A 132,618-nucleotide genomic window follows, 5' to 3' on the forward strand; every position below is an offset into this window, starting at 1 on the left:
GGGCTCCGCCCAGCGCTGGAACTACGAGTCCCAGAAGGCCGCGCGGTGGCGCCGCCGAGGTCGCCTGCGCGCGTGCGCGACGCCATGACCAAGGCGCCAGTGGCTGCGGCGGGCAGGCGCGCGACGTCGTGACGTAGGCGGCGCACGAGGCGTGGCTGCGGCGGGCAGGGCGGGGACGGCGGGCGGTGGCCTTTAGGGCGGAGCCGGCTCCCGCTCTCCCTCAGTCGGCCGCGGGTAGCGGACGATCGTCCCGCGTCGCCCGTTTCTCTCGCGCGCCGGCTCGCTAGCTCGCTCTCTCGCCGAGTCGCGGCCGCCTCCTCAGCGCTGCGCGCGGGTCCCGAGCGCGGCGCCATGTCGGAGCCCGGGGGCGGCGGCGAGGACGGCTCGGCCGGCCTGGAGGTGTCGGCGGTGCAGAACGTGGCCGACGTGTCGGTGCTGCAGAAGCACCTGCGCAAGCTGGTGCCGCTGCTGCTGGAGGACGGCGGCGAGGCCCCGGCCGCGCTCGAGGCGGCGCTGGAGGAGAAGAGCGCCCTGGAGCAGATGCGCAAGTTCCTCTCGGATCCGCAGGTGCACACGGTCCTGGTGGAGCGCTCCACGCTCAAAGGTGCGGGCCCGCAGCCGCCGGGGGCGCACCCCCGGGGACGGAGACCCGTGGGGACAATGGGCTCGCTTTGTCTGGTCGGCCTCTCAAGATGGCCGAGTTGGGTGGAGACGGCGTCTCCCGGGCTGAGCGCGGGCGGAGGCCGCATCCCGGCCTCCGCTGTCACATGAGCTCTTCGGTTTCGGTTTGTGTCCAGGCCGGGCCGGCCTCGGGAGGGATCCCGGCAGGCCGGCCTGGATTGTGACCCCTTCGGTCGCCAGGATGTAGGGGGAGGGCCCGGTGGATCCCCGCTCCACGTACGGAGGCCCGGGCAGGGACCGTGGCAGCTTCGCTTGCCCCGCGAGGCTTCCAGTGTGCTGGGTTGGACAGCGCACGCAGCTCGGCCTCTTGGACCTCCTGCTGTCCCCTGCCGAGGCGAGGTCCATCTCCACCCACTTCATACTCGAGAAAACTTGAAGCCCAGCTGAAACGACTGGTCCAAGGTCACACCAGCTAATCCTCCCGAGACTGGACCCAGCATCTCAAGTTTCCAGTCCGCTTGTTTTCATTCAGACATACCTTGTATTTGTGGAATGCTCCCTGGTGGCTCAGACGGTAAAGCGTCTTCCTGCAATGCGGGAGACCCGGGTTCAGTCCCTGGGTGGGGACGATCCTCTGGAGAAGGGAATGGCAACCCACTCCAGTATTCTTGCCTGGGAAAACCCATGGACAGAGGAGTCTGGCAGATTACAGTCCATAGGGCCACAAAGAGTTGGATACGACTTAAGTGACTTCACTTTCTTTTAAGATGATCCTAAGGATGACCCAGCGGTCTTTGAATCTATTGGGTTGGTCAGAAACTTCCTTCGGATTTTTCCCTAACATCTTAAGGATGTTGGGCACGTTTGACCATCTTCAAAGGAGAGGATTCGGGTTAGGCACCATGCTTGCTTTGGCAGCAGGTATACTGAAACAGGTTAGGCACGCAGTGGAGGGACGGGGTAAAAGGTTTGCATATTCCGGCGGTCTCCAGCAGTGAATTCCCTAGAGCAGGGCTGGACTCCTCTTGGGAGAGGAGATAGCCTTCCAGGAGGATTTCCCCTGGATGCTTTGAGACCTTTTGTAGCCAGTGGGCCGAGGGTCTTGACAGTTCAGTATGGGTGTGGCCGGGTGCATCCAGGAACCAAGAGGATGAGGACCAGGTAAATAATTCTAGCTTAGTACTGAGGATGGGGCGTTGTCTGGAAGTGCTGGGGGACAAGCTTCTTGTAATCTCAAAAAGCTGTGCTGTCTGCCTCATGGTCCTGTTCCCTGCCCCCTCTCCCCAGACTTATATTTGTATCAGATCATTTGTTTCTTTCAAAGACTTCTTACTCAGGAGATGCTTCATTGTAGCATTGGTCTCTGCAGGAGGGTCAGCTAGGGGGAAAGAGAATTTTCCTTAGATCCACAGAGAATGTTCAAAGCCAATAAGCCATCCAGGCATATTTTATGTTATATGAATATTAATGTTGTTTAGGGTTTTCTTTTCTGTTTGAGATTGTTTTCCCACATGGAAACCAACAGTATTTGAAAAACTTTTTTTGAACTTATTTCTTTTTTTTTTCTTTAAAGTGTATGATCTCAATAGAAAATTAAACAGATAATTAAAATCACCTGGAATCCTTTGACCTAGATATGACCACAGTCAGCCTTTTGGTGTCTGTCTTTGTGGTGGTTTTCAGTGAACATACATTGTTTTATTAAAATACATTTTAATCTGTGTCGTTACTGTATTTTGAGTGGCTTGACCTTAGCTAATTCTTGATCATATTTTCATTGCACTGTTTGTGTTTTGAAATCAGTGATTTCTACATTAGGTCTCAGTTTCTTTTTATGGAAAATAAACTGTAAGTTTTGTTCTTTGCTTCTAGGGTTCTCTTTGGTGGTTCACTTTACTCAACATCTTAGGACTGAACTTTGCTAAAATTATTGGAGTATAACCCTATTTCTGTCAATGCTTTCTGGTGCAAATCACCTCTGTTTTCTTGATGGTTCATTTTCTCCTTTCAGGATCAGGCATCCGAATCTTGGCTCCATAATGACTTGCACTTTTGAACATTGACTAAGGAATGAGACTGTCTAAAATTGAAATCCTACCTCATTCATGAATTTATAAAAGTCCCATAAGTATTTCTAGTAATTCAATCAGTCTGTAACTTATTTTTCACTTACAGAAATCTGAGGGAAAATTATGTGGTCCCATAAGTCTAATCAGCATCCTGGCTGCATTGGCATAATTTAGACACAAGCCTAGGCCCAGGTCCCTTAGTAGAAAGGCTGTCTGTCTTCCGAGTGTGTTTTTTGAGTTAGTGTTGCCATTTGCTCCTTTAAGCAAATAGGAACATCCAGAGTTATTTTCAGTGGAAAAGGAGGCTTCCGTTACAATATTGAGAACAAATCTGAGTGGTTTAAACTGATTAAAGACCACTTACATTGAAGTCATATCATTTATTCAATGAATTTAGAATTTATTTACTTTTACTTTATCTTCCCCTCACATGCCCCCCTTTTTTATGGAAAGGATTTTGTAAACACATAATTGAATATAAAAGCATTTTTTGTACTGAAGATCGGTCTTTGTTTTGACTGCTGCCTTTAGCTTTAAACTGTTTTGGTAAAGTACAGCACTCCTTACAGTGTAGAATAAAGGTGGTGAATTTAACAGTTTGTTTCAGGGGCTGCCCCGTGCAGTTTGCAGCACCTTAGTTCCCCAGTCAGGATTGAGCCCAGGCCCCTGCAGTTGGGGCTCTGAGTCCTAACCACTGCCCCACCAGGGAAGTTCCTATCAATTTTATTTTGATAGCGAAAAGTTGGTAGGAAAGGGAAGGTTAAATTGTGGCTCCTCGATGTAAAAAGAGAAGTCTCCCTGTGGAAAAGTGTTTTCTTCATAGCATACTTTTGAAAGCATGACCAGGTAGGTGATCATTACGTGATGGGCATTTTATGACGGCAGCGACATTTCTATAGCCTTTTTTACCTGATGCGTTTTTGTTTGAGTTCCATCTCCAGGAGAGGTTGGGTGGTGAAGGCGGGAGAAGGTGAGGATGCTCTGGGGTGCAGCTGCTGGAGCTGGTGATCCCAGGGCTTGTCTGTGGCCAGGCTGGAGCTGGTGGTCCCAGGGCTTGTCTGTGGCCAGGCTGGAGCTGGTGATCCCAGGGCTTGTCTGTGGCCAGGCTGGGGCTGGTGGTCCCAGGGCTTGTCTGTGGCCAGGCTGGGGCTGGTGGTCCCAGGGCTTGTCTGTGGCCAGGCTGCGGCTGGTGGTCCCAGGGCTTGTCTGTGGCCAGGCTGGGAGCCCGTGCTGTGGGGCTCCGCTTCTGTTGTGCTCCACTCAGGTGTCTTAACCTGGGATGAGGCTGAAAACGGTGGCTGCCTTTAGTCCATACTCAGCCTAAACTTGGAATTTTAGTTTTTCCTGACAGACATGGTTGAGGCGGTTTTACCTCCGCTTCGTTAGTGCAGAGCTGGCTGGCAGCCGGAGTATGACAGAAAGCTCGTGGCTTTTACAGGACCCGCCCTCCTAGAGGTGTAGTGGAGGAGAAAGATGTATGGGGCCTCACTGTCCCGTGCGGGCCCTCGGGTGGTCACAGCAGCCTGCCGCGGGGTGAGTTTGGATGGGCAGTGCTTCAAGGCGAGTGGAATTCGTGTACAGGAGAGGAAAACCAGTCGTCACTTCTTTTTGAAAAGCTAAAAACAAATGGAAATTTCGTCTGCAGAGTATCTGGCTGGAAGCAGCGGGAGAGAGGTAGCCCAGCCCACTCCGTCCTGAGTGAGGAAACCGAAACCACAGGCTTTAAGACCCAGTTAGGAGCAGGATGGTTTGAGGAGGGTTCTGAAACCTAAAAACAATTTCTCTGTTCAGTTCCTTGGTATCCATTAAAAAGGGGTGTTCGTCTGTATTTACCTCATAGAGGTTCTTTTCACTTAGTATGAGCCTTAAAAAGCGTTCAGGCTCTTAGGCATTATTGACATTCATTTTTCTGGAAGTGTCAAAAGGAGCCCCAGACTTGCCTCAGGTACAAGGGGAACGTGCGGTTTAACCCTCCTTTCATAGTCCCAGTGGTGTTGAGTGAAGAGGCTCAGGACTCTGCCCGAGAGGGTCACAGCCTCTGCACAGGACACAGCGTGGACCTGGGGATGACTGGAGAAGGTACCAGGGGCGTGAAAGGGGAGGAGCCGGAGTGGCCGCTGGAGGAGAAGCGGGGGAGGATATGTGTGCTCGCGACTGACCACAGTACTCTGCGACTAGCGGCATGCTGGGGTTTCAAAAGGAAAAGAAGACGACACGTAAAGAGAACCTGGAGCACGCAACAAGCACTCTGGCCAAAGATGAGCGGCCTTCATGCTTGGCTGCGAGGAGGCTTGCCCGGCGGCTGGAGAACGTTGGGAGGGGACGGTGAGCGCAGGAGTGACCACGGGCAGGCCAGCCTGGCCTGTCCACCAGACTGCACACACGCGCCCCCTCTACCTGGGAGAGGCGCCGTGAGCCCTAGAGGAGGTGAACGTGGGTCTGCTTGTGTTTCATTCAGCAAGGCGTATTGCTCACCTAAGTCACAGTGTAATGATCGAAATCATTTGTGGTTTGAAATACAGTCATCTTTCAAAAGAAGGATACACAGAGTAGTGCTTAAAGACATTTTGAACATCTCGAGAAGTTTTGATAGACTCAGAAGTTAACCAGAGAGATGACCACAGGCCGCTGTAATGTGTATCAGGGTGGCTGGCAGCAGAGGAATTTGAGAGGCGGGCCCAACGCTGTGGGCTGGTATTTCGGTTCCATGCGTATGTTAACAGGCAGCACTATCATTCTGTTGTGTATTCACCAGTGACTGTAGCATCATTAGGAAACTGGCTCAGACTTTACGGCAAGTGGAATATTACCTGGGAAACATGCAGACTGTCTCTGTCTCTTAACACTGCGGGATTGACAGTCCCTGTTAGGAATCAGCTAGTAAGTGTCTTTCTCTCCTCCAAGCAGTTTTTAAAAAATGTTTCTGCAGAAGTAAAATTACTGTTCTTTAGAATATGTAATAATTTATGAAGAGACATACCAATATTTTCTGCTAAAGTTTAAATTGTTTGGGTGTTTACAAAACAAGGTCCTGAGTTCTCCATAATGGGACTCAGACCCACTCAGGCTTCATGTGGTCCTTGTGTTTATGGGGAACAGGGTTAAAAAGCCTAATTCAAAATGTAGTCTTCAGCTGATTACTGACGACTTCCAGCAATTACTGTCATCAGAGGCAGTTCGAGTTTTACTGAGCCGTGGAGGACACCTTGCACGCCCTTTTCTGAGGGTGATGTCATGGGGCGTGCCTCCTGCTGCAATGCAGTGTGATTCCAGGGTGGGCTGGGCGGGCCCTGCACAGCCGTCCTGAGAAGGAGACAGAGACGGAGCCGGCTGTGACTCATCGCCTGGCCTCCTGCCCGCCTCCTTTAACCCCGTTTGCAGCGTTCAGGCAACGTGGTTAGATGCTGAGTCCGGTCGGCATGCTTGGTTTCATTTATATAGAGGATGATGCTTTGTCCAGGAGGAAGAAATTATTCAAAGTTATTACTGTATTTTTTAATTATGTCAGTAATTTCCTGTGGTAATTATTTTCTGTTTATTGTTGGAGTGTTATTTTAATGGCATGTATTTTATGTAACCCATAGAAGAACATTACTGAAAGTTCCAAAAATTGAGGGAAAAAAATATTTCAGAATCCCACCGCCTGACAGCTGCTTTAGTTTGGGAGTATTTCCTTATATTCTCTGTGCTCGCATTTTACAGACTGCAGTTACGTATTTGGTTGGTTTCAGGCAGTATGATTTCTCTGTCGGTATGTCCACATTTCAGTAGTTAGAAAACTTGATTGGTGTGGGGTTGTTTTTTTTTTTTTTTTTTTTTAGGTAGTTGGTAATGTTTCAAAAACAGCTAGGAAGTCCCTGGCACACTAGAATGTTCTGCCGCTCTCTTCCCTTCTCCTTCCTGAAGATATACCAAAAACAACATTTTGGAAGAGTTACTGTCTTCTTGATTAACATACCAATATTTTCTGTGCTTTTAGTGGAATTTTGTATGTCTCATCTTAAAGCTAAAGAAGCAAACAGCTTCTGCTCATAGTTTTCAGCGCCTGTAGAACCTTGCAGACCACCTAGTTTAGTACCCAGCCCCTTTCTGATGCTGCCTTTACATTTTACAGATTTGAAGCTGAGGGGAAGAAAAATGCCTTTAGTTAAGTCTGCTGCCTTAGCTGTCACACCATGAGTTAGAAGTGAAGGCAAATCGCTTGTACCAAGTCAGATTAATTCTTCCATATTTACTCTTCCTGATGCAGTCACTCCACGTAGTATGTCGTTGCAGAGACAGTAACTAGCGGGCGTATGCATTTAGTCAGTGCTAGGTCTAGAGATTTGGATTACTTCCCCTTTTTATAACTTTTTGTAATTTTTTATATTTTTTCAATTTTGATTTTTAACTCTCTACAAATTTTATTCACGTTCATCTTGAGTTATCGTGGTGTTACATTCCAGTAAGCTTTTTAAAATCCCTACTGCATTCATAGGTTGACCGCAGAGCAGGCTCTGAAAGTGCTGTAAGGGCAGAGGGGAAGGCCTGGCGAACGCCCCCTTGTGACCCTGGGGGCGTTTCTTGGCAGCAGTTTTCTTGATGGAGGGAGGAGGGCAAGCTGTCGACCTGTGAGGACCCCAGGTTTGGAATCAGACCTCTGCATCGTCCCTTTGTCCCTTTCTAGTCACGTGTCTGAAGGCAGTTTACTTACATCCTTTGCTTGGAACAGAAGGATAAGTCGTCACGCCACCCCGGCAGGGTTGTTGTGAGGGTTAAGCACTTGACATAACGCCTGTCACATAGAGGGTGCTGAGTGGACAGCCTAGCAGAATACCCTGGGGTGGGAGGTGGGTGGCCTGCGTGTCAGGAGCTCCTGGGATGGGGCCGCTGGGATGGGGGTGGGGGGAACCTGGCCTTGGTGCGCAGACGCCGCCGGCACTGCCTGAGGCCAGGCCTGCTCTGGGCGTCCGTGCACTCAGTCCTTCAACTGCCCAGGCATGCCAGCGCACACCAGTTTACAAACAAGGAAGCAGAGAGGCTGGGAAGTTAAGCACCTTGCCTGGGATCACACTGCAAATAAGCGCCCGGGTCCGTCGGCACTCAGGAAAAAACGGGTGGAAGCCACGTCACACGGGGTGTAGGTGCCAGGTTGGGGATGGGGTGAGGCTCATCAGGCTCTGAGCAGTTGATAAATTCAATTAAAAATTGAAATATTGACTTGAATTTGATATAATGTCTATTACGATTTGCAGAGGATGTCGGTGATGAAGGAGAAGAAGAAAAAGAATTTATTTCCTATAACATCAACATAGACATTCACTACGGAGTTAAGTCCAATAGGTGAGCAGTGTGAATATACCATTATTTTGGACTATAAAACTTGTGAGAATTAAATGTAAATCCTAATCACGTCAGAGTTACCAAGAAGACACTCAAAAGATTTCTGCTCTTTAATTCAGTTTCTTGTCTTCGATTTTATCTACTCAAATTAAGAGGATTTCCAAGTCAGTATAAAATCAAAGTATTTTAATTGCCATGTCAGGACATTAGCCCTTGAGCCACAGTGTATTAATATTAACATGTCTAATAATGCTCTGAGATTATATCTGAGTTTTCATTATTATAAATAAGTAGCACACATTCATAGGTACAGGTCTGATTCTTGTTAGGATAAATCCCTAAAGATAGCATTACTAGTTCAGATATAGCATCTTTAACACGTTACCAGATTTCTAAAAAGATTGTGCCAATTTTTATTCTAGTAGACTTATTGAAATCCAAATACGTAAATGTTTATTTTGCATTGGCTTTTTAAAACTTTTTAGTCGGAATAATTTCAAGCTTACCAGAGTTGCCTGGACAGCATATGGCACCTCCCAGTATCAGTTAGCCTTTCCCACGTCCGCATTGTCATTCTTCTCCAGAGCCATCTGAGAGTGAGTTATCGACAGGCTGCCCCTTTGTCCCTAAACATGCTGCAGCCGTTTCCTAAGAACAGCCACATCCTTGCTCACAGCCGCAGCACAATTTCCAAATTGCCGAAATTTTAGAACAGGTTACTCTGGGTACAGCGCATACTCGTATTTTCTCAGCACTGCGCCTTGCAGCATTTCTCCCTCGATCCAGAATCCAGTTCCGTGTCTTTGATGACACTGGTGTCTTTGCTGAGCACAGACCAGTAGTTTGATGGGGTGCCCTTGCCCTGGGTCTGTCTGTTGCTTCTCCATGGTTACGTTCAAGTTGTACATTTTTGGCAGGAATACCGTTGTGACTGCGTTCCTTCTCACCGTGTCACAGCAGGAGCTTCATTGATTTTTTAGAATAATAGGAAGTATTGTGTCTAAAGTCCATATACATAATATGAGAACTGGAAAATTCAGATATTGCTTCCCTTGAAGCTGTTGGTTCAGCCACCTTTGAGCACCTGTTCTGTACAAGATAACAGCAGTGGGTGTGCAAAGGAATAAAACATAACTCCTGTTCCCAAGAAGTTCACGGTCTTTGGGGAGGAAGAGTGGCAGACACACGACTCGCTGTATTACTTGGCGAAGTCTCAGAGGTGCCGAAGACCGTGAAACCTGGAGACTGCTTCTGCTTAGGAAAGGTCCCATAGAAGAAATGATGCTGGAGTTGGGTTTTGAAGGTTAACTTGGAGTTTCAGCAGTTGAATATAGGTTTCTGAAGCAACTACAGAAAAACACATGCTGTTTAGAGAACGGGTCATGTAGTTTACAGGGTGTCTGAAGTTGGGTATGGGGTGCGTGGCAGGGGATGAGACTAAAAGAGTTGGTTTAGGCTGGGTGTAAGAGCCTGGAATGTCCCCTCATCACTTGAACCTGCAGGTGACTTTTGTTGTGGTCAAGCTGACATGTGATTCAATATCATAAATGAATGGGACAGATTATAATGAGATCAAATTTAAGTTCTTCACAGCTTGTAGCTTGCAGTTGCTAGGGAAGTTAGTTTTCGTGAGGACAAAATTATGAACTCAACCTCCATTTGAGACAAATTAACTTGGCCTGGTTTCATGGTCACGTGTCATAACCTTAACCTTGATTCCGTAGTTCTCACATAGATGAATAAAGAAGAGAAGCAGCGTATTTCACTATTAGAAAAGCAACAACTTATTCTTCGCATGATTTTAAAATCAAAACATGCAGATGGGTTTCTAGTTTGCGGGCACCACAGAGAAGGCTGTAGTCATGAAGGCTGATGAGGAATGAGACCGTGGGTTCTAATGTTTTCTTTTCCTTTCTTTTAGCTTGGCGTTCATTAAACGAACTCCAGTGATTGATGCAGACAAGCCAGTGTCTTCCCAGCTCCGAGTCCTCACGCTCAGCGAAGACTCGCCCTATGAAACCTTGCACTCTCTCGTCAGCAACGCAGTGGCGCCTTTCTTCAAGTCCTACATCAGGGAGTCTGGCAAGGCCGACAGGTAAGAACCAGCTTTCCTTCCTTCGTTTGAGTGTCGTTTCCTTACTGTTCGGAACACGCCTTGGAGAGAATGGTGCAGTGCTCGGGAATCGGGAGGCAAAGCTGGTAAACCCAGGGCTGTGAGTCTGCTGCGTAACGTGCAGCTTCGACTTGTGACGGGCCTGAAATGATAGAACCCCTTTGGAGACGACAGCACACCAAAACTTGAGATGGTTTTGTCTTTTAAGGGACGGTGATAAGATGGCTCCTTCAGTTGAGAAAAAGATTGCCGAGCTTGAGATGGGACTCCTGCACCTGCAGCAGAACATTGAGATTCCAGAGATCAGCCTGCCCATTCATCCGATTATTACAAATGTTGCAAAGCAGTGTTATGAGCGTGGAGAAAAGCCGAAAGTTACAGACTTTGGAGATAAGGTTGAGGACCCGACCTTCCTCAATCAGTTACAATCTGGAGTGAACCGCTGGATCCGAGAAATCCAAAAGGTAGGAGCACAGTATTGAAAGTATCGTGTAAAACGCTTTACGCGTTAGTATCTGCGAGAAAACCGGTACGAATTCTCGTCAAGGAGGTGGATTCTGTGATGCCGGTTGGCTCTCTCTCCCGTTGGTCCTGGGAGTGCTCGGTGGAGGACTAATGCCAGCCCGCATGGGGCAGTCAGGGTACCGTGTGACATGGTTAAGTGCCACCCGTGAGACAGCCTTAATCTCAGCTGTCTCAGTCCTTTGGTTCCAAACTAAACCACCTTTTATACAAGGAAGGAAATCTACTTGAAATATTGGCCCTGAATTTTAATGTGCATGTTTAGTGAATGATATTTTTCTACCTTTGTTTAAATGCTGAGTACTCTTGAATGTTACTTTGTATTTAAGGTGACCAAACTTGACCGAGATCCAGCCTCAGGAACTGCCTTACAGGAAATCAGTTTTTGGCTAAACTTGGAACGGGCGTTATACCGCATCCAGGAGAAACGAGAGAGCCCGGAAGTTCTTCTGACTCTGGACATCTTGAAACACGGCAAGCGATTCCATGCCACCGTCAGCTTTGACACTGACACAGGTAGGGACGAGAGCTTGGAGCTCAGAGGCTGATGCAGCGAGCTCTCCGCCTGGGTTTGTGATGAAAAGGAAGAGATGCACCGTCTCTCCTGACTGCTTACTCCTTTGCATCTAACCTCATCTTTCGCCAGCTCTAGGTGATGGAAATGATCTTCCCACCTACCTCCTTTTCCCTTTAGGGCTTTCAAGAGCAGGAGCCAGTTTCTAGGCCTGAGGATAGGGAGCCCTGGGGGCTCCCCTCCTGTTTCTCAGTTACCTGGTTCCCTGAATAGGCTGTGCTTCTTTCAATGTAAAGTTAAGCGTGCTTTTGACAGTTCAGGCAGGAGCGTGGTTTACGTTAAGAAGTTCTTCCCCACAGGGCTGCAGAAGGAGAGCTGGTCAGTACTTTCTCTTCTGCTATTTACCTGCCCCCCACCCCCTACATTCTCCGCCCTCTTCCCTGTTCTGAACCGTTGTCAAGATGAAGGTGGTTTCTGAATGCACAGCAGGGAGGGTGCCGTTAAATGAGCAGATGCCAGGCGCACAGATGCGGAGTGCCGGCCGTGGCCAGACCGTGCTGTCCACTAGAGACACGTTAGAACCAGTTATCGGGACAGCAGTCGTCGTCGTGTTCTTTTCCTTCCCCTCCGAAAAGGCTGTGTGCCCGCATTTTAAGTGTTAGAGGAAACCTTTTCAGTTCCCGTGACCACATTTTATATACTCACTAAGATACGGACGTTCACTAGTACCGAAATGTATACCTTGAATTTTTTTTAATGCTTCTGAAACCTTTATTCCTTTCCTAATAGATTCCTTTTTTAAAAATCTTATGCCAGAGGAAGTTTTAAAAAAAAGACCAGGACCCAGGTTTTTATGTGATCTGTGTCTATAATACACTCCGCCTAACTTGAGCCACGTGTATAAAATTTAAATTTTAGTGTTCTTAATGCTGATAAAATTCAAGTTTTACAAAACCAATGTAGTAGTACTAGAATGCTTAGATCGTACAGAAAGCAAACAAAGATGACATCTCTGGGACTACCACTCACAGCCTTTGGAGTGTGCATGAATAGTGACTGACAGCGTACAGTATACAGTCAGTATACAGAATACTGACTGGCACTCTTCAGAAGCAAAATTGAGACCTCACTGGCATCACCTGTTAATAACATTGTTTTTTTCAAACAGCACAATTTCTGTGTTTACTAAATCTTTTGCAGCGTCACAATCTTCCATTGTGAGGATGTGTTCTAGTTTACCTAACTAGTATTGGGTTCGCCAAAAAGTTCATTTGGGTTTTTCCATAAGATCGTATGGAACAAACTTTTTGGCCAACCCAATATTTAAACCTAGAAGGAATACTCTTTTACTTTAAAAAAAAAGTTGAGGTGTAATTGACATAGAACAGTGTATACTGTAGTTGTCCGGCTTCGTGTGAAAGCTATAAAACTGGGAACTTGATGTGAAAAGTGTGTAACTGTTTCTCTATTAATCTAGGTCTGAAACAGGCTTTGGAAACGGTGAATGACTACAATCCTCTGATGAAAGATTTTCCTCTGAATGACTTGCTGTCTGCCACTGAGCTGGACAAAATAAGGCAGGCACTTGTTGCAATTTTCACCCATTTGAGAAAGATCCGAAACACGAAATATCCCATTCAGAGGGCACTGCGCTTGGTGGAGGCGATTTCGAGAGACTTGAGTTCTCAGTTACTAAAAGTATTGGGCACTAGAAAACTGATGCATGTCGCCTACGAAGAATTTGAAAAAGTAAGTTGTAATATATTGGGAAGCCAACTTTAGGGCATTTCGATGAAAATGTGGTTTAATAATAAGCTTCCCCTCTTAAATTATGTCCCAGGTTATGGTTGCGTGCTTTGAAGTTTTTCAGACGTGGGATGATGAATATGAGAAACTCCAGGTATTGCTGAGAGACATTGTCAAAAGGAAAAGGGAAGAAAACCTCAAGATGGTGTGGCGGATCAACCCTGCTCACAGGAAGCTTCAGGCGCGCCTTGACCAGATGAGAAAGTTCAGACGCCAGCACGAGCAGCTGAGAGCGGTCATCGTCAGGGTCCTGAGGCCACAGGTGTGGCTCACGGTCTGAAAATGCGTGCCTGCATTGCTTGAATGACTCTCTGTGTCTCTCTTTTTTTGCAGTCAGCTACCTGTTTCTCTTTTACACTGTGAAGTGCTTCTTTGGCTCCATTTTCATCTGTCACTGTCATCTTGAAGATCATAGCGTTTGAGTTCAAATCTTTAACATTCTCCGTCCATTCATTCCCATCCCCAAACTGCATGGACCCGAGAGCCAAACCTCCTGGGTTTACCTCCTAATTCAACTGTTGACCTAGCCATCGGACTGGGCTCATTGTTTTACTCTTTTCCTCAGACTCCTTATCTGTAAAATGTGGTAATAATTGCGTTTGGCTCAGATTTATTGAAACAATTAAATAACCCCTTTTCTTTTTTCATGGTTTTTTTTTTCTCTCTTCTCAATTCACCACTTTTTTGAGCACTACTTTTCTCCCTTTTAAACAATCCAGTCCAGAAATAGCAGGTAGATTGATACACGTGTAGGTAGACAAATTGGTAAACGGATAGACACGTGCTAAAGCCAATAGCCAGTGTTAATCATAGGCTCTCAGTGGGGTCTTTCGTGCGTGTGTTTAGGATTCTTTCAGCCTTCCCGTAGTCAAGAGAATTCTGGAGTGTAGTTGGGATGGGCGATCCGGTCTGGAAGCCTTGCATCTCGGTTCATTCTCTGTGAGGAGTGCCTGCCACCCAGGGTGGAGCGGGTTGCTAAGGAGTGCTTGGTGTCTTCTCGACTCGTGCAGTCCCGATCCATGTGCACACGCGTGTGCGTGGTGGTTTTACGTGTTAACCCTTTACTGTGTCCGTGAGAGACTTGACTGGGACTGATTTGTCCTAGCTTAGGGTGTCTCAGCCCTTTGTTGCATGTCCGTCTCAGATATCCCTGTTTTAAAACATCATTGTCTACTTTCCATTTGTAAACCATGTGGTGTCCACTGCCTTTCTGTTTGGAAAGTCCGTAGTAAACTCGTGTGCAGGCGTGCATTCTCAGGATGGTCTTATTGGAGGATTAGTCTGTTCACATTGAACGTCGTTATTGATAAGTTTGGATTGAGAGCTTCTGTTTTCTAGAGACCTAACAGCTATATTTCTTTGAATTTTCTTTTTCAGTGTTTCCTCTAGGGATTACTATAGGTCTCTTATCGTGATATACGCAATACTGACTGAACCTCGTAATCAACATAGATCTGTTTCCTCCTGCTTGTCATGTTTACAGCAAGAGAAATAACGCTGTTCTTACAATGCATCTGTATCACATACGTTATTAGTATGTGGTATTACTGTTACATATGTTATAAACCCAGCACCACAGCGTTACAAGTTAAGCAGTCACATATATCTTAGAAGAATCGGCAGGTGAAAAGAAAAATAATGACATAATCTTTTCCATTTGTCCCCGATTTATATCTTCTAGTTCTCTTCGTTTCTTTCTGCGGCCTGTTACCTCTGCCGTCTTCTCTCTGTAGCCTGAAGAAATTCTTTGCCATTTCTTGTCCCATAGGTTTGCTGGCAACACTCTCGTATTTGAAGGCTAGTTTCACTGGTTATAGGAGTTTTGGTGGACAGCAGGTTGTAAATCTGTCCAGGCTTTTCATTCTTGCAGGGCTCCCCAGGCCTCCGGGGTGTGTGTGTGGTTTGCTGCGTGGGCCCTTGCCAGGCTGTCTTTTCCAGAACGCCCCCTTTATTTGTTTCCTGAATTTCAGGTGCTAGGTCTTCCTTGCCGCGTGGGCTTTTCTCTAGTTGTGGCGAGTGGGGGCGACCTCCTGTTGCCGCGTGTGGGCATCTCGTCGCGGTGGCGTCCCTTGTTGTGGGGCACAGGTTCTGGGGTGCCCGGGCTTCAGCAGTTGCCGCTTCCGGGATCTAGAGCGCTGGCTCTGTAGGTGCGGTGCTGGGCTTGGTGGCTCTGCAGCATGTGGGGTCTTCTGGAGCAGTGCAGGCAGATTCTTACTCCCTCGGCCGCCAGGGAAGTCCCCAGAACCCCCTGCTGTAAGCTGCTCTTCCACTCCCCCCTGCAGAGCTGCGAGTCTTCCTGCCTGGGCTGGGGTGGGAGCACCCCAGGCCGGGCTCACTGCCCTCACCTGACATCAGCACACCTCAGGGTGTCGGCTGCCTTCGGTTGTTGTCCGTTGTCCTGAAATGGCTGTTTAATCATTTTGTCCAGTTTTTGCTCCTATAATGCCATTGCCAGGAGTTCTCAGAATGTTTTTAAATATATAAAATAAAAGGCACAGGTTTACAAAGAAACATTTGTCCACAGTTTTGAAGTTACGATCTGTGGACAGTAATCTGTGTGCTTCTCCATGAACACGTAAAAGGGCAAGACAGGCCTGATAGCACGATTCTGAAGTAGTGAACGTAAACAAGCTCTCAGGATTACAGTACAGCTGTCGTGTGACGTGGAAGGATTTATTGATGACAAAGGGCACTGGGGACAGCTATAACTGTTGCCTACATTCACGACTGAAGAAAATGCTAAATTTAATTAGGCTTAGTGAAAATGATTTTCTCCAAATAAATTCACAGACTGTCTGAACTTCATGTGTGGCGTCTGTGGACCCCAGATCAAGCCCCCTGCCTGGCGGTGTAATTCCGTGAGAGTGGGCGTGAGCTGTGCCCGGGGGTCTGCCGCGTCCCGAGGCACAGGGCCTGTGTGCTCTGCTGTCCGTCCAGGAGCGTTCAGGGGACTGAGCGGGACCCTCTCAGTTACTGTCATGCTTGATCTGTCCCTATGCTGCAGTGTGGACCCTGGGCGGTGATCTAAAGTTTTAGAAATAAAAATGAGAAGTATATTGGATTCTGACTTTGTATATACCACTCCTATGAAGTCCTGAGCTTTCCAGTGCAGTTTGAGGGAAGAACCACAAACCCAGGTCTCAACACTTTTTTATTTTAGCTTCTTCAGCCACAGAACTACATTGTCTGAAGGTCTTTACAGCAGAGTTAGAACGTGCAGTATCTTGTCTTACACAGTCTTGACTTGTGGTTGTAAAGTGTTTGACTAAACGTCAGGCTTACGTGGTGGACTGGTCATCTTGTGTGGTGTGTGCTACTCAACGAGGTAAAAGTCTTCCCCTTGGCAGACCTGTTTTCTTCCAAACCCTCTCCTCCAGGTCACAGCAGTTGCACAGCAGAACCAAGGAGAGGTGCCCGAGCCCCAGGACATGAAAGTGGCCGAGGTTCTCTTTGACGCTGCTGACGCGAATGCCATAGAGGAAGTCAACCTGGCTTACGAGAACGTCAAGGAAGTGGACGGGCTGGACGTCTCCAAGGAGGGCACGGAGGCCTGGGAGGCCGCAATGAAGAGATACGATGAGAGAATCGACAGGGTGGAGACTCGGATCACCGCGCGCCTGCGAGACCAGCTCGGCACAGCCAAGAACGCCAACGAGATGTTCCGGATCTTCTCCAGGTTCAACGCGCTGTTCGTCCGGCCTCACATTCGCGGGGCCATCCGCGAGTACCAGACACAGCTGATCCAGCGTGTGAAGGACGACATCGAGTCTCTTCACGACAAGTTCAAGGTCCAGTACCCGCAGAGCCAGGCGTGTAAGATGAGCCACGTGCGCGACCTGCCGCCGGTGTCCGGCTCCATCATCTGGGCCAAGCAGATCGACCGGCAGCTGACGGCCTACATGAAGCGCGTGGAGGACGTGCTGGGAAAGGGCTGGGAGAACCATGTGGAGGGCCAGAAGCTGAAGCAGGACGGGGACAGCTTCCGCATGAAGCTCAACACGCAGGAGATCTTTGACGACTGGGCCCGCAAGGTGCAGCAGCGCAACCTGGGCGTGTCGGGCCGCATCTTCACCATCGAGAGCACGCGCGCCCGGGGCCGCGCCGGCAACGTCCTTAAGCTGAAGGTCAACTTCCTCCCCGAGATCATCACCCTCTCCAAAGAAGTGCGAAACCTCAAGTGGCTCGGCTTCCGCGTCCCGCTGGCGATCGTGAACAAGGCTCACCAGGCGAACCAGCTGTACCCATTCGCCATCTCGCTGATCGAGAGTGTGCGGACCTATGAGCGCACGTGCGAGAAGGTGGAAGAGCGGAGCACCATCTCCCTGCTGGTGGCGGGCCTGAAGAAGGAGGTGCAGGCGCTAATCGCCGAGGGCATCGCCTTGGTGTGGGAGTCCTACAAGCTCGACCCCTACGTGCAGCGCTTGGCGGAGACGGTCTTCAACTTCCAGGAGAAGGTGCGTGCCACTTCCATCTTCCCTGTCCCGGAGGCTTGCCAGTCGGTTAGCAGTTAGCTCTCCACAGAGGTTGCCCACGGTTCTGACAGCTCAGGGCCACGTCTGCGGAGCAGGAGAAGGAGGCCTTCCCCTCACCGGGCTGTTGGATGGTGTGGGGGCTTTAGGGAGGCCGTTCAGTGACAGTCCCCGTTGCTAGGGAGCCAGGGAAGAAATGAAGGGCACTAGAGCTTCGTTACTGATAAAGCTGTGTGGACAGTGGGCTGGCGGTCGGCCCGCCCCCGACCTGGCCCTCCTCCCCAGACCCCTGCCCGGCTGCGCCACAGTCGTCTCCTGGCCCTGCTTCTGTCTCGGCAGGCAGGGCGGAGTCTGCTGGGCTGGCGTGCGGCTGGCTCCTGGAGAGGGAAGGTGCGGAGCAGCGTGCATTGATGTCCTGCTCCCGCACGTGCAGGCAGAGGGTGCCTTGCCGGGAGTAGGAGCCGGAACGGGGAGGCGCCAGTGTCCATACCTTTCCCCTCCCTCCTCGGAGATAGGCGGGGTGTGGTGTCAGGCCAGCACGCAGGGTTAACGCTCTGAGGAAGAACTTCTCTGCCTCAGACGCTTATTGAGAAGAATGTACACAAGATAAAGGCCTGGGGTAAGCTGGTGATTTAAATGCGAACTGCACCTCCCTTTAGGTGGACGATCTGCTGATCATCGAGGAGAAGATAGACCTGGAAGTCCGCTCCCTGGAGACGTGCCTGTACGACCACAAGACTTTCTCCGAGATCCTGAACAGAGTGCAGAAGGCCGTGGACGACCTCAACCTGCACTCCTACTCCAACCTGCCCATCTGGGTCAGCAAGCTGGACATGGAGGTAGGTGGCGCCGGCTGCACGTGGCGTTGTCTGCTGTCTGCACAGGGGTGGCCCCTGTCCACAAGTCTGTTAGGTCGTCCCTGAAAAGCTCGTTTCCGTGGCAGTTTTCAGTGACGGTGACCATCCAGTTCTTTCCAGAAATCCCTGTAGCTGACAGTAGAGCCAAACTGGGGTAGTGCTGCAGGCACCCTCCTCCTGCGCCGGGAGCAGGGAGCTCTGGGGGAGGAGAGGCGTGCGCTCTGTTTTCCGGGAGCGCAACAACCTCCTGCAGCCCGTCTCTGCTCTGCTCACGACTGAGGTGGCTCTCCAGGCCGCCTTCTCTGGCCGCCTGTCTCCCTCCACCAGCCCCCCAGCATCCACGCACCTCTTGTTCCTGGTTTAGAGGATCTTGGCTCACCCCTGTGGGGTGGGTGTTGGAAGCACACTTAGCACCCCGTGTGGCTTTCTCGTCAGCGTATGTCAGAGCAGCCGTGAAGTCTCCAGAAGCAGGGAGGGTGCTTTATGGCAGAGGTCACTCAGTGGACAGGTGGCCGCTGGTCAGTTCTGAAGCTGTGTGTGGGTCACAGGTTTTTCCTTCTAAAGTGGATTAGTAAAATGCAGCGATTGCTCCAATGGCCCTGAACAGAGCAAACGTTCAGAAGCCCCAGTCTTCTGAATCGAGTGCAAGCCCCAGGTTTTCTCAGGCTGCCCCCGCTGCATTCCCAGGATGCTTGAGTGGCTCACAACGAGGGGGACTCTGAGCAAGATGTGCGGACACCCTAGTCCTTGGAAATCTCACAGATGAGAGATTTCTGACTTCCTTCTTCACTTGAGGTTTACTGTGGTGATCATTTTACAAATAGGTATACATATTGAATCCTTATGTTGTACATCCGAAACTAATGTTATAGTCGGTTATTGAGGGCAGGAGGAGAAGGGGGTGGTAGAGGATGCGACGTATAGGTAGCATCACTGACGCAATGGACTGAGTTTGAGCAAACTCCAGGAGATAGTGAAGGACAGGGAAGCCAGGTGTGCTGGGGTCGCAAAGAGTCAGACATGACTTAGCAACTGAACAGCAACAATAACAAAATCACTTGTGCCTCGATTTGAAAAAGAAAATGGCTTCACCTGCAAATTCCAGTTTCCTGGTTTTGCACCCAAGGCTGGTGTTGGTCTCTGCATTTTCTGCTGCACTGAGCACATATCAAGGCCTTCACCACGCCTGTGCATTTGTGCTCTGCTTGTTGCTTGTGAGCGGGAGTCTGCAGGTGGAGAGCACAGTCAGCCTAGGGGTCAGTGACCCGAGGCTGGAGGGTGAAGACGTGAGGTTGAGGAGCCGGGGGTGCAGGCTTGTGGTCAGGAGCAATTCGTCCTGGGCCTGAAACAGCGGTTTTCTGTCAATACGCTCTGCGAGCTAACTTTGGGAGAAACACTGTTCTTGGGACGTGTTCTCTCTGTAGATTGAAAGGATACTGGGCGTCCGGCTGCAAGCTGGCCTGAGAGCTTGGACGCAGGTGCTCCTTGGACAAGCGGAGGATAAAGCAGAGGTTGACATGGATACAGATGCCCCTCAAGTTAGTCACAAGCCTGGAGGAGAGCCAAAGATCAAGGTGAGTGTCTCCCAGGGCAGCCGGTTCCGCAGTACATAAAGCGCCGGTGAAAAAGCCACTGCGGTGGGCAGGCCTGGGCCCGGTCAGCGTCCCGCGGTGACGTGAGCTGAGGGGGAGGCTCTTCACCCCGTGCTCCTCCCGCCACCATCCACGAGGGCAGCACCAGGCAGACCCAGAGGAGGGCCGTTCTGCAGAGAGCACCCCAGGTGCCGAGGCATGAGAGAAAGACGGGAAAAGCGGAGTGGCGCAGAGTGGAAGGGATTGGAGGGTTGTGGCCTCCGACTGAGGTGGTGTCCTGTGAGACCCTGGGAAGTCTGACTGGAGGCCACGGGGTCACGGAGCCCCCATGACTGAGCCACTGAACGATGGACCGGCGCTCACGTCTTTGTTTTGGTAACGACACCACTCAAGAGGAGGCTGAAGAGGGTGCATACCTTTCCTCTTCACGCCTGCCTTAGAACTCTGCTCTACGTCAAAAACAGCTTCAGAAACACGTGGGGGTTAATTTTTTCATTTATTTGGCTGTGCCGGGGCTTGGTTGCGGGGCGTGGGGGTCTCCCTTTCAGTGCAGGCTCGGCAGTTGTGCTCACAGCTGAGTTATTTGTGGGGTCTTAGTTCCCCCACCACGGAGCATTGGAAGGTAGATCCCTAACCACTGGACCACCGGGGAAGTCCCAGCTTTATTTATTAATTTTTTTTTCCTTAATGGAAAATAAAACTTAGAAATCTACACTGGGGGAAAAATGTCTCTTCTCCTAGGATGTACGTAGGAATTAATTTGAAGAACTGAATATAATGGTCTGCTGGGCAAGTAGAAGGTCAGACTGTGACCCTAAAATGTCAGTTTTAATAAAAATCTGAGTAGAATTCTCCCAGAAGGATGCGGGAGCACACTGGACAGCAGCCCTCGTCTCCAGGCGGCCGTTTCCCGTCATGGGAAGGAGGGCTCTGCGGGGGCCTGGAAGGCTTTCCAGAAAGGTCTCCTTAAACTCTGCAGGTAACACAGGTGCTGGTTAGATGCGCGTCCGCCTTACACTGATGCGTTGAGCCATACTTCAGTTCTGTGTGGTCAACAGTATTTGTGTTCTCTTTACCAGTGAAAGTCTCCAAATCAGAAGTCTGGTAGAAGTAGGCAAGTAGAAACTGTGATCTGAGAGAAACAATTGGCTTTTCTTTTTTTTCCTACCCAGACTTCATGTTTTCTTTTAATACTTAAAATGTTTTCACTTTTGAATATTACAGATATTCATCCCTCTGGGGTGAATACTTTTTAAAAGAAATTACCGAGATGTGGAAACGCAAGTGAGGGTGTCTGAGTTGATCGGACGTGCAGTGGAGACTGAGCTGAAGTTCTTAAACTCGCTCAAAGCGCTGGCAGGCGGCACAGACTGCTCCCAGCCTGCGAGCCTACACCAGCCAGGTCGGCCTGTGTCACTGCTTTCTCAGGCTGCAGGGTGCTCACGCCCCGAGATCCTCACAGGCATCAGATCCCACGGCGCTTCGCTGAGCACCCAGGAGGACCCCACGCGGAGCTGCCCTCTGACCTCCTCCGGGCCCTTGGGGAGGGCTGCAGACCAAACATGAGCTCACAGAAGGCCGGATCTGTTAGCAACAGACTTTGTGGTTCACACAGAACTAGTGTAATGATTCAGAGAGAGAAAATGGTATATTTCAAAGCCCTTGAACTGAAATAGACTGCTGAGTCAAAACTACACCTTTGCTTTCCAGAACGTCGTTCACGAGCTGAGGATCACCAACCAGGTCATCTATTTGAACCCGCCCATCGAGGAGTGCAGGTACAAGCTGTACCAGGAGATGTTCGCCTGGAAGATGGTGGTGCTGTCTCTCCCCCGGATCCAGAGCCAGCGGTACCAGGTGAGTGCCCGCAAGGAAGCCCTGGACCTCAGCTCAGCGCTCGGGCAGCTCAGCGCTCTGGCAGCTCAGCGCTCTGGCAGCTCAGCGCTCTGGCGGAACGCTGGACGGGGAGCAATGTGACCCAACACTTGCCCCTAGTTACGGCTCCACACAGTCCCAGGTGTGTCTCTTGTCTGAGCTGTGCGCGTAGCTCCGTTCTCTCTCCTCCCTCCTCTGGGGCCTGGTCTTCGCTCCCGGCTCCCCCAGCTCTCCCTGCACCTCGCCGGCCGTCCACGCCACCGGTTCCTGCGTGTTCCGTGCCTGCCCCACCCTGCCCTCCGTGCCCCGTCGGGGCTGCTGGCCCTGCGCGCTCCTGCCTCCTCTGGTCCTTACCCTGAACGCCACGTGCTGGTCCTGCCGCCGCCTCGCGGCTCCACGTGGCCGCCTGCAGACGTCCCCTCCCTCAGACCTGCGTCTCCCCGTCTTCTCTTCCCCGGCCTCTAACCTGCTCAGATCTTGATGTCAGCCTGGACGCCCACTGTCTCCATCTTCAGAATTTACCCTGGTCTGTTTCTTGTGGCGTCCAGTGCTGTGGTCGTGCAGGGTACATCTCACCCCCTAGGCCTAGGTAAGCCCTCTCCTCACTGGTCTCTGTCTGCTCTTGCCCCTCTAAAAGCTGCTGTCAGCGCAGCAGCCCAGAGTACCTCTTAGGTGCATGTTGACCTCGACGCTCTGTTTCGAGGGCCTGGTAACGGCTTCCTGTCTAGCCCACCACGGGGGCCTGTGGGCCCCCGACACGTGCTGCCCTGCCGCCTGCCCCTCCCCCCCGGCTCTGCTGCAGCAAGCTGGCCCCACCCGTCCTCACACGGGCCAGATGGACACTGGCCCCCGGGGCCTCTGCCCTTGCTCATCCCCTGCCCCCGCGGCTGCCTTGCCGCCCCCAGCTCTGCCAGGGGTCACCTCTGTGAGGCCTCCCGCGCCTCCCTGTGTGAAATCCGTCCTGCCCCCGTATTCCTTCCCCACCCTGTTTCTCCACAGCCCTGCTCGCCTTCTGACGGCCTGTGTATTTTGCTTTTCCCTCGGTCGTCTTCCCTTCCCCCGCAGAACTTAAGTCTGTGCCAGCAGAGGCCTTTGTCTGTTCATAGTACCTGCAGCAGTGCCTGGCCTGCGACCGGCCCGCAGGTTGTTGACCCCGACGAGTGACTGTGCACGCTGGTGTTCACACTTGGTGGTGGTCCCTCGCTCCCTGAGGTGACACCCTCAGTCCCGCCTGCTGGGATGAGAGGCTCGGGTCTCGTGGGGCCCCCTCTGGACACCCTGCTCCCCGCTCCTGAGGCATGCCTGCTCAGACAGGGACGCCACACCTTTTAGCTTGTGGTTGATGCTCCTTTCCTTGGTTTGATGAGTTAGGTTACCTGTGACCGGGATGAGTGAACGTTATCCCTTAAGTACCATTTCTTTCAATTTACTTCAACGCCGTGAAAGGCAGCTGAGGTTCACATTTCTGTACGCACTCCCTGCATTCATCTCCGCCTTTGTTCGATTAGGTGGGCGTCCACTATGAACTGACGGAAGAAGAGAAGTTCTACCGGAACGCCCTGACGCGGATGCCGGACGGCCCCGTGGCCCTGGAGGAGTCCTACTCTGCAGTCATGGGCATCGTCACCGAGGTCGAGCAGTACGTCAAGGTGAGGCGCTCCTCTCACCCCGGTGCGTGTGTGATCTGTCCTAGAGGCAAGTGTGAGCTTGAATGAACGTGGAGCTAAGAAGTCTTGACCAAACGTAATGCGACTTATGAGGTAATATTTGCTATTTGAAAGCAAGGAGTGAATAGTAGAATGAACCTTCTGAGATATTAATCCTTTTGGAGAGCAGAAAACTCTATTCTCTTTCGGTTGGGAGACCGAGCGTTCGGAATGAGAGTTTTTTCCTAACAGCGATGAAGGGACACCCGCCTTTTTAGCAGAGCACGACCGCACGCGTTGGCGTTTCACAGAACGAGAATTCGAGCTGCCGTGGGTGGCTGTGCTTTCGTCTGCAGGTCTGGCTTCAGTACCAGTGCTTGTGGGACATGCAGGCCGAGAACATTTATAACCGGCTCGGGGAAGACCTCAGCAGGTGGCAGGCGCTGCTGGTCCAGATCAGGAAGGCCCGGGGGACGTTCGACAATGCAGAGACCAAGAAAGAGTTTGGGCCGGTGGTCATAGATTACGGGAAGGTGAGCCCCGCCGGCCGCCTGGAAGGCGCACTGTGAGGGCAGCATCTGACCGCAGGGAAGCTGCAGTGTGAACACTCCTCCCCCTGCAGGTCCAGTCAAAGGTGAACCTGAAGTACGACTCCTGGCACAAGGAGGTGCTCAGCAAATTTGGGCAGATGCTCGGCTCCAACATGACGGAGTTCCACTCCCAGATCTCCAAGGTGAGGAGGTGGGACCCCGGCAGGGCGGCAGGCCCGCCGGCCCCCTTGGCTCCCCGATTGACGCCATGCTCTCTGCCCACAGTCCCGCCAGGAGCTGGAGCAGCACTCGGTAGACACGGCCAGCACCTCCGACGCAGTGACCTTCATCACCTACGTGCAGTCCCTGAAACGGAAGATCAAGCAGTTTGAGAAGCAAGTCGAGGTGAGCTCTGCCCCTCGCTGTGTCTTGGGGATCCCCGGGGTGTCTCTGTCGTACCCCCTAGTGTCCCCGTAAAGGTGGACCCCAGTGTCCTGGGTGGCTGCATTTTAAAAGGCTCTGCAGGTGATCTTCAGGCACTTCAAGATTTGAGAACCACAGGTTCTTATCTTTTTAAATCTTTTACTTTAGTTGTTAATCTTCAAGTTCTCAAACTTAAATTTCCTTCTCATAGTTTGGACCTAGGGCGTGAAGCCCAGTTCCAGGGCGCTCAGGCCCTGCTCGGGGCCGCCTGAGTGTGCCCGGGGCTGGCCTATCCAGGCCCCCAGCGGCCTGCTGCCCTGGGACGCAGCGCTGTGGGCAGGGGAGGTTCCTGGAGGAGAGCAGGTGCATTCTATATCCATGAGGGTCTTCTCCTGTGGAGTCTGGCCGTAGCTCCTGTTACCCGTCTAGAAGAGAAAGCCCCGTGTGTTTGTTCCCTCTCCAGCTCTACCGCAATGGCCAGCGGCTGCTGGAGAAGCAGAGGTTCCAGTTCCCGCCGTCCTGGCTCTACATTGACAACATCGAGGGGGAGTGGGGGGCCTTCAACGACATCATGAGGCGGAAGGACTCCGCCATCCAGCAGCAGGTGGCCAACCTGCAGATGAAGATCGTGCAGGAGGACCGGGCCGTGGAGAGCCGCACCACTGACCTGCTGACCGACTGGGAGAAAACCAAGCCCGTCACGGTGAGCCCCGGCGCGGCCCCGCGCTCTCCCCGCACCAGCAGCGTCCTCTGTGTCCCCGCTTTCAGACTGAGGCGCCCGGCCGCGGCTGCGCTTCCCGGGTGAAGGTGCTGCCTTCCTGTAATTAAGGGAGCCGTACTTGCAGAGAGTGGATGTGAAACTGTGAAAGCCCGCTTAGACAGACCTCTTTTCAGCCAGACCCCTCGCGACAGTCAGGGAATGCCTCTGAAGCCTAGCGTTTCTCCACTCGTAAGTTACCCTCTTAGTTGTAGCTGGGAGTTAGACTTGGCGCTCTTGTGTTCTCAGGCCAGGCGTCCCCCGGTGCCACTGCCCGGCCTGTGCACCGGGGCCGTCCTGGGCTGTGCCACTGTCTTCCCAGTGGTTAAGCCTCTCTGTGCCCAGAGACTGCCGCAGCCAGGCCTCCGCGTTCACTAGAGTTTGTACTCAGCACCAGCCATGTTCTGGGCAGCAGGAACACAGCGGTGACCAGAAAGGAGCCTGCCCCCAGGGGGACAAGCTCCCGCAGGAGACAGAGGATGAGAAGGGAACCGGAAGGACACGCACTTCAAGTCAGATGGAGATACGTGCTGGGGGAGGGTGTTGGGGCCTCACTGCCCTGCGGGGAGTCTGGCGTGTGGAGACCAGTGGGGGCAGGCAGGCGTGCCAAGGGGTGTGCAGACAGGCAGGATGGGGCTCAGCCATGTAGGTCACGGCCCGCCTGGTTCGCTGGGTGAGATCCACACGGAGGCACACACGTGAACCCTGCAGGGGAAAGATGTGAGTGCTTCCTAGTTGCTGGTCTGGTTTTGTGGGCAGGGCTCGGTTCTCCACGCAAGGCCTGGGGACCAATCGGGCTCCTCCCCGCTCCTTCCCTCCAACCCCCCAACCTGGCACACACACACACGTCTGCTGGGTCGGCCTCCGTCCTGCCCTCAGCTGGTCCGTGCTGCTGGCCTAAGGTCCCGCTTTGTGTCTGGTTGGGCCAAGGGGCCCCGGGGTGAAGCAGGCTGTGCTTTGCTGATGCCAGCGCTGCCAGGTCATGCGGGGGAGTGAGGGCTGATCAGTAGGCAAGAATGCGGCACCTCAGCGTGGACGTCTCTGATCGCCTCGCCTCGCGGGTGATGTATTTAACTAGAACTCTCTTTGAGGGAGTTCCCTGGGGGTCCAGTGGTTAGGACTCAATGCTCTCACTCCTGAGGGCCTGGGTTCATCCCCTGGTCAGGGAACTGAGGTCCCACAGGACACAGCGTGGCAAAAAAAGAAAACTTGAATCAGTACTTGGTGTAGTCATTCTCAAAGGTTATTAAAGTGGAAAGAGATCTGTGAATCGTGTCAGTGCAGAAGTCGAGCCGCCTCCAGTGAGAACGGTGCTTTCCTCCTCACCTTTCCTTGTCACTGATACCACGGCCGTGCCCTCGGGGAGGGCGTGCCTGACAGGGCTGTCCTGCTCCGGGCCCAGGTCAGCGTCTCCCCGGCACTCCGCGAGGGGACACCTGACTCGACGGGTGCTCCCCTTGCCCAGGTCACGTCTGGAAGTAACGGGCACGCATCAGCAGCGTGCACTTGGGAATGTTTACACACAGACACACTCAAGGGAGCTCAGAGTCCCCTCCGGCGCCTCGGAGCTGGGCCCCTCTGTCCGGAGACCTGGCTCTGACTCGCTGGCCTTGACTGCTTCAGGGCAACCTGCGTCCAGAGGAGGCACTTCAGGCTCTCACCATATACGAAGGGAAGTTCGGCAGACTGAAGGACGACCGCGAGAAGTGTGCGAAGGCCAAGGAGGCCCTGGAGCTGACCGACACGGGGCTTCTCAGCGGCAGTGAAGAGCGCGTCCAGGTACGAGCCGCTCCCGCGGGCAGGCGGGTGCGGGCACCTCGTGCCGACCTCGCCCCCAGCCCGGCTGTCCCAAAGGCCCTGGCAGGGTCCGAGGTGGCTCCTCTTCTGGAGTATAACTGCTCTGCTGTCCTTGATCACAGGTGGCCTTAGAAGAGTTACAGGACCTCAAAGGCGTTTGGTCAGAGCTTTCTAAGGTCTGGGAGCAGATTGACCAGATGAAGGAGCAGCCATGGGTTTCCGTGCAGCCTCGAAAGGTATGCATCACTGAAACAGATACCGCGTTGCCCTTCGCGTGTTGACAGTTGGAGACTTTACTTAGGAACTTGGCAAGCTGGAAGCTGTGCTGTGAGTTCACAAGAAGTGCCTTCCCGCTCGTTTACCTAAAATTTCTTTAAAGGCTAGTGTTTAAATGTTTCACCCTTTAAAGGAATGTTGGCAAACTGAATACCACCTTGGGTTTCTCTTGACAGCTTCGACAGAATTTAGATGGCCTCCTGAACCAGCTGAAAAACTTCCCTGCCCGATTGCGGCAGTATGCGTCCTACGAGTTTGTGCAGAGGCTCCTGAAAGGCTACCTGAAGGTGGGTGACCTGGAGCTGCCGGCTGGGAGGTCAGCCGGAAACACGCCACGCGGATAACTCAGCTCCCTCTCTCCACAGATAAACATGCTGGTGATTGAGCTCAAGTCCGAAGCACTTAAGGACCGCCACTGGAAACAGCTGATGAAGCGGCTTCACGTGAACTGGGTTGTGTCTGAGCTGACCCTCGGCCAAATCTGGGATGTAGACTTGCAGAAGAATGAAGCTGTTGTCAAGGACGTGCTGCTGGTGGCACAGGGGGAGATGGCTCTGGAGGAGTTTCTGAAGCAGGTGCGTGTCGAGCTGTGATGCACACCTGAGCTGTGAAAACGGAGCCTCCCCTGTGGTCCCTCTTGTCCCCATAACGTTAACTCACTCGGTCACTCACATGGCTGGCGAATGCCCTTACGTGGGTGACCTGCCTCTTTGGGTTTCAATTCAGATACGAGAAGTGTGGAACACTTACGAGTTGGACTTGGTTAACTATCAGAACAAGTGTCGCCTGATCCGCGGCTGGGACGACCTCTTCAACAAGGTCAAAGAGCACATCAACAGCGTGTCCGCCATGAAGCTCTCTCCGTATTACAAGGTGTGCTGTGGGGCTTCCCTCCCGCACATCCACCGTAATGCCCGCAGCCTCGCGGGGATGTCCCTGGCGGTCCAGTGGTTAAGACTCCAGGCTTCCACTGCGGGGAGCACGGGCTCGATCCCTGGTCAGGGAGCTAAGACCCCAAGTGCTGCCTGGCCAAAATAAGTTAATAAATGTTTAAAAATAAAAGCGGCCAGGCTCACGGTTACCAGGGACCTGTTTTTAGAAAATGGAAGTCACGTAGCTTGGCAGGATGTCTGCATTTTGGGGTAAGTTCTGGCATATCCGAGAGGGGAGAGGGTAGCAGTTGACCTCTGCCCTGCTTCACCCGCTAGGTGTTTGAGGAGGACGCCCTGAGCTGGGAAGACAAACTGAACCGCATCATGGCCCTCTTCGACGTGTGGATCGACGTGCAGAGGCGCTGGGTCTACCTGGAGGGCATCTTCACGGGCAGCGCGGACATCAAGCACCTGCTGCCGGTGGAGACCCAGCGGTTCCAGAGGTGCGGCCTCCAGCGGGTGGGGGTTGGAAGGCTGGGCTTGGCCGGGAACACTGCGTGAAGGCTGACAGTGACCTCGCTTCTGACTTGACCTGTAGCATCAGCACGGAGTTCTTGGCTCTAATGAAGAAAGTATCCAAGTCTCCCCTGGTGATGGACGTTCTGAACATCCAGGGGGTGCAGAGGTCTCTGGAGAGGTTGGCAGACCTGCTGGGAAAGATCCAGAAGGCCCTGGGAGAGTACCTGGAGAGAGAGCGCTCGTCTTTCCCCAGGTGAGGGGGCGTCTCAGGCGCAGACTGAGGGGAGGCCCAGCTCTGTGCTTTCTTCCCTCCTGGCCTGTGTGTTGCTCTCTCTGAAATCAAGGGTTTTGTTGCCAGTAATCCATTTAATGAATACAGTTTTCCTTTCATCGACTGATTGCTCTTAATTTTTTACCGTGGATTTGTATACTAAGCTCCATTTAAACTATTATTCACCCTCCCAGGCAGCTTGTCTCTCTTAAAAAACTCACTCTGATGATTTTATTTTCTAAGTGGCATTTTTTTTTTCTTTATAAACAGTTTGAGTGAGTGAAAGTCGCTCAGTTGTGTCTGACTCTGCGACCCCATGGACTGTAGCCCGCCAGGCTCCTCTGTCCATGGGGATTCTCCAGGCAAGAATACTGGAGTGTGTTGACAATGCCCTCCTCCAGGGGATCTTCCCAGCCCAGGGATCCAACCCAGGTCTCCCGCACTGCAGGCAGATTCTTTATGGTCTGAGCCACCAGGGAAGCCCTCTGAATAGTTTACTTATAAATTGAGCAGGTTTTTTTTTTTAAAAAAAATGATGAAGTGAGGCGAATTAAATGAAATGCATTGTGTTTCTCTTCAGTGTCTTGCTAGGTGAGTGAGTCTCTTTTGCTGAGGGCTGGAGAAGACCTGGATGTGATCTGCATTCAGGCTGGAGATGGTCCACACAGTCCACGTCCACTGACCTCTGTTACTGTTTGATTCACCTTATTTGTGTATGTGTCACGTTTCAGCAACTTCAATGCTGTTTGGATTTTAGATTCTATTTTGTGGGTGACGAAGATTTGCTTGAAATCATTGGAAACAGTAAGAATGTAGCTAAGTTACAGAAACACTTCAAGAAAATGTTCGCTGGCGTCTCGAGCATCATCCTCAATGAAGACAACTCCATCGTCCTGGGCATCTCGTCCCGTGAAGGAGAGGAGGTAGTTAGGTTTACGACCGTAACTCAGAAAACTTCGCTCCTGTCTTCCGCACACCTTAATTCTTGGGTTTTCTTTATTTCAGGTCATGTTTAAAACTCCCGTGTCAATCACTGAGCATCCCAAAATCAACGAGTGGCTCACACTGGTGGAAAAGGAGATGCGGGTCACGCTGGCCAAACTCCTCGCCGAGTCCGTTACCGAAGTCGAGGTCTTTGGTAAAGCAACATCAATCGACCCAAATACCTACATCACCTGGATTGACAAATACCAGGTACTGTCCAGTGGAAGGGCAACGGTCTGTGGGTGGGGCCACTGGCTGATCTTTAAAACCACTTTTTCGGGTCTTCTGTGTGCCGCGCCTCCCAGGCCCAGCTGGTGGTCCTGTCAGCCCAGATCGCCTGGTCTGAGAACGTGGAGACGGCACTGAGCAGCATGGGCGGGAGCGGCGACGCGGCCCCCCTGCACTCTGTGCTGAGCAACGTGGAGGTCACCCTCAACGTGCTGGCTGACTCGGTCCTCATGGAGCAGCCCCCGCTCCGCAGGCGCAAGCTGGAGCACTTGGTGAGTCCTCCTCCTCCTGGACAGGCTCCCCTGCCTTCCCCTTGAGCAGCTAAAAGAACTCACACTCGAGAAATATCCTCATTGGTGTCTTGGAGGAAAGCAAGTCGATGGCCTCTTGAGAAGCGCTGGGTAGTCCTTGGCTCTCTCTTCCTATTGAAGGGCAACCTTGGGGAACAGGAGCCACATGCACCTCCCGGTTCAAAGGGTGATGCTCACCCCTTGGGGTCTTCACGCTCTCACCCCACCTTCCCAGAGCTCCACCTCCGGAGGCGTGTCTGTGAGCCTTGCTGTTTCGCTGCTGGGCTTGTGAGGTTGTGTGGGGCAGACAGACTGTTAGGTCAGAGGCAGCTCTTCTCCCATCATGTTTTATGTGAGTTGCAGGGTTTTTACTTAAAATAGGGTGTTTCTGTCATTCTCTGTTTTTGTTGCAGTTCTTTATTCTATGTAATTCCATCATGTGACTACCAGTTCTGTTGTTTTTAAAAGTAAATTTATGTTTCGGAATATTTATTTATATCATAATTGGACCTAGGATCTCATTTCAAAGTTTCCTAAGTAATGCGCACTCCCAGAAGAGGCACTTCCGTACTTCAGTTCAGGGAGTGTACGTTACGATAAACTCCTAAAGTGAGTCTGTCTTCAGATCACAGAGCTGGTTCACCAGAGAGACGTCACCAGGTCCCTGATCAAGAGCAAGGTCGACAACGCCAAGTCTTTTGAGTGGCTCAGCCAGATGCGGTTCTACTTTGACCCGAAGCAGACCGACGTGTTGCAGCAGCTGTCGATTCAGATGGCGAATGCCAAGTTCAACTACGGCTTCGAATACCTGGGTGTTCAGGACAAGCTGGTCCAGACCCCCCTCACCGACCGCTGCTATCTGACGATGACGCAGGCCTTGGAGGCCAGGCTCGGGGGGTCCCCATTCGGTGAGTGCCTCCACACACCTGGTCAGGTGGAGTAAGGGGTGAACCTAGTTCTCGGGGATTAAGCAAATGATCTAAATGTGTTTCTTAACTGTGTGGCTAGTACATTCTTAAACTTTAAATCTTTACATCAGTTACTCCGTTTGTAGTTGACCCTTGAACAGCACTGGTTTGAACTGCAAGGGTCCATGTGGACACAGATTTTTTAATAGATACGCAGTCAGCCTTCTGTGTTCACGGGATTCACATCCTCAGATTGAACCAGCCGTGAATTGAAGCTTCCTTCTGAGGTTGGTTGAATCCAGGATGTGGAACCTGTGGATATGGAGGGCCGACAGTGGGACCCGGTGGAATTTGCTTAGAGACGGAGGGCGAACTTGTACTTTGATTTCTTTTGAAAAGAATTGCTTTTTACAGTTCTTAAAGCTAAAGACGTGTTCTCATTTGAGTTCTCAATTCCTTTTCTTCAAATAACAGGGCCTGCAGGGACCGGGAAGACCGAATCTGTCAAGGCCCTCGGCCACCAGCTGGGCCGCTTTGTTTTAGTTTTCAACTGTGACGAAACCTTTGATTTCCAGGTGAGAGGCTCCGAGGGAGCCGCCTAGAGCAGAGCCCGGGTGGGGAGCGCAGGCCTGCGCCTCTGGGGCCATGAGCCGTGCGCACAGCGCTCTCCTTTGGGAACGGGGTTACTGGGGCTGTTTGAGGGGCCAGCTGCTGCGTGACGCCAACGTGAGCCTCACGTCTTCAGGTTAACTCTTCAGTGTGACATATCCTTCTGGTGTCTGTGTTTAGGAAAAACAAATAGCGAAGGCTTTTTTTACACGACAGAAAGTGTTAGCTCTGTCACTGGGATTTTGTGCGCAGGAGGGAAAATAATAATCTGTTCATCTGTGTACAGAGTGCTTGCTACATGTAGGGCCGGGCTCCTTGCCTCACAGGTGAAGCTGGTTCCACCTTCACAGCCCATTCCACCCCCCTGCACTCCTCTGGGAGGAAGGTGATATTATTCGCGTTTCAGAGATGAGCAGACAGGTTTCAGGATGTGATTTGCCCGGGTTGGACCAGTCACCCGAGCCAGGATCGGAACCCTGTACAGCCAGCACCGGGACCGTCTTTCAGCTCCCTTCTTCTTGTTTCAGGCAATGGGCCGCATCTTCGTGGGGCTCTGCCAGGTGGGGGCCTGGGGCTGCTTTGACGAGTTCAACCGCCTGGAGGAGCGGATGCTGTCGGCCGTGTCGCAGCAAGTGCAGTGCATCCAGGAGGCACTGCGCGAGCACTCCAACCCCAGCTTCGAGAAGAGTGAGGCTCGCCTTCTCGCGCACAGTTACCCTGCTGGGGCTTAGAAACGAGGGGGTTTCGTGTAGTTCCCAGACCCGAGGTTGCAGGCGGGGTGGTGCGTCCTGATGGAAGACGTGGGCGGGGCCCAGGATGGCACTGCCCACCTCGCCCCATGGCAGCCAGCGGGGCGAGCCGTGCTTCCTCTGCAGACAGAGGCCCCGGGCTCCTCCCTGTGGCCCCGCAGAGCCAGGCTTCCTGGCCGGAGTGTTGGGACCCGACCCTGGTCACGTGTCTGGGGGTCCCTCGGAGCTAGTTCCACACAGAGCCTAGACGCATGAGCTGGAGGAGTTACATACATCCACGATGGGTAGTTTACCTGTTAATTTTCCCTTTCGGTCCATAGTAATAGTAGCTCGTCTTACCAGACCCGAATAAAACGAGAGGCGTGTCAGAGAGATGAGTGCCTGTGAACTCCACGCTTGCTTACGGAGGAACCTGACCCTGAGTGTTGAGAGTGGGGGGGTGGTTTTGCCTTTGTGTGTGGGTGGGCTTTTAGCAGCCTGAGGAAAGGGCCGTGTCCGTGTCTTAGCCAGTCGGTTCATCACAGCGCGACCGGCGTTGCTGCCGCCGCCGCTGTCAGGCTGTCTTCCTCTTCCCACGTTGGCCTCGTGACGCTCAGTAATAGCACGCAGATAGGGTCGTCGCCGCTCCGGTGCCTTGATCGGGGCCACACCTGAGTGGCTCTTACGTGGGCAGGGAGTGTGGAAATGGGTCTCCCTGGGCAGGTGGCACTGTGCTGCTGAGAGCCCGCGGAAAGGCCAGGCCGCAGCTCCCGTGGGTCCTGGGCTGGCAGGGTGCTCGGTTTGCCCTTTCAGATTTTATGGTGGTTTTCTGACCATCACAAGCCTTAACACCGTCATGTGAATTTCAGCCTCTGCCCCCATTACCTGTGAGCTGCTGAACAAACAAGTGAAGGTGAGCCCAGACATGGCCATCTTCATCACCATGAACCCTGGCTACGCGGGCCGGTCGAACCTCCCAGACAACTTGAAGAAGCTGTTCCGGAGCTTGGCCATGACCAAGCCCGACCGTCAGCTCATCGCCCAGGTCATGCTGTATTCTCAGGGCTTCCGCACGGCGGAGGTCCTTGCCAACAAGATCGTCCCTTTTTTCAAGTGAGTCGCTGAGCATCATTCCTAATCGTGTTTCTGGCACGTGTTAACTGCACCATTTAAACGCGGCCTGTGTGATTACATTTCTTTCCACGTGTCCGTTCTCGTTTCTTGATGTTTGACGCTGCTTGGGGCTCAGCGGGCACTGTTCCTAAGGAAGCCCTTTCTCTCGTAGGCTGTGTGACGAGCAGCTCTCTTCCCAAAGCCACTACGACTTCGGTCTCCGAGCCTTGAAGAGCGTGCTGGTGAGCGCGGGGAATGTGAAACGGGAGCGGATCCAGAAGATCAAGCGGGAGAAGGAGGAGCGCGGGGAGGCAGTCGACGAAGGAGAGATCGCAGAGAACCTGCCTGAGCAGGAGGTGAGGGGGCGGCCTCCCCCACACTGATCCAGGACTCACGGTCCCGGGACGGACGTGCTAAACGGGCAGCAGTGGGGTGGGTGGGGCGGGGTGCTGGGTCTCCGCACTTGTTCTCAGGGCGAGTGGGTGGTGAGTCCCTGCGGGGACAGAGCCGTGAACGCGGAGCCACCACCCCCGGAGCTCAGCCCGTTTCCCCCGCAGATCCTGATCCAGAGCGTCTGTGAGACGATGGTGCCGAAGCTGGTGGCCGAAGACATCCCGCTGCTCTTCAGCCTCCTGTCGGACGTGTTCCCCGGCGTCCAGTACCACCGGGGCGAGATGACGGCACTGCGGGAGGAGCTCAAAAAAGTGTGTCAGGAGATGTACCTGACCTATGGGGACGGAGAGGAGGTCGGCGGGATGTGGGTCGAGAAGGTGAGTGGGGCTGCAGGGCTGGCTGGAGCCTCACAGACCCCCGCCCCAGGGGCCATGGGGCTGGCTGGAGCCTCACAGACCCCCCCCCACCAGGGGCCGTGGGGCTGGCTGGAGCCTCACAGACCCCCCTCCCCCCTCAGGGGCCGTGGCGCTGGCTGGAGCCTCACAGACCCCCCTTTCCCCTAGGGGCCACGGGGCTGGCTGGAACCTCACAGATGGCCCCCCCAGGGGCTGCGGGGCTGGCTGGAGCCTCACAGATGCCCCCCTCAGGGGCCGTGGGGCTGGCTGGAGCCTCACAGACCCCCTTTCCCCCCCAGGGGCCGTGGCACTAGCTGGAGCCTCACAGATGCCCCCCTCAGGGGCCGTGGGGCTGGCTGGAGCCTCACAGAGCCCCCCAGGGGCCGAGAGTGGCAGTGGCCCTGCCTACCTGGGAGGAGCCGCATCTGATGGGCTGTGTCCACCAGGCATGCCATCTGGTTTGTGAAGATTTGTCCCAAGACCCTGATAGGATTATCAAGTGCAGTGATAGCAAAACTTACCTGGAATGTTCACTCACATGGTGTAGTTTGCTCTCTGAAAATGCCAGCTAAAGGGGAATGACAGACACTGGGGAAGAAATGTCTTTGATAGTAGGTCTTTCCAGCATCACGATTAACAATATAAACATGCCCATTGGTACAGAGTTTACAGTCTCTTCTGCACCGGGTTCTTCCCTTCGTCTCCTCTGTAAGAGTCACTTAGGGAAAAGGGTCGTGTGCACAGGTTGTGCCTGTGACCCTGAGCCTTGCTCCTGGGTTAGACAGGGGCTCCGTCAGCTGCCCCCCGTCCTCGTGGCAGGGGTCTCTCCTGAGGCAGCTTGCTGAGCAGCGCCCATTCCACTGGCTGCAGCTTCCCTGACTGCTCAGACAGCGCCTCAGTGCAGTTAAACCCTTCTCTATCCGCCATGGTTGTGTCTGGCTCAAGGACTCTGGTTAGAGGTCGCAGGCATTGCCTGGAGGGCTCCCAGCACATGTCTCTTCCGGGCACAGTGAGGAGCAGGAAGGAGCCTTGGCGTGCCTTCTCTTGAGCGCTGATGTCACTGCTGGGTTTGCCCCCAGGTTCTCCAGCTCTATCAGATCACCCAGATCAACCACGGCTTGATGATGGTGGGGCCCTCGGGCAGCGGGAAGAGCATGGCCTGGCGCGTCCTTCTGAAGGCTCTGGAGAGACTCGAGGGTGTGGAGGGCGTGGCCCACATAATCGACCCCAAAGCCATCAGCAAAGACCACCTGTACGGAACTCTGGACCCCAACACCCGGGAGTGGACGGACGGGCTCTTCACACACGTTCTGAGAAAGTGAGTGCCTGTGGGGTGGGGTCGGGGCCTCCAGAAAACTAGGGCCTGGCGTCTGTCCCTGTGGAAACTGCATTATTCTTACACAGTCTCGCAATACTTTAGAAATGGTTGCAAGCTGAGCGTTGTAGCCTGAGTCACCGCTGTCTTAACCCCTTCCACTCCAGGATCATAGACAACGTGAGAGGTGAGCTGCAGAAGCGCCAGTGGATTGTCTTTGACGGCGACGTGGACCCTGAGTGGGTGGAGAACTTGAACTCAGTGCTGGACGACAACAAGCTGCTGACGCTGCCCAACGGGGAGCGCCTCAGCCTCCCGCCGAATGTACGGCCTGCGTGCTTGTGCCCAGCGTGCTCAGCCAGGAGGGCGGCTCTGGTCGCCCTGGGGTAGCTGGGGGGCAGTAGCTTCGCAGTTGGCGCCTCTCTTGCTAGGGTTGTTCCATCCCCAGGGCCAGTGAGAGACTTTCCAGAGGGTTCATTCGTAACCTGCTGCCCACTGGTTGTCAGGCATGCTCTGTAATCAGCCTTTCCTGCAGCCCGGGGAGGTAGGGTTGTGGTGGGGATTTCTGGGAAGTGGCATAGTGAGGGATTTAGACGTGGACCTCACGGTCATCCGTCGGAAATGAGCGTCCTGTATGGCTCCTTCTGATTACAACGCCTGATAGGTGGGTAACCATGCGCAGGCCTGGCATGGACGTGTGTTCGCGCTTTGACCCCACGTTTATGGAGTGCCACGGTGTGCCGGGCCCCTTCTGTATGCTGCAAATACAGCCGTAACCAACACAGACAAAACCGCTGCTCTCCTGGGGCTCACAATCAGAGGCGGAGGACACAGATAGACAGGAGAAGTGGGCATGGGGCTGTGGAGCGAGCAGACGAGTAACGCGGCTGAGGCAGGACATCGGTCCGTCAGGGCTTCACGGGACCGCGGGCGGCCTCATTGGAGACTAGGGCCTGAGGGAGCAGCTCCCGGGCGTTGGGGTGGAGCCTTGGTGGCGGGAGGAGCCCCTGGACATGCCCCACACACCAGGAGGGGGGCGGTTGGCCAGCGTGCAGGGACGTAGGGACAGGACCCAAGGGGAAACAGGCCTGGGGTCCCCGAGGACTGGAGCTTGCCTGCCGGGCTAAGCTGGGAGGCCGTGGGGGTACTGAGAAGTGACCGAGTTGTGTGAGTTAAAGTGGGTGCTGATGGGATCTGCTGGTGGGCTGAGGGAACGGAGGCTCCAGCAGGACCTCTGAGTGGGTGAGTGGGTGCTTTCATCACGACAGAGGGGCAGCGTTAGCAGTTATGTTACTTGTGAAACCAAGACGCAGGTCTAGGAACACGCACTCAGCAGACGAGTGTCGGTGTGACTTGTCAGGGTCCATCACCCAGCAGATTCTGACTGTTGTCGGAAAGGTGGATTTCCTTGTGAGGCACGTTAGCCCTGAGGTGAAGGCTCTGGAATCAGACTCTGGTTTGCCTCTCAGCCCCACCATCTACTAGCGGTGGACCCGGCGAGGCTGCCAACCCCCTGTGCAAACGGAAACCCTGCTGGCCAGCCTGGCGGGCTCAAGTGCGAGGGCCTGGCCACAGCCCCTCACTGCGGGCCCTGTGGTCCAGGGAGCCCCGCCGTCCAGGGACCGATGGTTCTGTCCCATTAGAGCTCCCGGTTCTCCCAACCACAGGGGTTTTTTTCCTGCCCAAGTTCTTGAGGAGAGAGGTTGCTGGGTGTTGTAATAATGCAGACTTGGATATTTTTACGTCTGAACTGAGTGCAGAGAGATTATAGAGTTAAATCGCTCTTTCAGTAGGTAGGTAGGTAAACCAACTTTAACTTGCTGATATCTACCAAGCCCTCGTCCTTAAATCTGCTTGCCATTCTCCCTCCAGGTGCGGATCATGTTTGAGGTGCAGGACTTGAAGTACGCCACGCTGGCCACCGTGTCTCGCTGCGGCATGGTCTGGTTCAGCGAGGACGTGCTGAGCACAGACATGATCTTCAACAACTTCCTGGCCAGGCTGCGCAGCATCCCACTGGACGAGGGGGAGGATGAGGCCCAGCGCCGACGCAAGGGCAAGGAAGACGAGGGCGAGGAGGCCGCCTCCCCGATGCTGCAGGTGCGGGCAGGGCTGGCGGTGGTCGCCCAGGGGGTCCCCTGCCCCCGCGAGTCCAGGCACGTCACAGCAGCCCCCCCCCCGCTGCAGCCTGGGACTTGCGGGAGGTTAGCATGATCAGCGTTTTCTCACGCCAGCTTCTGAGGAAGCCAGTGGTCACAGTTGCAAAAGTGTAGACACGCATGGAAAATTTAAAGAGTTCTTTCAGATTTCTCTGCAAATTGATGAAAAATGGCCTATTTTCAGTTTTGATGGTAAAACCCAGTGTTCCCAGGAAGCGTGATTTTTGAGAACTGCCAGGATGAAGGAGTGGGATTGGTCACTGGAGCCTCGACTCCTCATTTTTCAACCCATAAAACTTTTCATCGTGATGGGGCCCTCCCCCAGGCCCAGGTTAGAGCAGGTGAAAGTCCCCCAGCCTTGCTAGCTGGCCGCTGAACTTGTTGACCCGCCTTCGCAGATCCAGAGGGACGCGGCGACGATCATGCAGCCGTACTTCACATCCAGCGGGCTGGTCACCAAGGCGCTGGAGCACGCCCTCACGCTGGAGCACATCATGGACCTGACGCGCCTGCGCTGCCTGGGCGCGCTCTTCTCCATGCTGCACCAGGCCTGCCGCAACGTGGCGCAATACAACGCCAACCACCCTGACTTCCCCATGCAGAGCGAGCAGCTGGAGCGCTACATCCAGGTCAGGGCCAGGTGGCTCCGGGCACCGCGGCTGCAGGGCCAACGTCGCTGCACATGTCTCTCCTTGAATGTTGAGACTCCACTCAAATCGGGATCTGCCTCCTTCCCCCGCAGCGGTACCTGGTCTACGCCATCCTCTGGTCCTTGTCTGGAGACAGCAGGCTGAAGATGAGGGCAGAGCTGGGCGAGTACATCAGGAGGATCACCACAGTGCCGCTGCCCGCCGCGCCCAACATCCCCATCATCGACTACGAGGCACGTGCTGGAGGGCGGCGTCCACCCCGCTTCTCGCCCCGCAGCGGCCTCGCCTGCACTTGATCAGCCTTTCCTGTCGGGGGATCTTGTCCCTTTTGTCTCCCATGGCACAGGGAAGGAGGGTTAACTTGGAGGTCCTGACTTGGGTGAAAGGGAGCAGGTCCTGCAGGCCGGCAGGCTCGGGGGACACCCCCCACCCTGGCTGACCCTCGCTCGCCCGTCTGCAGGTGTCCATCAGTGGAGAGTGGTCGCCGTGGCAGGCCAAGGTGCCACAGATTGAGGTGGAGACACACAAGGTGGCCGCCCCGGACGTGGTGGTGCCCACTCTGGACACCGTCCGCCACGAGGCCCTCCTGTATACTTGGCTGGCCGAGCACAAGCCGCTGGTTCTGTGTGGGCCCCCCGGGTCTGGCAAGACCATGACACTCTTCAGCGCCCTGCGGGCCCTGCCCGACATGGAGGTAAAGGGGCAGGAACGGGCGGCCGACCTCGGGGCCAGGGACGCGATCGGCCTTCCACCGCTCCCCTGGCCCCTGTCCTTCTGCAGGTTGTGGGTCTTAACTTCTCGAGTGCAACCACCCCGGAGCTCCTGCTGAAGACCTTTGACCACTACTGCGAGTACAGACGCACCCCGAACGGGGTCGTTCTGGCCCCCGTGCAGCTTGGAAAGTGGCTGGTATTGTTCTGTGACGAGATCAACCTGCCAGACATGGATAAATACGGGACGCAGAGGGTCATATCCTTTATCAGACAGGTCTGTTCCCGTCCGCAAGGCCCCGACTCCCCACCCACGTTACTGCTCACTTCTGCTCCTGACGCGTCACCCCTTTTCTCAGATGGTGGAGCATGGGGGCTTTTACCGAACCTCTGATCAAACCTGGGTGAAGCTGGAGAGGATCCAGTTTGTGGGGGCTTGTAACCCGCCCACTGACCCTGGGAGAAAGCCCCTCTCTCACAGGTAACACCGCTGGTAGACTTCCCCGGGCTCACACACACACCAGTTCCAGGATTGCTTTAAACAGCGTAACAGAAACACGGTTTTGATGATAAAAGTAACAAAATACTGCTCATCGCTGGGATTCCTTGGGTTTCCCTGCACTGTGCTGGAAACCTCGGAAACACACTCAGGATGAAAGCAGTAGTGAGCTGCCCAGACCTGCCGGCAGGGCCCGGGTGAGGCTGAAATAAGCCGGAGTCATTTTCCCACCTCTGCTAGCTTCATATTCGGGTTTCTGGATCTGCTGCTCGGTGTGAGGCCACCCTGAGCTGTGCCGGGAGCCTGGGGGCGGGGCAGGGGGCGGTCCTCCAGCGCAGGCACACCGCGCCGGAGGCTGAGCTGGACTCTCCCTACAGGTTCCTGCGCCACGTGCCCGTGGTGTACGTGGATTACCCGGGCCCCGCCTCACTGACGCAGATCTACGGCACTTTCAACCGGGCCATGCTGCGGCTCATCCCGTCGCTGCGCACGTACGCGGAGCCGCTCACTGCGGCGATGGTGGAGTTCTACACCATGTCCCAGGTGCGCGGTCTCCCTGGCCCCTCCTGGGGCCGAGGGCTTGGGAAGAGTCTGCGCTCCGTGAGCTCCTGCTCAGCACGGAGGCTTCCTGCGGAGCCGGTGCCACGCCCAGGCGCCTCGTCTCCCTTGTTCTGCGTCCTGGTCCGGCCGTGTGTGCATCTTCATTCCCTGAAGCTGAAACTGGACGGTGCACTTTCTAAGCGGGTGTGCACACTTGTGTCTCAGCAGACCCAACCCGGGCACGTGGGTCTGCGCTCACTCTTCCGTGGTGTTTATGGTGACCTGGTGTGGCCACCACACTCAGGCTGGACCAGTTACACTCCCACCACGGTGCCTCATCCAGCCTTGGAAAAAGGCTGATTCAAACCGTCTTTGCTCCTTGGATGAGCAGAGGTGCTTCTCATGGTTTTGATTGGCATTCCTCTGCTAGCTTCTAACAAGGGCTCCTGCAGGAGAGCTGCCAATATTCCACCGAGACATCATCTAGCTTAGAGTCCTGTGTGAGAGCTCACTTGTCATGTTATTACAAATGCTTTAGACTTTTCATGATTGCAGCCTTTTACCTACATGTTTTAAGTATCATGAAATGTAAACTTTTTTCTTTTTCTTTTTGAGATAATGCTTAGAAAAGCTTTCTTTCAGCTTAGGAAGTACATTTTTTTAAAGCATTTTTATAAGAATTTTTCTGTAGTTTTATTTACTTTCAGTTTTCTCAATGTAATAAGATATAATTAATTTCAACATAAAGTGAGCACTTTGGATCTAATTCTGTACTAAGTCATAGTCCCCCCGTTATTATTTCATTCTTACATATCGCAGGGTGTAGATTCTTCATTTTTAATATAAACATGTTATGCTGCATTTCCTTTTGCTACTGCTTTTCTTGCCTTGGGACTTTACACGGAACTTGGTGTTCTTTTTCTTCCCGCAGGAGCGGTTCACTCAGGACACACAGCCCCACTACATCTACTCGCCCCGAGAGATGACCCGCTGGGTGCGGGGGATCTTCGAGGCCCTGAGGCCCCTGGAGACGCTGCCTGTGGAAGGCCTTATCCGCATCTGGGCACACGAAGCCCTCCGTCTCTTCCAGGACAGGTGAAGCCGAGGGTCTGGGTAGCTCCCTGCTCCCCTATGTTGACCCCCGAGCTAGAGTCTGCACGGGGCCTGCCTGGCCCCCTGGTGGAGGGGAGCCTCGCCTCTGGTGATTGATCATGGCCACCCCCTGCCCGGGATCTCGGTGCTGTGACGGCCCTGCTTGGTTACCTTTGGACCTTGGGCAAGGCATTTTACTTCACCTCTCCCTGTCGGGTGGGCCCCACGAAAGGTCAGAGTGCAAAGGTCACAGGTGATTTCAGTGCCTTCTCACTACAGCCTGGGGTGCCGTCCTGTAACCGTGAGCCCTCCCTCGTCCTCAGCCTTGGCTCTCAGCAGGGGATTTGCAGCTGTGTCTCTGGGGCTTTGGTTTTTCTCTTTTACCTGTTAACCACTTATATCAAGTGTAAACTTTGATCACATATATCACTTGTAAGCTTTGACTTTTGCTGGTTAAGTGACCAGTACCAGAGGGAAGACTTCCTGACAGCTGTAGTCGGTGTTCAGCATGGATCATGGGAGGTTCTGTGGTTTTAACCATTGTGTCAGTAAAAAGCTTGTCTTTTCATGTTTTAAGAAATCTTAAGAATTACTGACTTTTAAAAATCAGAACCTTTTCCTTATACTCTTTGTTTATAGCTCTGTACAACCTTTGTTTTATGACAAATTCTTAGTTTCCCCAGGTCCTGCTTTGTTATTTTTATTTATTTTTCTTTTATTTTTAATTTCGTGTGTTTAAGCACCACACTGTAATATCTACATTCTGGATCACTTAAGGCATCTTGAGTTCAGATTCTTTGGTTCTTCCATTTGCGGGAAATGAAGGGTTCTGGTAGAAGACTAATGCCAGGCCTTGGAGTAGCCCACAGCACCCTCAGAGCCTGGTGTTTGCTCAGCGCGGCCTCTGTCTTTTCCTCTGCAGACTCGTCGAGGATGAGGAGAGACGCTGGACCGATGAAAACATCGATATGGTTGCTCTGAAGCACTTTCCCAACATCGACAAGGAGAAAGCCATGAGCCGGCCCATCCTGTACAGCAACTGGCTGTCAAAGGTGACGCGTTGGTGCCGTGTCTGCAGTACTCCTTTCCTTCTGTCCTTTCAGTTAGGATCATCAGCTAATCAGAAATGTCTTTGACTTGCACTGTAAAGGAAGGCATGGTGTTGTTCAGTCGCTCAGTCGTGTTGGACTCTTTGCAACCCCATGGACTGCAGCACACCAGGCTTCCCTGTCCATCACCGTCTCCCAGACTTTACCCAAACTCATGTCCATTGAGTCGGTGATGCCATCCAACCATCTCATCCTCTGTTATCCCCTTCTCCCGCCTTCAGTCTTTCCCAGCATCGAGGTCTTTTCCATTGAGTCGGCTCTTTGCATCAGGTGGCCAAAGTATTGGAGCTTCAGCATCAGTCCTTCCAATTAATATTCAGGGTTGATTTCCTGTAGAATTGATTGGTTTGATCTCCTTGCAGTCCAAGGGACTGTTAAGTGTCTTCTCCAGCACCCCAGTTCAAAAGCATCAATTCTTTGGCACTCAGCCTTTTTTATGGTCCAACTCTCACATGATGGAGGTGTGATGGGCTACAGAATTGTAGCCGTGAATAATTTAGGGCAGACAGTCCCAGGAGCAGGCTGCTCTGAGAGCTGTGGATGCTGACCACCAGAAGGTGTGGTTCAACATGTTTGCATTGAAGGGAGTCTTTGCCTCACCTGCTTTTACTTTCCTCACCGTAAAAACAAGGCATTGTGGGTAATCTGTGTGCAAGTGTTCGATGTACTGAGATCCTAGGCAGAGTTGACATTTCCAGAATAGCTGGGAGTTGTCCTTTTCTCAGAAGGAGAGCAGGGCATCTTAGAAGGTTGCAGCCTTGACATGCATTTCTTCAGTGGGCAGTGCTGACTTGCGCCCGAGGACCGTCTTCCTTTAGGAGCTCAGACTCATAGGGTGAAGCAGCTCCGTCTTGGGAGCTGCTGACCCCGGTGTGGGGGCTCAGGTGAGTGTTCACAGGCCTCCATCTGGGTGTCAGGAAGGGCGTGGCAGACGGAGGGCCTGTGGGAAGCAGGGGCACAGAAGCGGGAAGAACAGGGAGTTCTGTGCAGTGTTGCTAGAATGTCCTGTTTATTTCTAGGCTCTAGATACTAATCCTGTTTCATTCACAGGCAACATCTTCTACCAGTGGCTTGTCTTTTCACTTTGTTTATAGCATCATTGGAAGAATGAGCATTGTTAACGGACTGTCATTTAAATCCTCAGTCTGAATTGAGTTAGCATGTAGGGTTCCCCGAGTGCATGTCCACGGCCTGGCGCGGGGGCTCTAGGTGGCTCTGTCACAGGTTTTTTCAGGGGCCTCTTACAGAGCTCTGTCCTGTTGGCTGGTTTGTTCATTGCTCTCTGGGCTAAAACCACGTGCTCGTGATCATGGCTGTGAATCTGCCTGCTGGGACGCCAGTACCTCACTCCTGGCTCTTCTCTGGGGGGGTCTTTGCATTCTGGGCCTTTCCTCTTCCAAATGAACTTTGGAGTTGGTTGTCAAGTTGCGCCGGTGTGACTTCCCCCATCCACCACTGACTCTGACTGGGGTCACGTTGAATCCACGTGTCACTTGTGGGGAGCTGGCGTGGTTGCAGTCCTGCATTTCTCTCTCCGGGACTGTGGCGTGTCTCTTCATTTACCGACACGTTCTGTGCTGTCTCTCAGTGATGTTCGGCTGTCTCCGTAAAGACTTTCCGTGTCTTTCGGTCTTGCCCTAGCTTGCTTTCTTTTTTGTTGCTGTTGTAAATACCTACTTTTCTCTCATTCTTTAGGACAGTTTTTCAGTGTGTAGAGACGGGATCCACTTTGCTGTAAGAACTGAGGTGATTTCTTCTTAGTTAAGTACATCTTCCCTTCTTTCCTATAGGACTACATCCCAGTAGACCAAGAGGAGTTACGAGATTATGTCAAAGCCAGGCTGAAAGTTTTCTACGAGGAAGAGCTGGACGTGCCTCTGGTCCTGTTCAACGAGGTCTTGGACCACGTGCTCAGGATTGACCGGTGGGCTTTTAGTTTTTGCAGCCTCCCCGCTCGCCCACACTGGTCTCAATTTACTGGTGGGGGGGGTGAGCTCATGCCCGGCCTCGTGCTGGCCTCCTGACAGGCCCCTGCGCCTCCGCCAGCGATTCCCGCTCCTCCTCTGAGTCCAGCTCTACTGTCCCCAATGTCCCCACTAAGCAGAGCCTCATTCTGCCTCTCCAGGCGCCTCCCACCTGCCTTGGTTCCGGCCGCTCACCCTCCTGCTCGAGTTGTCAGGGTGTCTGGAGACAGGGCCATGTCTTTTTTCACCTTCGCTGCCTCACTGGCAAATCACAGTTGCTCCATAGATGTTTAATGTACACATACAAGTTGAAATGCATTCCAGATATTATAGACTAGATCCTGAAAAGCGTTAGGATTTGAGTATCCAAGGGGGAGCGGAGCATAAAAGCCTCAACCTGCATCCCTTCTGATGATGTTCCAGAATATTCCGTCAGCCTCAGGGCCACTTGCTTCTGATTGGTGTCAGTGGAGCGGGCAAAACCACCCTGTCACGCTTCGTGGCCTGGATGAATGGGCTGAGTGTGTACCAGATTAAGGTGGGTCTGGCCGGAGCCTCTTGATCCCCACAGTGAATCCTTGCTCATGAACGTAGCTCTCTGGGTGAGAAAGGAGCTGACCCGCCCCACTCCTGCAGGTCCACAGGAAGTACACGGGCGAGGACTTTGATGAAGACCTCCGCACGGTGCTGCGGCGTTCCGGCTGTAAAAACGAGAAGATCGCGTTCATAATGGACGAGTCCAACGTGCTGGACTCCGGGTTCCTGGAGCGGATGAACACCCTGCTGGCCAACGGCGAGGTAACCCCTGACGTGCTGTGCGGGTCGCGTGGCGCCGGGCTCCGAGGACCAGCCAGCGAGGGTACTGTGCTGTTTCCCAGGTGCCCGGCCTCTTCGAGGGAGACGAGTACGCCACCCTTATGACCCAGTGCAAGGAGGGGGCCCAGAAGGAGGGCCTGATGCTGGACTCCCACGAGGAGCTGTACAAGTGGTTCACCAGCCAGGTCATCCGCAACCTGCACGTCGTCTTCACCATGAACCCGTCCTCCGAGGGCCTCAAGGACCGCGCCGCCACCTCCCCCGCGCTGTTCAACAGGTACGCCCACCGCGCACAGCTCTGCTTTCCCGGGGCAGGCCCTGCCCTCGGGAGCCGCTCCGAGACGTGGGCGTCTTTGCAGGTGTGTGCTGAACTGGTTTGGGGACTGGTCCACGGAAGCTCTGTATCAGGTTGGCAAAGAATTCACCAGTAAGATGGACCTGGAGAAGCCGAACTACATCGTGCCCGATTACATGCCGGTCGTGTACGACAAGCTGCCGCAGCCGCCCTCTCACCGCGAGGCCATCGTGAACAGCTGTGTGTTTGTTCATCAGACTCTTCACCAGGTGGGTTCAGTCCTGAGGTCACGGGAACGAAACTGAGCTGATGTAGAAGTAGCCCCCGAGGCACCTCGAGCTTGACACTGTACTGTCGCCCAGGAAAGAGTGCCTGGTTCTCGCCTGCTTCCTGCCTCTGTCAGCGACGTCTCAGCTGCTCGGGGCCCAGTGGCATGTTCTCGGGCCGTCTGGCCCCTCCGCACGTTGCCTCCATCTGCCCTGTCTCGCTGCCTCTTTCCAGGCCATGTGCTCCCCTAGGGCAGAGGCCACGGTTTCTCTGTGAAGGGCCAGCTGGTTGGTGTTTCAGGCCTCGCGGCCCTCAGAGTCCCTGCTCGGCCTCCCGAGAGCCTCGTGGCCGTGAGCGAGTGGGAGCCCCACATGCAGAGGCCGCCCCGCGGGGCATGACCTGCTGGCCTCTGCTGGCTGCCTCTCCGTGGGTTCTCTGTATCAGAGGAGTGCAGTCTGCCCCCATCAGAGGGGTCTGTGAAGAGCACTTTGACCTGCAGGCATCCTGTGGGCCCTGCCCTCCCACTTCCGCAGGCCACCTCCACTGCCCCCTGCCCTCTCCACACCTCCCTCCACCTGCGGGGATCGGAGGAGGTGATCTGTCTCACCCTTCTCAATGCCATTTCTTATTTTGGTTCCGCTGAAAATCAGCAGAAGGGAGAGGAGGTGTACTGACGCCTACGTAGTGACAACCAGCGTGGGGAGTCTTTTCCTGGGAAGTACACCCCTGCGAATACCACCCTCCTCTCAGAGAAGCGGGAGGAGAAACCTCAGAGGTGGGAGGGCTTCTTGGCGTCTCACGGGAGGCAGCCGGACCCAGTCCCGAGTGATGGGACTCCTGAGATCTGGAGCCATGCCACCACATCATGCCAGCAGAACAGTCATGTTCTGAGGTTAAATTGTGACGTTTTGAGGCTAAATAGCGGAGAACTGACATGGTCTTCATTTTCCAAAAGGCTAACGCCCGGCTGGCGAAGCGAGGAGGCCGCACCATGGCCATCACGCCGCGCCACTACCTGGACTTCATCAACCACTACGCCGACCTGTTCCACGAGAAGCGGAGCGAGCTGGAGGAGCAGCAGATGCACCTGAACGTGGGGCTCAGGAAGATCAAGGAGACGGTCGACCAGGTCCGCCACGGCGCGAGCGGCCCTCGCTGGGAGGGAGCGGGCCGTGTGTTAGGCGAGCCCTGCCTGTTTCTGTCGCCCTGATGTGGCTTTCGCTCCTCAGGTGGAAGAGCTGCGTCGGGACCTCAGGATAAAGAGCCAAGAGCTGGAGGTGAAGAACGCGGCGGCCAACGACAAGCTGAAGAAGATGGTGAAAGACCAGCAGGAGGCCGAGAAGAAGAAGGTGCCGCTTCCTGTCCCGGGAACTGTGGCCTGTGTGGGCCGCGCGTCTCCGTCTCCCCGGCTTGTGTGTGCGTGTGTGCATGCACGTGTGTGTGTGTGGAGTGGGTGCGCACACATGCACGCACGTGTGTGTCCCGGGCGGCGTGAGGAGTGCCGTCTAGGGTTTCATTCAGCAAGTTAACCAGTGCTCACCCCAGAGCTGAGCCATGCTTTGTCTCCAGGTCATGAGCCAAGAAATTCAGGAGCAGCTGCACAAGCAGCAGGAGGTCATCGCAGACAAGCAGATGAGCGTGAAGGAAGACCTGGACAAGGTGGAGCCGGCTGTCATCGAGGCCCAGAATGGTGTGTGCTCACCGCGGGGGCCTCGCGTCGGGGAGGGTGGGGGGCAGCAGGGCCCCCCACAGGTCCCGGTGTTGTACGTCCCCGAAAGCATCAGTGAGAGGTCTCAGAAACCTTCTCTAACTACTTCAGACTGTCCTCATCTCTGAAAGTGAGGTCCCCGTGGAGCTAGTCCACTTTCCCCATGCGTGCACGCCAAGGTGCTTCAGTCATGTCCAACGCTTTGCGAGCCCATGGACGGTAGCCCACCAGGCTCCTTTGTCTATGGGATTCCCCAGGCAAGAATACTGGAGTGGGTTGCCATGCCCTCCGCCAGGAGATCTTCCTGACCCAGGGATCAAACCCACGTCTCTTACGTCTCCTGCATTGGTGGATGGGTTCTTTACCACTAGCACCACCTGGGCCCTTTTTATGAGAAAAAGTTAACAAGATAAGTTTTTCATCAAAACATTTTCTTAATTTGGTAATGATTTCCTAAGTGTACTGTTTGCAAACCCTCGGCTTGAATTTCAGCTAGGGATGTCATGAAGTGTGCAGTTTTGCCGTAACTATTGAGAGTGTCCTGGTTGTGGCCAGCAGTGACGAGTTGCCAGTTTCCTCCCCCCTCCCTCTTGCACCCCGTGTGCTGGGACGTGCTCAGGAGGAGATTGTGACCCGGGCCCCTGTCCTTGTCCTCCGCACACCTGGGAGCGGCCTTCACCCCGGCCTTCCCGCCCACCAGCCTCAGACTTGTTCTGGGTCACCTGACGGCTTGTAGTCTTTACATTACACCACACAGGACTGGGAGTGGCCTTCCAAACTGGGTTTTCATTGAGTTGGATTTGGATGAGAATTTAATTTAGGTCTCACCTGCCAAATGACCACTTTTAAAAGTGTTTTCATGAAAGTTCAGACTGGAAAAAAAAAACGCACATTTCTGCTTATGAAACGTGTTGGCCAATTTTTTTGAACTGTGAATTCCACATCTTCAGCCAGTCAGTAAAGACAAGTACTAAAGTGTGGACTGAAGACGTCTTTGTTTAACGGCTGTAACATAAATGAGCAATTTCATTCTTTAAAAAAGTATTTACATCTTTACAGAGATAAAGGAGTCAGGATTTGTGAGGCATTTGTACAGATACCGTCCATTTTCCAGAACGTGGCGGTAGTTGTTTTGGCCGCTGCAGCTACTCTAGAGGGCTTTAAGACAGGCCGTCCCGCGTTGGCTCAGCTCTCCTGCGCACGCGCCCCTCTCTGCTGGGAGCCGCAGCGTCGCTGCGGTCTGGCCCCCCTCACCGCCCCCTCCTCGTGCCCAGCCGTGAAGTCCATCAAGAAGCAGCACCTGGTGGAGGTGCGGTCCATGGCCAACCCTCCGGCCGCCGTGAAGCTGGCGCTCGAGTCCATCTGCCTGCTGCTGGGGGAGAGCACGACGGACTGGAAGCAGATCCGCTCCATCATCATGAGGGAGAACTTCATCCCCACCATCGTCAACTTCTCCGCCGAGGAGATCAGGTGGGTGGGCGTGCGGGCCCAGGGGCCCGGGCTTCTGTCTGCTGGGGCCTGGGCGTCTGACGCGGCCTCCGCAGGAAACAGTGTTGGCTCACGGGTCACACAGACGCCTCTCCAGGCCATTTCCACCCCAGACAGCCAGATTCCCTCCCCCCGTTCCTGACGGCAGTTCTCTGATCCCTTGCCCCTGTGATCCCCACAAGTGGCTGGGAGCGCAGAGCTGGCCCCGGAGGGGAGGGGAGGGGCGGGAGGGAGAGCCATGGCCTGGAGCATCCTCCGTGGGCACCGGGGCGGCAGAGGGGAACTGGCTCTTGATTTCCAGAAAGCTCCTCTTCACCTTTGCCCTCCACGTGCTTAGAAACACAGCGCCTCTCTTGCAGTGACGCCATAAGGGAGAAGATGAAGAAAAACTACATGTCCAACCCCAGCTACAACTACGAAATCGTCAACCGGGCCTCCCTGGCCTGCGGGCCTATGGTGAAGTGGGCCATCGCCCAGGTGAGCAGCCCCGCCAGGAGCCCCCGGGAAGGGCCCCCTCGCCCTGTCACATCTAAAAACCACCCGTCCGCCTTGGCAGCTCAACTACGCCGACATGTTGAAGCGCGTGGAGCCGCTGCGCAACGAGCTGCAGAAGCTGGAGGACGACGCCAAGGACAACCAGCAGAAGGCCAACGAGGTGGAGCAGATGATCCGCGACCTGGAGGCCAGCATCGCCCGCTACAAGGAGGAGTACGCGGTGCTCATCTCCGAGGCCCAGGCCATCAAGGCGGACCTGGCGGCCGTGGAAGCCAAGGTCGGGTTGTGCTCAGGAGGCAGGCTTCCTGCCGCCCCGGAAGCGCTGCCTCTGTGTGGGCTTCGCTTGTGGCTCAGCTGGTAAAGAATCTGCCTACAAGGCGGAGACCTGGGTTCGATCCCTGGGTTGGGAAGGTTCCCTGGAAAAGGGAAAGGCTACCTACTCCAGTTTATTCCGGCCTGGAGAATTTCACGGACGGTATAGTCCATGGTGTCACATAGAGTCGGACACGACTGACCGACTTCCACTTCACTAACCTGCTTGGTTCCCTTTTAGGTGAACCGGAGCACGGCTCTTCTGAAGAGCTTGTCTGCCGAACGGGAACGGTGGGAGAAGACAAGCGAGACATTCAAGAACCAGATGTCCACCATCGCCGGGGACTGTCTCCTGTCAGCCGCCTTTATCGCTTACGCAGGTTACTTCGACCAGCAGATGCGCCAGAACTTGTTTACCACCTGGTCCCATCACCTCCAGCAAGCCAACATCCAGGTAACTGTCCGCAGAGACTCTCAGGAAGGCGGGGGCCGACGTGAGGGTCAGTGAGCTCTCAGCAGCCTCGCCGGGAAGCCGCGCCATCCACTTCCCCTCTCAGTTCCGCACAGATATTGCACGGACGGAGTACCTGTCCAACGCCGACGAGCGTCTCCGCTGGCAGGCCAGCTCCCTCCCTGCAGACGACCTGTGCACAGAAAACGCCATCATGCTGAAGAGGTTCAACAGGTAGCGTGCTCATGCGTGGTGAGGGGCGGGGAGAGGTGCGTGGGCAGTGCTCCCGCTTCCTTTGGAAGAGGTGAGCAGATTGGGGTGGGCCGGCAGGCTCTCCTCTGACGGCGGGCTCTGCATGGTTCCCTTCGTTCCTGTGTTCTGACTGTCCACACTGACCCTCCCTGAGTGGTCACCCTGTAACCTTGTGAAATTGATGTGCTCGGCACTGTGATGGGTGAACATTAAAACAGACCCTCTCTTAAAATACTGTGAGAACCGAAAGCATCTAGCTGGAGGTAAAGGAAGCTGCTGCCTGGTTTTGGCTTAAGGAGACTGGAGTCAGAAGGGGAACAGGCCTGCCGCGGAGGAGGGTGATGGTGCCGTCTGGTCGTCCCCAGTCCTAAGCCTGCACAGAGGTCCCCTGGCTGAGCCTCCCCCGTGGCAGCTCCCAGACCCAGACACCCTGGGTTTTCTTTCTGTTTTGAAAACCCAGCCCCGGGTTCCCATCTGACCGTAGCTGCACCTCTCTCTGTGTGCCACTGTCCCCGGGGCCCAACGAGGAACCGACCCTCGGGTCTCAGAGGGTCTCACTGGGGGCGCTGGCCGGCGTGGCCATGATGTGCGTCCTGGCGGGTCAGCGTGAGGGCTGCACTCGCCTGCGCGAGAGTGCACGCCGCGGTGCCCGTCCCTCAAAGCCTGTGCGCGTGAACGTCCGCAAGGCCAGGGTGTGTCCCGGCAAAGGCCCAGAAGCACCTCAGAGGCCCCTCGCTCGGGCCAGTGACAAGGCCACTGTGTGTCTCCCCCAGCCCTGGCAGGAAGCCAGGAGCTCTTCGTCCAGGGCCCCACACGAGGGTGGCTGCAGCCGATGGCAGTGCCAGGTGGCATGCTTCCGGGCACATGTGTGTCTACAAATGGCCTGAATCTCCTCTGTGTACACAGAGCAGAAACCGGAGGCCGAGGGGTGGAGGGGGGAGGGCTCTCACCACCTGCCCTTTTGTACCCTCTGAATTCTGTGCAATCGCGCGTACATGTTACAGTATCTTTAAAAAGCCTGAATTGGCTTTGTGACCCTGGACAGAGGACATCCGCCCCTCTGTGGCTCGTCTCCTCCTTTATAAATAAAACGGGTGTGGTGATCACACCTGTCTCACAGGGTTGCCGTGAGCACTGAGCGGGGGGGTCCGGCACGCCTGCAGCTCACGGGTCTGCAGGTCAGGGGTGCCGGTCCCTGCTCTCCAGGAGTCTGCCCTGCAGGCCACCCAGCCAGGCGAGCGCCTGTCCTCGGCCTTCACGGAGCGGCGTTCTTGCCCCAGAGAGACGGGCCGCTTTGGCGGTAGCCCTTCTGGGCAGTCTGCCTGAGTCACCGCCCCTTCACAGGAGGTCCTCAGAAGGGGGTTTTTAGCACCAAGCCTTGGGTCACGTGGTGTCTCCTGTAAACCTGGAGCCCACATCTGAGCCCCGGACACCTCCCCATCGCCCTGCCGGGCCCTGCCGTCACGTCCTCGGGCTCTCCTGGCATCTGACCCGTCCTCGGCCCGTCCTCAGGTACCCGCTGATCATCGACCCCTCGGGGCAGGCCACAGAGTTCATCATGAACGAGTACAAGGACCGGAAGATCACACGGACCAGCTTCCTGGATGACGCCTTCAGGAAGAACCTGGAGAGCGCGCTGAGGTTCGGCAACCCCCTCCTGGTCCAGGTGTGTGCCTCTCTGCCGCCAGAGGGAAGGCCTTTGGGCTGGGTTAGTTATCTGCAAACGCAGTTGGCGTGAGTCACAAGGCACAGTGCTGCCTTCTGGACTTTGTGAGAAAGGATTCTCTGGCAGTCCAGTGGTTAGGACTCAGCACTTTCACTGCTGGGGTGTGCAGTTGGTCCCTGGTTGGGGATCTAAGATCCCACAAGCCGCGTGGCACAGCCCAAAAAGAAAAAAAAAGCAGGGATAAAGCTGTGAGACAGCTCTATAAAAACCCAGCAGAAGCAGTGTTTGCCCTCTAACTCCACTTAGTCTGAACAGCCCCATCCCCTGGGGCTCTGAGACCTGTACTGAGCTGCACGGCACCACCCTGCCGAGCACTGCGCTCAGCTGTGCGATCAAGGAGTGGAGCCCTTCATCTCCTGAAGTAGCCATGGGTGCCTAACGGCCACGTGCCAAACAGTGTGGGTCTAAACGGCTGGGTGGCTGCTGGGGAGATGTATTTATCTGGAGCAGGACTCAGTTAAATGTGGGTGGAAATACACACTGTAAAACTCTGGCTTCTGGCTGTTAATGACACCTCACGTACCCACACGTAGGATGTGGAGAGCTACGACCCAGTTCTGAACCCCGTTCTGAACCGTGAAGTCCGGCGAACAGGGGGAAGAGTGCTGATCACCCTCGGCGACCAGGACATAGACTTGTCGCCGTCCTTTGTCATCTTCCTGTCCACTCGCGATCCCACCGTAAGGCCCGGGGCAGCTTCCCACCCCCACGGAGACGGGGCAGCCATGGGCAGGGCGGTGAATGTGACGACGCTGACTGGTTGGTCCGCTGCCCCTCTTGGCAGGTCGAGTTCCCCCCTGATCTCTGCTCCCGGGTGACCTTCGTCAACTTCACCGTCACCCGTAGCAGTCTGCAGAGCCAGTGTCTCAACGAAGTTCTCAAAGCGGAAAGACCCGACGTGGATGAGAAACGGTCCGACCTTCTGAAACTCCAAGGTACGGCTCCAGGTCCCTGGCTCTCGGTGTGTGCGGGGCTGAGCTTCCCCAGGACCAGGTGCCTCGGGGCCGCGTCACGGCAGCACCAGGGTGAACTCTGCGCCTTCTGGTCATTTAAGGGGAGTTCCAGCTGCGCCTCCGTCAGCTGGAGAAGTCTCTGCTGCAAGCTCTGAATGAGGTCAAGGGCCGCATCCTAGACGACGACACGATCATCACGACGCTGGAGAATCTCAAGAGGGAGGCCGCCGAGGTGACGAGGAAGGTGGAAGAGACGGACATCGTGATGCAGGAGGTGGAGACGGTGTCCCAGCAGTACCTGCCGCTGTCCACCGCCTGCAGCAGCATCTACTTCACCATGGAGTCGCTCAAGCAGGTGGGCAGGCCGCGCCGGGCCGGGGGCTCCCCCCGCCGCCCGCCGCCCGCGCACGGGTGCTCACGGCCCCCTCCGCCGCCTCCAGATCCACTTCCTGTACCAGTACTCGCTGCAGTTCTTCCTGGACATCTACCACAACGTCCTGTATGAGAACCCCAACCTGAAGGGCGTCACCGACCACACCCAGCGCCTGTCCACCATCACCAAGGACTTATTCCAGGTACAGCGCGGGCTGGCCACCCAGCGCGGGGGTGCGTTCTCCAGGGACGGCAGTGTTGTGATGGCGCGCTGCCTGCCTTGTCTCCAGGTGGCGTTCAACCGCGTGGCCCGAGGCATGCTGCATCAGGACCACATCACCTTCGCCATGCTGCTGGCCAGGATCAAGCTCAAGGGCACTGTCGGGTGAGTCGGCGCCCCAGCGCACGTCCCCCCAGAGGACGCTGTGGCCTCGGTGACAGCAGACGGGACTTCCGCTGAGAGGCCCTGGCTGACGGCTGCCCCCTCTCCAGGGAGCCCACCTACGACGCGGAATTCCAGCACTTCCTGAGGGGGAAGGAGATCGTGCTGAGCGCGGGCTCGACACCCAAGATCCAGGGCCTGACCGGGGAGCAGGCCGAGGCCGTAGTGAGGCTGAGCTGCCTGCCCGCCTTCAAGGATCTGATCGCCAAGGTCCAGGCGGACGAGGTGAGAGTCTGTGCGCGTCCCCAGCGGGAGCCGGCCTCCCAGGGAGTCGCCTGTCCTGTAAAGCCCAGAACGTCGTGTCGTGTTCTCTCCCGTCAAACGTCTGACACGCCAGTCCACCCGCTCCACCCGGAGGTGGGCAGGCAGAGCCCGTGGTGACGCGTTCTCTGTTGTCCCCATAGCAATTTGGCATCTGGCTGGACAGCAGCTCCCCTGAGCAGACAGTGCCGTACCTCTGGAGCGAGGAGAGCCCTGCAAGTAAGCCCGGGGCCTGCCCCACTGTGGCCGTTCCGAACCTGGGCATCGGATGCGCTTTGCTGGCTGGACGCAGGGACAGGCTGGGGACAGAAAATCACCGATTCCTGAGATTCGCATCTCAGTGTTAGAACCTGTGGGAATCTGCAGGGGCGGCTTCGACGTGGGAAAGCAAAAAGAGAAATAGCCGGAAGTCCCTGCCCAGGGTTAGGCGTTAGAAGAAGGGGGCTGTTTCTGAGTATGAGACTCTGGGCCGGCCGGGCCCCAGGAAGGGGCACGGGGGCCAGGGTTCAGCATGGACACAGGTTGGCAGTGGCTGCCGGGTCTCTGGGGCTTTTCGAGGTCCTTCCTGAGCGGGCTCCACGTGGTCATTCAGAGTCAGTAGCCACCCGTCACACACGGAGGGCCCCGGGTGGAGGTCTTGTCTCAGCTTGCCCAGAGGGTGCTGTGGTGAGGTGGGGTGCTGGCGATTCTCAGGCAGAGAGGACGAGGGGGCGTCCTGATCTCTCGGGTGGTGTTTGTGGGGTGGGGCCCATGGCGGGGACAGCCAGGGGCCGTCTCAGGCCTGTGCTGTCGCCGACCCTCCTCCCCGCCTCGTCCCAGCTCCCATCGGGCAGGCCATCCACCGCCTGCTCCTGATCCAGGCCTTCCGCCCCGACCGCCTGCTGGCCATGGCGCACACGTTCGTGTCCACCAACCTCGGGGAGTCCTTCATGTCCATCATGGAGCAGCCGCTCGACCTGACCCACATTGTGGACACAGAGGTGGGCGCCGAGCTGCCTGTCTGCATGGGCCCCCACAGGGCCCTGCCCCTCGACGGGCACGCTGTTGGCGGGCCTCCCCCTCACCAAAGCCCGACTCCCCGGTCTGCAGGTCAAGCCGAACACGCCCGTCCTGATGTGCTCTGTGCCCGGGTACGATGCCAGCGGGCACGTGGAGGACCTTGCCGCTGAGCAGAACACGCAGATCACGTCCATTGCCATCGGTAAGGGCAGTCAGTCCGTCCCCTCCCTGGGACTTCACGGTGGGGCCACTAGAGTCCAGGTCCGCCTGCTGACCCTTCAGCTGTCTGTTTCCAGGCTCCACAGAAGGCTTTAACCAGGCAGACAAGGCAATAAATACAGCTGTGAAGTCGGGCAGGTAGGCTGCTTTGGTTTTGCTTCATGAGGCCCGAGTCCCCAAGGATTCCGGCCAGAGATGTGAGGCCACGGCCTTCTCCCTGCCCGCAGGTGGGTGATGCTGAAGAACGTCCACCTGGCTCCGGGCTGGCTGATGCAGCTGGAGAAGAAGCTGCATTCGCTGCAGCCGCATGCCTGCTTCCGGCTCTTCCTCACGATGGAGATCAACCCCAAGGTGCGGGGACTGAGGGCGCCAGCCCGGCACCGGGCGGGGGTGGGGTGACGGAGCTGAGCGCTCACAGGCGGCGGGCCCCCGTGTGCCCCTCAGGTGCCCGTGAACCTGCTCCGAGCGGGCCGCATCTTCGTGTTCGAGCCACCCCCAGGCGTGAAGGCCAACATGCTGAGGACCTTCAGCAGTATCCCCGTGTCTCGGATATGCAAGGTGAGCACCGCCGAGCTTGCTGTCGCGCTGGGGTGCTGGGCCACACAGATGTTTGGGCGCCAGGCGGAGGCCAGGGCTTGTGGGTGGGAGGCGGAGGTTATGGCAGGAATTTTGCATCACAGGACTTCCCTGGATGCCCAGTGGCTAAGCATCTGCACTTCTCCTGCAGGGGACCTGGGCCCAGTCCCTGTTCAGAGAGCTAAAATCCCATGTACCGCACAACGTGGCCTTAAAAAAATTATGTATCAATTCTGTGTTTCTTAAGTCCTATTTTTTGGGCCATAATCCATCCTTTCTGCTGTTTTTAGAAATTGGTCTTCTGTGTACTCTCCTGTTGGCTGTGTCATTTAGCTTAATGTAATCAGGAGCACATCTTTATTAAAAGAAAACTTGGCGTGGTTTTCTCCTAGCAACACCATTCTCATTAATGACTGAAGTCAGGGTGGTCCCAGTGTGAGTACGTGCAGAGCGCTTTTTAAGACCTTGAGTGCAGCAAGCCCTGGACTGTCACCTTAGTTAGAACAGGCCTACGTCCCGGTGACCCTGTACTTGCTAACTTCCCACCTAGTCTCCCAACGAGCGTGCTCGCCTGTACTTCCTGCTGGCCTGGTTCCACGCCGTCATCCAGGAGCGCTTACGATACGCACCCCTGGGCTGGTCGAAGAAGTACGAGTTCGGGGAGTCTGACCTGCGCTCAGCCTGTGACACGGTGGACACGTGGTTAGACGACACAGCCAAGGCAAGCACGGGCTGCACCGCGGGAGGGCCCATGAGGAGGCCACCCCCGCCCCAGCCATGACCCACCTCTTCTCCCGCAGGGGAGACAGAACATCTCGCCAGACAAGATTCCCTGGTCCGCGCTCAAGACCCTGATGGCCCAGTCCATCTATGGCGGCCGGGTGGACAACGAGTTCGACCAGCGTCTGCTCAACACCTTCCTGGAGCGCCTGTTCACCACCCGGAGTTTCGACAGTGAGTTCAAGCTGGCCTGCAAGGTCGACGGGCACAAGGACATCCAGATGCCAGACGGCATCAGGTGCGTGCCCTCCCCACCACCAGTATGGGGCAGGGGGCCAGGGCACCGGGCACCTCCGGCCATGGTAGCGTGTTAACCAGCATGCTGCTGTTCCAGGCGAGAAGAGTTCGTGCAGTGGGTGGAGCTGCTGCCCGATACGCAGACGCCCTCCTGGCTGGGCTTGCCCAACAACGCCGAGAAGGTTCTCCTCACCACACAGGGTAGGTAACCCCATCCGCTGGCCGGCCAGGCACTCCTCCTCCAACCAGCCCCGGGGAGGCAGGGAAGCCCTCGGCCCAGGCGGTGTCTGTTCTGCAGCCTCCGTTCTGGGACACAGGCTCCGTAGCTGGTACGTGGGGTCTGGAGACTGCATTTAGGTTTCTGTTTTGGGTTCAGAATTGATGTCATCTTTCCTCCTCTTCATTTTTTTTAAGTTCCTGGCATTAAGTGACGTCTTAGAACTATTAGGTATTTTTATTAGAACTTCAAGACTAGTCAAGAGGTCGTCAAACACAGTGGTTCTCAAAGTGTGGTCCCTGGAGCAACAGCCTCGGACTGCAGCTTTAGAGATGCAGGTCCTCGGGCCCATCCCTCCCCAGGCATCCGAACTGGGGGTGCCGGGACACTCCGGTGTGAGAACCGCTCTGACCCAGGCTTCTCTTTACGGGAGAAGACCGACGTGCACGAAGCCACACAGCTGGGGAACAGGACAGGCCCTCAATTCAGCTCTGTAATGAGGACCCCAGCTGTGGGGCCCACCTCCAGCCTGAGGACCACCTTGGCTCAAGCCTCTCGCTGTGGGGTCGAGCTGGTGGGCCCTGCGGTGACCACGAGGGAGATCGGGCTGTCTGCGGTTGAGTCGTGATTCAGTTGGGACACGGGAGGGTCTGGGGCAGGGGCTGGGTGGGTGCCGTCCTGTGCAGAAGCATGTGCTGAGAGCACGCAGGGTGCCGACTCCAGTGTCGCCTGCCAGGAGTAGCCGCGGGGCCCCCTCAGCACCGCACTGAGGGTGTCTGAGCGCCAGTCAAGCCGGAGCCCTGCAGAGAAGCTCGCCCCCAGGTCCATGCAGGAGGCCCCGGGCTAACGGTGCCCAGGGTTGTGTGTCCCACGTGGAGGCCATGAGGTTTGAGCCCAGGGGCCCGGCCAGGGGACAGCTCAGCACTAGACTCGGAGCGCTCTCTGGGGCCAGGACCCTGGGCACAGGCTGAGCCCAGGGCACTCAGGAGGCCGCCTGCTCCCCAGTGGCAGTGAACACGTGAGTCCTGGAGCCGTCTCTGCCGTCTGCCCGCAGCCTCCGGTGCAGCCCCAGTGGTCGAGACACTGCCCGTGGTGCTGGGCCTTCTCCCCAGCCAACCCGCCCTCGGTGCGGTAGGAACAGGTGCCCGCGGGGCACCTCACGGGGCGCAGTGCCCCCAGGGAGACGCGCAGGGAGGCCTCCGTGCTCAGCCTGTCCCCACCCCGCCCCCGCCCAGGTGTGGACATGATCAGCAAGATGCTGAAGATGCAGATGCTGGAGGACGAGGACGACCTGGCCTACGCGGAGACGGAGAAGAAGGCGCGGCCCGACTCCTCGTCCGACGGGCGCCCCGCCTGGATGCGGACACTGCACACCACCGCCTCCAACTGGCTGCACCTCATCCCGCAGACACTCAGCCACCTCAAGCGCACAGTGGAGAACATCAAGGTGGCGGCACCCCGCCTCATATCTGGGGGCTCGGGGTAGTCCTCGCGGGTGGGGCTGGGCCGGTCGAGGTGAGTGCTGCCTCAGGGCAGGTGTGCGCCTGGGCCAGGCCAGAGGGCTCGGCCTGGAATGCCCGAGAGTGGAGGATGTCAGTGACCTCTTCACAGGGTGGTCCGGAGCTGCTGTGGTCAGGCGCCCACAGCTTCATGCCAGGTCTGGTTCAAGGTTGAGTTCTGGCGATGCTGCAAACCCAGGGCTCCCTGAGGCCGAGTTCCTGCTGGTTCCCTTCCTCTTCCCCGACCCCCCGTCCCCGCTCCACTCCAGCCCTCTGTCTCTTCCGACGACCGTAGGATCCTCTGTTCCGGTTCTTTGAGAGAGAAGTGAAGATGGGGGCCAAGTTGCTCCAGGACGTGCGCCAGGACCTTGCCGACGTCGTGCAGGTGTGCGAGGGCAGGAAGAAGCAGACCAACTACCTCCGCACGCTCATCAACGAGCTGGTGAAAGGTGGGCAGCGGGGGGCTCCCGGGAGCTCCGCAGGGCAGCTCGGCACCCACCCCGACCCCCCCGGGCCCACACTGCCAGGACCTGGCTCCTGCTGCCTCACTGAGCATCTGCCAGGACCTTGCCTCTCTTTCCGCAGTCCCCAGAGATCTAGGACCGAGGGGGAGGGCAGGGCAGGGCCCCAGGCGTCTCACCCAGCCACACTGTCTGTGAAGGGGTTTCTGCAGCTGTGGTTCCTCAGGGCGGTCGTGCTCCCCCAGCTCACTCCCCCGGGGGGTCTGTGGAGCAGGCACGGGGGTGCACCGGGCACGGGAGTGCACCGGGCACGGGAGGCAGCGGAGCCCACACGGGGTCCGCCAGCGCTCGGCGGAGGGGCTGTGGGCGCTGACGTGGGTGGGCCCTCCCTGCAGGGATCCTGCCCCGGAGCTGGTCGCACTACACGGTGCCCGCCGGCATGACTGTCATCCAGTGGGTCTCTGACTTCAGCGAGCGGGTCAAGCAGCTGCAGAACGTCTCGCAGGCGGCCGCCTCCGGGGGCGCCAAGGAGCTGAAGGTGAGGACGGCTCCCCAAGGCCGCCTCGGGCTGGGGCAGGGCCCTTGGGGCGGGGGCAGCCCTCCCTCACCTGCCGCTCTCCCCCACAGAACATCCACGTGTGCCTGGGTGGCCTGTTCGTGCCCGAGGCCTACATCACCGCCACCCGGCAGTACGTGGCCCAGGCCAACAGCTGGTCCCTGGAGGAGCTCTGCCTGGAGGTGAACGTCACCACCTCCCAGAGCGCCACGCTGGACGCCTGCAGCTTTGGGGTCACCGGTGAGTTGGGGCACTCCAGCCCGGCTTCCCTCAGGCTCCCCTGCCCTGTCCCCAGCCTGCAACTCAGCCACCGCCCCTCATGGGCTGCCTGCTAGTGGTACCCGCGTGGCTGTGCCTGGTTAGTGTCCCTGGGCCGTGCCCGCGCAGTGGAGCCCCTTGGGTTCCTGACCGCCCCCCTTAACCCCCACAGGCCTGAAGCTCCAAGGGGCCACATGCGGCAACAACAAGCTGTCTCTTTCCAACGCCATCTCTACCGTCCTCCCCCTGACGCAGCTGCGCTGGGTCAAGCAGACAAACGCAGAGAAGAAGGCTAACGTGGTAAGCACCCCTTCCCTCCTCCGTGGGCACCCCCTGGGCACTAGGGCTGTGTCCCCGCCGTGCCCCCCCCAGGGGGACTTGCATTGCTCCCTTCTCGGGTGGGCCCCCGCCCCCAGGGCCGCCTCCCCTCGCACAGCCAGCTCCCCCGCCTTCTCCCAGGTGACCCTGCCTGTCTACCTGAACTTCACCCGCGCCGACCTTATCTTCACGGTCGACTTCGAAATCGCCACCAAGGAGGACCCACGCAGCTTCTACGAGCGCGGCGTGGCCGTCCTCTGCACCGAGTGAGGCCGCCTTTTCTAGTCCCCTTTGTGTAACAGTAATAATATTTAACGTTTATTCATTATTAAAGCCTACGGAAGGTTCATTGTTAAAAGTATACGGACTTGTCAAGGGAACGTCGCTGGTGCGAGGCCGGAAGCTGCAGGACGCGGAAAGAAGCCGGACGGTTGGATGGTGGAGCTGGGAGGGACCCAGGGCCACGGTTCTGAGGGCCAAGGCGGGGCTTGTTTTATGAAATAAAACACTAAGCATGATGCGGCTCCGGCCTCTCGTCTCATCTCTGGCTCCGGGGGACACCCGGGAGCCCGCGTGACTCCGGCAGCCTGGCCAGCCCGGCCCAGACCCATGACGCGCGCCTCTGGGGCCTCCATCCCCACGGTCCTGGGGTGCCGGGTGCGGCCTGTGGAATGGGTTCCTGGCGTGTCTGGAGCCTCAAGCTCCCGGTGGCTGGGTGACCGGCTGGGTGTGGCACCAGCCCTGCAATAAAGACCTGCTCGTCCTGGTGGAAAGCAAGCTCGGCTCCGAAGGGACGGACGGCCTGAGGTCCCATGGCACCCCCTATCTAGCCCTGCCTGCCTCCCCTACCCCACCCCAGACAGCGGACGGACCGCAGAGCAAGAGCCGTCGCCCACTTAGCTCCGGGACATGCCCTCTGGGGTCCCTTGGGGGGCTGAGTGCCGTCAAGAACTATGTTCGACTGAAAATGGGGGCCCATTTTGAATGCTTTCCTCTAAGCCAACAAATACGGTTTTTTAGCTTTTCTTTTTTTGGGGGGGAGGGCGGGTTTTGGTTTTTTAGCTTTTCTTCCATCACCCAGAGCGTTTAGCAGTGCCACAGTCTCTCACCCAGAAGCTGGTAACACCAAGGAGAGCCCCCGGAAAGCCTGACCCTCCCGTGCCCACCCTGTTTACAGTGCAGGCCCCGAGCACAGAGGCCTGTTGGTGCCAGGCAGGGATTCTGGGCGCAGGAGGAGGACCGCCGTCCTTGATGGCCCGAAGGCCTGGCTGGGGAGGAGGGGCTGTTGCAGCCGCCAGACTTTGGTGCCCGAGTGTCCTGTGGGTGGGTGTAGGGCACCGCAGGCCCAGGACCGAGCTCCCCATCGGGGTCTACGTACACCCCACCAGGAGTGCCTGGGGCCCCTACTTGCTGCCTCCCAGCCTCACCCTGATGTGAGCTCAGTCTGGGGGATCCAAGGGGCCCCCACTTAGACCACTCCTCACCTGCTTTTGTGGGGTCAGGCTGGACAGTGGGCAGAGCTGGCAGAAAGGGGGCCCAGAGGGGACCTGGGGGAGAGCGGACAGCACCTCCTGGGCACCCTCACCCACCCAGTGCCCTGGAGGAGCCTCAGGGGTCCACCCTGGCCAGGAGGGACGAGACCACGTGCCTCGCCTCAGTGGAGTCCCCTTTATTGGAACCGTGTGTTCCTGGGCAGTGAACACAGCAAGGGGGGCTCCGATCCTCCCTGCCAGGAAGGTCTTAAAAGGCTCCATGAGAAAAAGGAAAGCACCTCCACACCCAGGTGTCACCGCACTGGGGCCCTGATTGCAAGACACCGTGCTTAGCAGACCCTGTCCCCGAGGCAAGACGCGACCGGAGAAGCTGATGGGGAGAAGCAGAGGGAGGCATCCCAGGCCAGGGCCGGCCCCGGGGCTGCTGGAAGAATCCCTCCTGTGGCCTTGCCTCCGCCCCCACTGAGCGCCCCCCACGTTGCAGCTGTTCTCAGCGACCCCGGGCGCCGAGCCCTCCAGAAGCAGCCGCGTGTGAGGAGCTCTGGGGGAAAGAGTCACAGCCAGGATGGACGTGGGCTAGAGGGCCGTGGGCCCCAGCCTCTGAGTCAAGGTTTAAAAATACATACATATTTACTAAAAGTAAAGGAATTCTCTGCAACTCAGACCCGGGAGGTGGGGCCTTTCCTGAGCTGGAAATCATCTTCGCGCCGTGGTGGGGCCCAGAGGCACTATTTACAACATAAACGGCTAACAGCCGCATCATCCGCAGACCATCAGCTCCCGAAACTTGACGATGCATTTCTGTTGTTTGAACAAGAAGACACAAAAGGAGCCACGTGTTTCATGGAAGCTCTTTTTTAATGCCCGTCAGCGTTGTCCTCACCTCCGAGGCCCTGTCGCCCCGCTCGCCTGATCTAGACCACATACTGCTTCTTTCGCTTACTCTTCTCCGGCTCTGCAAGTAAAAGTTCCAGTTTCCTCTTGGAGAGGGGGAGCTTGGGCCCCCTGTCCCTCCCGGTCCCGAGTCTGGGGGGCGGCCGTGATCTTCTGGCCCTGCCCTGGGGTCTGCCAGCCTCGGGGGACCCCCGGTCTTCCTCCGTCATCCCCGAGTCCTCTGGGGGTCCAGGCAGCCGGGCCATCCGCCCCTGTGCCTCCAGGCGGCCGGCCTCCACAGGTTGCATGTCCACGTCGCTGGCCTCCGGGGCTGCAGAGGCCCAGCCGGTGGCCGTCAGGACCAAGACCGGAAGGTTCGCCGAGAGGGGGTCTTCTAAGCTCACATCCCCTGGACCCCTGGACTTGAGCATGTGCAGAGGCTCGTCACAGCTCGCAGCACCCAAGGAACAGCCGCTGAGATGACAGGAGGCGTGGCCACGGGCGTCTTCCCAGTCAGCGTCGTACGGATCTAAAAGCTGACGACAGAAGAGTTTCTGAGCCGGCGAGCAAGGGAATCAGGGAGAACACACACCTTACACGCATAAGTAATTTCTTCTGTCACGGACCTTGGCAAATTTTGCACGATCTGCCCTGCAAATAAATCTTCAAAAATGCCTTTGGTAAGGGCTTCCCTGGGGGCTCAGTTGGTCAAGAATCCAATTGCCAAGGCAAGAGACATGGCTTTGATCCCTGGCCCGGGAAGAGCCACACGTCGAGGAGCAGCAAAACTAGTGCAGAAGCCCCTGGGCCCTGCGGCCCAGGCTCCGCAACAGGAGAAACCGCTGCGGTGGGAAACCCATGCACTGCTGCCAGCATTGCCCCTGCTCTCCACACCTGGAGAGGGCATGCATGCGGCAGCGAAGACCCAGCACAGGCCCAAACGTTTTAAATTATTTTTTAAACGCATTTGATAAGGACTTCCCGGGTGGTCCAGTGGCTAAGACTCTGTGCTCCCAATGCAGGGGGGCCCAGGTTCAATCCCTGGTCGGGGAACTAGATCCCGTGTGCCCCATAAGCGCTCACACACCCCCATAAAGATCCCGCATGCTGCAGCTAAGACCCAGGGCAGCCACATAAATAAATATTTTTAGTGCATTTGATAAATATCCCAGAGCCTCCTAAAAGCCTGAGGGTGCCCCACTGTGGGGGTGTCTCAGACCGAGCCCCATCGTTTAAAGCCCCCCTTCCAGCGCTGGCAGCCCCTGCCCACCACCTCAGTCTGAGCTCATTTTCCTGCTCTGACTCCGGTGAGAGCCTCGCTTGGGCTGCCCTGGGCCCCTGACCGGCCTGCACAAGCAGGCCGTGGAGCCTCAACAGCCCTCCAACACACAGGGCCACCCAAGGCGCCGAAAGAGGTGGAAATGAGTCTCTAGAACATTCACTGGTTCCAAGGTGCCCCGGGTGGTTCTTGAAAGCCGGCCATGGGCCCAGCAGGGGCAGGCGACACCCCAGGGCAGCCAAACGCCTCCCTTGACCTCTACCACCACTGCCAACGGGTGCTGCAGAGCTTTCTGGACCCTCCTCACACCACCCAGGTACCAAAAGTTCCTGTTTCTTATTCTTTCTTTTACTCCTGCCCTGGGGCTCTGGCTGGAAAGGTCTCTAGAGAAAGCCCAGGTGCCCAAGACCAGGGACGACCCCGTGCTGCACAGAGATCCTTCCAGACAGGATCCAGCCGTGAGGACCCGCAACCACACGACTCGACCTGTGAACACCTCCCTCCCCGCTGACCCTCGGCCTCTGCACAGAGGGACCCCAGGCCCGAGTCAGCAGGGGACCCCCTGGGGCCCTTTCCCTTGGGTGGTGACAACCCCCGAGAAAGCTCACTTCGTCTTTGGACAGCTGACATTCATTTATCCCAGAAGGAGAAATTAACGTAAATACCGTAATCTACCGGTAACCGTAACCATTGCAGAGCCAGAAACTGGTCAGAATTGCTGGAATTCACAAAGCAGGCACACTCGCTCTTGTGACCCCACCCCCAGCAGAGCAGTGAGTGTCCCCGAGAGGCCCCAGCCCAGACCCCCCGCCGGGTGTGGGGTGGGGGGTGCAGGTGAGGGCCTCACGTTGCAATAAGCCCACAGAATCTTCCTGGCAAACCAAGAAACACCCGGCCAGGCCCTCCAGTCACTGGTTTTGAGTAGAAGGACTTAGCAGCACGCCCTGCTCTCCAGGGACACCTAGCGTCTTCAACCACCAGGAGGCCAGGGTTACCTACACCTGTGTGATCCCTGAGAGTAAATTTAATTTGCCTGAGATTAATTCTGAGATTGACTAATTGCAAACCCATGGTCTCGTCAATCTATCTTCCAGGCAAACTACATGAAGCCTTTTGTTCTTACTTAAACTGGAAAGAGAAGCGATCAACGTAAATGTCACAATGAAGCTTTTTCTAAAACGTAGCCACGCCACTGGGCCAGGCAGAGGCCCCCTAAAGCAGGCCTGCCTACAAGGCTGCCCTCAGCCTGGCCTCTGGGAACTTGGGCTTGGGGCCCCAACCATCCCCAGAGACAGGAGCGGCTGCTGGTTGCCTCGTTCAGGGACGTACCTCCCTCCAGATGCCTTCAACAAAGTCCAGATGATTCTTCTTGTGACTGGCCTGGAAAAACAAGGGGTTTGGGTCATCCTCTCTAAGAGGGAGGGCAGGCAGCAGATTCGAGTTCAAGGGCAAGGATCCAGGGGCTCACTGCCCCGGCCAGCAGTCCTGCACTGCCCACACTCGTGGACGGTGGACCATGGTGGGTGGTGGCAAGGAGAGCCCACTCCCAGGAAGCTGAGCACAGGCAGGGACCCCCTCTTCAAGAGTGTGTTTGTAGGACTTAAAATGCAAACCTGGGCCACTCAAGAGGGGAGAGCAGAGCCAGGAATGTGGCCAGGATATGGGCTCAGCAGCCCACCATCGCCCAGGAAGGACCCCCCGGCTACACAGCGCCGGGCACCTGTGCTGGACCCAAAGCCAGAAGATGGTGGAAGGATCTAGGTCATCCACCCCAAACCCTCCCTTTGCAGATGCAGAAGCTGAGGCCCACACAGGGGCCAGGCCTTGCTCAGGGTCCCTGGGAAGAACCCAGGGTTGGCATCCCATATTCCAGAACCTTCCCCTCTTAGCACCAGGCTACCGGGAAAAGCAACTCTTGTTCTTCATCAAAAGACAGACTCTCAAAGGACAGGAATTTGAACATTGCTAGTTGGCAGGGAAAGAGAAAAACGCTGAGAAGGTGACACCAACAGCCGCAGAGAAAACTAATTCCAAGAAGGGGGTGGGGGGTCCGAGTCTGCCCTGGCCCCCAGCCCCCTCTGCCCTCCCCGCCGTGTCCCTGCCCCGCCAAGAGGGGAGGGGTACCTTGAGGCGATGGAGCCTGTTTCTCTGCCTCTTCTGGAAGCCGGCCCTGGTGCTGGCTGTGAACGCAGCCCGGATGCAGCTGCGATGGCCGTTCCGCAGACCAGCCATGGCTCGGGGACCGGGGGTGGACCTTTCACTTGACTGCAGGGCATCGGGGACAAGGCACAGGTCAGTGGTTGCAAGGGGTGGGGGCGGGCTGACAACAGGGGTGTGGAGAGAACTTTCTGGAGCCCCTGAGCTGTTGGTCTCCACCGGGCTGATGCAGTTGTCACAAAAGTCAGAACTCTTTGCCCAAAGGGGTGACTGTGAGTGATAGCTCAGCAGAACAAGCCTAGCGAGTTTTCAAAAAGTTTTTTAACTAAAAGGAAACCCACAGGCAGCTGGTGGCCTGGGAGGGCCGTGCACGCGCAGCGCCTTGGTGCGGGGAAAGCCCCTTCGCACCCGGACACCCAGTCGTGTAGAAGCTCATGCGCGAAGTCACACGTCCTCGACACTGAAAGTCCTAGGTTGGAGCAGGGAGCGGGTCACGTATCCAGCTCCTGTGTGTCCCCCCGCCTTTGGTTTATTTTTAACAGATGAGAAAAATAAGCCCAGATTGTGGACGGACTCACGCAAGGTAACAAACCCAGAAAGCACTCCCCCCCGCCCCCTCCCCAAGAAGCACTAGGTCGTCAAAAACATCTGGCAATTTTGTAAAACCACGCAGCCCAAGAAGAGCAGAGAAAACATCCACTGAAAACGAGGCCGATCACGGCGCGACTTACTGAGATCAGAGACTACACACCTCCGTGCTGTTTCATGTCACCTGCTTCCCTCCAGAATCCCGGGCGTTGGCGCCCTAGGCCCTACAGGAAACACCTCTGTTACAAACACGCACCACCTGCCACCCATGTGCCATGCGTGGTCGACTCAGGGGTCCCCACACTGGACTCCCTGCAATATCAGTTCTGAGGCAGAAACAGGAAAAGCTACAAATCAGACCCTAAAGCACCATATGCCTTAGCATTTTATTTATTTATTTTTAAGATGCTTACATGCCTTAGCATTTTATTTATTTATTTTTAAGATGCTTACTTAAATTTATTTTCGTTAGTTTATTTTTTGGCCATGCCCCATAGCTTGCGGGATCTTGGTTCCCCAACCAGGGATCAAACTGGGCCCCCCTGCAACAGAAGTACAGACAGGGAAGCCCCTCGTTTGTTTGATTTTTTAATTACTTTTTTTTTTTGGCTGTGCTTGGTCGTCTTTGTTGCTACACGAGGGCTTTCTTTAGTTGTGACAAGCAGGGGCTACTCCCTGTCACGTTCGGGCTTCTCGCGGCGGGTTCTCCTGGCGGAGCTCGGGCTCTAAGGCACACACGCTTCAGTAGCTGCAACACACGGGCTCAGCTGCCCCCTCGGCACGTGGAATCCTCCCAGACCAGGGAAGGAACCCGTGTCCCCTGCCCTGGCAGGCGGATTCCTAACCTCTGTGCTACCAGGAAAGAAGTCCCTCCATTTGCATTTTAAAGGCTAGAAAAGCTCCTGGTAAAATCCAAAAACCCCTTTTTCCTTTTTCATATTAAGTCCATAAATTCCATACATTCGGATATCATTAATTTTCCCCCAAAGCCGTTTTTCTGTCCCAGGATCCCACCCAGGACGCCCCATCACGTTTAGTCCATCTCTCTCGAGGCTCCTCTTGGCCATGAGTGTCTCGGACGCCCCTGCCGTTGATGACCCTGACCGTCCCTGGTGGACTGTCCCTCAGCTGGGATCTGGCCCTGCTCTCCCGTGCACACGCGGGGTCCTGGGAGTAGGAGGACCACCAGAGGCGAGGCGCCCTCTCCTGTCGAGGGCGTCACGGAGGCGCCTCACCCTGGCGTGTCCCATCGCTGGGCTGAGGTCGTGCCCCATCGCTGGGCTGAGGTCGTGCCCCATCGCTGGGCTGAGGTCGTGCCCCGCAGGCTTCCCCCCAAGACCGGGACCTGGTCTCACCTCCCCCTCCACCTCCCCTCTTTGGAAAGACGTCCCTCTGTGCAGCACCCGCTCACTCACTCGCAGAGGGTTAGGCCGGCGCCCTGGGAGGGAAGGAGCTACCTACATTTCTCGGCTGGGGTGGTTTTTCTCCCACCTGTTGGTTTGTTCATTGTTAGGCATCCATGGACAGGAGTCTGAGCAAACTGCAGGAGATGGTGAAGGACAGGGACGTTCTGCATGCTACCGTCCATGGGGTCGCAAAGAGTCGGACACGACTGAGGGACTTGTTCAGTCATTGACCCATATCAGCATGCTCTCATTTAATTCTATATTTGCTGTTGTTCAGCTGTGTCCAGCTCTTTGCAACCCCATGGACCTCATCAGGCCCAGCTTCTCCATGCTTCACCATCTCCCAGAGTTTGCTCCAACTCATGTCTATCGAGTCGGTGATGCCATCCAACCATCTCGTCCTCTGTCATCCCCTTCTCCACCTGCCCTCAATCTTTCCCAGCATCAGGGTCTTTTCCAGTGAGTTAGCTATTCGCATCAGGAGGCCAAAGTATTGGAGCCTCAGCTTCAGCATCAATCCTTCCAGTGAATATTCACGGTTGATTTCCTTTAGGATTAAGTGGTTTCATCTCCTAGCTATCCAAGGGACTCTCAAGAGTACTGAGACTCTTTGTTGGATGGTGATACCGTCCAACCATCTCATCCTGTCATCCCCTTCTCCTCCCACCTTCAATCTTTCCCAGCATCTATACTTGGGTTGTGATAAAGACAACATCATTTATTTTGTTCTGACTTTGGCTGGAACTTCAGTTGGCTCCCGTGTCCCTCTAACAGGACCAACCCAAATTAATTTTGATTTCCAAAAGAATACACCCTGTGAGTTAGTCAGGACTCTCCATGGGCTTCCCAGGTGGTACTAGGGGCAAAGACCCGCCTGCCAATGAAGGAGACCTGAGAGATGGGAGTGTGATCCCTGGGTCAGGAAGATCCCCTGGAGAGGACATGGAAACCCACTCCAAGGTCCTTGTCGGGAGAATCTCATGGACAGAGGAGCCTGGCGGGCCACAGTCCAGGGCTCAGAAAGAGTCGGACGCGCTCTCTAGGCCAAGGTGAAACAGGAGGGAGGGACAGAGCACAACCTCTGGAAGAGTGCCCTTGCCTGAGGGCATAACGGAAGCTGGAAGCTGATTAGAGTCAAAGAGAGTCAAGTCCGCAGAGCAATCAACTTCCACCAGACCTGGATCCTCAGTGCGCAGCTGGACGACACACCCAGAGATGCCAGGGCCGTTCCAAGGCCGACCCTCAGAGGCCAAAAAGTAGGTGGTGGCCCAATTCCTGGAAATCTCTGCCCCCTCCCCAGAATGGTTGGAATGATCCACTCCTCAGCCTTGGATACCAGCTGCTCCTACTGGCTGGGCTCTGTTCCCCTAGACACACACACACACAGAGACACACACACTATATGTCACCAGGGGGATATCCTGAGGGCATATCCAGGTCCCCAGGGTCTCAGGGCCGGCGCCCCACTCCCTGGCCCAGCAGCTTCTCCAGCAGAGCAAAGACACAAATTCCTAACGCCCAAGGCCTCTCCCCTCCCCATCTCCCTCCCCGCACGCCCTCACAGGTTACACTAAAAAGCCCTTATCATGCAGATCTACCGGAGAATTCTTTGAAACCAAACCTATTATTATTGAAGCCACCGGGTTACACTAACCCTGCAGTCCTTCCTGGCCACTCCTTCTGGACCCTTCTGAGTCAAGGTCAAAGAGGGCCACAGGCAGGCCCTGGCCCTCCCTGCTCCGCCCAGAAGGGGGCTCTGCCCCAGGACCCCAGGCCCATTGCAGCCGCCGAGCAGCTCTCCCGGGGCCTCTCTGCAGCCACCCTCCCCTCTTCCTGCCCCAACAGTTCGGGGCTTCTGCCGAGAGACCACAACCTAACCCAGCTGACAACTCGGGGTGTCCCCCCTCCAGGAGATGTTCGAGGGCTTTCTCTCCAGACACTTCCTGAGGAAGAGTTAGAAGTGACCCTCTGTCCTGAGAGCCAGCCACACAATCGTCACCTGCAAGTCCTGTGAGTGTCCCTGCCCACCCGGCATCTGCCCGCTACACACACCTATGCCTGCACGTGCATACATGCACACACACACACACCTGTGCTCACACACACAGGCCACACCCACAGGCCACTCCCCGCACCGTCCATCTCCAGCCCCACTGCCCAGCCTGCTCTAGGGTCCCTAATAGGTTCTTCCAAATTGACTCAGCCAAGATCAAATAGCTGATCTTTCCCCAGAATGGCCCCACTGGGGTCCTCCCAGCTTGGTGAAGTTACAACAACCTTCCCAACCTTTCTCCCAACCCCCACATTCAGTGACCAACCACATGGATTGTGCTTCCCATGAGGCCAGAATTCAGCCACTGCCCCCACTTCCCTGACCCAGTCATTCTCTGCATCTCCTCACTGGCCTACCCACCCCCCAAGCCCCTCCGGCCTCCTCACCATCACCCCACCTCAGCCCTCACCTAGCCCTGCCCAGTCCTCAGCCCAGAGCAATGCCCTGCTTCAGAGAAAGTCCAAGGCCTGCCCCTGCACCCAGGCCTCCCCCAGCTCTCCTGTAGAGCCCGCCGGGCCCCTCCCACCCCCAAAGCTCAGCCTCCCTCCACCTGCACCTGGCGGGCCCCTCCCTTCCATCTTGTCTTCTTGTTCAGTCACTCGGTCACGTCCGACTCTTCGCAACTGCAGTACGGCAAACTTCCCTGTCCTTCACCATCTCCCGTGTTATTCAGGTGCTAAGTCCTGTCCGACCCCTTGGATGGCAGCACACCAGGCTCCTCTCCTCCACTATTCCCCAGACTTTGCTCAGAGTCACGTCCATTGAGTTGGTGATGCTATCTAACCATCTTATCCTCTGTTGCCCCCTTCTCTTTCTGCCCTCAATCTTTCCCAGCATGAAGGTTTTTCCCAGTGGGTCAGCTCTTCTCATCAGGGGGCCAGTACTGGAGCTTCAGCTTCAGCATCAGTCCTTCCAGTGAACATTCAGAGTTGATTTCCTTTAGGATGGACTGCTTGGATCTCCTTGCTTCCAAGGGGCTCTCGAGAGTCTCCTGCACCACAGTTCGACAGCATCCGTTCTTGGTAGAGACGCCTCACCTCCTGTGTGTTCATCTTCCCTGCCTTCAGGGCCGGTTCTCTGGCTCACACACAGGCTGTGCGTCTCTCCCTGGCCCTCATCTCTAACCTTCTCTGTACCCTCGTTGTCTGTCTCCAGGCTCTGCAGTCCCTCCCACCGGCTCACACTCGCCCCGGCTTTTTGCTGCTGTGTCCCCCAAGCCTGGCCAGTGCTCAGTGAGTGTTCCCGGGATAAACCACACCCGTACGCTCCGCAGAGGCCTCTCACCTAGGGTGTCCCCAACCAAAGGTTCTCCCCTCAAGACATGCCCCTCCTTTCCCGTCTCCACTGAACCTAAAGGGGCTCCACCATCTTCCCGGACCCCTACGCCAGGAACCAAAAAGATTCTCCTGGAAGCTGAAGAGTGGCTGGGCCTGGGACCAGACTTCCTGGGCCCCAAACCCAGGTCTGCTACCGACCTGGCTGCAGGACTTCAGACGTCTAAAGGCACTGCTCCTTGGAATCCCTGGCAGTCCAGTGGTTAGGACTTGGCACCAGCACTGCCGGGGCCCAGGTTCGATCCTTGGTTGGGGAACCAAGATTGCACAACCCACACAGCAGGCCAATAAAAAAATAAAGTGGCTTCTCCCGACTCATATGCAAAACAGAAACAGACCCACAGGCTCAGAAGACACAGAAAACAAACTGTGGTTACCAAAGGAGAAGAGGGAGGGATAAACGAGGAGTTTTGAATGTAACAAATGTTGTTGTTGTTCAGTCGTGTCCCCTTTGCGACCCCACAGACTGCAGCACGCCAGGCCTCCCTGTCCATTACTCTCTCCCAGGAGCTTGTGCAAACTCATGTCCATCACGTCAGTGATGCCATCCAACCATCTCATCCTCTGTCATCCCCTTCTCCCACCTTCAATCTTTCCCAGCATCAGGGTCTTTTCCGATGAGTCAGTTTTTGGAATCAGGTGGCCAAAGTATTGGAGTTTCAGCTTCAGTATCCATCCTTCCAATGAATATTCAGGACTGATTTCCTTAAGGATGGACTGGTTGGATCTCCTTGCAGTCCAAGGGACTCTCAAGTGTCCTCTCCAACACCACAGTTCAAAAGCATCAATTCTTTGGTGCTCAGCTTTCTCTCACATCCATACATGACCACTGGAAAAACCATAGCTTTGACTAGACAGACCTTTGTTGGCAAAGTAATGTCTGTGCTTTTGAATATGCTATCTAGGTTGGTCATAACTTTCCTTCCAAGGAGTAAGCGTCTTTTGATTTCATGGCTGCGGTCACCATCTGCGGTGATTTGGGAGCCCAAGAAACTAAAATCTGTCACTGCCTCCACTTCTCCCCCTTCTATTTGCCATGGAGCGATGGGACTGGATGCCGTGATCTTAGTTTTCCGAACGTTGAGTTTCAAGCTGGCTTTTTCACTCTCCTCTTTCACCCTCATAAAGAGGCTCTTTAGTTCTTCTTCACTTTCTGTCATTAGCGTGGTATCATCCGCATATCTAAGCTTGTTGATATTTCTCCTGGAAATCGTCTTTCCAGTTTGTGATTCATCCAGCCTGGCATTTCACATGATGTACTCTGCATATAAGTTAAATAAGCAGGGTGACAACATACAGCCTTGATGTACTCCTTTCCCAATTTGGAACCAGTCTGTTGTTCCATGTCCAGTTCTGTTTCTTCTTGACCTGGACACAGGTTTCTTAGGAGGCAGGTAAGGTGGTCTGGCATTCCCATCTCTTGAAGAATTTTCCACAGTTTGCTGTGATCCACACAAAGGCTTCGACATAGTCAATGAAGGAGAAGTAGATGTTTTTCAAGATGGTAGGAGGGGCAAAATCGTGTTTAGAATCAAACTTCATAGCCACCAGAGACGCGTGGAGGCCTAAAGCAAAACCCTTATGTGCACCGGACCCAGGCACAGGAGCAGTGACCCTACAAGAGACTGAGCCAGACCTGCTTGTGAGTGTCTGGGGGCTCCTGTGGAAGTACAGGTTGGCAGTGGTCTGCCATGGGGACAGGGGCTCTGGCTGAAGCAGCCCTGGGACGCATGGCGTGGCGCATGAGTCCTCTCGGAGGAGGTCGCCATTGGCCCCACCGTAGAGCTGCCAAGCAGACCACCCACAAATTGGAGAATAATTATGCCAAAGAAGTTCTCGCACTTTTGCAAGTTCTAGGGCCAACAACAGGTTTCCGAACCTGGAGATTCAGCAAAGGGCCTGAGAACCCCCAAGAAATATAAGATATGCCTTCGTGCTCAGTCGCTTCAGTCATGTCTGACTCTTTGCGACCTCAGGGACTGTAGCCTGCCAGACTCCTCTGTCCGTGGGGATTCTCCAGGCAAGAATATTGGAGTGGGTTGCCATGCCCTCCTCCAGGGGCTCTTCCCAACCCAGGAATCGAACCCAGGTTTCTTATGTCTCCTGCATTGGCAGGTGGGTTCCTTACCACTAGCACCACCTGCAAAGCCTATAAATCAACTATACTTCAGTTTTAAAGAAAATACCTGCTGACATGTCCCTCATGGCCCAGTGGTAAAGAATCTGAATGCCAACGCGGGGGACACGTGGGAATATGAACCCACATGCCTCGGAGCAACTAAGCTGTCATGCCATGATGACCAGAGCCCATGCCCCACAAGACGCCCACTGCAACGAGCGCCCACGGGCCACAGCTCAAGGGAAGCCCCTGCTCAGCAAAACCAGAGAAAACCCATGCGCAGCAATGAAGCCCCAGCACAGACGTAACTTTTAAAATGCCTGTTAACTAGACAGACAGAGGGGAAAGGGGGCCTTCCCAAACAGTCCAAAGAGACTGGAGTGGCCTCCTCTCTGCAGCCCAGGTTAGCTGGCTCCCTTCTCCTCCCTGCCTGGACCTGCCCCGGGCCCCTACACCGGGAGGAGCCCCCTGGGGAACAGGCCAGCCTCCGAACTGGAGCCCCCTGTGAAGGTTCCTACCTGGAGTCCGGGAGCAACCAGGAGCAGAGGCTGCAGAGAGAAGGTGGAGGCGAAGTCCAGAGGGCCGGCTTCTGAGAGCAGAGGAGTTGGGAGGGAGCGACGCTGGTCTGAAGGAGAGAACAGACAGGCAAAGTGGTCCTTGGCCAAAGAGGAGCTCAGCAAGTCTACTCTCAAGATCCGCCAAGAAGGGGAGAAGACATCGTGACCCTCCTCGCCCCCAGCCTCCACAGGGCCCCACGGACGAGGCACGCTGGGGGATGAAGGGGTCTGGGATGCAGAACGGGGCATCTCTAAGAACTTGGCCTCCGTGCTTTACTCAATTTTCCATTTCTGCTTTAAAGGAAAAACACACTCAAAACTCTCCCTTAACAATATTGAAAAACTAACCAGCAGTTCGAAGCAAGCATTTTTCCTTGCAATAAAATTTGCCCTGAAAGATTTCCCAACTCCTCTTCCCCTAAAAGCGGCTTCTAAGGCAGCACGGAAATGGTCTGTCATTCCACAGGGTGCTGGGTTTTTATGTCTCTGCCCACGTGAAACCAAGATCTGGGTCAAGCTTCAAATAGCTGAGCACCTTTCCTGGACTAGCAAGCCGAGAGAGCAAGAAGTCTTTGAAGGTCAAATTTCTAAAGATAAACTCCTGCACACACACACACACACACTGACAAGAAACAATCCTGGATGTGTACATCTTCCAAGGACACCTTCACAAGCTCAACTCCCATCCACTGCACCAGAGCAGGTGCTCAGGAAATACTATTGAAGTGCAATAAGCTAACGGGAGGCCAGAAGGCTGAACATTACCCCTGGCACCTCCTGGAACCCTCTGGGACTTCCCTGGCAGTCCAGTGGTTCGGACTCCTCGCTTCCACTACAGGAGGCGTGGGTTTGATCCCTGGCTTAAAAGAAAGGAAGAATGCACACCCCAGAGAATTACGTTCTGCCTAGTATATTCGGTCAGGTTCTTGGGAAGAGGCAGGGGACAGTAAGACCTGTATTTTCATACACAAACTACAGGGAAGTTTCTGGTTTTTTTCTCTAGTGTTAACTGTTTAAATACATATTTATTTATTATTTACAGGTGTGCTGGGTCTTCGTTGCTGCTCAGGCTGCTCTCTAGCTGCAGCGAGCAGAGGCTGCTCTCTAGCTGCAGCGAGCAGAGGCTGCTCTCTAGCTGCAGCGAGCAGAGGCTGCTCTCTAGCTGCAGCGAGCAGAGGCTGCTCTCTAGCTGCAGCGAGCAGAGGCTGCTCTCTAGCTGCAGCGAGCAGAGGCTGCTCTCTAGCTGCGGTACACGGGCCTCTCATTGAGCTGGCTTCTCCTGGGAAGCGGGTTCTAGGGTGTCCGGGCTTCGGTAGTTGCAGCTTCCGGGCTCTAGAGCAAAGGCTCAGTAGTTGTGGCTCAGGGGCTCAGGTGTTTAGCAGCACGTGGAATCTTCCCAGAGCAGGGATTGAACCTGCGTCTCCTGCACTGACAGGCGCGTTCTTTACCACTGGGCCACCAGGGAAGCCCTCCAGCGTTAACTTTTAAGATGAACCCCTTCATACTATACTTGGTATTATGTTGACCAGACACTTTTGGGTACAATTATTCTGAGATAAAGTTTTTTAAAATGACAGTGGATTTTTTTTTTCTTTCATTTTGCAATCTCCTGTCTGAAAAAACAGATCAAAACTTACAACTCCACTTCAAGACAATGTTGAGCAAGCTGTGAAGGGAGAAGCGGTCTCAGAGGCAGCCACATCTCATGGTAACTTGTGTGTGTAGGTCGGCCTCTCCAGAGCTCCCAGGCTCCTCTCAGAATGCATCAAGGTCACCCAGTTCTGCACCCAAAATAAAAGAATTCCCGTTCAGGCTGAAGGAACCCACAGAGAAGCCAGAGACCATCTGAGGTTTCCTTCTTATAAATCAGTTTGTCTCGGGGAAACTACAGGTTAGAATAAAATTTTATTTTGAAAAGAATGCTGTGCAGCTTCACACGCAGACATTGCTTTCGTTGCTGTTTAGTCACTAAGTCATGTCGTTGTATAGTCAGGCTTGGCGAACCCCAGGGATTGTCGCCCGCCAGGCTCCTCCATTCATGGGACTTCCCAGGCAAGAGCACTACAGTGGGTTGCCATTTCTTCCTCCATCAGACCTTCCCAACCCCGGGGTGGAACCCAGATCTCCGACTTCAGGTAAATTCCTAGGTGTCTTAGACTTCTCCTGTGAGTTTGGGGCAGGGGAACCTCCAGGCTGCTAGAGGTCCCAGGAGGGAGCGGGGTCAGCCCAAGTTCACCCTCTCACTTGCACCTGCTCAGGGCTGGCCCAGGCCGCCCCACCTTGGCGGGGAGCTGCAGGCGCCCCTTCGCGACCCCTCACTCCACGCCTGAGGAGATGGCGGCGCCTCAGCCCTCACCAGCCCTGGGCAGGGGGCTTGGGGGGAGGACAGCATAGCTCAGTTGGAAAAGGATCTCCCTGCAAGGCAGGAGACCCGGGTTGGATTCCTGGGTCGGGAAGATCTGCTGGAGAAGGGAAAGGCTACCCACTCCAGTATTCTTGGGCTTCCCTTGTGGCTCAGCTGGTAAAGAATCCATCCACAATGCGGGAGATCTGGGTCCGATCCCTGGGTCAAGAAGATCCCCTGGAGAAGGGAAAGGCTACCCACTCCAGTGTTCTGGCCTGGAGGATTCTGTGGACTGTATATAGTCCATGGGATCGAAAAGAGTGGGACACGAGCGACTTTCACGTTGCTTCAACAGATATTTCTCCTTAAGGGGGAAAGAAAGGGGGCTGTCTCCGAGGCAGGGACCCCAGTCCCGGGGAGGAGGAACCACCTCATACCCGAGATGCCCCCAAAGTGCTGGCTGGGCAGGGTGAGGAGCTGCCCACTCTCGCTGGGGGGCTTCCTCACGCCCGGGAGTCAGGGGCCCCCACCACGTGGGGAAGGTCTCTTCACTCCCACAAGGCAGGGCCCATGCCCTCCCCGGGGCTGGCGGTCCTCCCCCCACGGGCCAGGGAGCCCCCGTAGGGTCTGGGCTCTGCCGTCTCGGTCCCTCCTGGCCGCTGGGGCCTCTTGAGGCCCCCCCGCGACCAAATGGCCCCCGTGCGCAGGCGGCAGGTGCGGGGAAAGGCGCCCCGTGCGGGGCGGGAGCGCCTGGAGGCGCCCGTGGCCGCACACCTGCGCCCACCTGCCCGAGACCCGCAGCGCCCCGTGCGGCCTCCAGGAGCAGCGAGGAACTGGCTCCCAAGGGTGACTCCGAGGCGGCGCGTTGTTTACTCAAGTGGGGGCCGGGGGGACCCTTGCTCAGGTGAGGTTGGCGCCGGGGTGCTGTTTACACAGAGCAGCTGGGGTCGCAGGGCGCAGCACCGTCACTGAAGGCCTACCTTCTGAACGGCACGTCCATTTTGTTCCCAGTGTGACCACCCACTGAGTCGAGAAGGAAGGTCTTGCGGCCCGACCGGTGTGACGTCACAGGCATCTCCATGACAACGCATCCTGCGGCTCTCCACCCGCCCGCGCCCCCAGAGCTCCGGCGGTTCGACCTCGCGGCCCCTTTGCGAAGCTCCTGTGAACCCGCTGCGCTAGGCTCCCCGATCCCGGCTCCACTCGCGGACACAATGTTGCCGCAAAACCTTGAGTGACGTAACCCCACATTCCCTGCCGGCGGCATCCAGACCTGAAAACCGCGCCTGCCCCCACCTCTCCTTCTGGATGCGGAAAGTTACCGAGACCCCTCCCTCCCAAACACCCAGAGCTCTGACTTCTGCGGGAAAGGCTTCCCTCTCCTTGCCCCCACCCCTGACTTTTTATCCTCTTCCTCTTAGTTTGGCACCTCCTCCAGGAAGCCTTCCTTGACCTGAAAGTCTTGGTTAGGAGCCAGTTCTCTGCACTCCCACCCACAGCAGGCCAGACCAGCCTGTATAGAAGCTGCCTATTGATTTCTACCCGGTTCACTAGACTGTCACTCTGTGAGCCAAGGAGCTTTCAGCCCTAAGCTCCCCCACGGGCTCGTCGTTCAGTCACTAGGTCCTGTCTGACTCGGACCGCGTGGAGTGCAGCACACACCAGCCTTCCCTGGCCTTCACTATCTGCCATTAGAGTGGTATCATCTGCATATCTGAAGTTGTTGATATTTCTCCTGGAAATTTTGATTCCAGCTTGTGATTCATCCAGCCTGGCATTTCACATGATGTACTCTGCATATAAGTAAGCAGGATGACAATATACAGCCTTGACGTACTCCTTTCCCAATTTTGAACCAGCCCGTTGTACCGTGTCCGGTTCTACCTGTTGCTTTTTGACCTGCATACAGATTTCTCAGGAGACAGGTAAGGTGGTCTGGTGTTCACATCTCTTTAAGAATTTTTCAGTTTGTTGTGATCCACACAGCCAAAGGCTTTAGTGCAGTCAATGAAGCAGAAATAGAGTTTTTCTGGAATTCCTTTGCTTTTTTGATGATCCAACGGATCTTGGCAATTTGATCTCTGGTTCCTCTGCCTTTTCTAAATCCAGGTTGTACGTCTGGAAGTTCTCGCTTCATGTACTGCTGAAGCCTGACTTGAAGGATTTTGAGCATTACCTTGCTAGCATGTGAAATGAGTGCAGTTGTGCGTTAGATTGAACATTCTTTGGCATTGCCCTTCTTTGGGATTGGAGTGAAAACTGACCTTTTCCAGTCCTGTGGCCACTGCTGAGTTTTCCAGAGTTGCTGACATATTGAGTGCAGCACTTTAACAGCATCATCTTTTAGGAGTTGAAATAGCTCAGCTGGAATTCCATCACCTCCACTAGCTTTGTTCATAGAGATGCTTCTTAGGCCCACCTGACTTCACACTCCAGGATGTCTAGCTCTAGGTGAGTGACTACACCATCATGGTTATCCGGATCATTAAGATTTTTATTTTGTTTCTTGATATAATTCTGTGTATAATTGCCACCTCTTAATCTCTTCTGCTTCTGTTAATTCCTTACCATTTCTGTCCTTAATAGTGTCCATCCTTGGATGAAATGTTCCCTTGATATCTCCAATTTTCTGGAAGAGATCTCTAGTCTTCTCGATTCTATTGTTTTTCTCTATTTCTTTGCATTGTTCATTTAAGAAAGCTTTCTTATCTCTCCTTGCTATTCTCTGGAACTCTGCATTCAGTTGGGTTTACTTTTAATTTCTCCCTTGCCTTTCACTTCTCTTCTTTCCTCAGCTATGTGTAAAGCCTCCTCAAACGACCACTTTTCCTTCTTGCATTTCTTTTTATTGGGGATGGTGGTTATATGCACAGCAAAACTGCTCAAAAGTATATTTTTTCAATGAATGATGAAAGGAATTACCAAATTAATATGCCACAAATAATATTAGCTGCACAGTCACTAATTATTTAAAATTAAAATATAGTTGATTTACAATGTTGTCTTTAATTTCTGGTGACAGTGATTCAGTATTTTTACAGATTATATACCATTGTAGGTTATTTACAAGGTAACTGGTTTAGTTACCTATGCTATCAGTAAATCCTTCTTGCTTATCTGTTTTATACGTAGTAGTTTGTGTATGTTAATCCCATACTGCTCATTCATCCTTCCCCCTTCCCTCTGCCCTTTGGTAACTGCTAATTTGGTTTCTATGCCTGTGAATCTGTTTGTTTTGTATATACATTCATTAGTATTATTTTTTTAGATTTCACATATAATTGATATTTGTCTCTGTTTTTCTGACCTATTTCATTAAGCGTAATATTCCGCATTGCCACAAATGGCAGTGTTTCGCTCTTTTTATAGCTGAGTTATAGTCCACTCTGTGTGTGTGTGTGTTCCTTACAGGTTTCCATGTGGAAGACCATGTCATGAACAGAGAGAGACCACTTTTTCTCTTTTCTGTCAGTCAGGGTACTTTTTATCTTGCCTAACTGCCCTAGCTGAAACCTCCAGGATGGTGTTAAATTCAGGTGGTAAAAATGATCATCCTGTCTTATTTTTCATTTTTATTTACTATTATTTTATTTCTGGTGGCGGCTGGGTCCTCATCTGCGCAGGCTTTTCTCTAGCCGGGGCGAGCAGGGCTGCCACCCCGCTCGGAGCACCGCCTCTCACTGCTCAGCGTCTCTCGGTGTGGGGCACAGGCTCAGCAGTTACGGAGCCCGGGGCTGAGTTGCCCCGTGGCGTGTGGAGTCTTCCCCGACCAGGGATCAAACCCATATCCCCTGCATTAGCAGGAGGATTCTTACCCACTGCAGTACCAGGGACGTCCCATCCTCTCTGGTTTTTAATTGTGCATTTTTCATTGCCAGGTACCAAGTACCAAGTGCCAAGTACCTTGAGTCTGTTTGAATTACAAAGAAATGTTAAGGAAAAGATGAAATACTTACAGATGAAATGATTCAGTGAAATTCAGAAACTGCTTCAGAAAGCCTAGGGGACAGAAGCGGGTTGTACGGAGTGTGGAGGGGACTGACTGGCGTCGACCATTTGGCCGGATGGGAACAGTCATGGGCTCATGGGGTTCCATGCACAACGAATGGGGTTCCATGCACAACGAATGGAGTTCTGAGGTGAAATGTTTTATTGGCTTCACCGTCCAGCCTTTTTTTGGCCACACCTAGCTGCTTGTGGGATGTGGAATCTTTTAGTTCTCCAAACAGGGATTGAACCGGCACCCTCAGCTGTGAGAGCACAGCGTCCTAACCACTGGAAGCCAGGGAATTCCCTATCCATGCAACTTTTTAAAAGGTGGAGAGCTGACATCAATTTTTTCACTCTGATTTGTTAGCTTTTTTTATTTTTTACCTTGGAATTGAAGAAACACAACAGTGCATTAGGGGCCACATTTTAAGTTCTAGAACTTTCACTGACCAAGTGTCAAGGCTTTAAAGTACTTTCATAAGGAGGTGATTATGTTCTAAGCAGACATACACACTTGGGAGAAAATACGCTCGGCTCCTCGGAGCCGAAAGTGTCACAGGATCTTTGTTGAGACTTTGATGGTGCTATTAATACACCATGACTCACAAAGAGCCCTGCTTCCTGGAATGTTCCTTCCTATAGAAGAGTAATCTGTTATCACACTTTCAAAGGTTCGAGAAGATCTCGAAGGCTTAGTAAAGGGACGAACATCTTCCCAGATTATACAATTGTTTAAACAATTTGCCATCCCCACAGGAAGGGGGGAAGGATCAGGTGTGTGCACCAGTTCTTCATGCAGCCCACAAATAAATATCCGGTGCATTGGGCTGGCAGTGGACGAACCGGATACACGCTTAACCTTCACGGCCAACAGGCACTGGAGAGGCAGGAGGATGGACTGCAGACTTTTCATTGCAGGACAGTTGTGAGAAATGCGTCAAAGAAGGGAGAGGATGCAGGGCAAACTGAGGCCAGACAGGGGAGAAGATCAGGCGCCACTGATCCAATGATGGATCTGACGATCAGCCATCATCAGCCAATCACCCATCATTGTGGCGCCATCACTCACACACTTTGAATGGGGTCATTGCATGGAAAGCTGGTGTGGGAAAAAATCAAGGGTCTGTGGACAACCCACTGAGGAGTGAGTAGTGGCAGACACGGTCCATTCATGGCACCCCCTCATACCCGGGACCACTCGGAGCTGCAGTGGCCTCATCTATCAAAGGGATGAATAATGATCCTTAGAAGATTCCAGGGCTTCCCTGGTGGTTCAGTGGTAAAGAATCCACCTGCCAGCACAGGAGGCCCAGGTCTGATCCCTGATCTGGGAGGGTCCCACATGCTGAGGAGCAACTAAACGCATGCACCACAACTACCGAAGCCCGAGTGCGCTGGAGCCGTGTTCTGAAACCAGAAGCCACTGCCACGCAACTGAACAGTAGCCCCAGTCGCTGCGACTAGAGAAAAGCCTAGTGAAGACCCAGAGCAGTCATAAATCAGTAAAATTAGAGATGAACAAGAAGATCTCAAACTCAAGTGAGATCCATGACGGTAACTGTTGAAGCTGGCTGATGGGACTGTAGCGGCTCACAGAACAGTTCCCCCTGCTTTGTGTGTGCAAATAGACATGACGTGAAAGTTACTGTTTTAACCATTTTTAAATGGATGTGGGAGTTGGACCATAAAGAAGGTTGGGCGCTGAAGAATTGATGCTTTTGAACTGTGGTGTTGGAAAAGACTCTTGAGAGTCCCTTGGACTGCAAGGAGATCCAACCAGTCCATCCTAAGGGAGATCAGTCCTGAATATTCATTGGAAGGACTGATGCTAAAGCTGAAACTCCAATACTTTGGCCACTTGATTCCAAGAACTGACTCATTGGAAAAGACCCTGATGCTGGGAAAGATTGAAGGCGGGAGGAGAAGGGGACGACAGAGGATGAGATGGTTGGATGGCATCACCGACTCAATAGACATGAGTTTGAGCAAACTCCAAGAGATGGTGAAGGACAAAGAGGCCTGGTGTGCTGCAGTCCATGGGGTCACAAAGAGTCAGACACAACTCAGCAACTGAACTACAGCAACAATCATTTTTAAGTGTACAGGTCAGTGGAATCAAGTACAATTACATCATTGTGACCCAATCACTACCATCCATCTCCAGAACTTTTCATCATCCCCAGCTGAAACTGTCCACATTAAATACCAACTCCCCCTCCCCCAGCCCCTGGCAACCACCTTTGTACTGTGTGTCGATGAATTTGACTCCTCTTGATACCTCATATTATGTGGAATCATACTTGGCAATTCCCTGCTAATCCAGTGATTACAACTCCGCTCTTTGGCTGTTGCAGCCTGGGGTTCAATTTGGTCAGGAAACTAATATCCTGGGAACTGTGCAACACAGGCAAAAAATTTTAAAAATTATGGAATCATATAGTATAGTAAATTGTCCTTCTGTGTCTAGTTTATTTCACATAGCATACTGTCCTCAAGGTTCATGCATGACATAACATGTACTGGAATATCCTTCCTTTTAAGGCCAAATAATATTTCACTGTGTGTATATGCCACACTGTGTTTATCCATCAGTTCACTGATGAGGGTTTGGGTTGTTGGTACCTTCTGGCTAATATCATGACAGCGCTGTGAACACTGATTTCTGAGTATATACCCAGAGGTGGAATTGCTGGGCCGTATACTAATTGTTTAATTTTTTGAGGGACCAAACTCCTTCTACATTTTTTCAGTAACAGCTTGAGAGAGTCATATATATACTATACAATTCATTCATTTAAAGGGTACAGTTCTGGGCTTCCCTGGTGGTCCAGGGGTTAAGAATCTGCCTTCCAATGCAGGGGGTGCAGGTGTGACCCCTGGTGGCAGAACTAAGATCCCATGAGCCAAGGAGCAACTAAGCCAGCACACCGACTAGCGAGGCCCCTGCACCGCAACGGAAAGCCCGCACAGCCAAAAATTCTCGAACGTGCACAGCTCACCGACTTTTACTATTTCCACAGTGCTGAAAAGCTGTCACAATCTATGTTCAACACTGTGCTGCTGCTGCTGCTACTAAGTCGCTTCAGTCGTGTCTGACTCTGCGACCCCATAGATGGCAGCCCACGAGGCTCCCCCGTCCCTGGGATTCTCCAGGCAAGAACACTGGAGTGGGGTGCCATTGCCTTCTCTGGTTCAACATTATAAACACCCCAAAAAGAAACTCTATAGACATTAAGTGGCGACTCTCTGTGTCTCTTCCCCAAGGTCCCTGGCCAGCCACGCAGCTATGTCCTGTCTCTATGGATTTGGCTACTCTGGACATTTCGTATGAGTGAGATCATGGGATAAAACTGTGGTCCTTTGTGACTGATTTCTCTCACTTGGCATAGTTTTCAAGGTACACTCGTATTATAGTGCGAATCAGTATTCATCCCTTTCTATGGCAATAATATTCCACTGCCATGGAATATTTATTTTCCATTCATCAGTTGATGGACATTTGGTTTGTCTCCACCTTTTGGCTTTTATGAATAATTGTTGTTCAGTCGCTAAGTTGTGTCCGACTCTTTGCGACTCTGTGGACTGCAGGCTCTCCTGACCTTCACTATCTCCTGCAGTTTGCTCAGATTCATGTCCATTGAGCCGGTGATGCTGTCTAACCATCTCATCCTCTGCCGCCCCCTTCTCCTTTTGCCTTCAGTCTTCCCTAGCATCAAGGTCTTTTCCCATGAGTCCACTCTTTGCATCAAGTGGCCAAAGTACTGGAGCTTCAGCTTCAGCAGCAGTCCTTCCAATGAATATTCATGGTTGATTTCCTTTAGGATCGATAATGCTGCTATGAAAATGTGTGCACACATATCCTGAGGACACAGAGGGCTGACTTCACCCTTCTTTTCATATAAGAGACTTGGGCATCCTCAGATTTTGGTGTCCTTGGAGGTCCTGGAACAAAGCCCCTGAGGAATAGACACCCTGGGAGGACTGTATGTATTTTTGTGGACGTATGTTTTCATTTCTCCTGGGTACATACCCAGGAGTGGAATTGCTGGATCACATGGTAATTCTATGTTTAACTTTTCCAGGAACTGCCAGGTTGTTTTCCAAAATGGCACGACTTTACATCCCCATCATCGGTGTGTGAGGGCTCCAGTTACTGTGTGTCCTTGTCAACACTTACTCGTCTCTCTCCACTTCTGCATGCACTTTAGAAGTCTACAAAAGAAAAGTTAACAAAGAAACTAGAAACTGTAAGTGAAAGTGTTTGTAAACTGTGAAGGTCTGAGACGAATTTGTACAGAGATATGAGTACCATGTGCCAAACACTGAAGTACTTTGGATACAGATACTTACCAAACACATCTCTGTTGGAGAGTCAGGACTGGTCCTAGTGGCTCTTCCTCAGCCCCATCACAGGGGGTAGGATCGTCAGACCGAAGTGTGGGATTGCCCCTGGGGTAGTGCCCTGGATTTCTCAGTGCTGTTTTTCCCATGTGTAGGGTAAGGAGATGAGGCAACTTCACGGAGATGGCGCAGCTGACTTGTCACACCAAATCCACTCAAGTATTCCTGGTATTGAGGACGTTTCCCAAGGGGTGGGCCCCCCTATTCTGAAAACGCAGCCCCAGGGCAGACCACAGTGACCCTCTTTCCATCATCTAAGTGGCTGGACAGTCTCCAATCCACGCCCAAGGCTGATTGTTCAAGGCACACTGAGCAGGTTTCACCTTCTAGCTTTCTCTCATCACTCAGACGCTCAGGGGTCCCTTCTCAAGACCTAACACGTCCAGGCTCTCAAGACTTGGTTACACTGGGAAGCCCCCCACCTCTACCAGCAGTCACCCTCTTCCTGGAGCACACCGCCCCCCACACCACCCCCTTGGAGCCTCCCCACACCCCTGCCCCCCTGCCCCCCCAGCTGAGCCCCTGTACTTCCAACCACAACGGGGGCTCCGTGACCTCTGCCATGGCTGCCTTCCCCAGTGATGAGTGTTTCTCTGTAGTTTTTTATTCTCTGAAATTACTTACTTGGGGCCGTGCTGGGTCTCCACTGCTGTGCAGGTTTGTCTCTAGTTGCGGTGAGCTGGGGCTGCTCTTCATTGCAGTGCGTGCGCGTTCTCATCGCGGGGCCGCCTTTTGTTGCAGAGCAGGGCCTCTAGGGTGCAGGCTCTTCAATAGTTCTGGCACACGGGCTTAGCTGCTCCGCGGCTCTTCCCAGATCAGGATTTGAACCCATGTCCCCTGCCCTGGCAGGGGGATTTTTTTTACCGCTGGACCACCAGGGAAACCCCCTGGTGATGCATCTTTCCTGTGTTGGGCTGGTCCTTCGCTGGTGTTCAATGAAAGCATGAGGAATCTGTGCTTGATAGCAACTAGTGAGTTCAGAGGACCGGGAGACACCAAGGCCACGGCAGTCTAGGGAAAATTCTAGAAGGGTGAGGCCTGGGTTGGGGCTTGCAGGAGGTTACACTGCAGAAAGTATGGGGGGACCTGAGCCCAAGCACGGTGACCGGCTGAGTAGTGAGCCCCAGTTAAACACCAGGCACCTGCTAAGCACACTACCTAGAAAATGCCAGAACAGGCTCCTGAGTATTTCTATTAGCTGATTTACAAGTGAAGTAATGAGGTGCAGGACTTGCTCAGACTCGCTTCTGAATCCCTATATTCTGCTTTCTATAGCTTTGCTTTGTTTTCATTCGCTGTTTATGTACAAAACATGGTTCAAATTCACCCATTTTGTGTATTTTAAGCTGGAATTTTAATAAACACACACAGCTGTGCAGCTGTGACGTTTCAGGGCCCAAGTTCCCTCCTGGACCCCCTGCAGTCCAGTCCCCACTAGGGTCCCTGCTTTCCATAGCTGTGAAGTCGCATCGCTCAGTCGTGTCCGACTCTTTGCGACCCCATGGACTGTAGCCTACCAGGCTTCTCCGTCCATGGGATTTTCCAGGCAAGAATACTGGAGTGGGTTACCATTTCCTTCTCCAGGGGATCTTCCCAACCCAGGGATCGAACTCAGGTCTCCCGCATTGGAGGCAGGCACTTTAACCTCTGAGCCTCCATAGCTGTGCCTTACCTAAAATTCTATGAAATCTCACAGGAGGTAGTGTTTTTTCTGTCTGGCTTCTTTCACTTTTCTCCATTTACCTTGGTCTCTAATTTCTGCTTTCCAGCTCTCAGATACAAGGTCTTGCATAACTTCTTGTAAAATGTATTCCTGTCTAATATGCCATTACAATTTGTTGTTTTTGTTTTCCAGGCATTTTAAAACACTGATGACTTTTTTCCCAGCTAACAAAATTTAAGCTGTTTCATATATTGATCTCCTGTCTTAGGTAGGACTTTGCTCTGCTGATGAATCCTTGTGCCGGTTTTGTAGATTTCTCACAACCACCTAATCCCTGAGTGAGTCTTTTTCCACTCTGGTGGTCAGTGGTACACTATCTGCCTGTCAATGCAGGAGCAGCAGGTTCAATGCCTGGTTAGGAAAGATCCCCCAGAGAAGGAAATGGCACCCCACTCCAGTCCTCTTGCCCATGGACAGGAGCCCAGCAGGCTACAGTCCATGGGGGTCACCGTCAGTCACAAGTTGGCAACTGAGCACATTCCCATCTTGCACCATACCCACCTCTGCTTCCCAGCGCTCTGTACACTCATCAGCGTGGGACTAGGTACGTTAGCGTGAAGGACTGGACTTGGCAGCAGTAGGCTGGGGACCCCCCGACAACTGAAGGTCGGCACCAGCCTGGTGTTTGTGTGCTTTACCTCATCTTCTCACCCCCAGTGGCGGGCACCTGTGGTCTCCGTGGTCCATCTCTGGCAAGGGCTTGCTGGGGGGCAGTTCCAATTACACGCCTGCCATAAACACGCCTTTCCATAATTCAGGGGGGAAATGCTCTGTGGGCATTTTTTTTCCACTGGAGACACTTCATAGAGGACTAACACTTTTAATTTGAATGGAATTCTTAGTCTCCTTACTAGAGGTGGGAAATAAGAAAGCTTGCTTTTGTCCTTCAATTATTAATTCCTCAACAGCAGGACCACTGGCACCAGACCAGCTGAGCCACAAGGGAAGCCCAAGAATACTGGAGTGGGTAGCCTGTCCCTTCTCCAGCGGATCTTCCCGACCCAGGAATTGAACCAGGATCTCCCGTGTTGCCGATTCTTTACTATCAGGGAAGCCCTCCTTAGACTAAGGGGAGTTAAAAACTGCTGCTGCATTAGATTGGTAAGGATTAAAGATTATTGCTTACCCACCCAGGCACTTCCTACCCACCAGTACTTACTGGCCATGACAGACCTTCCAGTCTGTGGACTCTCCAGGCCTCTCTCTGCTCTAGGTCCAAATCCTGGGTAGACCTCCCACCAAGTACTCTAACGCTCACCCCTGCCCTCTCCAACTGCTAATGTGCTTATGGCTGTCAGCAGCCTCCCGGACACACCTTTCCTGAGGCTCAATAAAGAACCAGAGAACAAGCAGCAGAGATGGTGTCAGGTGGGAAGGTGTTCAGCAGCTGTGGTTCATAAGGGCAAGGCAGTAAAAGGGCGGTCATTACACAGCCTGTTTCACCAATACCAGCAGAGTGCAGCTCAGACATCGAAATCCTAAAGCACAATGATGTTATTATAAAGTCTAACACATGGACACAAAAGCAGCAAGCTCCATTCTCTTGTAAGTATAGAGGCTCACCCCCAAACATGCGGCCTGAGCACCCTAAGGTCGCAGCAGTAGGCTCTAGGGAGGCCACACCGACCACCTGCTCCCTTGACTCTCCTAGGGAAGAGGCGCACAGCTCATGTTTTACATTCTGGGACCACCCCCACAAGTAAGACATCACACATCATTTCTTTTAATTCATCTGTATTTGTTACAACTTTTTGAAGCAGAATGTGACTTGAGCACTACATTTCCATTCACAAAACTTGCTCCAAGTTACCTTTCCAGCGGCTTTACAACATGCCTGGGCAGGCTTATAATTTTGCTACTCTCAACAATATTTTTCTTTGGAAAACAAGCCCTATGTATGGACAGTGACTCCAAGTTGGTTCAGCTTAACACACTAACTTCTAGAGGCCTGGCACATGCAGTCATAACTACAGGGGATGGAAGTTTTAAAAAGTATATCCCAGAAGATGAAAACTTGCTGTAATAAGAGTTTCTTTTAAACACCAAGGTATATACTTCAGAACACTTCAGTGACAGAAAATTTTGGTCTACTAAAGAATCTGCTTGATAGCTAAACACTTCAGACCACAAAGTTAACAGAGGTTACACACACCTTACAACAAAGGTTAACTACTTCCATCTGTTAAAATAAGCCAACATGAAACTAGGAAAAAACAACGAGCTCTGCTTTAGTGCTAAAAGTATCACAGTATCACACTTAGTATAAAGAAATCTTATCCTCCCCTTATGCAGTTGTCATGCCATACAGACTTTAAATGTTAACAAAAATAAAGAAATACTCGAGAACATATTGGAGGGAACGGAGACAGCGTGCTGAACACACCGCCAGGCGAGCCTCGGCAGCGCTCAGTCTACTTCCTCCATGCGGGACGTGTCGTCGTCTCCTTCCAGGGGCGGCATTTCCTCAGTGACTGCAGCGCTGCTGTCGTCAGCAGTGGGGTCATCCTCGTCAATACCTTTAAGGAAATAAAAAAACATGGATTAAGTTTCTTCAAGCCGCATAATTAGTCCAACAGTACAGGTTCATCATACCCACTTCTCAAGGCTGAACGAATTAGAAGGGACACGACGAAAAGGGCTTATTTACCCCCTTTTAACTCATGTGACGTCAGTGTTTTGCAAATGGAAAAGCAAGAGCGCCCAACTTTGTTGAAACTGCTGAAAGTTCAGCCTTTGCAACAGTCATCTGTTTAGGTTTCCCCAGTGGCACCCCACACGGTGCCTGCACACGGCTCACCAAGGCCAAGCTTGATCATCCTGTAGATCCTGTTGGCGTGTGTCTGGGGATCCTCCAGACTGAAGCCAGAAGACAGGAGAGCTGTTTCGTACAGCAGGATGACCAAATCCTTCACAGACTTGTCATTCTTGTCAGCCTCTGCCTTCTGCCTCAAGGTCTCGATGATGGAATGGTCAGGGTTGATCTCCAGGTGCTTCTTGGCTGCCATGTAACCCATCGTCGAGTTGTCTCTCAGGGCTTGCGCCTTCATGATCCGCTCCATGTTTGCTGTCCAGCCGTATGTGCTTGTGACAATGCAGCATGGGGAGGTCACCAGCCGGTTGGACACGACCACCTTTCATAAAAAAAAAAAAAGTATACAGCGATAACTGGGCATAGAGATGTTCCATTCTCAGTGCTTGTCACCAGGTTTATTTGAATATTTAAGGAACTTGAGTATTAATGAATCAGAAATACTATTTGCAAATACTATTGCAAATCCGAAGCTTTAAGTTCCTTTTAAGTTCTAATATCTTTAAAGATGTTAAGGACTATCTATATGTGACTTGTTCAAAAGACACCTAACACCCCTAAGAAGGGTTAGTAACCAGAAAATAAAAAAGATGGTATTCACACACCTTTTCAACTTTCTTCTCCAAAATGTCCTTCATGATTTTGCAGAGGTTTTCAAACTTTGTCTTTTTCTCTTCTTGTTTCTTTTTCTCTTCCTCATCTTCTGGAAGTTCCAGGCCCTCTTTGGTGACTGACACTAAGGTCTTCCCCTCAAACTCCTTCAGCTGTTGCACACAGTACTCATCAATAGGCTCAATCATGTAGATCACTTCCAAGCCGTGCTTCCGGAGACGCTCCACAAAGGCCGAGTTGGCTACCTGGTCCTTTGTCTCACCTAAGAAACAGAAGTTTTATATCTTTTGACAGCGGTCTCATTTATTTTGGTTAGATTAACTCCTACTAAATTATGTGTACCACCACACGGGTAGAAAACACGTGCAACTGTTCCTATGGGATCACAAAAAGATCGACTTCACAGTTATTGCCTGTAAGTTACCTGTGATGTAATAGATGTGTTTCTGGTTTTCCTTCATTCTTGTGCAATAGTCCTTGAGAGAAACCATCTCATCACCAGAAGCAGAAGTATAGTACCTCAACAGCTCTGAAAGCTTCTTCCGATTTTGGGAATCTTCATGTATTCCAAGCTGAAAGACAATGTTAGCTTTAGAAAGACTTTCTCTGTGTTCAATTATTTCAAAAGGAAAATCAGTTTGATTACTACTCTTAATAGTCAAATGTGTTTCTAACCAACCTTAATATTTTTAGAGAACTGCTCATAAAACTTCTTGTAGTTCTCCTTATCTTCTGCCAGTTCAGTGAAGAGTTCCAAGCACTTTTTGACCAAATTCTTCCTGATAACTTTCAAAATTTTGCTTTGTTGCAACATCTCACGGGAAATGTTCAGAGGGAGATCCTCAGAATCCACCACACCTCTAATGAAATCTGAAACAGACCAAATGCAGCCAGTCACTCCAAAGACAAAAACTGACAAATCTGTAAACCCAAAAAAATCAATGAATGATTTTCCCCATATTTAGTTTAAAAACCAGGAGCTGACAGGATTAATCTCTTAGACTAGTAACAGTGACCGTTCTTCATATCAGACTATACTTACTCAGGTATTCAGGGATTAGCTCCTCACAGTTATCCATGATGAAAACTCTGCGGACATACAACTTAATGTTGTTCTTCTTCTTTCTGTTTTCAAACAGGTCAAAAGGAGCTCGTCTTGGGACAAAAAGGAGGGCTCTGAATTCCAACTGTCCTTCAACTGAAAAATGCTACAATAAAACAATCAAGATTAACACAGGGCAAACAACTTGAAGCAATAAAAAATTTCACGTATACCCGAGTTACCTAACAATGACTCTGGGCAACGCACGGGGCATCGGGGAACAGAATGCTGCCTCCAACATCTGCAGGGATGGAAGCACTTAGCAGTCACTCACCTTGACCGCCAAGTGGTCCTCCCAGTCGTTGGTCAGGCTCTTGTAGAACTCTCCGTACTCCTCGTTAGTGATGTCATCAGGGTTCCTGGTCCAGATGGGCTTTGTCTTGTTCAGCTCTTCCTGATCGATGTACTTCTCCTTGATCTTCTTCTTCTTCTTCTTGTCCCCGTCCTTCTTCTCCTCCTCCTCTTCATCTGAGCCAACGTCTTCTATCTCGGGCTTGTCATCGGACTCCTTTTCTTCTTTCTCCTTCTCTTCCTCTTTGTCTTCCTTCTCTTCTGCTTCATCATCGCTAACTTCTTTATCACGTTCCTTTTCCACCTTCAAAGGAGGACAAAGCATGTCACCTCTCCATCACAAAACTGGGGGAAAAAAAGCTAAAGGAGACTGCAGCACTTACACCAATACCACCTGAGAAACACTAGTAGCCAGGAAGCTACTCAACCCATTTCTGAAGGATCTATTAACAGCCCTGGGAACCTTGACAGGAGTCGACCCACCAGCCCAGGAAATTAGTGCAAGTTTGGATCTCTTATGAAAAGCACTAAGGACTAACAGGATTTCAGTTCAATCACTTTAGTAACCTACATATACAGGATACATGGAAACTCACAAAGAGAGTGATGGGATAGCCAATGAACTGAGAATGCTTCTTCACAATCTCCTTTATCCTCCGCTCCTCCAGGTACTCAGTCTGGTCTTCTTTCAGATGCAGAATAACCTTTGTTCCACGCCCCATCGGTTCTCCTGAAAAGGAAGTCCAGAGAATTGAGGCCAATTTCAATCACAATGGCCTGATCAAGGCAAAAAAAACACTATTTCGCTCTCTAGGGCAGTTATCCGAAAAGTCTACGAAGCAGGAGGTTGTGGTTACTACAACTGAGCAGAGTCTGAGGGCAGTTAACGGCCTTACCCAAGATAACCAACCACAAGTGCATGTGCATGCTATCACCCTCCAGGCAAACAGGTTTTTAAACACTACACACAAACTTCACCCCTTCTTTGGGGCTCCAGTGCCTACAGCACCCCACCCTGTTCTCGGGTGCCTACCTGTGTCAGTCCTCACTGTGAAGGACCCTCCTGCAGAAGACTCCCAGGCATACTGCTCATCATCGTTATGTTTGGTGATGACGGTCACTTTCTCAGCCACCAAATAGGCTGAATAAAACCCGACACCAAACTGGCCAATCATGGAGATATCAGCGCCAGCCTGCAAAGCCTCCATGAACGCTTTGGTCCCGGACTTGGCGATGGTGCCCAGGTTATTAATCAAATCGGCCTTGGTCATCCCAATGCCGGTGTCCACGATGGTGAGGGTTCGATCTTGCTTGTTCGGTATGAGATTAATGTGCAGCTCTTTCCCCGAGTCTAATTTACTGGGATCGGTCAAGCTCTCATACCTGATCTTGTCCAAGGCCTATTTAAGAAAAGACACGTGATGACACACAACTTCCCCCCTAAACAGTGCCCTTTCACACAAACACCCCACTCCGCCATGAGACTTACGTCTGACGAGTTTGAAATCAGCTCCCTCAGGAAAATCTCTTTATTCGAGTAAAAAGTGTTGATGATCAGTGACATCAACTGGGCAATTTCCGCCTGGAAGGCGAACGTCTCCACCTCCTCCTCCTCCATCGGCTGGTCCTGGGCCTGGGTCTCCTCGGGCATCTGCCGGGGAACGCGGAGCCCGTGAGGCCACCGGCCGGACCCCTCCCCGCCGCGTCTCGCTCCCGCTCCCGAGCCCGGGGCGCGCGGGAGGCGCCGGCTGACAAAGGATGACCTCATTCCGGGGGCCGGGCGCCGCCGCCACCGCCGCCGCCCACGCCGGCCGCACGGCCGCTGCTCGGCCCGGGCGCCCCCACCCGCGGCCCGGGGACCCCCCTCCGGGGCCGCAGACCCCGGCCCTCACCATCCCGCACGATCCCGGAGCCCCGGGGCCCACTCGCTCCCGACGGCTGGGGGGGGCTGGGGGGGAGGGGACGGGAGACCGCCGCAGGCCCGAGGCCTGCCGGGTTAATCACGGCCGCCCCGGGCCCGCCGGCCTCAGGGGGCTCCGGGGGCTGCCCTCGCCGCCGCCCACCCGCCCCTGGATCCCCGCGTCCCCCTACAACCGCCTCCCCTCACCTTGGCTGAAGGACTAGCGCGGGCTCCGCAGCGACGCAGCACCGGGACGCAGAGGCAACTGGCGCACCGCCCCCGCGCCGCCCTTATATAGAGGCGGGCCCGCCCAGCGCACGGCGCCTTTTCCAGAAGCCTCCCGAACCTTCCGGAAGAACCCTCCCCAACCGCCGGAGCGGCCGCGCGCCTGCGCCTGCGCACTGGAGGCCGCCCGCCCCCTCCTCGGGGCCGGGCCGCGCCGCGCGCTCCCACGCCTCACGGCGCCTGCGTGCCGAGCGTGCCCGCGCCCGCCGCAGTGCGCCTGCGCTACCCGGAGCGTTCCGGCGGGTCTCGCGCCTTCCGGTGCCGCTGTTCCCGGCCCTACCCGCCCCGGCGCGCGGCGTTCTGCGCCCCGCCGGCCTCACACCGCTGGCCCGCCAACCCCGCTTGGCGCGCGTCGGCCTAACGCTCCCCCGACCCAAACCTCTGTCCAGGCCCCGGGGGCTGATCGCCCGTGCCAGCGGCTCTAGGAAGTCCAGAAAAGTAAACTCTCGGTGGTTAAAGCGTGTCCCCAGATAGTGTGCGCTCCGGATCCCCCCAGCATCGGGACCCCCCGACCACGGGCCTGGGGCTAGGTTTCGAGCCTTGAGGCCGCGCTTAGGGGATCAAAGCCGGGGTGAGGGGTCCAGTCCCGTGTCACAGGTATATGCTTGGGGCATTGATCGCAGGCTCAGGTCCATGGTTAGGGGTTTGGGGGGTCCGGGCAGCGATTAGGGGGTCCAGGGCGCATCTCTTTGCCAGGGCAGCGGTTATAGGTTCAGGGCCCTAGGAATTCGGGCAACAAGTGCCTGCCAGAGCCTCGTTAACGCGGAGGCTCAGAGCCCCAGCCTGGTTGTGGGGTGCAGCGGTCTGTGAGCGAGGGGTGACCAGCGTGTGTGCAGGGGGAGCAGAGGGGAACTCCAGAGCCTCGTGGGTCCGTTCGGCTGGTTCTGAACCAGAGGTGGGGCCTGGAACAAACCGCCATTCCCCCGCCACTCCAGTATGGGGACTCGTCCTGTCCTTAGGCCCGATTGCGCCCGAGGCAGGGGGGGTGGGGTGGCGCGGGGAATGTTAAAAGGGGACACAGTCCCGAATTCTCCCAGCCTTTGCTTAGTTCTTTGAGCGTTTGTACCTACTTTGTGCTGTGCTTAGTCGCTCAGTCGTGTCCGACTCTGCGACTGTAGCCCGCCAGGCTCCTCTGTCCAGGGGGATTCTCCAGGGAAGAATACTGGAGTAGGTTGCCATGCTCTCCTCCAGGGGATCTTCCCGAACCCAGGGATCGAACCCAGGCCTCCTGCATTGCAAGAGGATTCTTTACCGTCTGCGCCGGTGGCTTCCCTGTTACCTACTTTGGGTTTGTTTTAAAACTGCATCTTTCAAGGCACTGCAGGCCCTAGTCTGGAATTCTGGGACTTGGTGATCATACATGCTGACCCAGCCCACGCACGCATCATGATTTTGTTAAAAGGCCCATCTCTTTTTACTTATTCTGTGTAATTTGAGATATCGTATGATGGACGGCTCTGCGGCAGAGAATCTGCCTGCAATGCAGGAGACCTGGGTTCCATCCCTGGGTTGGGAAGATCCCCTGGAGGAGGGCATGGCAACCCACTCCAGTGTTCTTTAGAGAATCCCATGGACAGAGGAGCCTGGCGGGCTACATAGCCCGAGGGGTTGCAGAGTCGAACACAACTGAGCGACTGAGTACATACCTTGCACACGTGAAGTATATAATTCACGGTATGGGTAATTAACTTGCTTTAAAAGATAATTTCTAAGTGGGAATCCTGAAAGTGTTTAGAACAGTGTCAGATGGTTGCGGGGGCGGGGGGGGGGGGGTGTTGGGGGAGGATCTTGGGTCTTCAACCCGGTCAATAGCGGGCGGGGGGGTGGGGGCGTCGGCGATCCAGGAAGCCGAGGCTTCCTGAGCAGGCACCCCTGCCCTGCCCAGGCCTCTCCCGGTTAGCCATCCCCTTCTTCTGGGCTCCTTTGTCTCCAGTGCCTTCTACCACTGCCCTCCACCCCCCACCCCTTCTTGGGAACAATCTGGAAGCTCCTTACGATGTAAACAAACTTGACTGACGACTCCCTTCACTTCCTAGTCTCCAGAGAAACCCAGCTTTTCCGGGAACAGGGTTCTCACACTGGGGCTTGAGCCCCCTTTGGGAGGCTGTGACATCAGCGCGGGTGTCCTGAGCCCCGTTAAAACCGGGAGAACAGACTGGAAACCAGCAGCCACGTGGTGAGGGTGGGTGGGGGTGGTTAGCGTCCGTCCGCCGAGAGGAGTAAAACGTGTTTCTGAGCTCAGATGGGGTGGCAGCTCCCGGCAGGCGGCCCGGGTTTTCCCTGCGGCCTGGGCTGGGGGCGCGGCGGGGGGAGGAGGGAGGGGAGGACAAGGCGAGCGGCCGGGCGATGGCGCCGAACTTTCCCGGTCACCGTCGGCGGGCGCCCCTCCGGCGGCCCGGCCCGCTTCCTTCTTTCTGCCCGGCTGCTGTGGCCGGAGAAGTTTAAGAGTTGGCGTAGACGAGCCGTTCAGAGCCCCGGCGGTGAGATCCCCGGTGTCTGGACCTTCGTCTCCTCCAGCGGCCACTGTGGACCCGGCGTTCCCCGCAAGCCCCCAGCCTTAACCCCCTTCTTCCAAACTCCTGCCGCCCGCCCGCCTACTGACCGCGGTCGCCGGGGACAGGACGGTTCGGCCCCGTCCCTCCCGGCGCCGGCTCCAAACCAATGGCCCGGGCCGGCAGTGGTCCCCTCTCCCCTGCCGCTCCTACCCCGTCCCCTCTTGGGCGCCAGGGCGCTTCCAGCCTCCAGGTCTGGGTGCCGCGCTCACGCCCCTCGCCTGCGCCCCCGGGCACCTGGAGTCCATCCCCAGACAGCCCCAACCCCCTCACGCCGCTGCTCACCAGCAAGACCTCCAGAGCCGCGTGGCCGCCTCGCTGCCGCCTCGCGCCTCTTTCTGCCCGGGCGTGCCCAGTGTGTGTCCCCCACCCCGTGGCTGGGGTGAGCTGTGAGAGCCAGATCTGGCCGTGTCTCCCGCTCCCGCACACACGCCCCAGACCCTGTGGGACACCACGTCCCTCCTGGGAGACAAGCCAGGCCTGCAGGGCGGCCCCACCGAACCCCTGGTCCTCGGTTCCCGCTGCACACCCTGCCACGCTCTTCTCTAACCCTCGCTGCCCCAGCGGCCGGCCCGCGCGGGGCTGGGACATGGGCTCCCCTCGACCTGAAGCACCGGTGCCTTTCCTATCTGTTCCAGGGGAGCTTCAGCACAGGCATTTCCTTAGGGGCCCCTTCCTGCCTGTGCTTTCCTGCCAGGCCCAGCCTGTCCCCTGATAGAGATGGGTTCTCAGCGTGTGGGCACCTTCCCTCCTGGCCTGAGCCCCACGGAGCCTTACCCCCGTGGTCTCCACTCACGTCTTCCTTTCGCTCCCAGCCTTCTCCCGCTTCCTCCACCAGCCTATGTCTAATATATCTTCAAGTCCTGCAGACTTAGCTGCTGAATGTTTGTTGAGCTCATCCCAAAGTGATGCTGTCAGGGCAATTTGACCATCTTTCTCTGTTTGAAACCTTGCCGTGTCCCTCCGTTAGGAAGCTGGGACACCAGGCCTGGACCCTGGGGGCAGGTGTCCTGGATTCAAATCCCAGCTCTACCACTGCCTCCCTGTGCGCTGGGGCAACTTGTTACTCCTTCTGGGCCTCGGGGTTCAGTGTCTGCAGAATGGGTATGTGTCTTCCTCACAGAGCTGTTGTAAGTCCTAATGTTAGCTCATTCTGTTTTGGGAAAGGGCCCGACAGCACCTGCCACACAGTAACTGCTGTACACGTTTATTAACGTAAATCAATAACTTTCTAATTCCCCTTTTGATTTCTTCTTTGATCCATGGGTAATTTATAAATGTGCTAGTTTCTAAATACTTGGAGGTTTCAGTTCAGTTCAGTTCAGTTGCTCTGTCGTGTCCGACTCTTTGCGACCCCACGAATCGCAGCACGCCAGACCTCCCTGTCTACCACCAATTCCTGGAGTTCACCCAGACTCACGTCCATCGAGTCAGTGATGCCATCCAGCCATCTCATCCTTGGTCGTCCCCTTCTCCTCCTGCCCCCAATCCCTCCCAGCATCAGAGTCTTTTCCAATGAGTCAACTCTTCTCATGAGGTGGCCAAAGTACTGGAGTTTCAGCTTTAGCATCATTCCTTCCAAAGAAATCCCAGGGCTGATCTCCTTCAGAATGGACTGGTTGGATCTCCTTGCAGTCTGAAGGACTCTCAAGAGTCTTCTCCAACACTACAATTCAAAAGCATCAATTCTTTGGCGCTCAGCCTTCTTCACAGTCCAACTCTCACATCCACACATGACCACTGGAAAAACCATAGCCTTGACTAGATGGACCTTAGTCGGCAAAGTAATGTCTCTGCTTTTGAATATACTATCTAGGTTGGTCATAACTTTCCTTCCAAGGACTAAGCGTCTTTTAATTTCATGGCTACAATCACCATCTGCAGTGATTTTGGAGCCCCAAAAAATAAAGTCTGACACTATTTCCACTGTTTCTCCATCTATTTCCCATGAAGTGATGGGACCAGATGCCATGATCTTTGTTTTCTGAATGTTGAGCTTTAAGCCAACTTTTTCACTTTCCTCTTTCACTTTCATCAAGAGGCTTTTTAGTTCCTCTTCACTTTCTGCCATAAGGGTGGTGTCATCAGCCTATCTGAGGTTATTGATATTTCTCCCGGCAATCTTGATTTCAGCTTGTGTTTTTTCCAGTCCAGTGTTTCTCATGATGTACTCTGCATAGAACTTAAATAAGCAGGGTGACAATATACAGCCTTGACGTACTCCTTTTCCCATTGGGAACCAGTCTGTTGTTCCATGTCCAGTTCTAACTGTTGCTTCCTGACCTGCATACAGATTTCTCAAGAGGCAGGTCAGGTGGTCTGGTATGCCCATCTCTTTCAGAATTTTCCACAGTTTATTGTGAGCCACACAGTCAAAGGCTTTGGCATAGTCAATAAAGCAGAAATAGATGTTTTTCTGGAACTCTCTTGATTTTTCCATGATCCAGCGGATGTTGGCAATTTGATCTCTGGTTCCTCTGCCTTTTCTAAAACCAGCTTGAACATCAGAAGTTCATGGTTCACGTATTGCTGAAGCCTGGCTTGGAGAATTTTGAGCATTACTTTACTACCGTGTGAGATGAGTGCAATTGTGCGGTAGTTTGAGCATTCTTTGGCATTGCCTTTCTTTGGGATTGGAATGAAAACTGACCTTTTCCAGTCCTGTGGCCACTGCTGAGTTTTCCAAATTTGCTGGCATATTGAGTGCAGCACTTTCACAGCATCATCTTTCAGGATTTGAAACAGCTCAACTGGAATTCCATCACCTCCACTAGCTTTTCCAGATATTTATTATTGATATCTAATATTTAATTCCATGATGGTCACAATGTACATGGCAGGATTTGAATTCTTTCAGATTTATTGTTTTAATGCCCAGGTTGTGGCCTACCTTGGTAAATGTTTTATACTTAAAGTAATCATGCCAAAGGAAAGATACCAGTCATTTATATAAAGGTTTAGGAAATGCGAGCTGAAACCCCTCAGGATCCGTGGTTGCCTGGGGATGGTGCTGACAGTAGGAAGGAGGAAACTTTAGGTGGTGGGTCTGTTCACTATCTCATCTCTGTGGTAAGAGTGATTCCACAGGTGCATGCCGATGTCAGAAGGTATCAATTGTACTTTACACATGCATTTTATTCCATATCAGGTATATCTCATAAAGCTGTTTTTAAAAAACTGATGGGTAGCAATGACCTTGGAGAAACGTTCATAATCAAGTTATAACTATGTTGGAAAATGCATGCTTTGGAAATCAGTACAGTTGACGTGGAGCAGGTTGTCTGTTGTGCCACAGTCAGCTGCTGGCTCTGTGACTCTGAGCAGATTACGCAGCCTCTCTGTGCTTCATTATTGTCTCATCTACAACAAGGACATGGAAGGATGCCCTGAGCTAATCCCCGGGAAGCCTTGGCCCCTGGCACGCGGTGGGTGCGCTGTGGATGGGCACCCTGTTGTTCCCTTGATGGAGAGCAGGGAGACAGGGTGACCTCGCTGGCAGCCCTGGAACACCAGGAATCTATCCTGCACGGTTTGAGCTCTAACTTGAGAGGGGCGGGAGGGCTGGCAGGAGAGCCCCAAAGGTGGGGATGAATGCTTCGAGCGGGGAGGGGGCCAGCCCTCCATTTCTGGGCGTGTGTGTGTGAGTCCGCTCTATGGTACATTGCCACAGAGCAAACCAGTTTTCCATTTGACTGCGAGACTGGGGATGCTTTGGTGCCAAATGTGTTGTTCTTCTGGCAGATCTTCTGGCGGATCCCTGGAGGTCTGGGAGGGGTTGGCTACTTCCTCCTCAGTTCATCGCAGGGATGCACTCTCTCCCTGCTGGAGGAAACGGTGTCTTGTGTAATGAGCACATTCAGTGCCTGTTGACTGAGGCCGTGTGCAGGCCTAGGGCACACTGGGCGGGAAATTGGGTCGCTGCCCTCACAGTGGGGGCAGGTGTGGAGCCAGCACCAGGCCGACCCGTGGATTCATGAGATGGCAGGGTGTGGGCACGCCGGAGGCTCCTCTGAGAGCTGAGAGGAGAGGCACCCAGGAGGAGGCGAAGAAACAGCGTTAGCGAAAGCGAAATCTAAAAGGAGTCAGTGGAGGAGAAGGGGAGGGCAACGGCAAAGGAAGTGGAGGCAGGAAGAGCCCTTCCAAGCCCTGGGGTTTGGGGGACACAGCCGCGTGAGGCAGGGGGTGAGTGCGCCGGGCCAGGGGACCTGAACTGTGGCCCGAGGACCATGGGAGGTATCGGAGGCCGTCCCGGGGGCCCATGTCCACTCTGGCCAAGATGTGGATGAAGGTGGGGGCCAGTGAGACCCACGGAGGGCTGCACCTGCAGAGCCAGTGGGTGGAGAAGGGGCAGGCACAGGCAAGACCCGGAGAGTGAGGGACAGCCCCGGTGACGCAAAGGGTCCTGTGTGTGGGGGGCTGCCGTCACCCCGGGGCAGCAGGTGACCAGCTCAGTGTGACCCGTGTTGGGCACAAACGTCTATGAGATATCCAAGAGGACAGGCATCCAGTAGAGGGGCTGCTGAGATGTGGGCAAGAAGGCAGGGAAGGGAAGGGCTGGCCGGGCAGGAAGGGAGCTGGACAGTGAGGGCAGGAGCAGGACTTCCTGAGAACCGCAGCCTTGGTGCGCCCTTGGGACCGGGAGGCAGAGGGCCTGGGGTGAGGGGCGATGCCTGCTGGGGGAGGCAGGGCCCGGTGCCAGCTGTGGCGGGGGTGGGGGGGGCACACCCTCCTGGAAGGCTCCTCGTCCCCCATCCAGCCCTCCCTGGTCTCTGTTCTGCGCCCAAGTCAGGCAGAGGACAGGTGTGCAGCTGTGCGCTGTGCCCGGGCAAGGCTCAGCTGGAGACTCCCAGACCTAGCCTTCAGAACTTTCCTGGGGGAGGAACGGACCGAGTTCAGGCCCATCCCTGGCTCCTACAGGAACCGGCTGTCCTGGACGGGGACGCAGACAACTTCCGGAAGCTCTGCCATTTTCCCTTGAACTCACCTTGAGGCCTTCCGAGCCATCTTTGACTCACCCTTCAGCCCCCACATTCTGAAGCTGCCAAGTCCGCGGGAGCGTCTAAGATGTCGTCTCTCTCCAAGCTCAGGGTCCCACTTGGATCCAGACTCTATGCCATGGTCACCTGGCTCTCCCTGGACTCACCTGCTCTGCGTTCCTGCCTTCACCTGCCCACCTCCCTGTGCAGAAATGTCCGGGGCTTGCGGAACCCCCAGCCAGCAGCCCCGTCTGGGTGTTCACACCCCAGGCCCCGCTCATGCCACTGGCCCTTCACCCCGCCCACCCCGCCCACCTCTGGCTATGGCCTCAGCCCACACCCTCCCCCATCCCCACCCCTGACCTTGGTGCTCTCAGACCCAGAAAGCTGGCTGCAGACTCCTGCCCCAGCCCCCAGCCCCGCTGATTGTCGGAGGCTGGGGCGCCACCATCATCAACCCCGTCCAGGTGACCTTTAAGAAGGAATATGGCAGAGAAACAGGTCCAAAGGGAAGAAGGACAGACTGAAAGTGTGGTGGTGGTTTCTGGTTTTGTTCCAGCCTCCCACCTCCATTGTCCAGCCCCTCCCAGAGCCACCCTCAGGGGTCGGGGGAAGGCACAGCAGGAGGGACCCCAGCGCAGGGGATCCCCCTGGACACCCTCTCCTCCTCCAGGTGACACTTGCATGGAGCTCAGCTCAGCCCAGAGATCGCCTGACCGGTTTCCTGTGCGTGCCTCCTCCACACTCTAATCTGCAGGGAGGAGCTGAAACTAGGTTTTGTCTTGTCTCTTGATCCCCTAAACCCAGCTCAAGAGCAGGGCTGGGCAGGTGGCTGTCTACCATCTCCACACACCAAGAGTAGGTGTTGGAAGAGGCCAGGTGGGGCCGCTCCCCTTCGAAGGCAGATTAACCTTTGGTGCCACCTAAGGGCCAGGTAGGTGATTGGCTGTGTTTGGGGCCTCCAACTGGAAGTGGCATTGAAGTTTAGGAATTTCATTTTTCTTTATTCTTGCCAGCTGGAGAGTTAGGAAAGAGAGGAGAGAATTATGTGAGATGCAGTCTAAATCACCATCATTTTTTTTTTGGCTGTGCCACTCAGATTGCAGATTCTTCCCGGACTAGGAATTGAACCCGGGCCCTAGGCAATGAAAGCTGAGTCCTAACCACTGGACCACCAGGGAATTCCCTAGGTCACTCTCATTAATGTCTCACTCTTGAGAGTTCGTGATAAAGCTGTCAACCTGTCACTGAGTTGGAATGAAACTGTGAGAGAACTGGAGGCAACTTTTATAAATTAAAAGTATTATATATATACATGTGTTAAGTTCTATATAATTTGTATATATGTGTGTTGGATGGCATCACCGATTCAATGGCCGTGAACTTGGGCAAACTCCAGGAGATGGTGAGGGACAGGGAGGCCTGGTGTGTTGCAGTCCATGGGGTCACAAAGAGTCGGACACGACTTGGAGACTGAACAACAGCAACGTGTGTGTGTGTGTGTGTGTGTGTGTGTGTGTATTTCACCACTAAAACCCTGTATACATAAAGACAGACCGAAGGGTTAAAAGATACCAACCTCAAATCATCTGAGTCTTAGGATGGAGTCAGGTGTGTGTCCAGCCCATTTGGAGACTGAACAACAGCAACGTGTGTGTGTGTGTGTATTTCACCACTAAAACCCCGTATACATAAAGACAGACCAGAGGGTTAAAAGATGCCAACCTCAAATCATCTGAGTCTTAGGATGGAGTCAGGTGTGCGTCCAGCCCTCCCCGGGCCGCTCAGCCTCCCTGGCATCCCAGGGTTGTGGCCCTAAAGCTGGAGGGTCGGGGGTGGATTGGGGGCAGCTCTGCCCTCCCTGCTTGCTTCTTTGTCTTGGCCAACACGAGGGCAGAGGCCTTTAGGCTGAGACTCCCCCCAGGGGCAGCCTCGTGTTCAGCCAGTGGAAGAATAGGCCAGCTGCTGCTGATCTTCAGACGCCCCGAGGTGAGGTGAGGTGGGTCAGAAGCTGAAACCGGAGGGGGACAAGCGGGTGTGACCTTCTTGGCAGGCCTGGGAGGTGACAGTTCCTTTTCATCTGCACTGAGCCAGGGGTCGCCAGGCTGTCAGGACTCTGCCCAGGTGGCCCAGGGGAGGGCACCTAGGTCTGGCCAGTTTGCCACGAATAGGGCCATCATTTTGGGCACTGACTACCCATAAAGGGGTCCCGGCCAGGCCCTCTGGAAGGCCACGGTCCTGTTGCTTCTCCTCCTGCTCCCCACCTCAACACCCTGGATAAGGGGCTCTGCCTCCGTGCCCCGGCCTCCCGCCTGTTCACACCTCTGCTCCTGCCTTCTCCTCCTGTCCAGCCTGGAAAACGCCCACCCCTTTAAGAGCCAGATCAATCCCTTCCCTGCCCAGTGAGGTGCTGTCTGCTTCTCTGTCCCTCTTTTGCGCCTCCTCTGCTGACTTTGGGGCCAAGCCTCATGAAGCTTCAGTTTCCTTACCTGGAAAACAGGGGCAGGGACAGGACCATTGGAACAGGTTCCTTCTGTCTTCCTGCATGGGCGCGTGTGTGCTAAGTCGTTTCAATCTTGTCCAACTCTTTGCGACCCTATGAACTGTCCACCAGGCTCCTCTGTCCATGGGGTTCTCCAGACAAGAATACTGAAGTGGGTTGCCATGTCTTCCTCCAGGGGATCTTCCTGACCTGGGGATCAAACCTGAGTCTCTTACATTTCCTGCACTGGCAGGCAGGATCCTTACCACTAGAACCACTTGGGAAGCCCCCCTGCCCCAATCTGTCTTCATATGGTTCTAAATTCTTTCACTCAAGGACAAATCAGCTGGGGCACACGTGTGTTACTACCTAGAATCAAGCAGTGAATGAGCTAATGGAAACTTCAGCACTTTGCAAACACCCTCTACCTTATCCGAAGTTAGGTAGACAAGCGTGTGTAAGTGTGTTAATTAACAGCCGTGTCCCAGTGAATATGTTGGACAGATCATAAAGCTGAGTTTGCAGTTTAAGTTGCTAACGGATGAATGAAGCTGCACTATTTGCTCAGTGGTGTCCGACTCTTTGTGACCCCATCGACCGAAGCCTATTAGGCTCCCCTGTCCATGGAATTCTCCAGGCAAGAATACTGGAGTGGGTAGCCATTCCCTTCTCCACGGGATCTTCCCAACTCAGGGATCGAACCCAGGTCTCCTGTATTACAAACGAATTCTTACCATCTGGGCCACCAGGAAAGCCTCAGAGGGATGTATGATAAGATTCTTTTCTTTTTCCTTTTTCCTTTTTTTTGGCCGAGCCACATAGCATATAGGATCTTAGTTCCCTCACCAGGGATTGAACCGTGGCCCCTGCAGTGGGAACGAGGCATCCTAACACTGGACTGCCAGGGAAGCCCCAGAAGCTTCTAGTTTCTAAGCTACTTCCCAATGCAGTGTCCTGAGCAGCACACCAACAGCATGCTGCCCTGTAAATCTGAAGCCCTTTCGACAACTTGGCATTTCATTTAAAACTACTGGATAAGTAAATCCACCGAACACGACATTTCAATCAGCATTCAATCTCATTATCCAAAATAAAACAACTAGGGAATTAAACCTGACAAGTGTACGAAGGGTCTGGTGAAGAATGACCTGTCCTAGAAACCCCGGGCTGTTCACAGGGGCAGGAGGCCAGGCAGTCACAATCACCGCTGCGCCGACCACCCTGCCACGGGTTAGCAGCCTGCCCCCCTGTTCTCAGAGGCCTAGGTGTTCCTGTCATTAACGCTATCTCTTTGCATCTCTTTTTTTAAAAAAAAATCTATTAATGAAGTCATTATTAAACTCGCCCCCCCCTTTTAAACAGAAAGGTTGGCAAGCCTCCGAGCACATTTCCTTTTTTTAAGGAGGATGGTAGCAGTGAGGGGCATTAGATCCATGAATTCTCTTAGGATGCTGACCTATCATGTATATACGCCAGCTGGAGAGAGTGATGGGAAGACTCTCAACAAAGAAATAGAGTCATGCAGGGCCACCCTGCTGAAGGTCATTCAACATCATCAATTTTTGGTCTTTTAAAAATGAAGTTTTAATTATTTATTGTTAATAAATACATTTACTATTAATAAATACATTTGTTGTTGATTTGTTAATGACACATTTATTAAATAAATTTCATAGCAAATCCATTAACTTATTGATAAATTAATGCTATAATAAAATTATTTTATTAATAAATTTATTTATTTAGGCTGAGCCATGCAGCCTGTGGGAATCTTAGGTTCCCGGCCAGGGATTAAACCTGCGCCCCTGGCTGAGTCCTAACCGCTGAACCACCAGGGAACTCCCCACCAGTCGTGCTGAAGTGTTCTGTTTTACCATATATGTGTGTGTGTCCTTAAATGGTGGCTGTGTTTGAATGTAAATTAAGGGTTATCATATGTAGTCTGTGACATTTTTTTTTTGCTCAACATGGTGAAATTTATTCACATTGGCTTGAATAACTAGTTCATTCCTTTTTCCAGTTGTGTAACATTCTACCACAGTGCTGCTGTGGATGCTCCAATCATGTTCCCACGTCTCACTGGGTGCTGGCCTCCTCGGTTCTAGCTGACACAGCCAAATTGTTTTCACAATGGTTTATACCAGTCTACACTCCCAGCAGAGTCCCTGTTGCTCTGCATTATCAGTAACTCTTGCTGCGACATAGTAAACATTTTTTCCAGTCTATTGGGTGTGTGGTAGTTTCTCATTGCGATCTTAATTTGCACCTCCTAGTTTAGTAATTCTATCCTTTTAATTTTGGGGCCACACCGCATGGCATTGTAGGATCTGAGTTCCCCAACCAGGGATCAAGCCTGTGCCCCCTGCGTTGGGAGCCTGGAGTCTTAGCCACCGGACCGCCAGGGAAGCCCCAGTGTTCGTGTCTTTTCATGTCTTTACTGGTCGTGGATTTGAATCCCTGCTCCAGGGTTCATGTTGACCTTGGGATCAAGTCCACACTCCTCAGCACATCTACCAGGCCCGGCCTTCCCCGCCCTCCCCGCCCCCGTTTACCTCCTGCCAGCACCACTCTCCTCCCAAGATCCGGTCTCTCCAACCTCCCCCCTGCTGCCCCCTGCCCCGCTGGCCACCCTGCGCTTTCCCTAGTGAGCAGGTGCTCAAGGGGCCGCCAGAGCTGCCTCTTCTGGGAGCCCAGGGGGCTGCATGCCTTTCCCCTTTGCCCCAGCACTCTTCTCTAGTCCTTTATTGTGGCCAATAGCCAGCTGCACTCAGGCAGGGACCTGGCACCTCTTGGGCACTAGTGGCCCCCAAGGAGACGCTGGTGCAGTGAAGGAAGAATGGGCAGGCAAGGGAAAACAGGCTTGCACTCTGGGACCCTCGGCCTCACTGAGGGTGGCGTGGAGGGCTGGGGAGCGGACTAGAAATGCTTGGGATAGGAAGTGTAAGCCTTAGTCCCCTCACCCTTAACTATGTAACTGTACACGTGGTGGCCGCCTCATTGCGAGGGGGTCTCTCCCGAGGGAGCCCAGAGAACTGGGGAGGGGGGCTATTCCCAGAGACAGACGGAGTGATGGATCCAGACGTACGTGCCTCACACCAGGGACACTCGGGCCTTTTTTTTTTTCTTAATATTTATCTGGTTATATCCGTCTCAGTTGCGACATGTGAGATCTAGTTCCCTGACCAGGGGTTGAACCCGGGCCCCTTGCATCGGGGGTGTGGAGTCTCAGCCACTGGACCACCAGGCAAGTTCCTGGACCTTTCCTAGGTTCAAGTGACCAAGCACCCCGCTGACGACACAAACGCCATCTTCTTGACTTCCAGGCCAAACCTGCATAGTCAGCTTTCGGTAAAGGCAGAGCCCACGGGAGAGCCGAGCCAGGGATTCTCCAGGTTCAGAGCGGCGGGAGCAACATGAACACCTGGAAGCTGACCCGGGGATCAGCCGGCAAGTCACCCAGACACAGGCTGGGGGGAGAAAGCATCAGGCGAGAGAGGCTTCGTGGGAGGGAACCCCCTGAACGAGGTGGAAACACATGGAGCACACATGTGCCAAGCACCTGCTTCCTGCCAGCACCTGTGGCGGGCACAGGATGAACTTGGACCTGCCAGGCAGGACACGCTGGGCTTCCTTAGAAGCCCTGCCACTGTCTAAGGGATTAAAATACGTGGTGTGTTCTCGTCCTGCTTGGAAAGCCACCGTGGGGATCCGAAAGACGGACAGTCAGAGGACAGGGAGCTGGGTGACCTCAAAGGTCGTCAGCGCATCCCCAGCTCCCATTTCCTAGGAAGGCGGCATGTCGACCGGTGGTCGTGGCCTGGGCTAGAGGGCCTGAGGGAAAATTGGAACCTGGGGCTTCTTATCCCCAGGCTCTGAGCAGCACTGTGTGGACGGTGCAGGTGAGCTGAACTGGAGCGTCTGAAGGTTGGTTGGGCCACACTGTTGGTGAGCTGGGGGGCAATCCCTCTTGAAACGCCCCCCGGGAGGGTGTCTGTTTGTAGATGTGTGCTATGGGTTTTGCTCCAGCCTGGAACTGGTGCTGGTTCTTCTTTAAGCACTGGATGGGGTGGTTAATGTGACTTAGGGGCCAAGTTGTATGGTAACAAGGCACTTCACTCATTGGAATCAGGCGAGGGCACAGATGTTGGCGACCAGGGCGGGCATGATTCCTGCACAGGTTAGACGCACAGAGACAATCAGGAAGCTGTTCCCAGGGTCCAGGCAGAGAAGTGAGAGTCCTATGAACTCGGCGCGTGGCAGGCCAGGCGTTCACGTCACATCTGTGCCCGGGTGTGAGCCGAGTCTGCCTTCTCCCTTACTCACTCAATTACAGCCCTCGGATCAATTATTCCTGACCTCTGAAAGCATCCACCCGAAACAACTGCTCAACTGCTCCTGAAGTTTTCTGCTGTTTATTCATTTTGGTCAAAGTATTTCATTAGCTTTTGCCTTTCAGGGAGCAGAAAGGAGCCACCCTTTAATGGAGAACCTTTAATTCTGTCAGCTAATAGCAAGTAGGGAGCTTCTTTAAAAAGCCATCCTGATTATGCAATCATGAATAATCATATGATGATCATACGAATAATAATAACGATGAAGATGAGAAGAGGGACGCTGTAGTAGAGATCAGCCTGCCAGCCTGAGCTGCCTCATATGAGAAGATGGACAAGATACAGATGAAGGAAATACAGAGATGGGTCCTGGGAAATGACACCATGCCCAAAAAACACTGTCAGGAAGTGCTGCGGCTTGCCAGAAACCCTGAGGAAGACGAAAAGGTCGTCAAAGTTATTCTTAGAGCAAGAAGAACAAAGAAGGGATGATGAGGGGACAGTTCCAAGTGGAGTGATGCTGAGAGAAGGCAGAGATGCTGACCTCCAGGGACAGAAAACCTGCTGTCTTATGCAGTAATTTCGGCAAAGTATAGGCCATTTCCCCTGATGGAATCGGCTGGCGGTCCAGTGGTTGAGACTCCACGCTCCCCATGCAGGGGGCATGGGTTCAATCCCTGGTTGGGGAACTAAGATCCTGCTTGCTGTACAGCAGTCTAAAAACAAAACGAACAGAGAACACTTTGAAAAGCCTGGGAATGAGGACTCTGGAAACCCCAACGCTGCTGGTGGGGAATGGTTGGTCACAGCACTCTCTCAGTTTCATGGGGAAGGACTTCAGCGTCTATAACTGTACGCAGTTCTTAACCTTTGCGGGGTATGTGTGGCTGCTGTAACAAATTATCGCGACTGCGGGGCATAAACGAGAAGCTTCCGGAGGCCAGGAGCCTGACATCGAAGCTGGGCAGGACCTCACTCCCTGCCCCTGCCTCGCCCTGCCTCTGATGCTCCGGGTGCTCTTGACTTGCAGCCACATTGCTGGTTTCTGTCTCCATCTTCACCTGGCTTCTCCTCTGTGTGTCTCTTTAAGGATACTCATTGGATTTAGGATAATCCAGGATGATCTCATCTTAAAATCCTTAACTTAATTAGTCTCCAGAGACCTTTTTTCCAACGAGGTGACATTCACAGGTTTCAGGGTTCAGGACATGGATGTATATCTTTTGGCGGGGGTCACTATACAACCCACTGGGCTTCCCAGGTGGCACCTAGCGGTAAAGAACTCGCCTGCCAATGCAGGAGAAGGAAGAGATGTGTGTTCCATCCCTGGGTCGGGAAGATCCCCTGGAGGAGGCCATGGCAACCCACTCCAGTGTTCTTGCCTGGAGAGTCCCGTGGACAGAGGAGCCTGGCGGACTACAGTCCATGGGGTCGCAAAGAGTCGGACACGACTGAAGTGACTTAGCACGCACGCACGACACATACAACACGCTGCTGCTGCTGCTGCTAAGTTGCTTCAGGATCTTAAACCACTTTCAGAATCTGATGAGAGCTAATGAGCCTTGAACTGGGTCAAGCTCTTGGAAGCAGAGCCTGAGACAGGGGTTCTTGTACGAGTGATTTCTGGAGGGAGGGCTCCAAGGAGAAACAGACAGAGAGGCAGGCTCAGGCAGGGGAGAAGGACTAAGCTGGACGGTGGTCTCAGCGTCAGGTAGGCTCAGCCTGCCCTCGGGAGAGGCCCTGGAACATGAGCTTTGCTACACGGCCGTTCCCACCTTGAGGCCAGGGGGCAGCCTTTGATGCAGTCGGTTGCCCCTCCTGGGGGCAAGTATAGCCTCTGTGGCTCGGGGCTCCCTATGGCCAAAGAAAACTCATCAGAGAATGAGGCCTGCATGCCTGCTAAGTCACTTCAGCCAGGTCTGACTCTTTGCAACCCTATGGACTGTAGCCCACCAGGCTCCTCTGTCCATGGGATTCTCCAGGCAAGAATACTGGAGTGGGTTGCCATTTCCTCCTCCAGGGGATCTTCCTGACCCGGGACTGAACCTGTGTCTACTTACATCTACCTGTATTAGCAGGCGGGTTCTTAACTACTAGTGCCACCTGGGAAGCCCAGAGGAGGGCACCTGTGATCCCTTTAGCCCCAGGGCTGCGGTGTGTGTTGGCTGTTATCATAGAGAAGGGGGCAGCTGTGATTAACAGACGACACTCATTGCAGCCCAGGGGCTAAAGGGATCTGGTCAAGGTGCCCACAATACCTATTAAAGACTATCTGGAAAAATATCACACACACAGCTCCTTCAGGGACTTCACAAATACTCAGAAGTCATGGATGCTGGTTTAGGCCCTCTCATCCCACCTTGTACCTTTTCCTCCGCTCTCAGAGGAAATAAATGATGGGTGTTGTTTGGGAGGAGAACTGAACGCCTTCAAACCAATTCTGTTGTGATCACCTACCTGCAGGCTGCATGCCTTCTGGTTGGGTCTCTGCCCTGGGGAGAGGTCAGTTATGGTCCCACCAGCCTGGGACATGGTGGGTGAAATGAATTCAAAGGGAATTTGAACTCACAGTGAAGTGCCTTGGGCCACAGATGTATAACTCATCTTTCTAATCAGCTTTTCAGTAATAAAGCTAATAGCTTAATCTCCACCTGTCCAAGAAGTCCTGTGTCTCTCAGGTAATTCTGAACTCAGGCAGGGAAGCCAGAGGTTATTTACAAACCTCCTGAGACTGTAAATCATCTCCTCAAAGATGGTGCTGCTCAAAGTATGACCTGTGGACCGGCTGCCCGTTCACACTCTTACCTGACTGCTTGCCACAGGACAGACTCAACGCCCTGCTTCTGATAAGTGCTAGTCACTCAGTCGTGTCCAGCTCTTTTCGACACCATGGACCCACCAGGCTCCTCTATCCATGGGATTCTCCAGGCAAGAATACTCAAGTGGGTAGCTGTCTCTTCTCCAGGGGATCTTCCTGACCCAGGGATGGAACCCAGGTCTCCTGCACTGCAGGCGGAATCTTTACCGTCTGAACCACCAGGGAAGCCCCTTGCTACAAAAGAAAGATAGAAAGATAGAGCTTGCTACAGAAGAAAGTCAGCTGAACTCAACCGAGTGTGCAGGAGTGAAGACGGTTTGCGAGCTCTTCCTGTAGACCGGCACCTTGGCCAGCACCGATGCAACCACCGGCTGACAAGCTCAGACTGATGGATGAGACAGCTGGGAACTATTTGAAGGGCTCGCCTCTGAACCAGGAGGACAGGACAATGAGTCAGAGTTACAGAGAAGCAACATTTGACTCAAAACAATGGAATTATTAAGGCAAAATGTTCAGAGCCTTTGCTGCTGCGGCATGGTTGGTTCCGATCCGGGAGGCCCAATCAGGGCGATGCAGAAGCTCCATCCTGGGGAAGCGGCGGCGCCTGTGGGAAAGGAGGCGGAGCAGAGCAGAGAGAAGGGAGGCGGTAGGAAGAGGAGTCTCCTGGTCTGGATGTGGGAGTGAGCTCCTGATTGGGGGTCGATGGGGTCTGGCAGGTTTTCAAGAACAGCTACAATTCACGGGGCAGAAGTTAAGCAGAGGTGGGCGCACCACGGAGGTCACTCGCTGGCAAGGGCCCCCTTGGATGGGCCTAGTGACGAGCTCACATTTTCATAGGTTTTGAACATTCAAACCACATCAACACTAATGGTCCTGGGTCCTTTGTTTCATTTCCACTGTCGCCCTCCACCCTGTGTCTGAGCAGCACCCTTGGTTTGGGTTCCTGGGTGGTGCGCATGCAGTTGGGTCACTTCTCTGTGCAGTCTGGGGTCACTCTGGGGTCACTAGCTCGCCCAGTGAGTCAAGGGTTCAGGACCAACAGTTCCCACAGGTTCTACTGTGCCTGGCAACGGAAGCACGTGTGACATGGGGAGAAACATGACCTGTCAGAAATACACGAAGCCAGGAGTTTGCTGGTGAAAATTCTTCCAGTTACCAGATGTCAAAGGAGGATTCAGTTCTCATCAATACTTGGTCAAAACAGAGGCCTCCTCTGGTAGGGATATACTCTGGCAAGCAGTGAAAACAATTACAAACACATCACACATTTTTTTTTCCGTTTTGATAAGAAATACATGAGATAGACTTGATCAGAATTCCTGTGTCCTCTCCAATACCGGCAGCAACATGACAAATAGCCGAGTCCACCCATGTGGACTGGTAACGTCCTGTGTTTTCTACATCCCAGTGTGCTCTGCCCTGCTAAGGTGCTCCAGTCCCGTCTTACTATTTTCGACCCCATGGACTGTAGCCCGCCAGGCTCCTCTGTCCATGGGATTCTCCAGGTAAGAAGACTGGAGCGGGTTGCCATTTCCTTCTCCAGGGGATCATCCCAAACCAGGGATCGAACCTGCATCTCTGATGTCTCCTGCATTGGGAGATGGATTCTTTACCACTAGCGCCACCTGGGAAGCCCACATCCCAGTCTGTAGGGGTGCAAATTTGCATATCTGATGCACCTTATCCTGAGGAAGTCCAGTTGGCAAAACTGTCCCCGAGGCAGCAAAACAGCCACAGAAACAAGTGTTCCTGAGATAAGACTCTCGCACATTCCATCGATGAGTGTGGACGTATACACCAATGTATGAAGTATACAAACAGTTTGATTATAATAATGGGATGCAATATATCACAGCAGCTGAAACACATTTGAGTTGTTATTTGTATATCTTCATTTCAGATTAATTTTATAGATTCTTTCTGAATTGTTGATCACATCAAAATTCAGATATGGTAAGGGGATAACCTAGTGGACGTGAAATACCTAAAACGAAAGAAAGTGAAATACCTTTCTTTAGGCACAGAAAGTTTGGAACACTACAAGGTATCATTTTACCACAACACTAAGCATTCTTATGGTCAAAGTCATGAAGATAAAGAGAAGAATCTTGACAGCCAAGAAAAACAGATAATGAACCTTAAAGCAGTGGAGACAAGGAAGATTATGAGAATCAGGACATTCCCAGACAGAAAACAAAAAAGGCAGAAAGAAGATAGTAAAGAAAACATTTGAGGGAAGGTCAGCGACAGGGCTTCCCTGGTGGCTCTGAAGGTAAACAACCTGCCCGCAACGCAGGCGACCCCGGTTCCATCCCTGCGTGCTAAGTGCTCAGTCGTGTCCGACTCTTCGTGACCCCATGGATGGTGGCCCACCAGGCGCCTCTGTCCATGGGATTTTCCAGGCAAGAGTACTGGAGTGGGATGCCATGCCCTCCTCTTGGGGATCTTCCCAATCCAAGGACTGAACCATGTCTCTTGCATCTCCTGCATGGGCAGGCGGGTTCTTTACCACTAGCGCCACCTGGGAAGCCTCAAGTTCGGGAAGACCCCCCTCGAGGAGGAAATGGCAACCCACTCCAGTATCTTGCTTGGAGAATCCCATGGACAGAGGAGCCTGGTGGGCTACAGTCCATAGGGTCGCAAACAGTCAGACATGACTGAGTGACTAACACTTTCACTTTCAGCAAGTGTCCTTTTTTTCCCCTTTGGTTGAAGCCACTAGGCATGTGGGGTCTTAGTTCTCCGGCCAGGGATTGAACCAGCACCCCCTGCAGTGGGGGCCCGGAGTCTTCACCAACTGGCCACCAGGGCAGTTCCTGCCTCCTTCCCGTTGTTGATAACTTCAACTTATTCCACTAATGACTGCCTTGTATTTACATTTGCACTGCCTTTTTTTTTTTTTTTTCTCCCCATTTTTTTTCCCTAAAGTCTCCAACAGGTTCTTCAAATACCTATCAATATAATATTTTCAAACCACTTAAACGCAGTGGCTCAACTATTAATTTCCTGGAAGCCTCCTTCCCACAGCCTCACATCGTCTTGCTCCAACCTGCCACACATCCTGGGAATTCCTTTCCCCACGTTCCTGGGTTAGAACCCTTGCTTCCTAGATCCCATGTCATCCTCTCCCTTGGTTCAGCCCCTACGTTGCAGAAGCATGTTCTCTAGGGACGTGGCAAACACTCTTGAGGACGCTGGTGGGTGTGTCAGCTGGTGCAGCTGTCCCAGATGGCCATCTGGCTGTGTCAATCAAATGAAGAACACAGGAAGCCTCTGACCCTGGGATCCTGCTCCTGGGCACTCACTCAAGAGGTCACGTGGGGCCCTAAGAGGATACACACAAGAGATGTTCACGGTGAAGCCCTGGTGTATTTGTGTGCAGGAAGTTTTCTGACCTCTGTAGATAATTTATACCCTATCACTTCACTGAACAGCAGCTTTTTAGTTGATTCTCTTGGGTTTTTAAAGTATTTGATTATATTATCAACAAATAGTAAAAGCGCTTCGTCCTCTTTTCTAATTTCTATACATCTAATTTCTTCCTCCTTTCTGATTGCTCTGGTCAATACTTCCGGCACCATGGTAAACGGTAGTAGAGTCGATGGCCATCCCTGTCTTATTTTAAAACATCAATTAGTTGGTTAAGTTCTGGTTTCGCTGAGTCTCTGTGGCCGCGGGGCTGCCAGTGGCTCCGCCTCGCTGCGGTGCAGGCTTCTCGCTGTGGTGGCTGCTCATCGGACCACGGGCTCTAGGGGCATGGGCTTCGGTGCTTGCGCACAGGCTTCAGCTGCTCTGAGGCTATGGAATCTTTCCAGATCAGAGTTCGAACCCACGTCCCCTGCATTGGCAAATTCTTATCCACTGTACCACCAGGGGAGTCCGCGTCCTTTCTTGTCCTGACTTTAGTAAGGTTATGGACGTTATGTTTTATTTTAATGAGACCACTGGATTTATTTATTATTTTTTACTTTTTTTTTTAATTAAAGTAAACGTACAGTGCTCAGACCCTAAGTGTAGAGCTTGATGAAGTTTTACAAATGCACAGATCCAGGTCAAAACACGGAATTTCCATGGCACTTCCCTGGTGGCCCAAGGGTTAGGAACCCACCTTCCAATGCAGGGGGAGAGAGTTTGATCCCCGGTCAGGGAACTAAGATCTCACGTGCTTCGGGGCAAGTAGGGAAGCCTCTGCATACCACGACTAGAGAAAGCCTGGATGTTGCAACCAAGACCCAGTGAAGCTAAAATTAAAAAAAAAAAAAAAAGAATTTCCAGCACTCTGGAAGGGTCCATGCATCTGGTAATCATTATCTCCCTTGAAGATAACCACTTTCCTGATACCATTCACTAGCTTTGTTTGTTTTTGAACTTCATAGCAATGGAATTGTACGATCCGTACTCTACGATCAGTCCTCCCACTCAATATCGTGTCTGTGAAATCACCCATGTTGTGCATGTAGCGCTGGTTATTTTTCATTGCTATGTGGAATTCCACAGGAATATATGAATATACCACCACCCATTTAACCATTCCATGCTGATAGATGTTGGGTTATTTCCAGTGTTGGCTATCATAAATAAAGTTACTATAAAAACGTGTGTATGCATCTTAATTAGGTCTATATCCAGGAGTGGAATTGCTAGGTCACAGGGCATGTGTTTCAGCTCATGTGTGTGTTACTCGCTCAGCCGTGTCCAACCCTTTGCAACCCATAGACTGTAGCCCACGGGCTTCCTCTGTCCCTGGAATTTTCCAGGCAAGAAGACTGGAGTGGGTTGCCATTTCCTTCACAGGGTTTTAGGGCATACAATGTGCTCAATTTCGCACACACTGCAGAACCGTCTTCCAAAGTGGTTGCAACCGATACACACTTTCAGTTGTTCCATTTCCTTCCATTTCCTCAGGACTCTTGGCTTTGCAGTCAGTCCTTTTAATTTTAGCCATTCTGTTGCGAGTGCAAGAGTATTACTGTGGCTTTATTTTGTATTTCCCCGATTGGCCACTGGAATGTTACCTTTTGTAAAGTGTCTATTCAAGTGTTTCGCTCATTTAAAAAATTGGGTTGTCTTCTTGTTGCTGATTTTCTCTATATATTTAAATTTTTCATACATTATGTAACATTATGCTAAAAAAAGTTTAGGTCAATTTACCTTTCTATTGAAATTTAGGAAGATGCTAGTTTTGCCATACACACTCCAATGCTGAATATTATCAGACTTTTTCTGTTCAGTTCAGTCGCTCAGTCATGTCTGACTCTTTGCAACTCCAAGGACTGCAGCACGCCAGGCTTCCCTGTCCATTACCAACTCCGGGAGCTTACTCAAATTCATGTCCATTGAGTTGGTGATGTCATCCAACCTACTCATCCTCTGTCATCGCCTTCTGCCACCTTCAATCTTTCCCAGCATCAGGGTCTTTTCCAGTGAGTCAGTTCTTCACATCAGGTGGCCAGAGTATTGTAGTTTCAGCTTCAGCATCACGCCTTCCAATGAATATCAGGACTGATTTCCTTTAGGATTGATTGGTTAGATCTTCTTACAGTCTAAGGGACTCTCAAGAGTCTTCTCCAACACCACAGTTCAAAAGCATCAATTCTTCACTGCTCAGCTTTCTTTGTGGTCCGACTCGCACATCCATACACGACTACTGGAAAAACCATAGCTTTGACTAGATGGAGCTTAGATGGAGCTTTGTCGGCAAAGTAATGTCTCTGCTTTTTAATATGTTGTCTAGTCCAGTCATAGCTTTTCTTCCACGGAGCAAGCGTCTTTTAACTTCATGTCTGCAGTCACCATCAGCAGAGATTTGGGAGCCCAAGGAAATAAAATCTGTCACTTTCCAATGTTTCCCCATCTATTTGCATGAAGTGACGGGACCAGATGCCATGATCTTCGTTTTCTGAATGTTGAGTTTTAAGCCAGCTTTTTCACTCTCCTCTTTCATCTTCATCAAGAGGCTCTTTAGTTTCTCTTCACTTTCTGCCGTAAGGGTGGTGTCATCTGCGTATCTGAGGTTATTGATGTTTCTCCTGGCAACCTCAGTTCTAGCTTGTGCTTCATCTGGCCAGCATTTTGCATGATGTACTCTGCATATAAGTTAAATAACCAGGGTGACAATATACAGTATTGACTTACTCCTTTCACAATTTGGAACCAGTCTGTTGTTCCGTGTCCGGTTTTAATTGTTGCTTCCTGACCTGCATACAGATTTCTCAGAAGGCAGGTAAGGTGGTCTGGCATTCCCAACTCTTTAAGAATTTTCCACAGTTTGTTGTGATCCACACAGTCAGGGGCTTTGGAGTAGTCAATAAAGCGGAAGTAGATGTTTTTCTGGAACTCTCTTGCCTTTTTGATGATCCAACAGATGTTGGCAATGTGATCTCTGGTTCCTCTACCTTTTCTAAATCCAGCTTGAACATCTGGAAGTTCTCAGTTCATGTACCGTTGAAGTCTCACTTGGAGAATTTTGAGCACTACTTTGCTAGCATGTGAGATGAATGCAATTGTGTGGTAGTTTGAGCATTCTTTGGCATTGACTTTCTTTGGGATGGGAATGAAAACCGATCTTTTCCAGTCCTGTGGCCACTGCTGAGTTTTCCAAATTTGTTGGCATATTGAGTGCAGCACTTTCACAGCATCATCTTTTAGGATTTGAAACAGCTCAACTGAAATCCCATCACCTCCACTAGCTTTGTTCATAGTGATGCTTCTTAAGGTCCACTTGACTTCACATTCCCGGAAGTCTGGCTCTAGGTGAGTGATCAGACTTTTTAATGTTTGCCAATACAGCAAGCGTCAAAAGGTATTTAATTATTACTCTATTTTTAACTTTTTAGAACTTTAGGTTGTTTAACACCCTAGAAACGCAGTCCATCTGGGCAGCCGTGTCCCTGGTGTCTTCTGTGATCATGGGAGAAGGGTCTGGGTTTTGTGGTTTTAAAATCATGGCTTCTAGTCCCATCACTTCATGGCAAATAGATAGGGAAACAATGACAGACTTTTTTGAGGGGGCTCCAAAATCACTGCAGATGGTGACTGCAGCCATGAAATTAAAAGACACTTGCAGCCATGAAATTAAAAGACACTTGCTCCTTAGAAGAAAAGCTATGACCAACCCAGACAGCACATTAAAAAGCAGAGACATTACTTTGCTGATAAAGGTCAAAACTATGATTTTTCCAGTAGTCATGTATGGATGTGAGAGTTGGACCACAAAGAAAGCTGAGTGTTGAAGAACTGATGATTTTGAACTGTGGTGTTGGAGAAGACTCTTAAGAGTTCCTTGGACTGTGAGAAGATCAAACCAATCAATCCTAAAGGAAATCAGTCCTGAATCTTCATTGGAAGGACTGATGCTAAAGCTGAAGCTCCAATACTTTGGCCACCTGATGTGAAGAACTGAGTCACTGGAAAAGACCCTGACGCTGGGAAAGATTGAAGGCAGGAGGAGAGGGGGACGACAGGTGATAACGTGGTTGGATGCCATTGCTGACTCGATGGACATGAGTTTGAGTAAGCTCTGGGAGTTGGCGATGGACAGGGAAGCCTGGAGGGCTGCAGTCCATGGGGTTGCAAAGAGTCGGACATGACTGAGCAATGAACTGAACTGAACCTCGGTGTGTACCTTGCAACAAGTTGTTGATTTTTAGTTGCTCAGTCACGTCCGACTCTTTTGCAATCCTGTAGACTGTAGCCTGCCAGGCTCCTCTGCCCACGGAATTTCCCAGGCAAGAATACTGGAGTGGGTTGCCATTTCCTTCTCCAGGGGATCTTCCCGAACCAGGGATCAAATCTGGGTCTAATGCCTTTTCTGCACTGCAGGCAGATTTACCGTCTGAGCCGCTGGGGAAGCCCTAGTTTCCTGAGCAGGGATCAAACCTGGGCCTCCTGAATTGGAAGCCTGGAGTCTTAGCCACTGGACCACCAGGGACTTTTCATTTATTTTCTTGCATTTCCCAAACAAATTTCATGTGTACATAATGATAACTTAACCTTTTTTTTCCCAATTAGAATGTTTCTCAGATATAAAATTCACTTGTTTTTAGATATTCTGATTACCCACAGCATCCGTATTCATTTCTTAGGGCTAATATGGCAAAGTACCACAAACCGGGTGACTTAAAACATTAGCTGTCTCATAGATGTGGAAGTTCAATGTCTGAAACTGAGGTACAGACAGGGTCTGCTCTTTCTGAAACTAGTAGGGAAGGGTCCTTCCTGCCTCTTCCGACTTTGGGGGGTTCGCTGGCAATCCTGGGGTCCCTCCAGTTGCAGCCGCAGCACTTTGCTCACTGCCTCTGTGTATCTGTGCCTCTCTTCTTCTCACAAGGACACCAGCCATTTTGGATCAGGGCCCATCCTAATGGTGTCATCATAATTTATTAATAAGCACATTTGCAAAGGTTGTATTTCCAGAAAGATTGCATTCACAAGCACCGAGGGCCAGAACTGTAACATCTCTTTAGTGGGGACACGAGTCAACCTCTAACAGCATTGAAATGATTTCCTCTTTTTAAAAAATTTACTTGGCTGTACCAGGTCTCAGGAGCAGCACGTGGGGTCTAGTTCCCTGACCAGGGATGGAACCCTGGGCCCCTGCATCAGGAGCGAGGTGTCTTAGCCATTGGACCACCAGGGAAGTCCCTGTTTTCCTCTTCTTGAGGCACCTTCAAGAGTAGGGTTAATAGCAGAGATCAATGGAATTAGTTTTTCATTTTGAAGACGTGTCTATGAAACCCTTAAAGTTGTATGTGAAATCAGGTACAGGTATGCATTTGGGTTGCGGAAGGGGGTTTAAGACAGGCATAGGATTTCCGGGGGGGTCTTTCACCCCCTAAAAACTTAAGACTTACTCATGCAGACCAAAAAGGCAATAAGCATTATGTTATTAAATCAAGTTCAAAAAGTTAAACTTCTATTATACTGTAGATTACGGAAGTCATCTATGTTTAATGACATTCGACTAGCATGTACTTGTACAGTGTGTGGTCATTTACAGATAGCTTTTACATACATTTTGTCTTTTGAACCTCTTCACATATGTAAGAGGTATGTATATAATACTCTAGTTTTAGGCAGAAGAAAGTAGATTCAGAGAGGTTACTATCAAACGAAACAGTAAATAACAAGTCAGTTCTTAAACTCAGGTCTTTAAAAAAATACATATATGTATACATGTGTTTTAGCTTTTCAAATATGAAATCATACTGTATACACTTATCGACAACTTCTTGTTTTTCAAGCAGTATATTCTGGACATCTTTCCACATCACTACATATGGGTTTATATATCTATTTTTTAACAGTTGCAATGTATGGCATTTCCATAATTTATCTAATTCCTTATTCATGGCTATTTAGGTAATTTTCAATTTTCCACTATTAGGAACAATGCTTCAGTGAAAATCCTGATATACCTACACTTTGTACATTTGTGCAGGAACCGAAGATTTGTTGAGTCAAATTGCGTCACTCCATCAGGTGTTTTGACAGTGATTATCAAATTTCCCTCCAAATAATAGCGCTTCACACTCATCAGTGGAGACTAAAAGTGCCAGCTTCGTACTTTTGCCAACGACAAGTCTGCGGCAGCACTGTCATCAAGCTGTGGGGTGCCGCTGCTGTTCCCATTTCTGGCTGGGCTGGGTCTTCCTGCTGCACAGGCGCTTCTCTAGCTGCGTCCAGTGGGGGCTCCTGTCTAGCCGTGCTGCGTGGGCTGCCCATTGCGGTGGCCCCTCCCGTTGCGGAGTGCGGGCCCCAGACACACAGGCTTCCACAGTTGCAGCGCATGGGCTCAGCGGTTGTGGCTCCTGGGCTCCAGGGCACGGGCTCGCTTAAGTTGCTCTGAGGCATGTGTGACCTTCCTGGATCAGGGATCGAACCCTGATTGCATCGGCACCCAACTCTTAACCACCAGGGAAGCCACCAGGAAAGCCCTTTTATCAAGTTTTTATTGTAACTTATATTCTCCAATGAGACATTAAAAAAAAACCCCACTTTGTTTTAATTTGCATTTCTTTTATTATGAGAAAAGCTGAGCATCTTAGAGTGGAGAAGTTTTCTCTAGGTATGACAAGAAACTCAGAAGTCATAAAAAGTCTAATCAATGCAATTTTGCGAATTGCTTATTTATGTCTTTTGCCTACATATTAAAAAATGATTATTTTTCCTTTCTTATTGATTTAAAGAAGCATTTTTATTTTTAGGGATAATATCCCCTTGCCATATGTGTTACAAATATTTTTTCCAAGTTTGGTATCTTTTTAAATGGTGTTTTGTGCCAAGCAAAATATAGAATAAAAATAGCCAAAGGCTTCTGAGTTTGGGGCTATATTTAGAAAAGCCTTCCCTATTTCAAGATTACCAATATAAATATTTACTGAAGTACTTTCTTTTTGGACTCAGGTTAATTCTTATATTTAAGTCTTTGATCCATCTGGAGCTTATTTTGGATTGAGAAAGGAATTAGGAATCCATATTTACTTTAATTGGCTAGTTGATTATTCCAATCCCTTTTATTAACCCTGTCTTTATTGTATGTCTATTTTTATTGGGGTCTAATTCTATGCTCTATTGTACTCCATTAATTTTTAAAATAATTTATTTCTGGTTATGCTGGGTCATTTTGCTGTGAAAGCGAGTTGCAGCGAATGGGGGCTACTTTCCAGTTGCGGCTCAAGAGCTTCTTACAGAGGTGGCTTCTTGCATTGCAGAGTACTGGCTCTGGAGCACGTGGGCTTCAGCAGTTGCAGTCCCCAGGCTCTAGGGCACAGGTTCAGTAGCTGCGGCACACGGGCTTAGCTGCTCACAGCAAGTGGGCTCTTCCCACATTAGGGATCGAACCCACGTCTCCTTCATTGGCAGGCGGATTCTTCACCACTGAGCCACCAGGGAAGGTCCACTGATGCTTTAATCAAAGAGGCTTCAAAATATGTACTAACATGCACGTTAGTGCAACGCAAGTCATCCTCCAACATTACTCTTCTTTTTCAGAATTTTCCATAGTGATCCTTATTTATTCTTCTAAGCAAAATTTAGAACAATTTTGACAAGTCCCTTTTAAAAAAATTATTTATTTGGCTGTGTCAGGTCTTAGTTGAGGCACATGGGATCTTCGCAGCACCTCTGGGGATCTTTTCTTGAGCACCGACTCTCTAGCTGTGGCCCGAGGGCTCTGGAGTGTACACGCTTAGTTGCCCCTCAGCATGCAGATCTTAGCTCCCCAAGCAGGGAACAAACCTGCATCCCCTGCGCTACTGCAAGGTGGCTTCTTAACCAACGGACCACGGGAAGGGAGTGAGTGAACGTCGCACAGTCGTGTCCGACTCTTTTCGACTTCATGGACTACGAAGTCCATGGAATTCTCCAGGCCATAATACTGGAGTGGGTAGCCATTCCCTTCTCCAGGGGATCTTCCCAACCCAGGGATCGAACCCAGGTTTCCTACACTGCAGGCAGATTCTTTACCAGCTGAGCCACTAGGGAAGCCCAAGAATACTGGAGTGGGTAGCCTATCCCTTCTCCAGGGGATCTTCCGGACCCAGGAATCGAACCGGATGGACCACCACGGAAGTCCCTAATTCTGACAAGTTCTAAAGAAAATTCTGTTGATTTAGGTTGTATTCAGTACATATACTGATTCAGAAAGAACTGGCATTTTTACATTGGTGAGTCTTCTTACCGAGGAACAAGGTGTTTTCACTGAATTATTTTATTCGGTTTCTTCATAGAGTTTTATAGTATTCTTCAAGTAGTTCTGAAAACTTTCTGAATATATTCAGAGACTTTGCACAGTTCAACCCAAGGGGGCGACATTCACACTGACGTCAATGGCTGAGGTCCCTATTCACTGCGTCATGAGTTCTTTCTATACCTTCCTTTCTTACTACGCGATATCCTCTTCTGCTATATTTCAATTAGACACTATTTTGACACGAGAAAGTTACTGATGTTTGAATATTCACTTTATAACCTGCTACGCTTGTTGTTTCTTCACTTTTTCAGTTGATCCTCAGGTTTTCAACATGTAATCATGATAACTAACGATAATTTCACCTTGGACTTTTATGTTCTGTACTGGCGAACACTTCCAATACAATATTAAGTGATGGGATTAAGAGCAGAACTCACATCAGGTCTTTTGACCTTAAGTCCCGACGCTCTTTTTCAGGTACATATTCAATTCATTAAATGGTTGCTGAGCCCCCGTTACATAAAAAGCATCATTCTATACAAGCAAGATACGGTAAAAATAAAAATAAACTGTTCAGTGCTCTAGTTCATTAATCTTTTATCCCAATAGAGAGATCTAAGTAAATATTCAGTTGATAATTCTTACGCTGTTAAAAACCTCTCTGACAAATTCAGTATTCTATCCTACTAAATAGAAATGTGACCCTAAAGAAATACTCTTCTCCAAAAACAGGACACAGTTTTGCTTTCGTTTTTTGAGGAGAGGGAAGTGGCCCAAAGGGCATGATCGATATTTACCTAAAAGCCATACACAGAAAGGAAACAAAGGACCGAATCCCCCGTGAGACACCGGAAGCAGAGGTAACGGACAGCACACGCAACAAGGCCCTGAGGCAGAGTTTAACCTTGGGGGTAAGGTTTAACCTTGGGGTAAAGACAGCATGAATGAGTATGTTCTCAAGCACATGAGCTGCAGTCATGTGCAGCTAACTATCTGGTGGGATGAGACTGCAGTGTAACAAATGCCATCATCAAGTCAAGTATTACCATCAGGTGCTAAAAGTTAGAGGCTGTTTCTCAAAGTGGGTGAGTCATTCACTTGGCAAATCTACACGGGCTGTCTCCTGTGTGGCAGGCCCCAACCTGGACACAAAATGCTGGATGAAGAAGACAGCATCCCTGTCCTCAAAAAGCCTGCAGTCTACCCGGGAGTAAACACATAAGTATGTGTGGATGTATTATTAGAAATTGGGATAGGTGCTCTAAAGCAGTAGTCCCCAGCCTTTTTGGCACCAGGGACTGGCTTCATGGAAGATAGTTTTTCCACACACCGGGGATAGGGTGGATGGCTTGAGGATGATTCAAGTGCGTCACGTTTACTTTGCACTTCATTTCTATTATTATTACATCAGCTCCACCTCAGACCATCAGGCATTAGATCCCGGAGGCTGGGGACCCCTGCCTCTGAAGGATGTAACGATGTGCAGAAAGCAACGTGTTCGTGGGTCAGTCATTCAGTCATATCCAACTCTTTGCGACCCATGGACAGTAGCCCACTAGGCTCCTCTGTCCATGGAATTTTCCAGGCAAGAATACTGGAGTGGGTTGCTATTCCCTTCTCTGGGGGATCGTCCCTACCCAATGATCAAACCTACATCTCCTGCATTGCAGGCAGATTCTTAACTATCTGAGCCACCTGGAAAGTCCTTCAGAAAGGAATCAGGTGCCATAATTTAAATTTGGGACATCTAGGAAGCCTCCCTGAGAAAGCAGCCTCTAAGTTGAAACCTGAGAGCACGCCAGGCAGGGGCGGCTTCCCAGCCAAGGTTCACAGGATGAGACGGCCTTCCGTCCCCTCTGAGTAGCAGAGGAGGAAGGGACTCCAGCTTGTGCAAAGGCACGAAAGCTCAGGTGTGACAGGTATGAGGAACTATAAGTATCACAGCTCAGGGAGGGAAGGTGTGTAAGTGGAAACAGCAGGAAGAGAAAGAAAAAATAAAGACAAAAATATGAGGGAGGTGGAAAAGGAGAAGGCTTCCCAGGCTGCTCAGTGGTAAAGAACTCGCCTGCCAATGCAAGAAATGAGAGGCAATCCCTGGGTTGGGAAGATCTCCTGGAAAAGGAAATGGCAACCCACTCCAGTATTCTTGCCCGGAAATTTCTATGGACAGAGGAGCCTGGTAGGCTATGGTCCATAGAGTCACAAAGAGTTGCACACGACTTAGTGACTGAGTGTGCATGCATGGAGAAAGCCGGAAATTCATTGAGTATGTGCGTTATGCTATATGAGGGAGAGGGGATCCTCCTCATTCTAAAGAGGAAAAAGAATGGCTTGTCCTCTCAGTCAACTTGGAGTCTAACTGAATGGATAACAGGAATATCCGTCCTTAACAATAATCTTTCAGAGAATACTCTCTACCCTGTCTGAGACTAGATCTTTTTAATATAAATTGCATTTTTGCTTTACCCAACAGTAACTCAAGTGGATTTTAATTTTATTTAGGCCCATGCTGCGAGACTTGTGGGATCTTAGCTTCCCAACCATGGCTTGAACCTGGGTCATTGCAGTGAAAGCGCAGTCCTGACCACTGGACCACCAGGGAATTCCCCAAAATGGATTTTTTTTTCCCCAGGCCACACCGTGAGGCATATGGGATCTTAGTTCCTTGACCAAGGATCAAACCTGTGTCCCCCGCATTGGGAACTTGGAGTCTTATCCACTGGACCACTAGGGAAGTCCCATGGATTTTTAAATTAACAAATGAATCTTACTTCCTACCACAGGCTCCCAACCACTACTTTACAGCAGCCGATGGCTAGAAATCACTCAGCTTTGCCTGGCTGCTTCTCAGGAGCCTAATAAAATGTTGACAAGGCTCTCCAAAGAGTCAAGTTCTTCTAATCATGAGTTAGCAGCATGTTAATTTTTTATTTACAGATAGCAATACCAACTCTTTTTTCCATCTCCTTTTCTCTTTCCTGTTTAAGGTTCTCAGAAAACATCAGAAATTGTTACTGAGGCTATTAAGCTTGAATGTCCTTGCTCTAACCTTTAAGAGATAAAACATGTTTGTTGGGCTGCTTGGACAGGCTGTCATTGAACCTGCAACCAGAGGAGCTTCATAATGAAAAACAAAGCCGGCGCAAGCTCCAACCGCAAAAAACTGATGTTCGAATTTGGGTGCAGTTCTAAGAATGCCTTAAATCATTCCACTGGTTCTGGGTCTGTGAGCGACAGAGAGAATGTCACAGCCTTGTAACAAACGACTCTCTCATTCTCTTCCTGTATTTTTTCCTTCATTACTATGGTTTGAAATCCACATTTCTCTCTTATCCCTAGAGTCTAAGACATTTAAAATAGCATGCGTGGAACTGAATATATATCTAAGGCAGGGGAGACAGCTGTGAGTCTTTCAAGGCTGGGAGCTGAGAGACTGGGCATTAGATAGTGTTTTGTTTTTAAGCAGAGAAAAAGAGCACCTCTGCTGACTACTATTCCTTGCTCAGCAAGTTCACACTGCCGCGAAGGAGGCAGTGGAGGCAGCAGTTGTGCCTGGGAGCCAGGGAAATTAAGCATGCTGTCCTGAGCACACAAGAGAGACTCCCTACAAGAGCCAAGGGGAGAAATTTGTTTTGAAAAGGAGAGGCATACAGAGAGAAAAATGAAGGTACAACTTGGAAACTGGGGGAGGCTCATGCCTTATGGCAGAGATTCCCAAACTTGCTTGGTTCTCAGTCTGAGCGTATCAGCAATTTCTTTACGTCCCCCGTCACTGCTTAGAACAAAACACCTAACAGCTCTGTTTATTAGGTTAAGTCCAAACAGCCTAACAGGTACTTATTCCTAATAATTTAGTAGCTGTCTGAAAAATAAACTGGACCCTGTGTAGCTTGCTCTAGTTTTGACTCAACAGCACGTACAACTTACCCAGGTAAAGGGTACACAGTTCAGTGGGTTTAGTATACTCAGAACTAGGCAACTATGCAATCAATGCTAGAATAGTTTTGTCACCTCAAAAAGACACTCAAAATAAAAAACAAAACACTCCAAACCCACTAGCAGCCAGTCCTTCCCTCTCCCACTTCCAGCTTTAGGCAGCCACTAACCTATTTTCTGTCTCTATAGAATTGCCTCTTCCTGACATTTCCTATAAATGGAATCCTAAGACATGTGGCCTTCTGTGTCAGCCTCTTCACTCGGCACGTTCTCAAGGTCTGTCCACGCCGTAGCACACATTGGTACCTCATTTCCTTTTGTGGCTGAATAAAATCTGACTGCATGGATACACCACATTTTGTTTATCCATTTATCGGTTAGCGGACATCTGGATGGTTTCTAATTTTTGGCTATTATGACGAATGCTGCTATGTACGTTCATGTACAAGTTTTTGTGTGGACATGTTTTCACTTCTCTTGGGTCTCATGCGCCTGAGAGAGGAATTGCTGGGTCATTGGTAACTGTTTAAACTCGAGGAACAAACACTAGATTATTTTCCAAAGTGGCTGCGCTGGTTCCCATTCCTACCAGCAGGACAGGAGGGCTTGGATTTCTCCACATACTCATCACCTGGAACTACCTGTCTTACCGATCATAGCCATCCTAGAGGGTGTGAAGTGAGATATCACTGTGGCTTTGATTTGCATTTGTCTGATGACAGTGATGCTGAGCATCTTCTCATGTGCTTACTGGCTGTTTTGTATAACTTCTCGGAGAAATGTCTATTCAGTCCTTCGCCCATTTAAAAACTAGGTTGTTTTTTAAGGTGTAGGGGTTGTCAATACGTTATACATACAATTATCTTATCAGGTACCTGATTTGCAAATATTTTCTCCCATTCTCTGGGTTGTGTTTTCTAGTTTTGAGTTTTTTTAAAAAAAACGTTTGAATTAAAAAAACACACGTGTTTGCTAGAGAACGGACTTCTGGTTGTCAACGGGGAGGGCAATGTGGGAGAGATGGAATGAGAGCTTGGGATTAGCAGATGTAAACTATTATACACAGAATGGGTAAACAAGGTCTTACTGTATAGCACAGGGAACTATATTCGATATCCTGTGATAAACCGTAGTGGAGATGAGTATAAAAAGAATGTGTGTATGTATACATATACATCTATAACTGAATCACTTTGTTATACAGTGGAAATTAACACACCATTGTAAATCAGCCATACTTCAATTTTTTAATTTAAAAATACGTTTGCTTCATCGAACTGTTATTCTTCCCCCTTCAGTTATGTATGGTTTACAGATGAGTATATTTTGTTACTTTACGCCAAGATGTTTCTCTTTTAAGATCTAAATTCAAGTTTTGTTTCTGTTAATACCTAATTGCAGAGCAGTAATTTGGACAAGTCACTTCACTGCTCTCTCTTGTCACGTGTAGACAGGAGATGAGGGTACCTCCATCACCAGGTGGTACATGAAGACCAGGGTGTGTGTGAGCACTTGGCAAAATGCCCACAGAGTAGGCACTTCCTTTAGGCCGCACCGTTGCTGTTCAGTCACTAAGTCGTGTTCACCTCTTTGCCAGCCCATGGACTGCAGCATTCCCTGTCCTTCACCATCTCCTGGAGTTTGCTCAGACTTAAGTCCATTGAGTCAGTGATGCCATCTAACCATCTCATCCTCTATCACCCCCTTTTCCTTCTGCCCTCAGCCTTTTCCAGCATCAGGGTCTTTTCTAATGAGTCAGTTCAAGAGGTCCAAGTATTGGAGTTTCAGCATGTCCTTCTAGTGAGTATTCAGGGTTGACTTCCTTTAGGATTGACTGGTTTGATCTCTTTGCAGTCCAAGGGACTCTCAAGAGTCTTCTTCAGCACCTTCTCCAGGGGATCTTCCCGACCTAGGGACTGAATCTGAGTCTCCTGCATTGTAGGCAGATTCTTTAACATCTGAGCCATGAGGGAAGCCCCTTAACTCTATTAGAAAACCCTACAAGAGCTCTTTAAAAAGTACTTTTACTGCAAAGCATGTGTGAAATATGAAGCACTGCCTCCACTTGATAATGGTTAGAGAATAAGATGCTTTACACAAGATCAATTTGTACATATCATAATTGAACGGTTCCAGTGGTGTGTTGGTTTAACCAGTTTGCACATCTGAAATACAAAGTCGGTGTGGTGTATTACGGACACATGTTACGTGATGTTTTCCAAATTTGTTTTCCAGTCCCATAATAGTGTTATAAAGAAGTACCAAGTCATGATGTAATTCATAATAAAATAACCTCATCAACAAGATAAATTTGAGATTGGTTACTGTATATAATGAGTCAGTAAAGAACTCCAGTGTAGTTTCCAAAGACACTTGTCTGTGCCCATTTTTCTTTATAAGGTCACTGTGCATGCATGCTCAGTCATGTCTGACTCTTTGCAACCCCATGTACTAGTCGTAGCCTGCCATGCTCCTCTGTCCATGGAATCTTCTAGGCAAAAATACTGGTGTGGTTTGCCATTTCCTCCTCCAGGGAATCTTCCTGATCCAGGGATTGAACCCGCATCTCTTGGGACTCCTGCACTGGCAAGCAGATTCTTTACCTGGGCAATCTGGGGAGCCCAAGGTCACTGTGGCAAACACTGCTTCTCTTCAAAGTTAAAAAAAAAAAACACCGCTTTTCAGTATCTTAATGAACCAATCTCAGAATTGGAAAAAACAGTAAGTTTGGTCTAAAGTGAATACTTCTATGTATTAAGTTGAAAAAAAATAGTATGCTCTTTTTCATCAACAAATATCCCTCTTCTCTCTCACCTCCTAGATTGTCCCACTGTCCCCATTCACTCCCTTGGTGACAGGATCCAGGCTTTGGAGGCCTTCTATCAGCTGAGGACTGCTGAATACATGCACATGCCAGTGGGCTAGACTTCTATCCAGATCCGATTATTCAGCTGCCTCCCGGACATTTCCTATTAATGCCTCACAGACATCCCACACCCAACATGCTCAAAACTGAGCTCCTGGTCTTCCTTTATTTTTTTTTTAAGAATTCTGTTTATTTCCCGTTAGCCTGGGTCTTCACTGCTGCTCGGGCTTTCCCTCAGTTGCAGTCCACAGAGGACACTGTCTAGCTGCTGTGCTCAGGCTTCTTACTGCAGCAGCTTCTCCTGTTGCAGAGCTCAGGCTCTAGAAGCTTTGGTGCTCAGGCAGTAGTCGCGGCTTGTGGACTCTAGAGCACAGGCTTGATAATTGCGGCTCATGGGCTTAGCTGTCCTGCAGCATGTGGGATCTTCCTGGATCAGGGATTGAACCTGTGTCTCCTGCACCAGCAAGTGAATTCTTTCCCACTGACTCACTAGGGAAACACTAATCCTCCTTTCAAAACCTGCTCTTCACCAGCCTTTTCATCTCAGTTCATGGTACCTCCATTTTCCAGCTGCCTATCATGGGGTCATTCTTGACTCATTTCTCCCACAAGTCACCTCTTATCTGCTGGGAAATCCCATTGACTTTACCTTCAGAATGTAACTAGGATTCTCTAGTCTTTCTTAACCTCAACTGCCACCACTCCTCATTCAAGCCTCCATGGCCTGGATTACTACTGCTAGCCTCTGAAGTGGCATCCCCGTCCACTCATGTCTCCCTGAGACTACTCTCAAACCAGCAAGCAAATGGATTCTTTTGATTTTTATTAATTAAAAAAATTTTTTTTTGCCCATGGCACATGGGATCTTAGTTCTTCAACCAGGGATTGAACCTAGGTCCCCTCCATTGGGAGTACCGAGTCCTAACCACTGAACCATGAAGGATGTTTCTCAAATGGATTCTTAAAGCCTGCAACGGCTTCCTCACTCACCCTGCTCTGGCCACACTGTCTTGCTACTCCTTGCACATGCTACGCACACTCCTGCCTTGGGTACCCTGTGGGGGCTTTTTCCTCTTCTTGGTCAGCTCTACCGAGATCTTCCCATGGTAGGGCAAAGAGCTAAGGGTGATGGCAGAAGAGTTTGATTGGAATGGAGGAGTCATGCAGAACAGAACAGTATGGATAATCAAAGTCATTGAGAGTTTTGGGGGCAAAATAATGTAATATCTAAAGCACTGTTTTAAGAAAATTAACTTAGTAGTTGTCTCTTCGAGGAAAGTTGAGAGAAAAAAAGTGAAATGAAGGAAAGGTATATTGCTAAGGAAAGCTATATTCAAGAAGCTATAATGACTCAACTTTGAAGATGTGGGTAAGATTTAGAGGCTAACGAATCTGAGACACAAATCCATGTAAAAATGCCTGGTTTGAAACCGAAAATCAGTCAGGCCCGGTTATATAAATTTGGTGTTATTTATTGAATTCAGTGTGTAGCAGGGTAAATGAAAAGAAGAAAACTATTAAAATTTTCAAAGGATTTGGATGGGACAAAGTGAACAACCTATTATTACTGTGATCACAAATGTTAAATTTATATAGAATAAAACCTTAATAGAAGCCTAAGATTATAAGTATTATTGGTAATTGAAACTTGTGGTTAATTTGAGGGTTAATTTCTGATAGCTTAGGTTTTTTTTTTCCTCCAAGAAGTATTATTATGCTTTCGCCCCTTGGTAACTAAGGAACACAGTTGAATCATTTTTAGACGATTCAGGATGTCACTATCCTTCAAGGAGATTATACACATTTTCAACGTAAAATAACATGGTTACAGGAAATTGGGATAAATACATGGGACCCAGAATACATTGTGGCATTTATCAAGACTTCTGATGCCTATTCAACTTTTAGCAGAAAACATAATAACATCAAAACAATTGTAACACAAAATTTTAGGTGTTTTAGGAATCTATTCTTTAAGTAGGGTTTTATTCTAGAGCTTTTCTGCCAACATGCACATCGGATACGGGATGTCAGCGTCAAACGCATTATTACATCAGTGACACCGTCTGCACTGGCATCTGCTTGCTTTGTGATACATAAAATGTTTACGATTTAAACTCCTCTTTACAACTTACCTCCCTCTACTTCTTTTGTGACCCTCCATCTATGATTTGTACTGAGGGAACAGAACATTGTTGGTGTAACAAATGTTGGCCTCGCACTCCAACTCCGCAAAGTCTATTAGAATGTTTATCACTTGAGAAACTCTCTTACTCTAATGCAATATGCTAAGAAACCCAAGGATAAAAGGGTGACGGTTTAATCCGCGTGCCTGCTTTACAATTGAGACCTACTACAGCATATCCTGGAGTAAACCATTCTGCAGATTCCACTTGAGCCTGATAAAAAAATCAACAGTCTCTAATTTTCTGGAGAGCTCTTAATAAACTGTGGCGCAAGAGAAGGGAATCTTGCTTCGATTCAGTATCTGGTTCCACAAGTCATTTCCCCGACCCGACCCGACCCCTCCCCTTTTCTCTAAACACCTGTTGGAGATACACTTAAGAAACAAGCGCCGACACAACCTGCTTTCCTGAAATTAGCTAATGCTCACCACAGATAGGTATGCAGATATTTGACCAGCAAACACAGATGCTACGTATCTGTACGTCCTCTCCCCGCCAATCCGTTTAAAAAAAGGAAAAAAAAAAAAAAAAGATGAAGCGGCAAGCTGAGGTCCTTCAGTACCTTGTCGGAAACGGACTCTGGGAAGCGCAGAGGGGCTTCCCGACTCGCGCATCCAGACGGTCGCGCGGGGCAGCCTAGCGGCGGCTCAGGACAAGGGGGCCCGCCCCCTGCCAGCCTCGGGGCTCCCCCGCGCCCTCCCCTGGGTCAGAACACTGAGGCTTCCGCGCTTGTTCGCGGCGCCCCACGCGCCGACCCCGACTTGCCGGCTGCCGAAGAGGCTCCCTCCTCAGCCCCTAAAGGTCTCGGGACCTCTCAGGGCAGGGCCCGAGGCAACTGAGGAGGCCGTCCCGAGTTTCCCTCAGCGCCGCCGACCGCGGCTTCCGCTAGCCGGCTCAGTCCAGTCAGCCCGTCCGCCCCTCCACCCGCTCGTCGACCCCCGCACACCCCGCACCGCAACACCTGCGCG

General features: G+C 52.6%; 3 protein-coding genes across 3 annotated transcripts; 1 reads left to right on the forward strand and 2 right to left on the reverse strand.

Annotated features, from left to right (window-relative positions):
• Positions 1–351: 351 nt before the first annotated feature.
• On the forward strand, positions 352–61,004 carry DYNC1H1 (dynein cytoplasmic 1 heavy chain 1). Its single transcript, XM_068991231.1, has 78 exons — positions 352–604; positions 7,925–8,012; positions 9,934–10,107; positions 10,334–10,589; positions 10,977–11,163; positions 12,639–12,910; positions 13,002–13,229; positions 16,345–17,421; positions 18,096–18,275; positions 19,718–19,867; positions 21,596–21,742; positions 23,269–23,409; positions 23,763–23,939; positions 24,029–24,139; positions 24,222–24,341; positions 24,823–25,062; positions 26,740–26,895; positions 27,036–27,149; positions 27,366–27,476; positions 27,555–27,764; positions 27,916–28,062; positions 28,398–28,564; positions 28,660–28,833; positions 29,609–29,774; positions 29,857–30,045; positions 30,141–30,335; positions 30,979–31,261; positions 31,736–31,836; positions 32,398–32,557; positions 33,468–33,711; positions 33,884–34,067; positions 34,269–34,481; positions 35,579–35,817; positions 35,982–36,138; positions 37,687–37,914; positions 38,372–38,602; positions 38,716–38,856; positions 39,084–39,317; positions 39,404–39,610; positions 39,693–39,814; positions 40,210–40,375; positions 41,304–41,467; positions 42,387–42,516; positions 44,364–44,497; positions 44,961–45,075; positions 45,174–45,335; positions 45,416–45,630; positions 45,713–45,917; positions 46,871–47,044; positions 47,145–47,264; positions 47,485–47,605; positions 48,898–49,093; positions 49,471–49,588; positions 49,668–49,883; positions 50,160–50,372; positions 50,476–50,603; positions 52,134–52,287; positions 52,881–53,027; positions 53,132–53,282; positions 53,402–53,655; positions 53,741–53,875; positions 53,963–54,057; positions 54,165–54,339; positions 54,519–54,594; positions 55,195–55,355; positions 55,465–55,576; positions 55,671–55,731; positions 55,821–55,944; positions 56,038–56,151; positions 56,720–56,890; positions 56,970–57,187; positions 57,284–57,387; positions 58,639–58,850; positions 59,198–59,351; positions 59,759–59,901; positions 59,991–60,159; positions 60,350–60,477; positions 60,637–61,004. The coding sequence occupies exons 1-78, from the start codon at positions 352–354 to the stop codon at positions 60,763–60,765; spliced, it is 13,938 nt and encodes a 4,645-aa protein (XP_068847332.1). The 3' UTR covers positions 60,766–61,004.
• A 1,898-nt stretch (positions 61,005–62,902) lies between these two features.
• Positions 62,903–66,372, reverse strand: LOC138095029 (uncharacterized). Its single transcript, XM_068990993.1, has 3 exons — positions 66,265–66,372; positions 65,470–65,520; positions 62,903–63,397 (listed from the first exon to the last, which is right to left on the reverse strand). Exons 1-3 carry the CDS (start codon positions 66,370–66,372, stop codon positions 62,903–62,905), a joined length of 654 nt encoding a protein of 217 aa, XP_068847094.1.
• Positions 66,373–88,542: 22,170 nt separating this feature from the next.
• On the reverse strand, positions 88,543–93,853 carry HSP90AA1 (heat shock protein 90 alpha family class A member 1). The gene is made up of 11 exons (XM_068990862.1): positions 93,734–93,853; positions 93,116–93,277; positions 92,660–93,026; positions 92,223–92,356; positions 91,610–91,930; positions 91,276–91,441; positions 90,913–91,103; positions 90,658–90,805; positions 90,227–90,495; positions 89,610–89,943; positions 88,543–89,328 (listed from the first exon to the last, which is right to left on the reverse strand). The coding sequence occupies exons 2-11, from the start codon at positions 93,275–93,277 to the stop codon at positions 89,219–89,221; spliced, it is 2,202 nt and encodes a 733-aa protein (XP_068846963.1). The 5' UTR covers positions 93,734–93,853; the 3' UTR covers positions 88,543–89,218.
• Between the last annotated feature and the right edge of the window lie 38,765 nt (positions 93,854–132,618).

The sequence above is a fragment of the Capricornis sumatraensis genome, chromosome 19 (genome assembly GCF_032405125.1).
Source record: "Capricornis sumatraensis isolate serow.1 chromosome 19, serow.2, whole genome shotgun sequence".
Taxonomy (NCBI): domain Eukaryota; kingdom Metazoa; phylum Chordata; class Mammalia; order Artiodactyla; family Bovidae; genus Capricornis; species Capricornis sumatraensis.

What these genes read in the sequence shown, in the direction of transcription:
- DYNC1H1 (XM_068991231.1), top strand. Translation starts at nt 352, where the DNA reads ATGTCGGAGCCCGGGGGCGGCGGCGAGGACGGCTCGGCCGGCCTGGAG. An exon ending in GAGCGCTCGTCTTTCCCCAG is followed by an intron (nt 28,834 to 29,608) that starts GTGAGGGGGCGT and finishes TTTGGATTTTAG; the next exon opens with ATTCTATTTTGTGGGTGACG. An exon ending in CTCCGTCTCTTCCAGGACAG is followed by an intron (nt 41,468 to 42,386) that starts GTGAAGCCGAGG and finishes TTTCCTCTGCAG; the next exon opens with ACTCGTCGAGGATGAGGAGA.
- LOC138095029 (XM_068990993.1), bottom strand. Translation starts at nt 66,372, where the DNA reads ATGGCTGGTCTGCGGAACGGCCATCGCAGCTGCATCCGGGCTGCGTTC. An exon ending in ACAGGCTCCATCGCCTCAAG is followed by an intron (nt 65,521 to 66,264) that starts GTACCCCTCCCC and finishes TTGTTTTTCCAG; the next exon opens with GCCAGTCACAAGAAGAATCA. An exon ending in TTGAAGGCATCTGGAGGGAG is followed by an intron (nt 63,398 to 65,469) that starts GTACGTCCCTGA and finishes TTCTGTCGTCAG; the next exon opens with CTTTTAGATCCGTACGACGC.
- HSP90AA1 (XM_068990862.1), bottom strand. Translation starts at nt 93,277, where the DNA reads ATGCCCGAGGAGACCCAGGCCCAGGACCAGCCGATGGAGGAGGAGGAG. An exon ending in ACACATCTATTACATCACAG is followed by an intron (nt 90,496 to 90,657) that starts GTAACTTACAGG and finishes TCTGTTTCTTAG; the next exon opens with GTGAGACAAAGGACCAGGTA. An exon ending in GATGATCAAGCTTGGCCTTG is followed by an intron (nt 89,329 to 89,609) that starts GTGAGCCGTGTG and finishes ATTTCCTTAAAG; the next exon opens with GTATTGACGAGGATGACCCC.